Raw genomic sequence first — 142,775 nt, 5'->3', positions numbered from 1 at the left:
CATTTGAAATCCAAGCGTCTTTGCGGGACGCGCAACCTTTAATCAAGGGCTGCATTTGGCCCGCAGGTTGCACATCCCTGCATTACGTCAATACCACAACGGAGGTTATGGTAACACTTGACACTGTGTTGAACATCGTCATTTTAACCAGCTGCAACCTTGGTCCGGACGCAGGTTTTCTTTGCAATAAAACTGGCTACACAACTGCTTCAATTATACCCTACTTATCGTACTACAACTTTGACAATCTGATTTATCCTTTTCAGAAAGACATCAATATGAGAACCTCCTGCGGAACAGAAAAAATTAGATTAAACAAAAAAATCGGATGGGTAGTGACCGTCAAAGGGAACCTTTTGTAATTTTGGAGTGGTTTTAATTAAAACAAGTTTTGTAAGTCACCGAAAACAGAACACCCTTAGCGGTAAAATGAAACGGTTGCAAACAATGTATGTTCATCAAAATTCGACGAAAACTTGGCCACACGCCATTAACGGGTGGTATTGGTCTTGCCTTTGCACTCCGGGCTGCGCCGTCGTTGTCTAATATTTGAGAACCTCTTACCTCTAGACGCCCGACACGGCGTAAGGGAGTCAGTATTTCCCTGGTATGGTGTTATTGTCAATGGCTGATCGCGCCACAGGTCAGGGGTCAAGTAGCAAGTCTTCGAGATGACATAAAACGTGGCCTTGGCTGTGTTTGAAAGACGTTGTTGTACGTATATATTGGCTAAAATTGGTACATTAGGGTTTCACTTTGCTATGTCCATTTTATTCATGACAACATTTGCTTGCTATGTAATCATTTTAGATTGCATATTAGAGCAAGCAATATCGCTAGTAACTTTTCATACCTGGGGTTATTTTATTCAGAACATGTGTTTGCTAGGACCAGATCCTGTGTTTTTAAAGCATTTCAGTCATATTACAGTAAAGAAACCAATATTAGCTTAGTATGAATTCCAGCATGAGTGGGTTTTATCGTTCATACCACTAAAAAATGTTTGCTTACGTCGTATCTAATCATGGTTATTGTTAACCCACCCACTGAACATAAGGGGGCAAGATGTCAAACAAAACTGCTTCATGAAACGTATATATTACGACAATACCACAAAGGAGGTTTGTGTGCATGACGGTTATGCCTACTTGTTTTCCACTTGCTCTCGGAAGTCATTTATGTTTTGTTAAATTGCGAGGAGCGATAATAGTTGCAGTTTCGTTCGAAAGTATTATAAAACCTATGTTGCTTGCTATTAGCATACTGCAGGGCGGGCAATCTTTGTTACTGTGGTGCCAATTACAAATGTCAAAATTGGATCGCGGGCAGCACCTGTGTATAACACAATAGGTCGCAGAAAAATAGCATCGGGCGCATTAATCAGCTCAAAAATATGTAACAGTTGGACTCGTTTGCCAGTACATTTGCGGCCCGCGGGTCGCAGGTTGCCCACCCCTGGTATACTGCAACGCATTTAATTTACCTAAACTCATCAATTGTAACAATAAAAGGCACCATTTTGTAGAGTTTGTGACAACACTTACAATGCCTCATCACCTGACCATGCGTAGTTTTGTAAAATTGTAATTCGAACGAATAAAACCTATTTACAGATCGCTGCAATCCACGATATTTCACCGGTTTTCGGTTACTGATACGATGTATATTTTAATGTACAAATAATATATATAATACATTATACCAAGACAAAATAACATGCAGATTACAGCAGTGAACATATGACAGTAGGGCAGAAGTATATTATTGACTTAATTCTAAAAACAATTAGGTTATACTTCCTATCGTTGTTTATAGTTCCTATTTTTAGAGGATTGTACAAACTGAAATAATGTTTACACTGCGCATTGTCATTGCAAAGCTTTAGGTTTCTGTATATTGTTGATATAGATAGAACAAAAATTGAAATCAGTTTAAGATGGGTAAATACAACCGCCTATAAAAACATTGATCTCCGAAGTGATATACACGTTATAGAAAATATTGTTTCTTGGATTAGTTTTCATACGCATTTACGTTTACAATGTAATTGTAGGCATGGCCATCTTCAGTGTGATTTGTAGTGTTGTCATAGGTGTGAATTGACTCGTTTGGCTTATTTATGTTGTAGTAGGTTTGACTTTCGTTCTTAGGTACTGCAGTGTTATTATCACCACAGCCGTCGTCTGTTCGATTCCCGGTTTTCTTGGAAAACATTTCCATTCTTAAATTACCATTAGTACGGTTTTCTTTTCCAACGTTTTCGTATGTTGGTGCCGCTAGTTCACCTTTAAAACATGATTAACAACATTAGAAGCAAAATATAACTAAGAAAACGGTCGCCGATGGTTAAAAACTTTTCTTGCAAAGTATCACCCTTATATTTTTGCGAAAGACTTCATTACCATTTATAATCTAGTAAAACATCGACTAATTAATTTTGTGAGGTGCATTTTGTTACAAAACACATATATTTTTGGCTTTACGCTGCTCTTCAAAATAAACAAAATGCCTTTAAACTAAATTTTGTTGTTATTAAAACGAGTATTATGGCTTCCTAATGATAAAATACTCTTACCGATTTCTGCATTTTCTTTCTTCGTTTTCTGTTTCGCTTCTGATCTGCAAAAAAACAACCAATCAAATAATAAGAAGTGTCTATCTTTTAATAAATTGCAGTTATTACCTTTTCCGTTTCTTGTCAATACAAACAAATATTGCAGCTCCTGTAGCAACTACTGTACAAATTATGACAAACGTGAGCACAGCTACCAACAATGCAGTGTTTTTTTGTTCTGAAACAGAAAAAAAGTCATTTGTTACTACTTGATATAATTAAAGTGTAAATATAACTTAGGTTATCTTTGTTGTTTCAGCGACACATATTACGTATAAACTAAATCGAAACCACTTAAACCCAGTTTAACAATTATCGCTAAACAATTATGTCAAAAATGATTTTGCCATTTAGGCCCCCGCGTGGCGTCTATTTTAAAGAACATGCACTGCTTTGCTTTGTTTGGAATGTATTTTCTTATTCACAAGGATTGTTGTTTGTGACTACGAAAGAGTAATAACCAGTACGACAAAAATTCCCAGTATTAGACGTCATCGGGTCGTCTGTTAAATACCTTGTGCGCAATTTAAGTTCTTATGCATTCCACCTCCTGCCGGAAATTACGTTTGCGGGGACTTTAGAAAACCAATTAAGCGTAGTGGAAACTACCATTAAACAGAACGCTTAAAGTTACTTTCACTATGCGCTTGCTTTTTATTGCCAGTGTGGTGATTTTTGAAATGATCTAATTGTCCTTAAAGTTGAATGCCATCCTTAAACCAAACTGTAAGAAAATGGTAAAATGATTTGCGCACACGTTACAAAGACGCAAAAAAAGTCAATAAAAATAGTTATTTACAGCTACACCAGCGGTTCCCAAACTGGGGTCCGCGGTCCTTTAGGGGTCTGTGAGGCAATTTTAGGGGGACCGCGAAGCGGTTGAAGTAATTCTATAATCTTATTTGGCGTCAATTTGTACCACTAAATCAGTTTAAATCAAAGTAGAATTGATAATCGACTGTCTCCATTGCTAAACAATGGCCTACATTGAATGACAACTATCAAAAAATGCAATTGTTCGCGCACAATCGTAATGTTTTTGTCCTGTTTGTGATGTCACATGCTGTCTTTGGTCTTTGGATGATTGTTATGCGCAAATTTTGCTTTTTTATTGTTGTTGGTGTATCATTAATACCAGTGTGGTAATTCTCTTGTGGCGTGGATCGTTTCATTGCAGGCGCCTAAACGCGAGTTAAAAATTCAAGTTATACATTTTGGCAATATTTATGTTTGTTTGTAAAAGCTTTCCAGTGGATAAAAAGCGTAACATGGTGTTGGTGTAAGCTTCACTTCCACCGGATATGTTAGCTGAAAATTACAATTACCTTGCAGCTTTTTTTGGCAAATGAATCCAGTTCGAATACCACATGAAATATCCAACCATCCGAACAACTCTTTTGCCCCGTGCCAACCCATCGTCACACATTTTTCCTCGACATTATTTGGTTCCATAGGACTAGGTCTCCATTGTGTCTCTGTATTGCTTAGCTTGGTTCCATCTGTCCACACAAACTCATTCGCTGCGTTTCTCATTGCTCCGATGAAAAACGAGAACGGCTCACCTGTAAAACGGTAAATGATAAGAATTAAGTAGATTGTTACGCATTCACTTTGCGACAATTGACTTGCCCAAAAATGCATTTGGCATTCATTTGACACAATGTTTAAAAATATTTACAAAAATGCATTTCACCCCAAGCTTATAATCTGTCATTGGGCCGTTTGTACCATTGCCACAGCCACAGGCAAAGTGAAAGTGCAGTTTAAAGGAAGTAGGCTTACCATTCCAATTGTGTTTGGTTGCATATGAAAGATATTGTTACCTGGAAATGTTCCGATCGATTTTACAAGGAAGTCTTGGATCTGCTTGGTTTTAACATTGGCTAACGTAGCTTCCTTTGCAGCACATTCATTCTCAGCTTCAGAATGCGTATAGAGGGTGCCCGTTTTTTCAACAAAATATTCGTAACCGTGAAATGCATACCAGTTTTGTGCGGAGGCAAGTTGGATATAGACAGTAATGGCTAGCCACAAAAATGTCATTTCGTTTTAAGTGCGTTTTTTGTATGATTTTTTTGCATTCAACCTAGTTCGTTAAATTTAACCTACAGTAGAAAAATCAGTTTAGGAAAAAAAATTTTACAGAACAAAAGCTATATTAAACTGTGCACTGGTATTTTGGTGTCAAAACCAATCATTCTTAAGAGCGCCTAACCAAGATATGAACTAGCAATACTTGGTGAAAAAGTGAGTTATTTACTTAATAGGCCGCATGCTGCATTGCGCTAAATATCGTAAACTCGGTGATATACTTTCAATCTCTTTTCTTCACAAACACTGCGTGCGGTTTATACTTCCTTACCTCCCAGGCGAAAATGTATGAGCGCTGTGTCTATAGTCGCGTGCGTTTGTGCCTACTTCCTGAGCTACTTATTACTGCTGGGAAATTTCGTTATTAGCTCAAATACCGAGTTTCATAAATGTTCCTCTATATCAGAGATATCAACCGGGGCTTCCCGGAACCATCACAGGAGTTTCGTGAACTCCAGGGTACCCTGAACCCTCTATGTAACATGGATCAATAGTTACTTAATTAACCCCAGTTTTGCAACGCTCAAAACAAACTGCGAAAGAACAATATAAACAACCAATCTGTGCAACATGACGATGTGGTTAGTGAATCGTTTGATTGAAATCGACTATGTTTTATTTAGAGCGCGCTGTGAACACTGGTCGTTGTTTCCTTTAGTTTAGCCTACTTATATTAAACCATGTTTTTGAAACTTATTATTGTAATGAGATGGTGGCAAGCAACACCTTACATTTGTCCAACACCTTCTATTTGGCATTAAAAGAAAAGTTTTTTTCTGATTACATATTTCTGTTTTATTTTCTGTACGCACCTTTTTCCCCATATATTCAATGGTTGGGGTCACCGTGGTTCTCTCAAATTTGAGAAAGGGTTTTAAATAAATATTCAATGGTCAGTTTGATGAAACGTACAATCGCTAAAATTCCATTGATGTGAAATTAATCATGAAGACAACGAATTAAAGGGTAATGGGGCATAATGCAATTTTCCATTAACTCGGAAATACCGTTAGCGAAACCGTTCCGAGTAACAACATTTCGTTCCAAATTGAACAATTTCGTTTCGGAACGAAAATTTTGTTCCAAGTTACAAAAATTTCTGGTATGTCGTAACGAAAATTTTTGAACAGAAAAACATCGTTAAATTGGGTGTAACAAAAAATTTTGTTACCGTATTTTTTTTTTACCGTATATTAGTTCATTAGGTGGCGACAAAGAGAATTTTTAAGCATATTTTAAACATTTTGTGTTTTAAATCTGCACATACATGGTGAAACCATAAAAATTGAATTTCGTTCCCAAAAGTGTTAGCTGTCACAAAATTTTGATACAAAATTGTTAATTGGAAGAAATTACGTTTCAAAACTATTTGGTGGAACAAAATTTTGTTACGGAAAAGTGTTAACTGGAACAAAGTTTTGTTACGGAAAACTGTTAGATGGAACAAAATTTTGTTACGAAAAGTGTTAGTTGGAACAAAATTTTGTTACAAAAAGGGTTAGTTTGAAACATACTTTAAGTTGCGAAAATCATCGGTTTTCAATAAATTTAGCTCGCAAAAAGCTAAAGCTCTAAGAAAATTTGTTACGGAAAAGTGTTAGTTGGAACAAAATTTTGTTACGAAAAGTGTTGGCTGGAACAAAATTTTGTTACAAAAAAATAGTTAGTTGGAACAAAATTTTGTTACAAAAAATGTTAGTTGGAACAAAATTTTGTTGCGAAAAGTGTTAGCTGTAACAAAATTTTGCTACGAAAACTGTTAGGTGGAACAAAATTTTGTTACAAAAAAAATAGTTAGTTGGAACAAAATTTTGTTGCGAAAAGTGTTAGTTGGAACAAAATTTTGTTACAAAAAATGTTAGTTGGAACAAAATTTTGTTACGAAAAGTGTTAGATGAAACAAAATTTTGTTACGAAAAGTGATAGTTGTAAGAAAATTTGTTACATGAACTGTTAGCTTCAACCATCCTTTAAGTTGCAAAAATCATCGGTTTTGAATAAATTTAGCTCGCAAAAAGCTTTAGCCGTAAGAAAAGTTTGTTTCGGAAAAGCGTTAGCTGGAAAAAAATTGTTACGAAAAGTACTAGTTGGAACAGAGTTTTGTTACGAAAAGTGTTTGCAAACACGCTAGACCGCACGATACTGAATACGTAATTCACATGCTAAACTGCCACTAACTCCAATTGACAGAAAGAACAAATAATTTTCGCGACAGCTTTGTATTTTCCTGGTTTTGCCGCTGGTATCTTGCTTAATCAGCAAAACTGCAGCTGCAAGATAAGCGATAAGCGTCAGGTGATCAAAATCGTTGCTTAAAAAGGGGGAACAGATTCTCAAGGACTGAACGCCTTTCTAAAGCGATAATGCTAAAGTTGCGCTATGTCACGAATGCACTAAAGTTGGTTACTGTAGAAGGCATAAATTGTGGCAGTCACAAATTCCGTGTACCCTAATAACATAACTCGATTAACATCGATCTAATGTTTGGGACAAAACTATTACGTGTTTGGCAGGTCGAAACAATATAAATGCAAAAACAGTTTGATATGTTGCATTAAGTGCAGTTAACACCAACCAAGAAATTGCAACCAGCGTTCCAGCCGGAACGTAACTTTCCGATTGTTAGCGCATAAAACTCCTTATTAAACCCTTGTTACGTCATAATTGGCGATTAGATAACAAGCGAATACAAGAGATTGAAGGCTCAGGGCTTTGAGATAACGACTCCCTGTTATCAGCGGTAAACGGAAACAATTTGGGCCTATTTAATTTACGCAAAACTTTTTAAAAAGGGGGGGCCCGGATTCATTATCACATTAATTTACAACATGATGAACAGATTGAGTTGCACAATAAAGATCAGTTTTAATGTTTATTACATCATAATCTATATTGTGATGCTTTTACTACCTGTTTTATCGCATTGTTTGCACACAATAGGCCTACAAAAAGATTGACGCATCTGACTGCTAGGCTTGTAATACTCTTTTCAGTAACACAACATCTGTTTCGGGCAGTTTGAAAATCAAAAGTTTTGGCAAAGGAGTTTTAATTACATCACGGCCGCCAGGACATATATTTTAATGTGGTCGTACGGCCGCAGATTGTACAGCCTTGACTGAAAGTATGAGGAACGGTTTAATTACTATCGTTTCTATTCATAACATAAGAATTTGTATTTACAAATTAAATTTCGCTAAATGTCTGTTTAAATAATAGCTTTGAAAAGTAAGAAAAATTTAGTTTTATCAGAAAAATCTAAAAAAATACTACAATTGTTATTGACTGTTCGTGAGCCGCATGCGGCCGACGGGCCGCGAGTTTGACAAGCCTGCTGTATCTGACTGCAATTTGGTGTTGGCCAGTGAAAACCGTTTAAATTTATGTCAAACCGTTCGTGTTTTATAATCGAAAGGTGTTTGTCTGTATGTCAGCGCGCCTTAATTTTAACGTTCGTGACCTGCCCAAAATGACCATGTACGCTGCTTATTTCCGATTTACTCATTGGAATGACCTGAAACTTTGCATGCTGTATCGAACTGCAATTTGTAGTTGGCCAGTGAAAACCGTTTGAATTTATGTCAAACCGTTCGTGTTTTATAACCGAAAGGTGTTTGTCTGTATGTCAGCGCGCCTAATTTTAATGGTCGTTCCTCGCGAATAATGACCATGTACGCTTCTAAATTCCGATTCACTCATTGGAATGACCTATAACTTTGCATGCTGTATCTGAGTGCAATTTGGAGCTGGCCAGTGAAAACCGTTTAAATTTATGTCAAACCGTTCGTGTTTTATAACCGAAAGGTGCTTGTCTGTATGTCAGCGCGCCTAATTTTAACGGTGGTTCCTTGCGAATATCTAGCATGTACGCTTCTGAATTCCGATTCACTCATTGGAATGACCTGAAACTTTGTATGCTGCACCTGACTGCAATTTGTAGATGACTAGTGAAAACCGTTTGAATTTATGTCAAACCGTTCGTGTTTTATAACCGAAAGGTGCTTGTCTGTATGTCAGCTCGCCTTAATTTTTAACGGTCGTGACCTGCCCAAAATGACCATGTGCGCTTCTCATTTCCGATTTACTCATTGGAATGTCCTGAAACTTTGCATGCTGTATCTAACTGCAATTTGTAGTTGGCCAGTGAAAACTGTTTGAATTTATGTCAAACCGTTCGTGTTTTATAACCGAAAGGTGCTTGTCTGTATGTCAGCGCGCCTTAATTTTCACGGTCGTGACCTGCCCAAAATGACCATGTGCGCTTCTCATTTCCGATTTACTCATTGGAATGTCCTGAAACTTTGCATGCTGTATCTAACTGCAATTTGTAGTTGGCCAGTGAAAACCGTTTGAATTTATGTCAAACCGTTCGTGTTTTATAACCGAAAGGTGCTTGTCTGTATGTCAGCGCGCCTTAATTTTAACGGTCGTTCATTGCGAATAATGACCATGTACGCTTCTGAATTCCGATTCACTCATTGGAATGACCTATAACTTTGCATGCTGTATCTGACTGCAATTTGTAGTTGGCCAGTGAAAACCGTTTGAATTTATGTCAAACCGTTCGTGTTTTATAACCGAAAGGTGCTTGTCTGTATGTCAGCTCGCCTTAATTTTTAACGGTCGTGACCTGCCCAAAATTACCATGTGCGCTTCTCATTTCCGATTCACTCATTGGAATGTCCTGAAACTTTGCATGCTGTATCTAACTGCAATTTGTAGTTGGCCAGTGAAAACCGTTTGAATTTATGTCAAACCGTTCGTGTTTTATAACCGAAAGGTGCTTGTCTGTATGTCAGCGCGCCTTAATTTTCACGGTCGTGACCTGCGAATAATGATGATGTACGCTTCTGAATTCCGATTCACTCATTGGAATGACCTATAACTTTGCATGCTGTATCTAAGTGAAATGTGGAGTTGGCCAGTGAAAACCGTTTGGATTTATGTCAAACCGTTCGTGTTTTATAACCGAAAGGTGCTTGTCTGTATGTCAACGCGCCTTAATTTTAACGGTCGTTCCTTGCGAATGATGACGATGTGCGCTTCTCAGCTGCATTAAGTCTTAAATTTTGGAGCTGATATTGTACGTCATAACATTACTGTTCACATAAAAATTCGCTAATGTAGCACTAGATAGTCTGTAAACACTGCATTCCTCTCAGCACACAATCAAATATTCACTTCTTTAGAAGTATGAAAGAAAGTTTCAAGTGCACTGGTTAAAAACAAGTACTCTACGACAGATGTAATCAAAGCATGAGCTACAGAAATTGCCAAAGATTAGAACAACAACAGAAAGGATCACTTTTAACAAAATCATTTAAAGCCATGTGCAAAATATGGGTGTACGTTATCTAGTGATGTGTTATGTATTCTATTAAAATGATGAAATCTATCACTGTTTCGTGTTTGTTTTGTGTCATGTTCATTGTACCTTGATGTGTGTAATTTTGATTGGAATGGAAGCAATAATTTACCAACCAAAGTATTTTATCGTTTTGTAACACACCTTTTGTTACAACTTTTGTTAATGCTATAGCTAATGTTGCAAAAAAAGGAATATATTCTTTAGAATCATTTTGAACTAGCTATGGGACGTCTTGACAATAATTGATGAGTCAACAACTTGCTGATTCAGCACTTATTGTCACTGTAAAAGCCTACGCTCCGTTGCGTCATCTACCACAAATTCAGAAAGAAACAGAAAGAGAAACGTGAACAATATGTAAAAGAAAAAAGTAGAAAGAAGCTTAAGGATCTCGACACACCAAAGAAAGCAATCTTGCAATATGAAAACAACAACAAGATCACAAAAGAAATGGACAGGATCCGTCAAACTAAGTTTGGAAACTTAAAAAAAAAACAATTGGAGCTTTTGTTGGGCGACTTTTTCTGTCGTGTTATATGCAGACTAGGATGCAGGGGTGGAATATTTAGAGGAATGAGGCGAGATGAACTGTTAGGAAAAGAGGAAACTGCCCAAGGAATTTTTCAATTTTAGTTGAAAAGCAGAAAGAACAAAATCGACATGGTTGCATTGTTTTGTCCAAACTTGAATATGATCACCTCAAGGTTGCATCTGACCATGCATGGGCTTTTTTGAAACATAAGCCGGGAGAGAAATCTCAAGCTTTTCCATCATTGGTTACTGCTGGTGCTGAAATGGAAGCCACTACATTCAATAGGCTTTTCAAACTGGTTTCTATCAACGTAAATGGCAGTTTCAGCAACTGATGTCAGAAAAGTAATAACAACCAAAATGCGAGATGCTCCAGCAGAAGTTCAAAAAGCAGTTGCCAGGGCCGAGGGGCACTCAATCGAAATGGCAAATCGGGTGTATGACTTGTCTCATCCTTTGGAAATTGTTGAAACAGCTAGGATGGCTATGGAGGAGGTGGTTTCAAGTAAGCACCCATTTACTAATTCATTTTCAACTACCCAACAGGATTTTTCTTCAATAGTTTCTGTTTCGCAATTTGGTCAGTTAAAACCTTTTCATCATTATATTCTAGATGATATAAGTATGTTTTAATATGATATTAAATAGTTGTTTGTTTTGTACAGAAGATATATCTCAATCTCAACCGGATCAGGAGTCGTCAGAATCTGGTATGTATATGACTTACATACTACAATCAATGTTAGACAGGCATTTACATGTTATAAGTAAGCACTCTAGTTGTACATGGTGTGCTTGCCACCTATACAGTCATTCCATAACGACCATTGGGGTAATCTAACTTTATATTACATTATACAAAAGCAGCAATGCCAATAAATTTGACATAAGAGTCACAACTCAAGCATCTTCCTGCCATAAGAAGGACATTTTAAACTAAACTCTGCAAGAATTTTGACTGTTATGTCAAATATATTGACTTCGTTATTTTTAGAGTTACGCTTATTTTGCACTAACTTAATATTATACTTGTCTAATTTCATTTACTGTGTCACAGAAAGTGGAGAAACAATCGCAACCACAATGTCAGAAAATCAAAAACTCAGCACTGGTAGGCTTGCGTTTTTTGCTTTTAGTATTTCATTTATGTCAATGCAATTTTAATAACTGACAAGTTTACTTGATTGCAACCAATCGCTGTCATGAACTACCTCTGAACATAGTGCATTGAAGTTGTCATAGTCCAAGTCATGGCAGTTATAATTGTATTTACAATTATTTATATTATGTTGCAGATGAATCATTGTATATAATGGTTCAGTTTGTGGACGATAATGAAGTTTTACAAATTTTTCGAATCTCTGACTTAAAAACATTGGACAACAAGAAATTTAAAGACTTCTCTCAAATTCCTGAAGGTGGTTTATGCAAAGCGAGGTGGCCAGCAGACAAGCTGTTTTACAAAGCTAAAAGAATCCAACAGTCACTATGTAAGTTTACTAGACTTGAACTTTTTAAAGCTTAGTAATACCAGATACAAGTAGGATAATTGTAACAGCCTAATGACATGAAATAATATAAAATTGCAATCTTTCCAAGAAATATTAATATTTTTTTGTCTACTTCCAGGTACACCAACTAAAGAAAAATGCAGCTCAGATTCTTGAAGCATCATCAAAAAAGAGAAGACTTTTCTAAATTATTTAAAATAACATGTCATGCAGTTACATTGTTTCTGTAAAATAACTTTTTTCTATTCATATATTTTCTATTCATATTTCTCACTGTAGTTGATAGTGTGTGATGCAGCTTTAAAATTACCTAATTTATTGACTGCAAAACAAACATACATTTACTTACATTTTACATGTCCCAAGCTATTTTGGAAACTGAAACCCATTGCATTTCTGTTTTGCGTTGCCATTAACCTTATTATCTTAGTGAATGTTTCCAATGTTCAGTGTTCATTTTCATTATTTTTGTAAATAATCATTTATTTTCATCGCTGTATGTTCTTTTTGCAACAATGTTGTTGAAGCACTAAGCCCCATTTTACTATTGAATGTTTCCAATGTTCGGTGTTCACTTCCCTTTTTTGTGCATAATCATTTATTTTCATCGCTGTATGTTATTTTTGCAACAATGTCGTTGAAGCCCTAAGCCCCATTTTACTATTGAATGTTTCCAATGTTTGGTGTTCACTTCCCATTTTTTGTACATAATCATTGATTTTCATCGCTATATGTTCTTTTTGCAACAATGTTGTTGAAGCCCTAAGCCCCATTTTACTATTGAATGTTTCCAATGTTCTTTTTGCAACAATGTTGTTGAAGCCCGAAGCCCAATTTTAATATTGAATGATTCCAATGTTCTTTTTGCAACAATGTTGTTGAAGCCCGAAGCCCAATTTTAATATTGAATATTTCCAATGTTCTTTTTGCAACTTTGTTGTTGGAGCCCTCAACCCCATTTTACTATTGAATGATTCCAATTTTTGGTGTTCACTTCCCTTTTTTTGTGCTTAATCATTTATTTTCATCGCTGTATGTTCTTTTTGCAACAATGTTGTTGAAGCCCGAAGCCCAATTTTACTATTGAATGTTTCCAATGTTCTTTTTGCAACAATGTTGTTGAATCCCTAAGCCCCATTTTACTATTGAATGTTTCCAATGTTCGGTGTTCACTTCCCTTTTTTTGTACTTAATCATTTATTTTCATCGCTGCATGCTCTTTTTGCAACTTTGTTGTTGAAGCCCTAAGCCCCATTTTACTATTGAATGTTTCCAATGTTCTTTTGCAACATTGTTGTTGAATCCCTAAGCCCCATTTTCCCATTGAAAACTTTCACTTCATCAAAATTACGAACTAATAAACACATAAAATTAATTTAGCTGTGCGGTTTGAATGCTAAAATTTGCAGACCTCTACCTCCATCTAACGGTTTTTCGTTGACTTGAAAAAATATGTTCCGAACAAAAATTGTAACATTATGTGGTCGTTAGAAACCGTTACCTATGCTAACAAAAATTATGTTACAAAAATCTCGTTCCGAACCATTACATAGGGTATCGTGATTGCAAACGCACTCCACCGTTTTACCCACTTAGTTGTCAACATGTTAAGAACAAAGAATGGTTTTTTGATATGTTGTGTTGTAGAAAATATGGAAGCTTATTAGCCAATAGAAATAAAAAAATGATCAACACTGTTTATTTGGACCAAGTGTTCTCCATGGTTTGACTATTTGTTTGTGTGCTTTAATTAAACCTCTAAGTGGTAAGTTTTTTATTTGCGGTTTGATTATGGCCTGGTCTTTACAACCGCAGTGTACATTTCTTGGTTTTGAGCTGCTGCAAATGTTTGTTGTTGGTTCTCGACTCTTCGATGTTTGCCATCCTCCCGTGTATTGTCGTCCACTGTAGCATACACTGTTTCATCGTTCGAAACAAAACCGTAGGCCGCGTTGTAAACTGATCCATATGTTTGTCTTGTTTGGTCCTCATAAACGTTGTGTCCGACTGGCTGTGTTCGGATTTGATTTAAGTTTGCTGGTTGGACAAGGTTGGTCTCACCTTACAAAATTATCATTATTATATTTCACATGTTAAACTGTATTTTGGTGTTTGGTGTGAAGAACTTTCCAATGCACTCGACGGCTGTGGGAAATCTTCAATTAGCTTTAAATCTACCATTTTCACTAGGTAATCTACTGGTTTATAAAATACCAATAAAAAAATATGCAACGACAAATTACACAATAAATTTGAAACCTCTGTTTACATTATATCATAAAGTTGTAGTATTATCGATTCTCGTGATATAAATACGAGCATCTTTGGTGCGTTAAAAAATTCCTGCATAAAAACGTCGAATATGTTGTACATACCAATTTCCACATGAATTGCGGCTTTGTGTTTCGTTTTTGTTTTGGATCTGTAATCAAAATGGACGAAAATGCACTTACGAATAGTTCGGCCCAGAATTTATTTACCTTTTGCGTTTTATGTGTACAAGAAATATTGCAGCACCTGCAAAAATCATGGCACATCCAGTGATAGAAGCAATTACACCTGTCATTCTTTGTTTACCTCCTTGATCTAAAAAAGAGAGCATGTAGGGGTTATTCACTCCTATTGTTATTTTTTTGAAATTTCTTTAGTCTTGAGTACCCTGTTTGCGGCAGTTTATCTACCACCTTACTTTATAACGGTCCATGTCGGTTATTCTTTAATTATGGTACCTGAAGGCATATAGGCCAAGAAAGTAATAAGGCCCACTTTCTATAATTTTTTGATAAAATGTTGATGACAAAAAAAGAAATATTTTGTTGTCGGAATAAAAACTTTTTTAATTCAAACAAATGTTAATTCGGATTTGTTTGTCAACCATTGGTGGCAATCCGGCCTAACATTTTTTTGTCATTTTCGTTAGTGTTTTTTAGTAAAATCGACTTGTATGCCAAAAATTGCCCTTTTTCTTCCTTAGAGAGATGAAAGTTCTAAAAGCAATTTTTGGAATGTTATCTTTCATTTTATTTCATTGGTGATCAAGCGTTTGTTTATACGCAATGTTAGTACCTTCAGATTGACAGTTATTTGTCCGAATGTGAATAACATTGCTTGTTGAACCTTATTTTGACCGATGCAAAGTATGAAAGGGTCTGATGGACTTCTAGGCTGTTTGAAAAGGCACGAAAACATTGGGCTTATTTAACAGCATAAGGTATGTTTCAAGGCCCAAGTTTTATTTTTTTGAACTGTCATCCGATAAAAACAAAATCTGCAAACGCATTCAAAGTCTGGTAGGTGTTCACAAATGACTTCTTCAAACTTCATGTCAAGTTTGGCCTGGAACTCAAATGTGTTTAAATGTTTTTTTCAGTTATAGCCTACGCAATAGTTTTTAAGGGGCCTTGTTACCTGCAGGTACCTTACTTATTCTTTCTCGTTCCCACCAGTCTATGCCATACTTGTTTACGTACTGCAATAGATGCCAACATGCCAATCAGCCTTTTTTGTTTGTGCCGGGAAATGATCGAATATCTCGGGTATGTGTCGTTTTTTGTCCGATTAAGAGTTTTCCTTTTAAGTATCCTTTTAGCACCTTTTGGTAATTTAGCAGTTGTCTGGTGTTGATCCGAAGAAATATTTGTAGATAATCTCGTTACTGAAAAGATGATTGTTGGTTTTGTGGGACCTGTGTTTGCTACAAAGAAAACGTATTTCAGCTTTTCCGTACAACCAAGCGTTTTGGTGTTTTCAGCTCGGTTAAAACGGTTGTGAAACACTTAAGGTCATTTTACCTGAAAGTTTTCTTTGACAAATGTATCTTGCATTGTAGTTGCATGGAACATCAAACCACTTGTAACCCGTAATTTTACCCCTCCAATTCATGGTCATACAATGCTCTTTTTGAGGATTGTTTGGTTCTCCATGAGCCCACTGCGTCACATCAACACTTGTTCCATCTGTCCATAGGAACTCCAGTGTTGTTGGATTTCGTTTTGCACCGATGAAAATTGAGTATGGTATACCTATTTTAGAGTAATATGATACTGTAAGGTATAATATCAGAAAAAGAAAACCCTTTAATGCAGTGCAGGTAGTACATAACATCCTTACTTATTTCTTTAAGCACGCTGGACCCACCATGAAAAACTTGAACAAACAAAACATAGAATAAAGTTTAACAATCTGTTCGTGTCTGGTTATTACTCAACCTTTAAGATCGTATCTGGTGTTTTTAAAATGACTGTGAAAAAAATACTTTTAAACATATACCTGACAATAGTCTTATGTTGCTCACAAGAAAGTTTTGAATTTCAGTTGTTTTGACATTTGCAATTGTTGCATTTCTGTATTCACAGCGTCTTTCAGCATCGGCATATGATTTGACATATGGGCTGTACACAACATCATATTCATATCCCTGAAATGAAAACCACGTTTCTGCTGCAGCAAGTTGCACAATAAAAAATATATGTCCCACGAGATTCATTCCGATCTATATACATACCACGGTCACATACATGACTATACTTTGATCTGATAGTAAAAAATGTATTTATTATGATGGGATTTATTTAACTTTGATCGAGCAATAAAATAACGCGAACCATTTTAAACATGAGTGCTCTACCGCAATAAAAACAACAACATTTTTTGCATCAAACCAAATCCGCTGAAGCCAACGTTACATATCAAGTTCGATATATTCCTTTAGTTGTTCTCACATACTGAGTTACTAAGACTGTTCCTGCAGTCACGAAACTAAACTTCCTTCAGATAATAATTACATGCAAGGATATTACGTCATTCATATAAATAGTACGTTTGTTTGGATTTGACAAGACACTGCGTTGTAAACGGGTAATCATAGGTTTCGCGGAAAACAACATATTTCAGCGCCTTTTAGATGTAAATTATAATTTTCTAATCAGTGAAGGAATTTTTCTGTTGTCATGCCTGCTAAAATCTTCCAATCTCCGACAGTCTCAAACGGCATTGATATACATATAGGTGCGTTGGATTTGGTAATTGTTTTCTTAGCGGTCTTGCTTTCATCCAAAAAGCAAATGAATCCATCAATGTTGTAAAGGTCAAATATTAATTGAACATAAGACAGATATAGTAGTCTTAACAATTTCTGCATATTCGTCGTCCATATTGGTTATTTTGTTCTTCCCCACTAAAATTCAAATTCTGATGATTTGTATGGAATGTTTGGTTATGTATGGATAATGCTTGTATACCTTGAACGTTTACGACAGACAAGAAATACAGCATACTTGTACCAGTGGCAAACCCAGCAAGGAAGCCAATCCCGGCTGATAGCAGTGAGTCGATTCCTTGATCTATTAATTACCACACAATGCTTGTATACCTATAGTGATGGGTTGTTGGCACACATTGATTTCTAAATAAACATTGCATACAGAACATAGCCTATACAGTATGTTGAGAATCGCAGTACTCCACATACAATATAACCAGGCTCATTAAACGTTGAGTACCAGGCCCATACTGACTGAAACCGGTCTCCCAAGCCTTTAAATATAACAAAGCATAGACTAGACATAAAGAGAAGTGAGATTTGTATTTGATCACCGATCTGTTTGAACGGTCCAGGGTCCAGCAATGATTGTTTGGTAAATTTAGGACATCATCTGTTTTATAAAAAAAAAACAGAAAAAGTGTATGTCAAGCCATTGTTTCAAACACCCATATCAGCGAGCACTTTTTGGTTTAATAGATAATAACTTTGCATGACAAACAAAGAAATGGGGATTTAAGTTTTTAGAGTTGATAGTCACTACAAAATTTCAATTAAAATTTACGACTCTTCGCAATGTGATGTAAACAAATCGCGCATCCTCCTACATTAAAACTCTTCCTAAACTAGTTGACTCATTGTACGTCATAGTTGTTATTTGAAACAAGTAGCCTGTTATATTGCTGCTTTTAACTGTGGTGCAATCGCCTATGCTTTAATTCATAGGGGAAAAAGAGAACCGAGATCTAAGATAAATAATTTTGCCCACTGATATACCCCTAAACACTTGGTGAAACTGTTCATATATCCTGTTTATGTATGTACTGCTGAACTGAAAGCTGCAATGATACACCAACACAAACATTTTTTTGTTAACATGTCATGTTGTTTTTACGTTTTTCCCAAGTCCTTTAGCACCAACCAGCACGCAAGCTAACGTATCTTTGCTTAATTGCATGCTTTCTTTTAATGTTGATTAGGTAGTTTGTTAGTTCAGTCCAAAATGTTTGAGCCAAAGAAGTTTTAAATTTTTGTCTGTTGTTTGATATGCATCCATACATTAGATCTAATAAAGAAGGACTGTCATTTATAGCAACAGGGCTCGATAGTTTTCTAGCCATAATGTCCGGTAGTTGTAACGCGAACGCTTACTTTTCGGTATTGCCCAAATATTAATCGTTTGTTATTTCGTCTCTGAAAACCAAGCCTAAATTCTTTAAAATCTGCTTTTGAAACAAACTATCGCATTAAAGTGCACTAGAACATTTTTGTGACTGAAAGGCACAAACTATTTTTTGGCAGAAAACTTTGTGGTTGTAATTTTATTGGGCTTAAAAACGAAAATCAACAGTATATGTAAACAAGTCTTGTCGAACCTCACAAGCAAAAATACAAAGCCGGATTGGTCGACACACTGTTTTTTGGTGTTACACATGCTCTATTTTCCACTGCGGTTTGTTATGGAAGCAACAAGCCAATGTCTTATTCGTATTTGCGAAGCTATGGCCGTTACCAGTTACACCAACAATAAAACGGAAATGGTGGGTTTTTTGCTTATGACGACTGCAGCAATGAGTTACATGTTGATTTGTGTACAGGTAATCTCGATATATGTAAAGACTGAATCATACCATTTATTAAACATTGAATGCAAAACAGCAAATTCGGAATTAATAATTATTCCGCAAACATCATTTTGCCAAAGATTTAAAACTTATCATGTTTCTGTAAAACTTTAATTATTTTTGTTATTGTTGGAAGTTTTCGTATTGATTTCTCATTTACATTTGCATACGTTGGTTGTCTTTGTTCAATAGGTGTTTCATAATTATCACAAACCCCAGTATTTTGCTTTTCAAGTTTTGAAGAGATTCCACAATTAAATGTAATGCTTCCACCTTTTGTTAGTTTTAAATTTTTCAGGTTGTGACCAGCTACCTTCGTCTTATCTGCAAAGAATAAAAACATGAAGATGACAGTAGTGTTATGTTAAAATAATATCAAAGTTACCAATTTCCGCATATTCGGCACCCGTGTTTTTTGGTTCGGCATCTGATCTACAATACAGATATATTATCTAACTTGCAAAAATCCATTTCTACACCGCTTACTTTTTTCGATGGCGTAAGAAAAGAAGTATTGAGATTACGAACACCCCAGTAACAAATCCGACAATGGAACCAACCACAGTTCCTAACATGATTGAGTTTCCTTGCCTGCAAATATAATAAGTGACATTTGTTAGTTTAGTTTGGCAAAATTTTGAACGTCGCTTAAAAATTACTTGTAGTGTCAAAATCGAAATGACTTGGTCTCCCAATTTTTGTTTATAAAATATGTTTTTGTAAGGGATTTAAAAGCACTTTGAACGCAGACAGATTCCTGCCAATATGGTTGGTTTATAAGAATATTAAATCATAACAAAACTGGAAATAAACGCAATATTATGGCTTTAATTATACCAGAGCTACTTGATTATGAATTTGAAATTGTTTGCCGTGACACAAATATTTTTAGGGTGGCAGCGTATAAGGGTTTTTAAACAATAGTTTATGTGGTACTCACGCAACGTTAATTTAACACATCTTTCATAAAACATTCGTCATACTTAGGAACACTATACACGGACTTGAAAAGTAGTTTAATCACAAACATTACTGCCAAGGTAGTGGTGTATATAGAATACATCGTTCAGACGTTTCGACAATCTCTGTTGTCATCATCAGTGCATGTTTTTGATGTATTCTATATACACCACTACCTTGTCAGTAATGTTTGTGATTAAACATTCGTCATAGTTTGCAAATGATTAATAAAAGTATTTAAATGGGTTGAAATTGATAACTTACAAAGACACGCTCAATGGTTAACATTGTATTACAAACACTTTTGTATGTTCTAAAAAATCTTATTAAACCTTTAATCAATAAACCACAATTAGGACAAATTAGTGATTTCTTTAATGAATATTTTAACACTTGAATAATAGCCCAAAACAGAACCTTGTGGCTGCTTAGCGGTAAAACCATACATTGCTGGTCTTGTTTGATGTTCTGAAGTTGCTTTGTTTTTTGAAGTTGTGGTTTCTTTCGCGTTGCTGGTTCTAACCATGCTAGTTGTTAGAATTGTGGTGGATGCTAAAAATGTTTGAACACCTTTTTATCATTTGTGACATAAACAAAGTTATCTGTTGAAATAAAAGTTAACCGTAATGTGCTAGTTGACTGCGTTTTAATTACTTTAAAAATGTTTATCTTCCTATCACTACGAATTTATTTTGTACCCGTAGTTGCAAAGCCTATGATATTATTGGGTGTGCAGTTCACATTTGTGTCATACTATTATAACGATACCTGGAGCTTTTTCGCAAATATATCTTGCTGGGTATGAGCACGAACAGTCAAACCATTTAAATCCTGTGATTGCACCGTTCCAGTTCATAGTTACACAATGTTCTCGTTCGGGATTGTTTGGTTCACCACCAGCCCACTGTGTCACATCAACACTTGTTCCATCTGTCCATTGGAACTCGAGTGTGGTCGCGTTTCTCCTTGCACCGATAAAAATTGAGTATGGTGTACCTGGCAACCATAATCTTGTGTTTACAAGAGCAGTAAATGTTATTCGAAACTTTAAATGATTGCCACTGTGAATCGTTTGAAAATTTGTTTCATTTTTTGTGGGTTCCTAATAAGTATGTGGCACTACCAACTCAGAAAATATCAGTAATTTTACTATTTGTTTATAACGTCCCAGAACTTGTCAAAGAGTCACTCGTGCTAACAGTTTTGTTTAAGATGGAAATTCAGTTTGCGCAATAACCTTATTGCTCTAGTACAGCCAGGTGTTTTTTAAGGTTTGGTTTGGGTGACCGCTAAGTAGTTTTAAGAGACCGCAAGTGTTTCATTTAAATACCAAAAAATAGCCATATTTGCTTAAACGAAATTTTGGGAAACCGCTGGAGAAATTTGAAAACACCTTAAAAAAACAATGAGTACAACGATTGACGAACGAAAACATGTGTTAAATACCGTTTAAAGTTCCCACAATTCCAACCAAGAAGTTTTGAATTTCAGTTGTTTTGACATTTGCTATCTGCTAATGGTTTGTGATTCACAGCATTTCTTGCAGCACATCCAGCTTCAGCAGTGGTATATGAATTTACAGGTGGCGCATAGACAACAAGATATTCGTGGCCTCTAAATGAACGCCATGTTTCTGACGTGGCAACTTGTACAGTAAAAGCAAAAACCAGTCCTATGAGTTCCATCTCGATCTGCATACAAATAAAATATCATAGTGGTCAACTATTCTTTCCAACATTTATATACATACAACATATCCCAACCGTCTTTACTACAGTGGTTCCCAAACTGTGGGCCATGGCCCTACACCAGTGGTTCCCAAACTGTGGGCCATGGCCCAGTACTGGGCCACCAAGACATATTCAGTGGGCCACAGAGCCATTTGAACAGATTCTACTGTTTTGTTATACTGTAGATATTATGCGCTTTGTTTTGAAAAACATAATATTTTAAAGAATTCCGAATCTTGCAGCCAAATTTCAGGAGCATGTGTCTCTTCAAAAATAAATTCTAGAAACCTTTTTGCCTGTTTTTGAGTTATACTTTCATATAAATTGTTGGTGCCTAACTTTACAGCACGTGGTGGGCCACGAATCGCTATTAAATAGAAATTTGGGCCACAGACCAAAAAAGTTTGGGAACCCCTGGCCTACACCAAAGACCTAACCTCCAAACATATTCTGTCATTGTTATGCGGGAAGCCTGACGTTGTTTAAACATATGACGTATGTGATGCCGTCATTCAATGCTGTCGAAATTGCACCACATTACAATTTCACTTGATATGTCATTTTTTAATTACCTCGCAAGCATATCATTTTTTTGTAGCAGTTGTTAAAGTACCGACTTTTCATTTATCGCAACATTTTATTTTCGAAAATAATAGTAAATCGGTATTATTGAGGGTTTTTTATTCTGGTTTGCGTCCCTACAGCAGACTATTTGTACTAGATTAGCAATCGTCATTATTACTAACTCTACTGCAGTGGTCAGCATAGGAACAACTACTTTTTTAAGCCAATCTTTTTTAACCTTGAAAACCACACAATGTTATATATTCACGAGACAAACTAATTTCTTCGCAAACTTTGTTTGTGCTTGTAAACCTTTCTGTTTATGACTTTCATCAAACCAGGGAGTTTAACCGGAACTGAACCCGCGTTTTTTTACGAACCAAAACTGTAAATTACGTTTTTCTAAAATCCCGAATTTTTTTTCTAGATTTCGTCTACGTTCTGCCAAAGTACATATAAAACACAAGTAGTCTAACCCATTGTTACGCGATAAAGCCGCATGGACGCATTTTGTGTCCAAATTAATACAGGAGGTATAGGAAAAAAAAAACATAAATTTTCTGATGCTAGAACCCGTTGAAATGCTAGAACCCGAAATTTTTATTCACTTTGGCGAATCAAATTCGCGTCTATGCTTTCCAGTTTGTAAAAATCAGACAATTAATGTGTTATTTTTCTCTATCCACAGTATCATTTTGGACACAAAATGGCTACATAGGCTTTATTGCGTAACAATAGGTTGGACAACTTGTGTTTTATGTAGACTTTGCGTTCAGCTACATAGATTTCGTCATAATTTTGCACATGTTTTTATTGTGAAAAATGAAAACACATTTTTCTTTGTATAGTGGTGTTTGCAAGCATTTTTACCCAAAATAATCTTACGTTGCGTTGCCACAAAAAATTTTTTTAATTGAAGCGTTGTGTCAAAACCCCGGGCTGTAACACCAACTTTTTGTCTGTTGCATGGTAGTAAAACCGTAAGTTCTTCGGTTTATAAAATCTGTAGTTTGTACGGTATTTGTTGTAGAAAGAATGGTGGATATTGGATTAGTGGTTGGAGATAGAATAAAAACCTTACGTCTAAAATGCAGATCCACATCGTGACGTTATCTTTTGTGTATTGCGAATCAAAACTTGTATTACATAAGTGAAAGTGTTAATAACTAGGGCGATTATTTTTCACCTAAAAATAAAAAAGTTCGACCTACAAATTGAAAATTTGGACAAATTTGGACATTAAAAAATTTTATGGGCTATATTTTGAGGTATGAAGAATTTAAGTAGTTAAACTACGCATTTTGCACAAAAAGTTAAAATATGGCTCTAGGCTAATCTAACTAACGTTTGAGGTGTTGAGCGTCACACCTTATCAACCTAATTATTCCACTTAATGGTTTGTGATTCAAAATAAGTAGACAATGGGCCACTTACAACAGAATAAAGGAGGCTACAAGGTGTAAAATGAAAAGTTCACTGACAATGCAACCTCTACAAAACACGGTCATTTTTGACAATTGTTTACCTATTCCGAAAATTTTGACAATTTTTTGACTGGTCAAAAAATAATCGCCCTAGTAATAACTAATAACATCCTGTTAAGTAGAATACTACTATACCTGTACGTGTCTTTTGACAAATGTATCTTGAACGGTGTTTGCAGGGAAACGGGATTTGCAACGTTTTTTTTTATAGTAGATGTCACGTTTTCGCAGCAGACAGTTACAAAAATGCATCAAAACTAATCCTTTATTTCATTTTAAATCATTCAGCAAAGGACTGTGACAAACTTCTTTTGTAGTTTTGTACATTTAGTTTAGCACATATATTCGTGATGCATGTAAGTCAGAAAACACCAATTAAATCAACAATTAATTGTTTCAAACTAAACAAATTGACTAATCATCATTTTAACGTTTGCGTAAAAATAAACCAACCACACGTTTTCTAATGGTGGAGTGAGAATAAATTGTTTTGTGTGCATTTATTTTTCCATTGCGTTGTTTTGACAACGTTTATTCTATTATTGTTAGTATTTTCCGAAAATCTGGAAACGGAAAACTGTCCTTTGTCGTGTCACCATACGTGAAATAAACGTATTTGTAGATAAAGGGTAGTTGATAGTAAACAAAAGAGGAAAAACTAACGAAAGAGAGGAAAAACTAACAAAAGAGGAAAAACTAACGGTTAAATGTCAATAGATCGGCAGCAGAAAGCAAAATCTACTACACGCTTGCAGATATTTGTGAACGGCATGGAATAATGACAGTGTGTGAGCGTCTGTTAAATCAGTATGACCAAGTTTTTTTTTTATTATTGCTGAAAATTTTCATATTCGTTCTTCTCATATACATTTGCATACATTGGTGGTTTAAGTACAATAGGTGTTTCGTAATTATCGTGTTTTTCGACATTCTCCATTCTAGCCTTCAAAGAGATTCCACTCCTGATTTCGTTACTTCCTTTTAAAATATTACCCTTTTTTAACAAAAAGCTGGTATGAGTGTTATATTTGCATTAAATATAAAAACTCACCAATTTCCGCATATTCGTCTTCAGTGTTTCTTGGTTCGGGTCTTTGCCTGAAAAGCACAGAAATTGGGTTTAACTTCGCAACTTGAAATTAATTGTAACGCATCTTACCTTTTGTGGTTGCAATAGCAAATAAATCGAGCAATTCCCGTCACACAAGCAACAAAACCGGCAATAGAACCAATCTGAATCGCTAACCATGAATCAGTTTCTTTATATGAACCGAAAAAAGTTGTTTATTTATTTGGATACTCTCATATAAAGGCCATATTTATTACAGAATACCATAAATCTCGTCCTAATTCTTTACATATTATAATTAGGATTGCTCTATTTTCAGTGTTTGTCAGCACACCAACCTTCCGTATGTTCTATGGCAGGGGTGGCCAACACGTCGATCGCGATCGACTGGTCGATCGTCTGCTTTTGACTGGTCGATCGCACTAAATTCTCTACTACTAATTAAAAGCTTATTAATTTAAAAACAAGCAAAAAAATATAAAACAGCACTTCTGACACAAAGCACAAATGTGCAATGAGACAATAATTATGTAAATGTAATTTTCTTTGTTGCGTAACAATTGTTATTTTGACACAACATTATGTCGTAACAACTACAATGTTTGTCGTCACAACTTGGGTGTTAACGAAGCAGTTGCAATTGATTGGGGAGATTTAAAAGTTCCCTCTGACTAATTTGATGAAAAATATGTACATATGAGACGTTTTATTGTTGTAAGAACTAAAACTCATGACTATAAATATGTGGTAATTGCCAATCAAATGTCATGAAATATGCGTTATTGCTTTACGTTAGTGGGAGCCTAAATTACTACCAGTCGATCGCCTGCAATTAAGAAAATTTTTGTCGATCCTGACGTCTAACAAGTTGGCCACCCCTGTTCTATGGTTATAAAACCGTAAGTCAGTAAGTTGCTAGACCTGAAGTTTGTGCAGCAATGGTTGTAGTAACAATTGCAGTTGTTGAAATAGTGGTGGGATCTTAAAGTATGAAAACCTTATGTTTAAATGTAGAGTTACGTTGAGTGTAAAATGAAAGTGGTAATCACATTTTCTTAGGAATTGCTATACCTGCATATTTCTTTTCGCAAATATATCTTGAACGGTATTTGCAAGGAACATCATACCATTTATAATTTTTGTTTTCCCCTCTCCAATTCATAGTTATATATAGTTATATTTTTGGGGATTGTTTGGTTCTCCTTCATACCACTGTGTTTCATCAACACTTGTTCCATCTGTCCATTGAAACTGGCGTGTGACTGGGTTTCTCCGGGCCCCGATGAAAATCGAGTATGGTTGTTCTGTTGAAAATTCAAATCATGTTGTATTCAACAACCATTTCTGTCAATATGTTTTGTAAGATAGAACACAGTCCAAATAGTTTGGGGTTAATGACGGTCGGTGATATGCCGAAGCATTAACCCTGCTCTAAAAAGCATAGATGAACTATAGATGGGGAAGAAAATGTGTTAGGTCTCCACCATAGACCGTAAATCTTACTTTAAACCAGTTATGCCAAAAATCCCAAGTAGAGCGGCAGACGATCAGCGTCAGTGTCATATTTTATTTGCAGGAATATTAATTTTGCCTATTTAAAAGGCAATATCATTTTCCGACAAAACGAAAAGAACGATAAAAACGCATAAAAGTTTTAACTTCAAAATACTAAAGTAACAGTTGCAAACAAAATAATGGCGATCAAAAACACTGGAGAAGGTCTGTAGCAGAGACCAAAGCTGACAAACTGCAAGAGAGGTGGCTTTAAAGTGGTAAGCAAAAAAATTGAACTATGTAAAAAGCGGTGACGAAAATAGCCACCTCTCTTGCAATTTGACAGCTTCGATCTCTGCTACAGACCTATCCAGTGTTTTTGATTGCCTTTGATCAGTTTCGCGGCTGTTACTTGTTTATTGTTTTAACATTAATAACTTTTATGTGTTTTCGTCGTTCTTTTCTTTCAGACGAAAACTGAAGATGCCTTTCAAATGGGCGAAATTACTATTTCTTCAATTAAAAGGTTACACTGACGCTGATCGTCCGCCAGTCTTTTTAAGTATATTTTGTATGTTTGATAATGAAGACAGATCCGTCGGTCAACACCCTTTTACATGGGCTAATTCCTGTAGTCTGTTATGACATTACCTTTACAACAGCTATTTAAAAATTCACCTGTTAAATTTTTTATTTTGTTTACAAGAAAGTTTTGGATTTCAGTCGTTTTAACGTTTGCTAATGTAGCATTTCTTTCAGCACATCCGGCTTGGGCTTTAGCAGACGTATTGACGGGTGGGGAGTATACAATGTGATATTGATGTCCTTGAAAACTATGCCATGTTTCTGCTGCGGTTAGCTGCACAATCCAAACGAATACAAATCGTATTTTGAAATTCATTTGATCTAACATTCTACAAAATATTGTTGTAATATAGTAAACTGCCATTCAGCATCAGTATTTTAATCATAAGTGTACAACTGCACGAGCTTAATTACCATAGAGTACTCATGCAAAACTTATACTACAACGACTTTTCTGATATTCTTACGTGCTAACATATTAAACAAGTAAGTGAAGATTTATATTTACGTTTTTCTACCTATGGACTGTAGATCCTTGTGCCCACCCACTTAAGTCACAACATTAAGAAAGCGATCACACTGTTTTCTTTATTGCGTCATAAACACGATGCAAACTTAATGTCTTCATGATACCAACACAGATCGCTGAACGCTGTTGACTACAATCATGTGCTGCCAAGAAGAGACAAGATTTAAAATGAGTTTACGGTTTGAAATAGTAATGACAATAGTTGACAAATTTTGAAAAACTACTCAATAATTTTAAATAATCGAAACCGCCGAAGGTCAAAAGCGTGTAATTCTGACGTCATAGCAAAAAAAGACATTTTTCGCAATGACCAAACTTTATTACTTGAATGTTTATGATAACTACGACACCAACTTTGAGAAAAATAGAAACACAAACCGAAGAATCAAATAGTTATAGAAACGCAATAAATCAATAAATTGCTTATTATTCATGGAAATAAACATAGTCCTATAAGACCGTGAGACCACCATAAACTTGAAAGTTTTCTCTGAATCGCTAAAATAAAAGTAATAGCGAAGTAAATGCACATATTGTAGTTATATTGTAAAGGTGTGAATATGAATATGGTTGTTGTCAGGCATATTTTATTAACTTTCCTTTTGCCTAACCGGCAATTATGTTTAACTCTTATTTTTTCACCACGAACGTATAAACTGGTGTCCTAATATCAATAAGCTATCGGTTGCTAATACACCTCTAATTCACAGTTTTTACCAGCGGTTTTAGCACCTCTACAACGATTGTTAAGGGTAGTGTGCCATTATTATGACAAAGACGCTCCGAGCGTATTCGGTACGCTTATTCGATACGCATTTCTCTCGTTTTCGAAAAAGAAAAAAAGGAAAGCGTATTAGACTTCTCCGATTCTCGATGCGCTCGGCACAGGTGGTTTGAGTACGCTTAGGCGCCAATACGCTTAGGAGAACTCTTTTGTGAACAATTACGTCAACTTCAAACCATATGTTGTTTGTTTAATTTGGTGCCGAAAATGACGGGGAAATTTGTAGCTAATACTGAACGAACGTTCCATACACCAAGTTACATATTTAATCGAGTTTTTCGTCCAACTGGTGCAAATTTAAACAAATAAGTCGTTTTTTATACATATAACCCACAACAGACTCTAATGAAATGTTGTGTTATTGTACATTTGCTTTTGTTACCGCATCATTTATTGCTGTAACCGTAACGTTAGCGTCATATATATTATTTTACGCATGATTTATTATTGATACGCACGATTGCGTCCTACCGCAATTCACTATGTGTGACCTTTTTACATTATTCGAATTACGGCGTGGCCGCGTGAGTGGCGAATACAACAGATTGGCGACGAGGATGGGACGCAGAAGGGAATTAAATGGAAATGGGGTAAAAGCCAGGATGTTGCTTTTCGGACACTGAAAGAGATGCTATGGGCAGATACTGTACTTGCTCATTTTGACCCTACTGTGCCAATAGGGATTTCTTGTGATGCGTCTAGTGTAGGTTTTGGGACAGTTCTATTTCATAGATTTCATGATGGGAAGGAACGACATATTGCAACTGCATCGAAAACACTGACGAAGACACAAAGAAAGTACAGTCAAATTCAAAAAGAAGCGCTTTCCATTATTTTTGCACTTCAAAAGTTTCACCAATTTCTTTATGAAAGAAAATTTATTTTGGTGACTGATCATAAGCCATTGCTTGCATTATTTGGACCAACTAAAGCAACACCAGCTTTAGCAGCCAATCGATTGGCCAGATGGGCATTATTGCTAAGCCAATATAATTATTCTATTTAATATCGCAAAACTGCAGATCATGGAAATGCTGATGCTTTAAGTAGGATGCCTGTAGGACCTGATGCTACCTTCGATAATGAAGAAGATGAGGAAAATACTCATGTGGTAAACACCATTAATATGGTCAGCATGCAGATAGTTCCAACAGATCCTAGAATTTTAATCAAAGAATCTTTGAAAGACCCCCGTTGTCTCTACTGTAATGAGGTATACCCGAGAGGGATGGCCATTCACTGTTGAGCCAACAGAACAACCTAAAAATGAAGGATACCATGTGGAAGATTTTCGAAAACTTTCCAGTTCTCTTTCTACAACCAATGGATGTTTACTTTATGGAGCTCGTGTGGTTATTCTTTACAAGCTTAGAGAACCTGTGCTACAATTACTTTATTTGGGTCATTTTGGAATCCAAAGAATGAAACAATTGGCCCGTACAGTGGTTTATTGGCCAAGAATTGATGTTGATATTGCCAGGACAAGCAAAAATTGTTCTAGCTGCATGTTACAGCAGAATAAACCTGCTAAGCCTGTTAATCATCCTTGGATGCTTCCAGAGAAACCTTGGAGCAGAGTCCATATAGACCATGCTGTTAATTTTATGGGAAGTAATTGGTTAGTTCTTGTGGATGCATACTCTAAATATCCATGCATACATCCAACGAATTCTGTGTCATCCAAAAGTACTACAGTTTTGCTGGAACACGACTTTTCACATTTTGGATATCCGCATACCGTTGTGTCTGACAATGCTACATCATTCAAGTCAGAAGAATTTCAAGATTGGTGCCGTGAGAGAGGAATTACTCACCTTACTGGTGCACCATATCACCCTGCAACTAATGGGGCAGCTGAAAGAATGGTCCAATCTTTTAAACAAGCTTTAAAAAAGTCCAAGTTACTGCCACGAGCAGCACTTCAAGAGTTCTTGATGCAATATAGAAGAACTCCATTGTCCAGTGGATTTTCACCCAGCGAATTGTTGAATGGACGACAAATTCGAACGAAAATCGATACATTGCTTCCTTCTCCGGCTCACATAGCTCAAGGAAGACAACAGCCGAGGAGATCGGCAAGTGAACCGCATAAGTATCAAGTTGGGAGTTGGTGTTACGCACTATTGGCAGGTCCAAGACAACCCCTTGATCCTAAATGGATGCCTGCGGTGGTTACAAAAGTATTTGGTGAAAGAAGCTACGAGGTCAAGACCATTCCAGAAGGTTTAAGATGGAGACGACACTGTGATCAGCTTCAACCCAGATATTTCGGACAGGATGAGAATCTATGTGATACTATGGAGCTTGATTCTAGCTCCACTGGCGGTTATAATCTTCGCAACCGCAATTATACTGCCTAGTTGTAATTATTATGTGTTTACTCTTTTTCATGATAAAAAGAGTCAAAAGGGACGTGTTGTGTTATTGTACATTTGCTTTTGTTAACGCATCATTTATTGCTGTAACCGTAACGTTAGCGTCATATATATTATTTTACGCATGATTTATTATTGATACGCACGATTGCGTCCTACCGCAATTCCACCCGATTCGTCAACAAGTGCCCGATTAAAAGCGCTTGTGTTATGAAAAAATCCCCGTTTCTTATCGGGCGGTGTTATAATTTTAGAACATGTGTTATAACACAGCCCGATTTTATCGGCAAGGGTAGTGAAGCAATAAATTTATTTTTTATTGAAAAATATTATATTTTCTTTGGAAATAATCGCAGGTGAAATGGGTTTTACATGAAATTGGCAGTTAAATGTGAACTGTTGTGACAAAAGCAAACGTATTTTAAGCAGTGAAATAGCATCTAATAGGCATCCATGTTCTGATAACAAATGGAGTAATGAAAAGTGACAGTTCAGGGTGGGGGAAGCATTTCTAGTGCTTCATGAAGCAAACTAGGGCCTAACACACTATCAAATAAAGGACTTGGGACATTGGATTTAAAAAGCAATGATACATGGTAAGTGGTTGTCAATTGTCATGATATGCTTGTCATTCTCAACTGTTTCTATTATTTTAGCAGATGGTAATTTGTTATCTTTTTAGGCATGTTTAAAAATATGGTAGCTCATCTCTAGTGTGATCCTGGTTTTGTAAAACATTGGCTTTCTATCTACTGGCCTAACTCAAGCATTTTTGTGTAAACTCCTACTTGTCAAATTAAATGTTGCATACACTTTTTCTTTTATTTTTTGTTGCAGTTCAACATCTGGAAACTGAATAGAAGCAGAAAAAATCAGCAGAATCATTTCAAAGGTAATTCAAGATTGCCTTGGACTACATGGAAGAAAGTAATTGATGGTGGAAGAATGGTGTGGGTGAAATGAGCTCTCTGAAGTGTCAGCTAAATCATTGATGCATACAAAATGCTTCTTGCCTCACTTGCAGGGGAACATTTTATTTTAAGATATTCACCACACACTTCAGTTTTACATGAATCAAATCGAAATATGTCTGTTTTTTGCCAATGTACTACCCGAAGGCAGGTTTATTTAACAATTCTTGTGCCCAATTTAAAGCAAACTTGTTATGTTAGATGTGTTCAATGATTTGTTGGTATTATTTTAATCTCTTACCCAAATTAAGGCAAACTTGTTGTGTTGGTTAGATGTGTTTAAACATTTGTTGATATTAACGCTGTCTTATCTACATGACATAATCATGGCGTCGTTAAAAAAGCATCTTTTGGATAAATATTTATACATTTTCACTTTGATGTAGACTCTTTCAGTAAAAGTGATTCATTAGACAGGAATGAAAAATATTATTTTTGACCAGTAATCGCTATGATAGCTTGTTTGCCAGGATTGTTTGATACAACCTCATCTTTCACATGGTAGCTTGTTTAATTTTATTTCAGTAACTCGCAACACATTGCATTTTCAGCTGTACAATGTTGTTTCACCTTTTTTGTTTCTCAGTCTGTTTACTTGATGACCCCTTTTTAGTGTACTCATTGTAAATGCAGGTTTTTGCTTGATAAATCAATCTTCTAATTATTTATCCTCTTCACATTTATTTCTTCTTTCATATAACTGTGGCACCCAATATGAGTATGTTATTGTGTGGAAATTGGGTTTATGAGGTGCTTCATTTTTTTTTTCATTAATAAAATGTTGCCCTTAACTGTGCTTTTGTTATTTTATCATTTTAAGTGCTAGTCTTAACTGGTTCAAAATCACAAAGGGCTTGATGTAAACAAAAACGGTTTTCACAGGTCAACTCTAAACTACATCTAGTAAACGCATAAAAAATATCTTTAGAATCTAACCACCACATGATAAATGAGAGGCGTACATCATAAGCGAACGAAGGGCATGACCGCTTAAAAATGATTTTTTGCGCTGACGACCCTTGTAGCATATACAGGCTCCAGATCACAAGCGGTTTAAGTTAAATAAAAACGGTTTTCACAGGTCAACTCTAAAATACATCTAGTAAACGCATAAAAAATATCTTTAGAATCTAACCACCATATCATAAATGAGAGGCGTACATCATAAGCGAACGAAGGGCATGACCGCTTTAAAATGATTTTTTGCGCTGACGACCCTTGTAGAATATACAGGCTCCAGATCACAAACGGATTAAGTTAAATGAAAACGGTTTTCACAGGTCAACTCTAAAATACATCTAGTAAACACATACCAAATATCTTTAGAATCTAACCACCACATCATAAATGAGAGGCGTACATCATAAGCGAACGAAGGGCATGGCCGCTTAAAAATGATTTTTTGCGCTGACGACCCTTGTAGAATATACAGGCTCCAGATCACAAACGGATTAAGATAAATGAAAATGTTTTTCACAGGTCAACTCTAAAATACATCTAATAAACACATACCAAATATCTTTAGAATCTAACCACCATATCATAAATGAAAGGCGTACATCATAAGCGAACGAAGGGCATGACCGCTTTAAAATCATTTTATGGGCAGACGACCTTTGCAGCATATACAGGCTCCAGATCACAAACGGTTTAAGGTAAACAAAAACGGTTTTCACAGGTCAACTCTAAAATACATCTAATAAACACATACCAAATATCTTTAGAATCTAACCACCACATCATAAATGAGAGGCGTACATCATAAGCGAACGAAGGGCATGACCGCTTTAAAATAATTTTATGCGCTGTCGACTCAGCAGCATGTAGGCTACAGGCTCCAGAATACAAACGACATAAAGTATTGAAAACGTTTTTCGCAGGTTAACTTTAAACTAGACCTACGTCGAGTGAACGCATGCAAAATATCAATCAATTCCTATCATTACCCTAAAATCAAGAGGCGCTCATCATCACTCTACGTTGAGATTGTATATACTACACGCTACAAGAAATTTACATGCTATAGGCCTACATGAAATCGACAGCACTAGCGGTCGTGCCCTGTGCTCGCTTATGATGTACGCCTTTCATTTATGATATGGTGGTTAGATTCTAAAGATATTAGGTATGTGTTTATTAGATGTATTTTAGAGTTGACCTGTGAAAAACATTTTCATTTATCTTAATCCGTTTGTGATCTGGAGCCTGTATATTCTACAAGGGTCGTCAGCGCAAAAAATCATTTTAAAGCGGTCATGCCCTTCGTTCGCTTATGATGTACGCCTCTCATTTATGATATGGTGGTTAGATTCTAAAGATATTTTTTATGCGTTTACTAGATGTATTTTAGAGTTGACCTGTGAAAACCGTTTTCATTTATCTTAATCCGTTTGTGATCTGGAGCCTGTATATTCTACAAGGGTGGTCAGCGCAAAAAATCATTTTAAAGTGGTCATGCCCTTCGTTCGCTTATGATGTACGCCTCTCATTTATGATATGGTGGTTAGATTCTAAAGATATTTTTTATGCGTTTACTAGATGTATTTTAGAGTTGACCTGTGAAAACCGTTTTCATTTATCTTAATCCGTTTGTGATCTGGAGCCTGTATATTCTACAAGGGTCGTCAGCGCGAAAAATCATTTTTAAGCGGTCATGCCCTTCATTCGCTTATGATGTACGCCTCTCATTTATCATGTGGTGGTTAGATTCTAAAGATATTTTTTATGCGTTTACTAGATGTAGTTTAGAGTTGACCTGTGAAAACCGTTTTTGTTTACATCAAGCCCTTTGTGATTTTAAACCAGTTAAGACTAGCACTTAAAATGATAAAATAACAAACGCACAGTTAAGGGCAACATTTTATTAATGAAAAAAATGAAGCACCTCATAAACCCAATTTCCACACAATAACATACTCATATTGGGTGCCACAGTTATATGAAAGAAGAAATAAATGTGAAGAGGATAAATAATTAGAAGATTGATTTATCAAGCAAAAACCTGCATTTACAATGAGTACACTGAAAAGGGGTCATCAAGTAAACAGACTGAGAAACAAAAAAGGTGAAACAACATTGTACAGCTGAAAATGCAATGTGTTGCGAGTTACTGAAATAAAATTAAACAAGCTACCATGTGAAAGATGAGGTTGTATCAAACAATCCTGGCAAACAAGCTATCATAGCGATTACTGGTCAAAAATAATAGTTTTTCATTCCTGTCTAATGAATCACTTTTACTGAAAGAGTCTACATCAAAGTGAAAATGTATAAATATTTATCCAAAAGATGCTTTTTTAACGACACCATGATTATGTCATGTAGATAAGACAGCGTTAATACCAACAAATGTTTAAACACATCTAACCAACACAACAAGTTTGCCTTAATTTGGGTACGAGATTAAAATAACACCAACAAATCATTGAACACATCTAACATAACAAGTTTGCTTTAAATTGGGCACAAGAATTGTTAAATAAACCTGCCTTCGGGTAGTACATTGGCAAAAAACACACATATTTCGATTTGATTCATGTAAAACTGAAGTGTGTGGTGAATATCTTAAAATAAAATGTTCCCCTGCAAGTGAGGCAAGAAGCATTTTGTATGCATCAATGATTTAGCTGACACTTCAGAGAGCTCATTTCACCCACACCATTCTTCCACCATCAATTACTTTCTTCCATGTTGTCCAAGGCAATCTTGAATTACCTTTGGAATGATTCTGCTGCTTTTTTCTGCTTCTATTCAGATTTCCAGATGTTGAACTGCAACAAAAAATAAAAGAAAAAGTGTATGCAACATTTAATTTGACAAGTAGGAGTTTACACAAAAATGCTTGAGTTAGGCCAGTAGATAGAAAGCCAATGTTTTACAAAACCAGGATCACACTAGAGATGAGCTACCATATTTTTAAACATGCCTAAAAAGATAACAAATTACCATCTGCTAAAATAATAGAAACAGTTGAGAATGACAAGCATATCATGACAATTGACAACCACTTACCACATGTATCATTGCTTTTTAAATCCAATGTCCCAATTCCTTCATTTGATAGTGTGTTAGGCCCTAGTTTGCTTCATAAAGCACTAGAAATGCTTCCCTCACCCTGAACTGTCACTTTTCATTACTCCATTTGTTATCAGAACATGGATGCCTATTAGATACAACAACCTTGGCCCATTTTGTATTTTACAGTTTACAATCGAGGAGAATCTGGTACTGCTGCTATTTCACTGCTTAAAATGCGTTTGCTTTTGTCACAACAGTTCACATTTAACTGCCAATTTCATGTAAAACCCATTTCACCTGCGATTATTTCCAAAGAAAATATAATATTTTTCAATAAAAAATAAATTTATTGCTTCACTACCCTTGCCGATAAAATCGGGCTGTGTTATAACACATGTTCTAAAATTATAACACCGCCCGATAAGAAACGGGGATTTTTTCATAACACAAGCGCTTTTAATCGGGCACTTGTTGACGAATCGGGTGGCAATTCACTATGTGTGACCTTTTTACATTATTCGAATTACGTCGTGGCCGCGTGAGTGGCGAATACAACATGAAACAAATGTAATAGATTTGTACAGTCACATAAAGAATTTTTTTAATGTGCTACATGACCTGGAAATGTAATACAGTTTAAGTACGTACAACTTAGGAATCAGCACTTTATTGGTAACTTGTGAAGGAAAGTTATTGGTAACTTGTTTGATGCAAGTGCGATTTTGCACTTGAAATCTGCCACACTTCAAACATTTTAGTTTGCCGTTAGGTTGGTGTCAAGTTAAAATTTTTACTGTTCGATTATATTGGCAACAACAATAATGCGACACAATAGTTTGGCGAGGTTTCATGAAATGTACAACCTTGGATATATCAAAAACCAATAACAATATATAACTACATGTTACAAAAATATTCTAGTGCATGCATGAAACTCGTACACAATCATCGTTATTACGTGCTGGAGGCGTTGGTATGATGGCAGCACTGCGGTAAACAGCCAGTGTGGGCGGTACGCTTTTTCATTTGGTTAACTTCCGAACGTTACAGGTTGAACAATAATTTCATGCATTGCTAACTGCGTATTATTCTGAAAATTATACATGGCGGCGCTGTACTCTAGGATGCTTCAAAACCCAAGTTGCTCACCTATAAAATGTTTCACTCGGTTTGAAAATTGCTCTATAAATTTAGTGGTTAGTGGCTCAAAATGCCTTGCGGCTCAAAATAGTGTGTCGTTTGCAGCCGGATAAGTTCCAAATTTATTACTCGCAAAGTGTGTCGCCATTTTGACTTCTGGTTTATCGTCACATGGGTTTAGTTACATGTTTCATTTTCATTTTTTATTCACAACAGAATACACATCCCCTGTAAACTCATTGGAATCAGGTTCAGGTTCAATGTTTTCATTTTGCCGCACCTGTGTCTTATCAGCGGCAACCACAGCGTACATAGCTTGTTGATTTGTGATTGTTGCGTAATCTTCTTCTTGACTTTCCTCCACCTGGTTTTCATATTGATTTGATGTTTTGGCAGCTTCAATTGTGTCGTACGTCACTGCCTTGTTTGAGTTGGTAACGCAACCATACGCTGTGTTGTAAACGGAGCCATATCCACCATCAGTTTGTTCTGTGAGGTGGTTACGTGTTTGGCGAGCTCTTGTTTCATCTTGACAAAAAAAAGGCCAAACATGTCATAACGTTTTAGTCAGCTTTACAATGTATGCAGTATATTAAACAAAGTTCTGAAGCTTAACCATCGATAATTGAATGCAAAATGGTTGTATTGTGTTGAGTTTATTTCGCCGGTGATACAAATCGTAGCAGCACAATTGCACTAAAATATTCACCAAGCCGGAAATAGCTGCGCAACGTTGGGACGTTATAAAGCGCGACAAAGGTAAGGGCACAATTGGTGGAAAGATGATAAACGCGCTGTTATTTGCTTTAACGTGCATTTAGTAATTTATCTTTACGCACGATATATGCGGTGTACCTGTACGTTTTGAACTAGTACAATAAAATCATGTAAGTATGCACACCATTGCTTTAATAAATGTCAAAAATTCTTACCGATCTCTGCATACTCCTGCTTTGGGGCTGTTGCTTTGGTGTCCGACCTGTATTTAACAAACAAACAGTTTAACCGAAATCCCCTATTCCAACATGCTCTGTTACCTTTTGCGTTTTCGGTATATAATAAAAATTGCAATTCCCATACAAAAAAGAATACAACCAACGATGGGTGGAATCACAGGCACCAGTATTGATTCACTTTCCTGGCCTGAACCTGTAGTTAAATTTCAAACCACATGATGTATATTGTAAAACCTTATTAATTCCGTGTTTTGTTAAAGGCGATTGATCGTGACATTTTGTGCGAACGCCTTTAAAATGTAAAAGCATAGAGCCAATAAATGATAATCTGCAGACAGTACACACTGTTTCGACCTGCAAGGTCTGATCAGTGCAGTTGGTAACGTTAGATCGTGAGACCTTTGAAACAGTGTGCACTGGCCGCAGCTTAATTAGCCTTTATAATGGTTTGGCACTTATTTATGTAGAATATGCTCATGGAACATTCACTTCGTTTAAAACAATGCGGTGTTCACTGGATTTCAAAATCCATAACCTGCAAGATTTTTTTAATAGGTCTATTTGACAAATTAACTAATGGTCGATACTTTCCTAAGGCCACAAAGTCATGCACTGCACTGGGTCACAAACTGTTTTTTAGCGAGTCCAGCTTTTATAAATATCGAAACAGCTAGTCATTGGAAACGCAAAGACATCCTATATTGTTAAGCTTACCTGGCAAGCCTATCATGTTTGTTGTGTTTTTGTCACTGATTACTGATGATGTAGTGTGGTACGGATACGTCGTCCCTATCATAATTTATAAAACAAATATGTCAATTCATTACATGGCAAGAAATTAAAAATAAAGAACCTAAGTAATACTATACAAACAACAGCCAATCTTTGTCGCATGCGCTCGAAACCCCAGAGCCATTTTAAAAGCTTAGTTTATGTTACCTGTAAAAACAAAATTATTCCAGTTTGTATGGGGCTCGAGGTGGGAAAGAATAAAACGTAACACTCTTATCGCGAACGTTCGTAATGGAGGTGCAAATATGTTGGACGTCGAGTCCTACATTTTGTCCTTAAATCTTAAATGGGTTTTAAAACTTTTTGACGTCGATTACGAAGCCCCATGGAAACATTTAGAAAAAAATGCGTTGTCCTTAATGGAACTAGTCATGGGTTCGAGGCAACTTACCAACTTCCTCGAAACAATGTGCACAAATTATCTCCTTACAAACGGTAAGGAAGATAATTACAGACATCAGAAGTATTACTCATGTAGTTCATTCACCCAAAACGCACAGTAGAGCACTGTGGGCTTCAAAATCTGTCAGACTTAGGTCAAAAACATTTTATTTAAAGCCTCTTATAAATGCAGGAATACTTGATTATTCCGATTTTGTTAATTCTGAGGGGGAATATTATAAGTACGACCAATTGGCAGATAAATACAAATTTACCCCGAATAACACCGACTTTAAAATTTTCATTAAAATGGTTGCCGCCCTCCCTCCCGAATGGGACCATACTGATGACCTTTCCAAAAACAACTTAAACTTAATTGATGAATGTCTAAAAATGTTTCAGGAGTATAAAACACCAAAGGCGCTCTATAACAAAATAAAGCAATATGTAACGGTTTGCCCAGAAAAGCAACAAAAAAAGTGGGAACGGGACTTGAACCTCACACCAAATACCACCCCGTGGGAAAAGCTGTATTCAAAAGTTTATCACTCTACATTCGAAACCAAATTGCGTTCCTTTCAAATAAAGCTAAACCTGCGTGCCATTGTAACAAACGAAGCACTCCACTCCTTTGGAAAAACTGATTCTGACCAATGCGTTTTCTGTCTAAAGGGCCCCGAAACTGTATCGCACTTATTTTATCGTTGTGTACATGTTAAAAGTTACTGAGAAGACGTAACGTCTTGGATTTCAGCAAAACTTTTAATTCCCTTGCGAATTAACCCTGTAACTCTTGTTTTTGGAACTCACCTTGATGATGATTTGTTAAATTGTTTACTGTTATGTGCGCGATTTGTCATATACCGTTGTAAGTATGGAGGAACTTTGCCCACACTGTGCTTGTTTATTTCATTGTTTAAGTCGGTTAAAACCTCAGAATAAGTTTTTAAAAAAGTTTATGTTACCTTGGGCAGGAACTTGGCCGAATGGTCCGGCGCGCCTGACCCACATACAGACATAAAAACCCTGATCGGGATTTGTCCCCGGGAGAGTCCTGGGTTCGAACCCCGTGAAAAAAAATTATGTTACCTTGGATGTGCCTTGCTGTTGTAGAACTTCTAATGTTTATGGATGTGGTGAATTGTGATGAGGAACGAAGCGTTGAATGTTCAGCCGGTAATGATGGTGTTGTTGTTGTTGTTGTTGTTGTTGTTGACTGTGTGGTAGTAACTAAAAATCCAAACAAACTAGCTAAATTTTTATCAATCGTGATTACAAATTGCAATGCATTTCGTTCGGTTGTGTATTTGTACAAAATTTTGCATTTTTTTCTTTTTTGGGGGGTGGAGGAACAGTACAGCCATCTACTTCAATCTTATTTTAGTACCCGGCGGTTTTTCGCAGATATATCTTGCAGGGTAAACGCAAGGAACATCAAACCACTTGTATCCCGATATTTCCCCATGCCAATTCATAGTTACACAATGCTCTCGTTCGGGATTGTTTGGTTCTCCTCCGGCCCACTGTGTCACGTCAACATTTGCTCCATCTGTCCATTGAAACTCCCTTGTGGCTGACTTGCGTTTTGCGCCGATATAAATTGAATATGGCTGCCCTATGTCAAAGCAATTTATTATTTGTTCTCACCGAATTATTACTTACAAACTTACTCACAATCAAATATGTTTACTGTTAAGACATTACGCAAGCGAGGTTTAGAAATGTTTTACCAAACCTACGAAGTCAAAAGTCTAAACTATTATCGCATAATACACATTGCTTACTAAACGACTTTTAACAATTATTTCAGTCCTGTAAATTCTGCTTGCCAAAAACTGAATATAAATTATGATAGGAGAGACCAATTTCGTAAAAATGTACCTGTCAAAGAGTCGATCCTGTCCACTAAGAAGCTTTGAACTTCAGTTGTTTTAACATTTGCTACTGTAGCACTTCTATCAGCACATCCATTTTCGGCTTCCGCATACGAATTTACAGTCGAGTAAACTATAAGATATTCGTGTCCATTCAATGAATGCCACGCATTTGCTGCGGCAAGTTGCATAATAAAGATGATGACAATTCCCCTACGTTTCATTTCAATCTAAACAATAGAGGTTTTTAAAATTCATTGTATGCTATTTTTTTATCAAAGTTGGTTGAAAATTGTGTTATTAGGCCATCGAAATTAAACGAACTGTACTTAAGGAGCATGAAAAAAACAAACAAAAAAACAATAAAGCCTAGGGTCAGATGTTTGTGTTACCTATTCGGTGGTTGGTTTTGTTTCCTGCACCAAAGTTGAGACTGCATCTACTTTTTTTCGGGACAGGAGAGTTTTGAAGAAAATAAATTCTACCGCAAAACATTTTTCTAAACCGCTATCTAAACAAAATATGCCTATAATTGTCTCTTTTTGCATCTTAAGGTCCTGCAGATGATTAGTGTGCTCCAAATGTATTTATTTGTTATATCTGATTTTTAAGTAAAGTTCAACTAATTACTAAGAGGGAACTTTGCGTGGAACACCAGCATGTCAATTTTCGGGTAGAGCGACTAAACAAAGCTATACCCTGGATAAGGCCACTACAAATATTTATGCAGTTTTTAAGCTGACAGCACACCATATGCAACAACTAGTTTTACTATCAACGGAAGTAATGTATGTGTTCCACTAACTTAAAATACTCATATTTCTCTGGCCACTAAGTAGCAACAGAAATGCTTTGTACGGCACCAAAAAAACAGGTCACTCTTTAATTCATAGATGTTGGCTTTTTTGACAGTATTGTTGTGTAAATGTGCCAGGTGCCACCTTTGTTTCATTCATAATATACCGTCTTATAAAATAGAGTGTGCTTATTTACTGACATTGGTAATGAATAGGAATAGTATGTCACTCAAAGCTAGTTTTGAGCTAGAACTGAGGCCAACATGTCCTTTTTATCATATTTTTATCTGTTGCCTCTACAAAAGTATTACGTATTCAATCGCAAAGCAATGCAAGAAGTTGAGGAAATGCACAGCCCAGTAGGTGTTATTAAGTCCTTATATGCAGGAAACTTGGTGTTGTTTAATGTGTGACGTTGGTGGTATAAGGTTGTACGAAATGTATACTCAAAACAAAGCGAGTTACAGCAGTGTTGATTCCGTGGTGTAAAAAGTTTTGACCCACCAACACTTAAAATTGAGTAATGTTTGCAACAAACAGTTAGTAATCCAAAATAGAGTTGTTAAAACTTGTTCATTAGCATAATCTTTTGTTGAAAATGTTAAGATTATGGTATTCATTTCGAGCCTTGTAATCTAAGCACCGTCTCACGTCGTGCTTTGTTTCTTACTGGCATGGGATTTATTGCTCATACTCCAATCGACAGCAATATCCTGAATCCAGAAATGATCGATACTGATGGAATATTGGAACAAATCAAACGCCTATGGGCAATGGTAGGCTATCACGATATGAGTTGGCAACTTGTTAGGTATTCGAATTTCTCTTGTTTTAAAGAGTAAATCACAAGGTATTTGTGTCTTTGGCACGACAAGTTGTAACACAAAAATAATAACGACTCCATACGTTTTCATTTTTAGCAACCTCCTTAGCAGATTTGCTTTAAAAACGTATTGCACTCAGGCACCAAAGTTTAAATGAACTTTTATTAAACACGTTTATCATTTTCATCGTTAGTTGCAGTGCAAACATGCTTGTATATGTCTAAACTTCCTAGCTTAGCTACGTGATCGCATTAGTATAACTATATTCTTAAAATACCATGTATGCAAGAATATAAGCGAAAATACTTGCGATATTGAGTGATCAAGATGCTGTTTTGACCTAAAAAAACGTTTTGATGCAAGTCTTTAGTGTGCATGCTAATGTACGACTTCATTGTTAAGGAAGTTTCGGGTGTTCGATTTTTAGCGTTTGTGACGTTATATTCTTATGTTCTGATATTCTTACGCGGCATTTTTCAACTCTTATACAGAAAATGTTTTAGGTTTAATCACTGAAATTTTCCAAGAAAGATCAATAACAATTTAATACTTTTCCATTCATGACATTGGCTTCAAATAATTAACATTTGTTTCTTAACTGTAGTCGGAATCTAACTGATAAGGGTATCGTCAAATCTTTCTTTTTTCTTTAACCTGCTGACTCACCAGTGCTAATGTTGGCAAATACTTAGATTGCCTGTTTTAATTGTGCTAAATTCTAATTTTTTCCAAATAGGTAAAGCACATGTTGAAAAACAAATCCTTTACTCCTTGTTTAGGCACGTGTTTCGACAATGGCTAGGTCTTAATTTAAAATCATACATGACTATCCTGTAACATCTAATCACCTTTTACCCTTACAGCCACTATTACGTTACTGATGCAGTCACTGAACCTTCAAACACATACGTTAAGGCATTTCTTAAAAACTGAAACAGAGTGTAGGTGTCTTTATTATGGCGGAAACCTAATGTTGTTCCACGAGTGACGTTATATTGCTCTAACGCTGTACAATGTGTAAACAATAGTTGATTGAACTGTATTACGTTATAGCTAAGTTCATTCAGGTATGCAGTATACTAAGAAGACCCAGTTCGCACAAATCTGTGTAAATAAAAATTAATTGCACAAATCAGTTGCACAAAAACAAATTCGTTTATTTTCATTTACAATCTTCTGAGCAGCAAATCTGATTTTAGATTATGTTATTCAGACTCCAACAAAGCGCTTTAGTGCTGATCATTTTGTTCGGTTGTTGTGTTTAGTATGCCTGGCAACAAACGTTAATTTGCGATAACTCTGGGGTTCTATTTATTGTTGTCATTTTTGCAGTTTCAGATCTTTAAACTGCATGGTCATTAATTAAAAAAAAAACATATGTAACAGAACATATACTTCATTTACTTTGTTTATTCACAACAGCATACATATCCCCGATAACTTTACGGACATCATCAGGGTTTGGTGGATTACGTTGGTTTTGCTTCTGTATTCTTGTTTCGTCAGTGGTAGACGTGATATATTGATTGGTGGCTTACACTTGTTGCGTAGACTTCTTGTTGAATTTCTTCTGTCTGGTTTTCATATTCATTTGATGTTTTGGCAGCTTCCACTGTGTCGTACGTCAGTGCTTCGTTTAAATTTGTAACGCAACCATATGCTGTGTTGTAAACGGAGCCATATCCACCTCCATTTGGTTCCTGAGAGCTATTACCATGTTGATGAGCGATTACTGATTCATCTTCACAACAAAAAATAATAAAAAAACAAATAACCTTGTGTAGTTCCTGTGTTAATAAGTGTTTTGTTTGTAACGACGCATGTACTTTTACACAAATCGTTAAACGTTTGCTTAGAGGTGTTGGTTTATATAACAAAGTATGCCTGTATGCAATACGTGAAAATTATAAAACCTCATTGAATGCATACCGATCTCTGCACATTTAACCTTCGCGGGCTTTGCTTTCGTGTCCGACCTGGTAATGGTAAACAATATACGTTTGATTACAGGCACTGAATACATGTCAAAACTTGCATTGTATACCCTCTGCGCTTCCGCAAGAAGACGAGAAATGTAATTCCAACACATATGAGCACACAGGCAGTGACGGAGGCAATGACAGAAACCAGCAACGATGTAGTTATTTGACCTGGGCCGGTATTATAAAAGTGATTGTAAATAATATCAACATTTTCCACTCGGTCTATCATGTTTTGTTAGTTGTGAGTCACCATGTGTATAAATCCCTATGCATACGCATTTATAAGTTTCTATGGGCAAAGTATAGCTGGAGCTGTCATAACTATGTCTGCAGTAGTTTGTCATTATAATATGCTAGACTGTTACTATTATTACTTTAAGTATAAAAGTAAGCAGACAATGATATTTTATAACGTCGGAGAAAAAAACAAAAACAACTTAAATGCGAAAATTAAGGACACAATATTGGCAATAACCAACATTTATGCTATTAAAAGATTGGTTTGAACAAACTTTAGTTTTTTTTCGCACGCTAAAAGTCACCCAGATTAGCACGTATTTTGACAAAACTGCAGATGATTTTCCCGGTGCCGGTCCGTGCGGGGTTCTTATCGGGCAGTATACTTTTACGGGTAAACCCATTAGAACATATTTGTAACAGTCCTTGCCTACAAACATGTTGTCAAATCGAAATGTGTATTTATATAAGCTGTAATAACATTTCTATTTTTGCCAAAATGGTTGCCGACTCCTGATCCATTGCACAAATGTTAACAAGAAAGTTTTCTAAAAACACAGCGACATCAGACATTTAACTAATATTATAAACATACTTAACGAAATCGCGTTTGTGCTGTTTCTGTCCCCATCTACTGCTGACGATGTATTTTCAGGTGAATGTCTAATCTCTGTAGGAGATTATAAAACAAGATTTATTAAACTGTGTTTTAAAAGAAACTATACATAAAGTCGGGAAAGATTAAGTTTATGCCTTAAATTTTGGTGATTGAGAGTTAAGCATTTAAAGTATATTTATATAAGTAATATAGATATACATTTTATATTATGTCGGAATCAATGATAAGGGAGAACTGAAAAAATTAAAATGTTTAATAGGCGCTTTAATAGGCGGTGTGTATCTGTCTTATTGAACAATAATACCTTTGATTTGGTGAGTGGTTGTTGGATGTTCACTATTCAATTGCTTGGTTGGGTGTGTTGTGAGATAAAGCGTTACAAGTTGGAATGGTTCTGTTGCTGTTGGCGGGGTGGTATTTGTTAAATATCCAAACAAAAGAAGAGTCTTTTTACTATGTTTTGGTGAATTGTGTGTGCAAACCATTTTGTTAGTATCATTCTTAAATACCTGGTATAGTTATTTGGCAAATACATCTTGCACGGTAATTGCAAGGAACATCAAACCACTTGTATTCTGTGACTTCGCCGGCCCTTTTCATTATAACACAATGCTCGCTTTCGTTGTTGTTTGGTTCTCCACCGTACCACTGTGTTACGTCAACACTTGTTCCATCTGTCCATTGGAACTTATGCGTTGTCGAGTTTCTCCTTGCACCGATAAAAATGGAGTCTGGTTTACCTGTCAAATGATAAAAGCGTTGTGCGAGTATCTCGTAATAGATCTATCAAAAGACTACAGCAGTGTAACCTAATACAAACATGAAATACGCGTTACACCCTTAGCACGACGCTTGACGAATGAAAAAAGTATGTGCTAGTAACCTATTAAAGTTTTTGTGGTTCCATTTAAGAAGTTTTGAATTGCAGTTGTTTTGATATTTGCTACTGTAGCACTTCTCAGAGCACATCCATTTTCCGCTTCAGAATATGAATTGACAGCTTGCCTGTGAACAACCTGATACTTGTATCCGTTGAATGAAAGCCAAGTGTCTGCTGCGGCAAGTTGTGCCATGACAATGATAACTATTCCCAAGTTTTTCATTTTAATCTAAACAAAAGCGATATTTGAAACTTTATCTTTGCATGCATATTTTGCAGCAAAGATTTTCACAATAAAACCTTACTATGGCAGCAAAATGTTCCAGACTTGCCTGAACAAAAGGAAAAACGACAACACTTTAACCCGAGGCCAAGCCTTCTTTCTTTCGTTGTATTGTGAACCACAGTTGGTAATTTTCGACACAGTGGGAGTGGCTCAACAAATTTATGCCCAGAGTAGGGCTACTGCAATTAGGTGATGCGGTTTTGAACAGAACTTTTAATGTAAACATTCTTACTTCTGCGGTTCACTAGTCTAAGGTACCTATATTAGTCTGACCATTCGTCGTACGAATACGAACTTAACTACCGTACGTATTAAGCATTATAAATGTTTACCATGCCCAAAATATTTCACTGCATAGCACTACAATGCGTGTGGCATGTTGTTGTTTGAAACAAAGAAACTTTCCGTTTTTCCCTGTATGTTGGCTTTTTGTAAATACGGTAAAGTAGGTTACGGTTGTATTATGTCAACTTTGTAACAATCTAAATCTACCACTTACAATTACTCTAATGCATTGTCAGTTGGAAATATATCTGAAAAATGTGTTGATCCTTCATTCTAATTCTATAAACTTATGAGAAAAAAAATCTTGTTCTGATCTGAACGACAATGCGTAAAAACTATATACTGTAGTTTATTTCCCTTTTACCATTTACGATCTCTGTTAAGTTCCTTAGACAGTCGCATAGCCTTCTAACACGTTGAACCAATACTCTTCCATAAATGCAAAAATGTAAATGTAGTGTTATTTAAAGCCTCACGTTTGTGTTGTTTTAACGCTGAACAAGATGTTAGCAGAAGTCCAGTACGGGTGACTTCATACAGTTTTTGTTGATTTAGATCACTGTCGACCTACATTCAACCTCAAGAGACTTAACCTCAAGACAACCGCAACAATTCAAATATCTTTATGAGAAGCTTTCAACCACGTAAAGTCGTCATTGTGAGAGTATGTACTTGTGTGTTGATTTCGAGCCCTGTAATTACCGCCTAATTTCGTGCTTTGTTCCCTACCGGGGTATAATACTTACGCGTTAGCAGAATTTATTAATCGACCGACAGTTCAGGAAACCGTCATTGCACTTGCGTTATATTATACATAGTCATAGTTGGTGTTGTTACAGAATTATTTCGGCAGCTTTGGGAATTCGGCTAAAATATCTTTTAAGTGGCGATATTAAATTCCAATCGACCCCTAATGCCCAATTCCACATCTTACACGAAAACTACCTCCCTAATTCGGAAACGCCCCGAACCCTGTAATAACGGCTCACCACTAAGCCAAAGAGAGACCACAACCTGGTTTCACTATTGGGCGCCTTGTTTAGGTAAAACGATCAAGGACATATGCATAAAACAACTCGTACGTTCGATTTCGACGTTCCATTTAATTCAAAGTAAACGTCAGTACAACAAAACACGAAAGTATACGATGTAACTCGCACGGCACCCAGATTATTTTCCTCACACGTGCAACGCGGGCAAGTACGGGGAAGAAACAATCACGTTACGACCAAAAGGCACATCCTGGTAACGATACGAACAACTAAGCGTAAATTAATGACCGGGAATGGGCGAGCATGGAAACGAAGAAAAAGAGACTATTATACTGTGAAACAAATAAGCGAATAGCGTGTGGTAGAGCAAGGTATATCGCCAAAAAGTTAAAATATGAGTGACAAAGCAAACCAAGTAAACTCAATTCAACAATAACAGAGTAACAAATGTCGTTGGTACAGATACACATCATTGCAAACGAAACGATTACTGGGTGTGTGAAAGTAAAAAAAATGAATAATTCGTAATTAACGAAAAGGAAAGTGCTAAAAAATTGCCACGGTTATGCACTGTCGCTATTGTTTAACTGCGTGACCTGTAGAATAGACCATTTCAGTTTGTTTAACACGCAACAAGATTTTAAGTGCAGTTACATAATGGTTGCCTTTACTACTACAGGCAAAGCTATAGGTTGCTCCAAGGACACACAGTTACACAAATATTACAACGGAAAACGTGGGTAATTGTTATAAATGACGCCTGTGGCAATGATTTGCTTGGTGTACAGGTCATTGTTCTGTTTAGAAGACATAGTAATACTATTAATGTGAAAATTAAAGGCAAAACAAAACAGCAAATTCACAATAACGGTGCAGAAATCCTCTCTCAAAAAATATGACATCATGCTTTTGTCGAATGTTTTGATGTGTGTTGAAACTGATAGTTGTTATTAAAAGTTTTTGTATTCATTCTTCTCTTCCAAATTTACATACATTGGTTGTCTGTCTGATGTTTGAAAATTATCACAAACGGAATTTTGCCGTTCAGCATTTCTAGATATTCCACAGCTAAATCGATTGCTTCCATCTATTACCGGTTTTATGTTTTCTTTGTTCGCAGCATGTATGATGTTCGATGCTGTATTAAAGTTGTGACCTTTAACCTTGCTTCGATCTGCAACAAATGATACATGTCAAGATGGTATTAGCGTTAAGTTGAAAATTTTGTAAACTTACCAATTTCAGCATTTCCAGGACCCGTGTTTTTGGATTCGATATCTGACCTACAAAACAAATATCGGACGTGCAAAAGTTTATTCCAAATTAAGAGATATCACTTAATTACTTTTTCGATTCCGACAGAAAAGTAGTACTAAGACTACTGTCACCCCGGCAACAAATCCGACAATGGAACCAACCACAGTTCCTAACCATGATTGAGTTTCCTTGCCTGCAAACAAAAAAGTCGTTTGTTAATTTAATTCCGGCAAACTTTTGAAAGCCGTGAGCTAATCGTTATTCCAAAAGAAGAACGATTGGTTTGTTAACATTTTTGTTCGCAATGTTACTGGTTTGTATTATGTTATTAAATGGTACGGCAAATGATTACGAACACTGTTTAAGGCAGGACAAAAATTGTTTGTCCTGCCTTAAACAGTCATCCCAAGGTTGGCATGCGTTTTGGAATACCAAACCTTGGTCTAGTTATAGTTGGTACGATAGCAAAGCACCAAAGAACATTTTAACACAGATTACAAGAGACATTGTTTATAACTTCCCAATGATATAGTGACAAACAAATCTATCCGAGTTAAAATTACTTCAAAGCAAGGTGCTTCGGTTATCATTATAATAAAAAAAAAAACAATAGGAAAGAATTTGTGGTTTGATATATCTTAGTACTCTAGAAAATATGTGCTTTATACTTAATCAAATCATACATAAACTATGTGGCTGCTGCGAAGTGGTAAAACCAAGAGTTGCTGGTTTTGTTTGCTGTTTCTTTGTTTTTTTGTTTGTCGAAGTTTCTTTTGCATTGCTAGTAACAATCGTAGTTGTTAGCAAAAGTCCAGTACGGGTGACTTCATACAGTTCATTTTGATTTAGATCACTGTCGACCGGCAAGCAACCTCAAACGACTATGGTTGTGATTTCAAAATTTGTTTAATATTTCCATTACATAGCTATACAGAGTTAATTGAATGAGAAGCAATTTTAAATATCTTAACGAGAAGCCTTTAAACCCGTAAAGTCGTCATTGTGACGAATTTCTATTAGTGTATTACTGTATTCATTAATTCACTAATGGAAGGAGTCCTGTAATCTTATACCGCCTGACATCGTGTTTTGTTTCCTACCGCGGTATATTTTAAGCATACTCTAATCCCGTGCAGTAATCTTGATTCTATCCGAACTGTTATAAAAAATGTCATTAAAGTTGTGTGTCCGAATAAAAAAATTTCAAATTTTTGTTGTAACCGCCTATAACTTAATAACTGCATCACTATTATACCGCAGCGTGTGGTTGCCATTCGCACATCAGCAAAGGCGCAAAAGTTTCTGCTTGATGATACTCTGCTTCTTGCGTTTCTTGGAACATTACAGTCTGTAGAAGACATCGTTTTTGTTGGACTTTACTTAGCCACCGCAAGCAGCGTTGAAAACAGATTGACACGTGTTTTGTATTTTTTGCACAGTTTTTTGACGAAGCTGAATATACAACATAATAATACTACGAGAAGTCCAAATACAAGCATCGTGTTACATGAAAACTTGTCGTGTCAAATGGTATTGGGTATACGTTTCCAAAGCTAAGCTATGGGCGATAAACCAATTTTAAGGACTGGGTGAGTTTCATATCACAATGATTGGTGCACCACAAAAGGAAAAAAATAACGTTCTTTGGTTAAAATTAGTATTACATTTCCAATAGTATTTGAGTATATAGCTCCCCAAAAGACTTTGTATTTCCATATTGCGAACATATTTAAACTACGCTAGGCTGCAGGGAAAATCTGTTGTTGACTTAGTGACGTAATTTCCTTGTGTCTGTGCCATAGATGACTATAGAGTATGGTACGCAAACAACGTCGAATACCGATACGTTTAGATGTTATATACTCCTACACTAGAACATATCGTGCCACCGTAGTGGTACACAAATGTTAATTACATGGCCATGCTTTGATCGTTTCCATTTGCAAAAAGCAGCTGCAAGATGCACTTAAGCTTGTACTTATTGTTGCATTTATAGCAGTTTATAAATTTTATTTTATCACAAGGCCGTAGAATTAATAGGCCAGCAAAAGGCAGGGTGCTTGATTGCAAACGTCAATAGTAAGTTCATATGCTATTATTATGACGTCACTGTTGTTTTTGTTTGACAGTTGAAAACAAATAGCACTAAAACGGCAACGATTTAAAGCCGCACTATACACTATAGAGTTTAAAGCCGCACTATATTATGCAGACTTTGACCTGCTTGCAATGGTAACTTTCCATGCGCGGGCATTAAGGAAACAATTTAATAATTTACCGTTGTTAGATAAACCAAATACAGCATACAAGTCAGAATCAATTTATAGGAAATGACAAGATTTGCAAAAGACTTCTTACCGATATTTCTGCACCCGATGGCATTTAAACACTACATAACCTGTCGTTCCGGTTTCATTGTCCCAGAAAACACGTTAGTATGCATTTGTACATTTAAACCAGGCGTGGGCAACCTTTGATACTGTGGGGTCAAATACAATTTTCAAAATTAGATCGGGCCGCACCTGCGTATAACACAAGGTAATTTTACTCTGTTGCTTACCAAATATGCTTAACTACAAGTAAAATTTGCATTTGATTCCAGCCACATGTTGCCAGGTCTCAGAAATATAAAATCGGGCCAATAATCTGCTCAAAAATGTATAATAGTTGGACTCGTTTGGCAGTACATTTTAAATCATATCTGCGGGCCGCACAACCTTTATTCAAGGGCCGCATTTGGCCTGCGGGCCGCAGGTTGGCCACCCCTGATATAAACGAATACAGTTCATCAGTGATCTTAACTCCTAAGTTAGGAGTCCTAACCGCACATAATTTGTTTGAAAGAGCGCAGTTTTGTTTCAATTGTCCAATTGTAGTTGGTATATAAACTCGTAAACTCGTAAACTCGTTAATTGATTGGTGTGCCAGGGCTACGGTTGGCCATTGCCGACTCTAGTATCAAACAAGGCCAGAGTTTAAATCAGCACTTGTCATTATCGTGAAATGTATCCTAATATCACTCCGATTGGTCCATTCGACAGTGCGACATAGAAATACAGCACCACTACTGCAATACGTACCGTGCCATTCAAGTTTTATAGTATTTAAAATTACAGTATTTTTTTGCCACACTGCCTCACTTTATTTTTTTCACAAGGAAAAATACGTCAAAGGTTGGTCATTTGTCTGTATTAATTTACTTTACAACACTGTAAGTTTTATATACTTGGAAGTCAAACGAATGCAAACTTATCTCAAGATTGTATATTTGACAATTGTGTATGAAATATACAAACTTAACTCAGCTCAATATATTTTGAATGGTGAACATTCTTGAGAGCGTAAGTTTGGTGTCTAATAAACAAACACAAAGACATGAAATGTTATTTCAATTTCTCAACAGTTCTACAAAATTATGACTTACATGATTTATGAATGTATACTTGTTTCCTGTTGAGGTTGTGAAAACCTTGACATCTTTGATGTTTCAACCTAAGGAGATATAGTGGATTTTGTTGCCAGATAAGGTGTATTCTTTATTTTTTTATATTTTTTTATTGTAAACGATTTATATTTGAACACCTATGCAAAGCCCATTTTTGCTGGTATTTTTGGAAAGGTGAATCAAACCATTTTTGCAAGGTGTACGTAAATAACATTTGAGTTTTTGACTTTTTTGGATGCACGTGGTTTTTTGTTGTGGATTTAAACACACATAGCTTCAACTGTAGATCTACCAAAGCATCGTCAGAAAACTCGTGGGTATATCATCATGTTTTTTTTTGCAAAAGAGATGTTGCCTGGTCTCAGAAAGATGTTGCCTGGTCTCTGTGGCTGGTAATGTTTTAACACTCGCATAAAACAAAGAAAATGGTCAATATGATACCTTTGTTTCATATCTATCCACCTGTCAATTTATTTCATTTATCGTGCAGTGCCAGAGACTTGTTTATGCAAAGTTGCGACACCGGGACAGCAGAGTGTTAGCCTACTGTGAAGGCCTGACATGCATGCCCTGTTGGAATGAATTCTCTCATTTTTAAAATAAGTATTCTGTTCCAAAACCAACAAATCAGTAATAATTTCAACGTTTGTGTCTTTTCGGTTGTTTAAACTTGCACCAAACCCTGACGCTTTTCGGTATTATTACAGACAACTAATTAATTACTAATGCCGGTAAGCAGCTGAGATTGTTTTCAATTTGCGATGATAACCAACAGATCCATGACCAACAGAAAACGTCACGGCATTTACTTTACCTTGAGTTTCGGGTTTTGCTGGTTTGTTTACGAAATCTGCTAGTCAATAACAGCCTGTTTGTGCAACCGACGTTTAAATTTGCTGTGGCAACAGAAGGTTAATTGCACTGTTTGCACTATAAGGTTTATCGGCAACCGCCGTATTTTACTATAATGTTGCTGATAGCCTTATAAAACAACATTAAATCATTTTATAGGGTTGTCCTTGCTGAACGCTTTCTTCGGATAACGCACTTCTTCGGATAACTTGGGATGGGTGTTAATATAAATCTACTTCAAGCTTGACCTGATATTTTGCGATCCACAAATATTTGATTTATGTTCTGGAAATGAACTATGCCTGCCCATTGTATCATGATCATGTTGTGTAGCAAATTTGCGCAGTTTTAGCCTACCTACATTAGCACGTTAATAGCGTTTTTCTGCTGATAATAATTTACACCACCACTTTCTATTGTTGTCTAATGGGCCTGTCTTAGGCTTGATGCTATACTGCAAGCAAAAAGCAATGCTGGCAAGCTTTTATAATTTTCTGATGATATCGTGACAAGCTGTCGCAAGCAAAATGACCTACACCAAATACTATTCAAAAAAAGTACTGCATGTATATGATTTATACAACTGACTAAATAATGACAATATGAAAACAAGTATATATTTCCGAACTTAACGTATTTGGAGAAAATTTTATCCGAATAGTAATAAACGAAAACCAAAAATATTTTAATTTGGCACAATGAAATGCAATATACAGCTATATGTAACAACTTCATTTCCAGTTTTTATTTACCACAGTGTAGATATCCTCTGTCCTTCTGTATAAACTTCCATGCGTAGGCTCGATAGTTTCTTCCGACTCCTCAATTTCTGACAAATCGTTCGCAACCGTATCGTATATGTTGCAAAAGTTTGGGGGTTCATGTTCTTCCGTGTTATCAATTTGTGTTTCTGTGTCTTCTGATGCAGTTAAATATGTGGAATTTTGTGCCATACTGTACAACTCTGTTTCGTTTGGGTGTACAATGCACCCATAAGCTACATTGTAAACAGAGCCGTATTCAGATTCGGGTTGGTAGTCGGTAACGTGGGAAATATTCCCATCGCTTTTGTTTTCTGTTTCTTGTATCCTAGTCTGACCACAGATAACATCAACGTTCATCGGTGTTTTGTTGCGGTGTTCGTCACCTTGGTGCGCACAGTTGATTCCATCTTAAGAAAACAATAGTGTATTTGTGGGCTACTAAGTTAGCACAGTTTGCCTCTTTAATACCAGAATTTGTTATTCAGTTTATGCAAACGAAACTGATAACTGGAGTTTCGCGATACTTTCGTCTATCGCGCTTATAATTTGGTCCTTCAAAAATAAATTAAGTCTGTCTCGTTCAGTGAACAAAAGAATTAAGATTTAAAGTGAGATACTTGGCTTAAGACTTACCAATCTTTGCTTTTTTCCATTTGACTTGTATTTCGTATCTGTGATTCACAAAAAATAGACCTTATGTAATGAATAATCACATCCCAGCAACTGTTCCACAGTCATGTTACCTTTTGCGTTTTTTACAAATAAGAAGTGCTGTAGTTCCAGTAACAATAATGACGCACCCACCAACGGTAGATAATACAACTATAAGAAGTACGTCATTCGCATCTCCTGTACAAAATAACAACAAATCATCGTTTCATGTATTTACGATTCGTTGAAGGCTGTACCAGCTTGTTGCATGGCAAGTTCTAACTCGAAATTCGGGCGGGACGCGTTTATTTATTGGCCAGTATAGGCGGTAGAGCTACTAACCGAAGAACTGACATACTTATTTATTAACTTAACAATGAGACTGGCTGGGTTAGGGTTAGAAACCATACCTAACGTTAGGGAGTGAGTTTTTTGTTTGATTTTATTGTTATTAATATTATAAAACCTCGCTCCAACCCTAATAGCCCAGACCGTAATTTAACACAAGTTGCATTGTAAATATTTACAAATGCTTTGTCCCGCATAACGCTAAAGCAAAGTTGGTCTGGTCCTTGCAAAACTTGTTTAGACTTACTAACGTAAATTAGGGAAAAAAAAGTTTTGTCCCAGCAAGCCTACAAACCCTGGAGCAGTACTGAATTGAATGTTTTCGTAAAAGTCACTATGTAATTGTCTCAAATATTTGCACCAAAGAATTTCACAACCGAAAGTACTATGTCCAGACCGGACTTGCCTATATATTTTAACCCAATAGATATCATAAGCGCCGGTAACGTTTACATTGAAAGGTTCCTATTATCTCCTTAGCTTACGAAAGATTTTTTTCAGTTCACGTTTACATGTGGTCAATATTAGGCTACCCAATCAATATCTCATTTACCCATATGCCTTAAAAGCGTTTACAAATTCGTTATTCAGGCACCTGTGAACATACATTAGCGACTCACTAATATGCCCATGGACTGCTTCCTATATTGCCACGAAACTTCCTTCCTTACAGACTAATCTCATTACTTAATTGTTATCCGAACTCACACAGTTCCACAAGCCCATTATTGTTACCACAACTGCCAATCGTATTTAAACAAACCTCGAAAACAAAACTTACTTCTCGAGTTAATCTTAATGACTTGTCAAATTTACCCGGAATGAAAACGGGAAAAGAAGTCAAATAGTAATCAAAATTGGCCACCTTGTGTTTGCTGGTCAGTGGTCGAAACAGGTGTTGTTTGAGACGCACTTCCCCATACTGTGGTGTTGTAAGCTGATGTATTCATATTCTGGTCGCTTGTCATTTCTGGTGTTGTGTTAAATGTAGTTGAATTATCTGTGAAGTTGTGTGTTGTTGAAATTTTATCAGCAGTGGTCGTGGTTTGGAGAGAAAGAAAGTCTATAACGGCACGTTACTTTTTTATTTTTCTACCAAATTTTCAAAACCTGTAAGCACGTTTAAGATTGACTTACGCTGTGTTGTGTTTGGTTATTTGTATGGCCAACCAGAGTTGCAAGCAGGCCCGAAATCTGAGCCCGAACCCGGCCCGAACCCGAAAGTATCAGCCCGAAGCCCGGGCCGAACCCGAGACGTTTTTGAGAAGCCCGTTTAGGCCCGAAATTTTGATTGACTGGCCTATCCACGAAAGCCTTGCAACAAAGTATGAGAAAGAAAAAAGAGAAAAGACAACAAACACAATGAACAATAGACAATGGGGTAAACAATACGTTTTAGAGTAGGATGAGCATTAGGTCAAGCCAGAAAATTGTTACTATAAAGTGGCGGAAACGGAACTTAAAGTCAGGCCCGTTTTGAGCCCGTTTTCTGACAAATACCTAAGCCCGAACCCGGCCCGAACCCGGCCCGAACCCGGCCCGAAAAGCCCGGCCCGACTTGCAACTCTGTGGCCAGCTAGAAAATTACACAGACTACTGCAAAACCATGCTTTCAAAACTAATGTTGTAGGTTACTCTTACGTGAATTTCTTTGACATATGTATCTCGATTTAACCGAACAAGGAACGTCGAACCAGTTGTACGGCGTTTGTATTTCACTTAAACTCATCGCCACACAACCCTCACTCCTATTGTTTGGTTCGCCTCTTGACCATTGTACTTCGGTCTCATCAACGTTTGTCCCGTCTGTCCAATAAAACGTGTCTGTAGATCCATTCCTCTTCGCGCCGATATAAAAGGAGAATGGACTCACTAACAAATATAAACAGAATGACTACAGGTCAATATAACTTAGAAAAACAGTCTGTTGTTTTGACACAAGGAAATCACATAGAGAGCACAAATCGGTAAGCATATTGCGAAAAGATGCAAAACCAAAAAACAAGCTAAAATGGATCCGGTACAAAAACGGGTTAAACACTAATTAGGTAACATTTGTTTTGGTTGTCATTTTATCATTACTTTTATAACTCATATCTGAAATGCAGTAAACACAAGGACGCGAGGATATATGCGTCAGCAAGTAAAACAACAAATATTGCATCGCATCGTTTGGAAAAGAACAATGTTCGGAAAAGTATGTGTCCTGTACAATTATTACGCTATATGAAACCTTTTTGTGCAGAGAAGTTTTTGAAATATTTTTTACAAAACCTCTGAGATGTAAATGGTTTTCTTGCCAACCTTTGGACATAACAATGCCGTAAACTATTCTATTCTTACCCTTGACATGTTTAATGTTCTTCACCAAAAACTGTTGTATCTCTGTTGTTTTGACATTAGCTACTGTAGCTCCATATTCAAGACACCCAGCTTCGGCGTCGTCATATGAAATGGCATTTGGCTTCCAAACAATGAGATATTTATATCCTTTGAAGCTATACCACGTATCAGCATTTGTGAATTGAACACTTAATACCACCATAATAATTTTTGTGAACATTTTTGCGCACATGCTGAAACAGTCAAAACATAATTACCAATAAAGCTTATCAGTTTCGAAAAGAACCTGTGGCCCTGCATATATTTTCTCCCTTTGTCTCCATTCTACACTTCACACCTGCCTATAGTGGTACAGATGCTGAAATACTTGGGTACTGATAGGCCACTTTACCGATCTTTCTAGTTTCATGTTCTTATGCGCCCTGGTTGTGTGTCGATTAGGTTTTAACGCTAAACACACATCCTTATTACAATAAATGTCAACCACTTTAATCAGCGCTTCTGGTTGATCACCTATTTTACTTTTATGACATAATTTGTTGCTAAGCACCGCAGCGAAATGTTTACACCGTACATAGTCTCTTTAAATATAAGTCAACCAGTATCGTTTTTGGTGTGTGCAAATGGGCCTGCGCTTAAAAGGCAAAGATTTCCATTCGTGAATATGTGGTAAAATGTCCTATTCAGCACGCCGGGGTTTTAGTAAAGTCTTCTGCCAAGCCTTACTTATGCGGGGCTCGGTATGTAGAGATTTAGTTAACTATTATGAGAATAGTTGTGAAAAACTGAAATTACTAAGATAGCCCAAAAACACAAATAAATTCCCGTTTAAAGCATAGTTTAGTTTTGTCTGTTTCCGGTGATTCGTATGCTGTATTTACACGTACGTCAGCAATGAAATATAATGGTTCTTGGTATTTTGTATTTTTATGTCATTTTACTGAGAACTAACAGCATAGATATAGTTTATCAGTTTGCGTCAGCACTCATCCAAGCGACTACTTCAACACCCTTTTGTAAATGACAATTCCCTACGGATCTATAGGTTATTTTTTTATCTGCAACACACAAAATAAAACGGTTGGAGATTTTTACAATAATAATACATTTCGATTTAGGATAACTGCACGCAAACCTCTGTCTGCTGATGGGTTAAGTCTGTGAAGGGTGTGTTTCCGAACAGCGATGCAACAATATGGAAGTGTCGAGACAAACTAACAAGCATTGATCACTGTATGTCGCCCCAGAGTCGCAAGTATCCTAATGGCTCTTAAATTTTTCCGTTATACTGATTGAGGAGTCAAAAGATGAATGTGAACATGGGCGCCGCCACGTAGGGGCAAGAGGGGGCACTTGCCCCCCCTTGGAATTTCAGTGTAGCCTAGGCTACCTCAATTTAACATATTTAGCAGCAAACCTAATTAAATTGGCAGCGCGGGGATTTGTGACATCGTTCAATGCTTTAACTTTTAGGCAACTCAATTGTGAAGTACACGATTTATGGCTTCATATGTAACAAATTCTTGATGCGGTAAAGTATCATCCAAAATTTGCCCCCTCTTGCAAAATTTTCTGCCGGCGCCCATGAATGTGAATGCCCTAAACCTAAACCTTCGTGTTTGTATTTAATATCGGCCTGGGAAGTATTGTTTGTCTGAAGATTCTCCATTGCGACTGAAGGTAGCCACGTCTCCATGCGCATTTATGTCTGCCCTGCAGTTAAAGGTTTCAGCTGTAGACAACCTTGTACGTATATATATAGACAACCTAACACTACAACAAAAGCAACAGTCCAATTACAACTGAGCACAGCCTGCACACACATTCCCTAATCAATTTGCCAACGAAACAATTTAACAAATAAATTAACTTTTGCAGTAAAATTAGAGAAGCGCGATAAGTTTTCATCCTGTTTATTTACAACCACGGATTTCCTATGAATTGTTACTCAAGGACAGGTCGTAGGTGGGTAGATTTTAATTAGCACTAACATATATTCTAGACTAACTGACATTGTTTGGATAGTTGTTGTCCTATATGTACTTTCATATTTGTTTAATTGTTTGTGCATCCGTCCACGGCGTATATTTGTGCACGTATCCAGATTGTCCAGCAAGCATTCAAATTGCGTTGTAAATGTTTCTGTTATTCTCGAGCCCACAGCTAGTTTCAACGTGTATATCAGTACACAACAATGACTTGAGAAGCTATAGACTTGCATCAATCGGAGGAAGTAGACACGTAACTGATTACGCAATCTTTTCGGTTCCTGATATCAACTCATATGTTTTCAAACCTACATTTAGTATACCCGACTTAACGACTGGTAAACGCAGTGTATGCATACTGCATACATCAGCACTTCACAACCTTTGCAGGTCTCACATATTTCTGCGATCATTTAACCTGGCATGTGTACAAACCATTTATTTAATTGGGTATCTGTTTTTAGATTTAAACTTGATCGTTCCTTTGTATAAATGTTGGCGTGTTTTGTTTTAATTGGCACTGTCACAGTGCACCTCACTTTATTTGGCATTGTTGGAGCGGCAAAGCTAGGTTTTGCTTCTTTTATTTACCCTTAGAGCAACGCCCAGTCTGAACTTGTGGGCAGGGAGTCGAACCGCTTGTCATATGGGTTCAGGTTCGGTTCGGGTTCACTTGGTTTTGTTTTTAAGGGTTCGGGTTCGGTTCAGGTTTTTAAAAATGTATATTTTCGGGTACGGGTTTTGTTCCGGTTCGGGCAAATTATCCGGTCCGAACCGGTTTCCGGTTTTTAAACCGGTTCAAATTTTTATTCATGTCAATTTAACTCCACCCATCATCTACCTGGCTATATCAAACTCCAAAAGAATTTTGCCCGTGCACTGTAATTTTTGACACGCCCTATAAGTGTTATCTCGCGTATTAGTTTTGAATAAAATCACAACATATAAAACATACTGCATTTTTCACTGGTTCGGTTCCGGTTCGGGTCCAACGCCAAACAAAATATGGGGTTCAACTCCGGTTCAGGTTTTTAGAAAATTGTAATTAGCGGTTCGGGTTTAATGAAATAAACAGCTCAAACCGGTTCGCGGGTTCGGGTTCAGTTCCGGTTCGACTCCCTGCTTGTGGGTGGCTACTGGCTACTGACTTATTAAAATAGAGATCATACTATTTGCAGTTTAAAATTGAAATAGGCGTTCTGTCGTTTCGCAGTATACATACACATAACGACACTGATCAATTTCTTGTGAACTTGTTTTTGTTACAACAAAGTTTGATTTGGTACTGTTCCAGATAGCAGCAATTCCGAAAACATTAGGTTCCTGGTATCAGCCGATAAGTTTTCTTAACTACTAGTGGCACGTTTCTAGTTTCTCTTTATTATTTGACAAACATGCAAGCAAAACCAATTGGGCCAATAGCTATGTACATAATCGTGTGACGTTATCAAAAGCCTCATTTTAGTGGCTACAACGCGCAATTAATTAAAGGCATTGTTCCCTTACTATACAAATTGGAAGTTTGGATAAAGAATGAGCACGATGGAACCTTCTTTTATCGTTGTTTTCTGATCTCTTTGTTGTTTTGTTTCAACCCTAATCAATTGATAAGATCGTTTTCGGTCAACCATAAAACAAACTTTACACAATAGACGATTCTGCAGGAATGAGAAAGTATACGTGCAAGGAGATTACGCGCTTCTTTCGGTTGCTATGTTTGACGTTACTTGATGATAAACAACCTTAATTTGAAACAGCCGACCAGTTTTTGGCTCGCAAGCACATTCTTACCACTGGTAAACTACTTTAATAACAACAAAGAACATGGTTAAATGCTCAATCATGAAATATATAACTTATATTTACAACCAAAAATACAATAAGGTACAACGCTACAAGTGCATCATTTCTTAAACTCAAAAGGGAGTTGGGTGAAATAATACCAATAAGATTGAAAAGTGTCACAAACTTGCTAACACCACAAAGAAAATATAAACACAGTAAATTGATTTGTTTCTATCTATCCTCATCACCATAAACTTTATCCCAGATCAGGAGCCGGTAACCCAGGCACGCTGGCCAGTGATGATACACAATGTTATTTTTCATAGCACACAAACGTTTTTGACCAAAAATTGAACAATACCATTGCTTTATTCTAGTTTTTTATGATGTTATATTCATCGAAAAACAGTATATACGCACAAATCGGTCAATTTTGTAATTATAGTATTGGCATCAGATGCCACAAACCACTATTACAAACGAAAAAGGTGCACTTTAATACATTGTCATTTTGACATGACACGGAATTTGGTACGCGCCATTTTATAGTTTCCCAATCCCTGTAACTACACGTGTTGCGTTTGGATACCTGTCTTATCCTTAACAACCACAGCGTATACATCTTGTACAGCTCGGTTATGGTTGGGGTCGGGTTGTAGACTTGGGCCTGCTTGATTTACATTTTCGTTTGGTGTCTTGCAATCGTTTGCGTTAGAGTACACTCCTCCTTCGTTCGGGCTGCCAACGCAACCATAAGCTTCGTTGTAAACGGAACCATAAGGCTGCTCGGGCACAGTGGAACCGTTTCCAGCATTGACACATCTATTTTCTCTTTGTAAAGGATTTGACTCAGCACAACGGCCGTTGCGGGTTGTATCTGCAAAAGCACAACGTGTCAAGTGAAGGTTTAAATAGGATGCGTTTCGGAGTTGAAGTCGTGCGAAAAGTACCGGAGTGGGCAATGTTCAGCTTTTTAAAAATACGTTTTGCATGTTAATATATCACTCACTGATTTCTGCGTATTCGTTTTCCTTCGGATTAGTTTGTGTTATGGATCTAAAGATGACAAAAAAGTTTAAACAACGCTTAAACAACCTTAATGCAAATACAAACAAAAAAACAATAACCCCAAACGACGAACATGATTCAACAAAATCACACTGTTTCGTTAGTTTACAGCTTTTTTTTCGTTTTGTTTTCACATCATTAAGGTCTTTTGGTTTTGATAGTTGTCATAATGTTGTCATGTAGTGGACTTTAGGATTACATGAGAAATATAAATAGGATTGATAGGCAAATGGATGTGTTACCTTTTGCGTCTGCGATAGACGATCAGGGCTGCTACTACAGTCAAAGTCACGACGAGGCAGACAATGATGGATGAAAGCACAGCTGGTAGCGAGCTACTTCCTGGATCTGAAAGTAAAACTAGCTATAGTCATTCACTAATATCTAAAGTCAATTAAATGTTTTTTTTTGTTGGAATCGCTTAGGTAACGTCATGCGCTTCAACAATGTTTTAACGTTTTTAATAATTGCTGTCGTTTAAATATTAATTTTGTTTAGAAGGAGATACCTGTCAAACCTATTGAGGTTGTTCTGCTTTCTTCAGTACTTTCTGGTGAAGTGTTATATAAAATATTGTTATCGTCAAATCTAGTGAAAACATGTGGCAAGTTCAACATACTGTTACGGACTTTAAACGCAAATAACAGAAATAAAAGTGGCCTGGCAACTATATATCTGCCCAATTTATAGTACAAAGTGTGATTATTAAAAAAAAAATATGACAAATATTGCAACTTTACTAGCCAACGTTATGATAAGGTAACGTCATGCTCTTAAACAATGTTGTAAAAAATTTATCAGTTGTTGTCATTTAAATATTAATTTTGTTTAGAAGGAGATACCTGTCAAACCTATTGAGGTTGTTCTGCTTTTTTCAGTACTTCCTGGTGGTGTGTTATACAATGGATGTATTGTGTTTGTCAAATCTAGTGAAAACATGTCACAAGTTAAACATACTGCTTTTGGGTATTTTAACGTAAATGACAGAAGTAAGTGTTACGTGCTGGCAACTATATATTTGTCCCAATTTATGTAATTACAAAGTGTAATTATTTGAAAAAATGTGTTAAATCATGCAACAGTACTTTGCTGTTTCGCGGTTGTGGAATTTTACGTCGATGACACTTTAAGTTTGCAGAAACAAAGCAAATAGCGATTACAATTTACATACATGCGAAATGAAAATCACTATGAGAACTTAATGTTTAGTATTTTGGAAAAACACAAATTTATGTATTTTCTCTCTATCGTAAGGCTCATTCCGATTCACAGCAAAGCGCAAGAGTTATATGAAATCGTTTTGTAAAGTTACGCATCAAGTAAATGTCATTTTTTCTTCAAGTTATTAGGCAAATGGTTATCATACATAAAAAACACACTAAACACCTGAAGACTTTCGTTCGCAAATATATCTCGAAAGTGACGAACATGAAATATCCATCCACTTTAACATTGCCCAAACGTCATCACGCCACCCCATTGTCACACACTTTTCGTCAACATTATTTGGTTCATGGCTGCCCCATTGTGCAACATCAACTAGTGTTCCGTCTGTCCATTGAAAATTGCTTGCGTTTTCTTTTCCTCGTGTTGCACCGATAAACAAAGAGAACGGTTTCTCTGAAAGACAATAACAAAAATAAGCTGCAGACAGAGCACACCTGTTATGGCCCAACATGAAATCTGAACAATGCAGCTGGTGACAAAATATCGGCTATATTGATTTGCATAGCTAACTAACGGCATTCCAATTTGTAGTAACAGACATAAAAGTAATGCCTCGACTAATTCTGTTGGATGCCACAACTGGGCATAAATCACGAAAATAATAAAACTGTCTGAATAATTCTGTTTCATTTTAGTTCAAGTTTATGTTTTATTTATCTGCGACAAAAACGAGTTTTCATTGCAATTAGAATTATTTTTGTACAATCTTGGAATTGTTGATCTCCTAACTTTCTGTTGTGAACTATTTTTAAGTATTCAGATATTCTAATTTGAAATACGTTAATGCTTTACCTTTTAATACTCCAATTGTGTTGACCAGAAATGTTTGTGTTTCATTTGTTTTAACATTTGCCAATGTAGCATGTTTTGCAGCACATCCAGCTTCAGCTTTAGAGTAGAAGTTGACTGGCGTAAGTTCAATGTAATACTCATGTCCATTAAATGTATGCCAGGGCCCAGCATATACTAGTTTTGTTATCCATAGCAAATATATATATGCCAGTTTCATTTTGCTGATTAGCTGCACCATATACACGCAAAAAAGATATTTTGTCAAACAAACTAGTTGACAACGTGCTTAGATTCCATGTCTCAGATTGAAACTGTTTTAACAAAAGTCATGCACTGAAATTACTTTGAGGTATAGTTCTGAATAAATATATAATATTCCAAACGTACTGACTTGGTTTATATACTGCACCTAAACCGTATATTTCATAGCAAGTAGCTTTTTACATAAGTACACATGCACCTACAAGTTTCGACATAATCTAATAAACATATTTGGTTAAACTGGCACACTGGCTCGATAGAATTTGTTCTTTTGACTACATCTTAACATTTCGTCTGCACAGGTACTTATAACACGTTTCGAGGTTATAGTTGTTATTTGAAGTGGGTATTTCCGAAATCGATTAGGTTCAGGGACTCAATGAAATATAACCCAATGTAATACATGTTTTGGTAACAAAATTGGATAAATGAGGCGAGTTCCCAAGCTGCATGAAAAGAAAAACTGGCTAAAGCATAATCTCTGTATTTCTTAAACTGCAACTTTTGACATCAGCCCTTGCTGATCTTTATGTTTCTTCACAGATCTGCAACTACTGAGCTTACTACAATAGACAACGCAGAAGGACTGAGGAAGCGGGCGTATAAGGAAATTACGCTGCCCTTTTGGTCTCTGTTCCACTTTACTAGTATACGCTTAATAAACGTGTTTGGATTGAACCACACATAATGCTATACAATGAACATAATTTAATCCTTTTATAACGTAGCATTAAATATACTGTACAGATCCAAAAGCAAAACACGCTCAAAATGATGCGTGTGCCTCATTTCTACTGCCCAGAAAGTAGACAGCATGAAACACTAGTGAAATAGATATACATAGTTACCAAAATATATGAGAAATTTGGGATAAGAAGTTCCTAACTAATGAGAAAATTATGACACACTGTAAGCACAATAATTGTCGGCTTATACATCCTGTTTGTTTTGAAAATTAACAAACAAGCGATTTGTTGCGTTTTCTTCAATTAGTGCGAGATGTTTCTCAAAACATTAGATCCCTGTTAATCACTGCTAAGTTCTGTTATGACATGTTTTTGGTTTCTGTTTTTTGACTTGAAGGTAAGCGATACATAGCGATACATAGCGCAATTATTCAAAGACATTGTTCCTCAAAGATACAAATAGGAAGATTGGATAAAGAGTGACAAATCCACACAAACGAGGAAGTATACGTGCAAGGAAGTTACGCGCTCTGTTCGGTTACTATGTTGAACTTTTCTTGTTGATAAACAAAATAAACTTAAATTAGTCGTCGTGGCTTGTAAGCACATAACATACATATTAACAACCTCAATTTTCAATCATCAAATGTATAAAATTATCAAAACACGACAAGACGTAACAAAAGTGCTTAATTGTTTAGGCAAGAAAGATAGTTGCTATCATTAGGAATCAAGTACTTCTAATAGTGAAATCATCAAAAAATAATAGAGAAACCATCATAAAAGAAAATGTGTCGTAAACTGATAAAGAAAAAAACACAAAACATAATTAAAAGATTTTCCAAAGCTAGTCAGTTCGGAATTGTAAGCAGCTTGACTGAAGTCTGTTATGTTTAAACTCAAGCCCGAACCCGACCTATAACTTTGTGTTGGCAATTATAAGGCAATAACACAAATTTAATTCACGCGTGCAATCTATAGCGTTGATGACGTTGTTGAAGATGAATAATGATTGATGGTTGTGTGCAGAAATAGCTAAACTATACACCATGATTTGATGCTAATTGCAGCAACGTTCAAAAAGGGATTTTACACAGCTGCAATGAGTCGGAGCAAAGCTCTCTGAGGTTAAATTATTATCAACACAGCGCATGGAGTTTATAATTGCTTCGTCCTGCGGACTACGGCAAAACCAAACCTAAAATTGCACACACAAAAATGAAGTTGGAAGAGGATTCACAAAAGTCAAACATTCCGCACGTCAGATACTCGCTTGCCAAGTAGCAGTGAAAAAAATGTAGACAATATATTCTTTTTGGTAGTGTTTTTTCTTACCCAGTTCATTATTAAGTTAAGAGTGTTAAATGTTTTAGTTTTGCTCTTCGATTCCTGTCTTATTCTTTACAACCACAGCGTACATATCCCGAACCTCTCGGTTTTGGCTCGGATCGGATTGTTGACAAGGACCTACATGAATTTCACTTTCGTTTAGGCTCATGCAATCCTTTGCGGTTACATACACTCCTCTATTCGGGCTTACAGTGCAACCGTAAGCCTCGTTGTGAACGGAATCGTATGGCTGCTCGGTTTCGGTGGAACCATTTCCAGCAATGGCGCAACTTTTTTCTATTTGCGCAGGTTTTGGCATAGCATAACGGCCGTTGCAGGTTGTATCTTAAAAAAAGAAATGATAGTAAAGTTTATATGATATATTTGGGTACAGTAGGAAAATTGTGTTGGGCTATAAAACATGTGGAACTAGTCATTCACAATCCTAATATGAATGTAGGGTGCCATGCAATCTTAGTTTGTTATGATGTAATATTCTTCAAAAAACAGTCTACTTTTTCTACAAATCACTAACACTTACAAAAAGGTGCACTTTAATACATTGCCAGTTTAAAATAAAAATGAATTTGGCACGCGCCACTCAATGGGTCCCTGTCCCTGTAACTACACGTGTTGCGTTTGGATACCTGTCTTATCTTTAACAACCACAGCGTATACATCTTGCACAGCTCGGTTTTGGTTGGGGTCGGGTTGTGGACTAGGACCTGCTTGATTTACATTTTCGTTTGGTGTCTTGCAATCGTTTCCAAACAAAAACATGTTTGAGGTAACAAAGTGGAATAAATTAGGCGGAGTTTCTAGCTGCACAAATCAAAAAACGGGTTATACATGATATCTGTGTTTCTCAAACTGCAACTTTTGGCATCAGTCCTTGCTGATCTTTTTGTCTCTTCACAGATGTGTTCAATCACTGAGCATTAATATAACAGACAATAGTGAAGCACTAAGGAAGCTGGCGTATCAGGAAGTTACGCTGCCCTTTCGGTCTCTATTTCACTTTATGACGCTTAGTAAACATGTTTGGCTTGAAACACGCACAATGTTAAACAATGAACAAAATTTAAATCTTTTACAGCATTACATATTCAGAATCGAAAGCATAGCACGCTCAAAATAATGTGCTTCATTTGCTGCCTAGAAACTTGACAGCATGAAATACCAGTGAAATATGTATATACACATACAACAATTTCCAGGTTTAGACCTCCTGTTTGTTTTTAAATAATACTTAACAAACAAGCGATTTATTGCCTTTTTCAATTAGTGTGAGATATTTCCCAAACACAAGACACTGTTAATCACTGTTGAGTTCTGTTATGACATGTTTTTGGCTTATTTTGATTGTTTGGCTTGAATGTAAGCGAAAACCATTAGGTCCATAGTTACGGATTGCAGTTACATATGACGTTAAGGAAAGCGTCAATCTGTGGGTTCAAAGCGCAATTATTCAAAGACATTGTTCCTCAAACGTACAAATAGGGAGATGGGATAGAGAGCGACAATTCCACAGAAACGAGGAAGTATGCTTGCAAGGAAGTTATGCACGTTGTTTGGTTACTAAGTTTGCCTTTTTGTGTTAATAAACAAGGTTAATTTAAACTTACCGGTGCCGTAACGGCTTGTATACACATTCGTATTAGTTTTGAAAATATTCGATATTAACAACCAACTCAATTTAATCACCAAATGTACAAAATTATAATCAAAAACACAACAAGATGTAACAAAAGTGCGTAATTGTTTAAGCCCGAAGGATAGTTGCCACCATCAAGAATCAAAGACTTCTACATAACATCGAACGCACAAAAAAAGTTAAAGAAAATGGGTCGTAAACTAACTGCATGACATCGAAAGGAAACAGCACAAAACACAATAAGGCTAGTCAGTTCGGAATTGTATACAGTTTGACACAAGTCTGTTACGTTTAAACTCAAGCCCCAATCCGACATTTTACGTTGAGTTGACAACTAAAGGCAATAACACAAATTTAATTTATGCGTGCAATCTGTACCTATAATGACGTTGTTGAAGATGAATGATGATTTATGGTTGTGCGCTGAACTAGCTAAACGAAACACTGTAAGTTGATGCTAGTTGTAGCAACGTTCAAAAAGGATTTTTACACGGCTGCAATGAGTTACGGTCACGGTAGGCCTAAGCCCAGGGGACACTGAGGTTAAATTATTATCAACACAGCGCCTGGAGTTTATATTTGCTTCGTCCTGCGGACTACCGCAAAACAAAATCGAAAATTGCTAAAATAAACTTGGAAATAAATTTACAAAAGTCAAGCATTCCGCACATCAGATACCCCGCTTGCCAAGTAGCAGTGTAAAAGTTTTGACAAAATAAACTTTTTTGGTAGTGTTTTTTGTCTTATTCTCTTCATTATCAGGTTAACAGTAACTTAAATGTTTTGCATTTGCTCTTCGACGCCTGTCTTATTCTTTACAACCATAGCGTACATATTCCGAACCTCTCGGTTTTGGCTCGGATCGGATTGTTGACAAGGACCTACATGATTTTCACTTTCGTTTAGGCCAGGGGTTCTTAAACTTTTTCGGTCGTGCCCCACTTGACACTATTTATTTATTCTCACGCCCCCCCTAAAAACGATAGCACTGATGATGCTTGTCTTGTTTTTTGAAAACAACATACATCGTAGGTCCGCCTTAAGCTACTGTCAAGTTAGTTCCAATCGTTAGAAAAGGCCACTTCAACACTGATAAGTTGCGAAAAAAGCGCGCGCACAGAGCCACGGTGCCCGTATTCTTGTAAACTACGCATATGTTGCCCAGAAATTGTTGATGCACTAAAAGTCAAGGCAATCTCTGATGCGAAATTAACAACAAATAAAGAATGTATAGCCGACTATGTAGTACAGGGGGTCACCAAACTACGGCCCGCGATCCCATTTTGTAGGTTTGCCAAAACGTATTGATAACTTTGTTACTGTCAAAAACTAATCTACTCTTTACAAAAGTTTACTGTTACGACATGTAAAATTAATATTACCGACTTTCATAGGATTGCAACGCCCAGGATTGACCCAAAGCCAGTTTATTACGTACAAACAAAACAAAAAGTGTTAATTGTGCGCAAACAATTGTATTATTGTGTTACTTGTGACGTAATATACAAGCATTCCTTGTAAGATGAGACTAACTATAACTTACAATTTAATAGATTTTTCAAAAGATCATATCTTGGCGCCCCTATAAAAATCGCCTCGTGGGCTAAGTTTGGGAAGAGGGCACTAGGGCATGTAAAGCCCGCAGTGGAAAAAAGTTTGGTTAGTAGGCCTACAACTGGACATCCATTTCAGAGCAATGAAGCGTTAACTTTAAACGATAAGTTCGAAATCACTGATTTCAAATCAGCGCCGACATAATTCCAATACATTCATTTACAACTGTTTGCAAGTGAAAACTTTGCAGCCAGATTGTGCTGCGCCCCCCTTGCGAACCTTTCACGCCCCCCTAGGGGGGCGCGCCCCCCAGTTTAAGAACCCCTGGTTTAGGCTCATGCAATCCTTTGCGGTTGTATACACGCCTCTATTCGGGCTTACAGTGCAACCGTAAGCCTCGTTGTGAACGGAATCGTATGGCTGCTCGGTTTCGGTGGAACCATTTCCAGCAATGGCGCAACTTTTTTCTATTTGCGCAGGTTTTGGCATAGCATAACGGCCGTTGCAGGTTGTATCTTAAAAAAAGAAATGATAGTAAAGTTTATATGATATATTTGGGTACAGTAGGAAAATTGTGTTGGGCTATAAAACATGTGGAACTAGTCATTCACAATCCTAATATGAATGTAGGGTGCCATGCAATACCAACTCTAAACCCTGTTTGTAAAAAATGCAATTAAGAAAATTCTTACCGACTACTACGTATTCGTTTTCATTGGGTATGGATTGTGCCTTGGATCTGAAAATTGTAAGAAACTGGTCTAAATGTCAAATAATATTTTTCAGTAGTACTCCCCAGTGGGCAAGCGAAATTATAAAAAAGTTTTCCAATTATTCCAGTGGAACATTGTACAGAAAGCACGTTTTAACGGTAAATCTTTTCTACTGTAACGGCGTGTTGTCTCAAAGTAACTTTTAGTTGAAAACCATATTTTTGTGACCAACTACTTTGACTACCTTTTGCGGCGGCGATAAAAACATGAAGCTGCCACAAGAATTGAAATCACAACGAGGCATACAATGATGGATGAAAGCACAGCTGGTAGCACTGAGTTACTTCCTGAATCTGAAAGTAAAACAAGCTATAGTATACCACTAATATCTAAAATCCATAAAATGGTTTGTGGCATATCAATTGTCAAATTATGTTTAAAAACGCTGCGGTATTCCAAGTCTGGTGTACTTTTGCTTTGTTGACGCCATGCTTTGTCTGTGGCCCTTGTTACCACTTTGTCTCAGATGTTAGGGTTATTGCGATTGTAGAGCCAAAAAAATGTCGGAAGACCGTGTGTTATACCGTGACACAACTATTCGAAAATGACGAAATACAAACTCTTTATCGGGTAAATATTTGTTGCATACTTTTCTTGATGGCGCATTTACAATTAAAAAGAGAAAAGTACAGCTGTTATATTACAAAAAATATATTTATGTGTTTCATAGCTGCACGATAATAAACTTGCAAAGACATTGTATCGTGCAAAATGAAATTATTTCGACTGATAATACCTTGATTTTGCTCAGCGGTGGTCAGAGGTTTACTCATAAGTGTATAAGATAACTTGGTGGCAGATAACACTAAAAACAATATAATTTTGTATTTGTTGTGTAAGCACGTAACTTAAGCATCGTTTTATTATTATTATTTTCTGCCATTGTGCAAGTTTCAAGTCAAATAAATATCCCTATTAAATAACCTACTCGGCAGACTTCTTTGGCAAATATATCTTCCAAGGTATGAGTCGCATGGAACATTAAACCACTTGTACCCTGTGATTGCATCTCTCCAGTTCATTGTTACACAATGCTCTGTTTCTGGATTATTTGGTTCTCCGCCATACCACTCTGTCACATCAACACTTGTTTCATCTGTCCATTGGAAGTTATGTGTGGTTAAGTTTCTCCTTGCACCGATAAAAATTGAATATGGTATACCTGCCAAAATAATATATTACAGTAGTTCATTATGTTTACACAGTAGAAAACAATTGGGCAAAAATGACAATAAAAACGTATATGGTTCATAACTTTACGCCTAGAACATTCTTAACAAGTAAAATAAACATTTCCCTAAAACACACTTTTCAATGTATCTCCAATTTTTTGGACCAAGAAGTTCTGTGTTTTATTCGTTTTAACATTTGCTAATGTAGAATTTTTTGCAACACATCCAGCTTTAGCTTCACCATAGGAGCCGACTGCGGTAAATTCAATGTAGTATTTATGTCCATTAAATTTATGCCAGGGCGCAGCATCTAATAGTTTTGCTACCAATAGCAAATATATGTTTGCCAGTTTCATTTTGCTGATTAGCTGCACTATACACTATAACAATAAAATGATATTTTGTCAAACAAACTAGTTGACAACGTGCTTGTATACCTTAAAACTTTAACTAAACGGCATGCACTTGCACTAACATTACTATGAGGTATAGTTCTTAAAAAAGGTAACACCTTCCAAACGTATTAGCTATGTCTACAGACTGTACATAAATCGTTAACTTCACATCCACTTTTTAAATAAGTACATATGCCTATGATTTCGATGTGATTTTAAAGACGTATATTGTTAAATTTCGTCTACACAGGTCTTATAACACAATTCGAGGTCCTCTTTGCTACGATTAGGTTGACAGACCCAGTGAAATTTAACCCAATCAAATACATGTTTGCAGTAACAAAGTGGGATAAATGGGGCGTAGTTCATAAGCGGCATGAATAGAAAAACTAAGTATTACATGATTAATGTACACATATTGTTCATTTCATAAATTTACGTGGTATATTGACATTATTTTCAATTAAAATATAGTGCAGTTGTGTTTTTTATAACTTTCGCCAGTGTAGTATTTCTATCGGCACAACCGTTTTGGCCTGATCCCATGACTCGGCGTACAGCGAACGCACAAGTAAATATTTGTGTCTCTGATTGGTGTCCCATAGTCGTTTGCTCTTTTTCCTTTTTCTGCAACTATTACTAACGCTTGTTACCAAAAACAAAGCAATCAGAAAATGGCAACAACCACCCTTTCGACAATATCCACACGTAGTAGACAAACTTGGAAAACTAGATAATTCTAGTTGTCTAATTGGGCAAATTAGAGCCAAATGGCGGGAATTCTAGTTCCAATCTAATTTAGAATTATCGAGTAAGCTCTAATTCTAATTCTAATCTAATTCACGGTTTTCCCAAAATCGCTAGCTTGTCCAACGGCACTTTTAGGCATGTGATCTGAGCATGCATTTTGTAACCAAAGCGCACAAAACCATGCAATTAACAAGACCAAGCTACATCACTGAAACACGTTTATCAGTGAAATTTGGCACTCAGCTCCTTTCGAACACGTTTTAGATGCACCGAATCGTATTGTTTTAAACGTGCAAATCTACACGTGCAAATTAGAAACAAACTAAAGTTGGTTGGCTTAAATCTAATTCTAGTTTGAATTCTAGTTTAATTTCTACATTTTGAGAAAGTTCTAATTCTAATTCTAATTCTAATCTAATTTGTAAAAAAGGAGATGCTCTAATTTTAATTCTAATCTAATTTGAAAAACTGAAAAATAAATCTAGATGTCCAAGTCTGGTAGTAGACTTTCGAAATAAAGTGTAAGTATTTTTACCTATTTTACTTTTTACCACTTTTTCGACAGTCTACTAGGTGTTTGCCTATTACAAAAACTGACGATGATCGTTTATTTAAAGCGAAATATATATTTCTGTTGACTTAAGGAAAGGATATATCAACTGATCAGAAGCAAGAATATTTCTTGTCTACTTTCTATTGTCTGCGGGAGATTCTCTACATAACAAAAGTGTTTCAGCTGGATTAATAAATAAGTGTATTTAAAAAAACTCAATAAATTTGTCTGAATTAATGATCCGTTAGAGTTTGTACATGACGGCAACAAACGAACTTCAGCCCTTCAAATCGTCACTTTAAACTTGTTGTAGTTACTTTGCCCGCTTTACCTTGATAATAAACGTATTGCACTGGATGCGCTAAGCAGATAAGTGAACTTATTCAAGATTGCAAACTCATGTGAAAAATCTGTAAGTTACCACACTTGCAAACAAGTCCTCAATAACGGCAAAACTAGATTACATCCTGGTAGCATTAGGTGTCAGCTTAGTCTTTCTAAAAGAACTTCGGGTGTTAACAGGGCTTTACCGAAAACATATTTAATAATGTTGAAAATGCGTATACAATGACTTTGTCTTTTGTCTTAGTTTTACGAAGGAGAGAAAACAATACGTCTACTAAAAGTGAAATCATCATCACAGGAAGTGGGCAGAGTCGATAAAGTTATCTTTTCGGTTTCTCGTTACAGTTTTTCATTTCTCTGTTGTTTGCTTCCTTGTTTTCCTTTCTGTTAACTGTAAACAAGACATCGAAACAGTCAGTTTTTCACTGGAAAAACTTTGCAGTTCCAAAACAAGGTTACACGCAATAAATGCGCTGCATGAGAAATGGCCGAATTAATTATCACTGTACACTTCTTCATTGGAGCTATTGGAGCGCATTTGCATACATTTTGGTTTATTTATATTGTGCAGGTAACCGAACCATGTATTTTTTTATTCTTATTGGATCGGTTACTAGGTTGAATTCCTAAACACTAAACACCATTTTCCAATATACGACAGCAAATTATAACTGAACTCATAAAAGTGTTGGTTACCAATCTCTTTTTGTTAATTTAGCACTTCTGAATTTGAGTGTAATGAAACTTTTATATGCGACACAGTGTTGAGATTAAAAAATGAAAAAGCTGCACCTTATATCTTTGCTTTCACATGTTTTTACCGACTTGAGGTCATTGTTACTCAACTTGTTTTATACTTGGAGCATACTAGTTCGATTAGTCGGTTTGTGCGGTCATTAAATCATTAAATTCTCTACGTGAAGTTTGTGAAACTCTTTAGAGGGGGTTTGTGTTAAGTGAATGTGTTTCAAAACCAAACCGTTTGTGAAAAATCTCCTAACTTTTATTGTGCCTACATTTCGTCTCAAGTTTGTAATGTCACGCAACAGATCAATTCTATTTGATTCAGTAGTGAGATTTCTGCTAATTCTGTATACGTGCAACCAACTCGAAATGTGAATTTCCCCATGCGTATTTGCAGATATATTCGAAGCGGCTAAAATGTACTTGAATCACTAATATATGCTAAAACGTGTCATAGAATATCTTAACCCTTTAACTGCCACGGGCGCATAAATGCGCATGGAGACATGCCTCGTTGTTAACAGCGACAAAAATCGTATTAGTGCGAATTTTTTTTCCAACTGGGGTGCGTTGGAAAGCTTATGCATATTGGCTTCAATTTATTTGAAAAAAATGATATGTTAGTATTTGAAAAAAATTAATTACAGTAAGGAGAAAGTGAAAATTCAGAAAAAAACAAGTTTTTTTCAAATTTTTGTTTTTGAGCCGTTTTTTGATATTTTACGTTTGACTGATTCACAGACAGCTGCTTGGAGTTGATTTCAGGGCTTTGCGTGCGTGTTGCGGACATCTTTGTTTACAATTTGATATGTATGCAGCTGAATTGGGCTTGAAAGTGGGTAGTTAGGGCCTGTAAATTTGCCTTGATTTGCTTGAATATACAACTGTATGAGTCAGTTTAGCTTTATTATTAGTGGTGACAACAGTTATTTATCAAGAAAACAACTGTTGCAGAAGCACTTTGACTTTGGAAGTTGGTGCTTGCTGACCTATATTATGATTGTATCTGGCCCACAAATGCATTTACATTTGTCAAATGATGAGGAGATGTGGCCTCACGAATGGACAACAAATACAGAAGAATCAATGCAAAGTACCTTGGGAAGGCTTGAAATTGTGTTTTTTCTGCAAACTTATATGCACCGTGTTTACAAATTTTACATGTTGTGGTGTAATAATACATAATAAACATTCCATTTAAAAAAAACTTGTGAATGCATTATGTGTGTACAGCTGGTTGGTAAACATTATAATAAGTCAGTGAAATTTCAAATTAGCCAATAAAAATTATTGAAAACAAGTTCCATACCCTCAAAAACATTAATTTTATTATTTAATACTGTAAAATAACAAACTGAAATTAATGATTATGACGTCATGAGCTAATTAATGACGTAATCAAAATAACACAGATAAAATTTTGTAACGAAGTGTTTGTAAAACAACTTGTAACTAATAATTGTAACGAAAAACATCAATAAACTGCAATTTCATGAAAAAATAGAATTAAAATGACGTCTTTCATAGGTGATGACGTCATCGAAAAATTTTTTATCTTAAAATTGTAGAAAATTATATACCCAACAACTTTCCCACAGAAAGTTTTTGCCTATCTTCTATCGATTTTGCATAAAACCTAAAAGAGCAAGAGCATGTCTAAACATCATTTTTTGTCAAAACAAATTCGGCAGTTAAAGGGTTAAAGAGTGTATCATCATGTTATAGACATCCATGGCTTAAACACACGCTTAGAAACTCACCTACATTTGTCAGTACCCATACGTCACTTGACACAATGGAACCTTTTATTTACTGGATCGGAGGAAGTAGGCATAAAAGGAAATAAATACGGACCTGCTTAATGCGACTACATTGTAACTATGCTTTTATTATATATCACAGCACAGTCAACTTTTCCACTGGCCAAAAAGTTATTTGAACTGCCCAAATGCACAGTTAACACGTTTTAAATTGAAATAAACAATTCATGTGCCAGGCAGGTAATAACAGTGTGAACATCAACACATACTAAAATTCATCACTTTTACAACAGGAAAACGGTCAAAGGTTGATGCAAAAGACAATGCTGTCAAAATTAGAGTACGATTGGCTTTTATACAAACATTTTGCAGTTTTCAGCATGGAACACCAAAGGTATATTAATTACTGAGATCATTTTCACTCATCAAACAAACGCCAACACAATAGACACTACTGCAGGAATGGGGAAGCAGGCGCATAAGGAACTTACGCTGCTTTTTTTCGGTGTATGTTTAACGTTACTACTCATAGCAAATATGACTTAAAACATACACATCATTTCACAATGAACGTGATTTTCATTTAAAGCTTTGAATACAAAGAATCGAAAGCAAAATCTTTATACATAGCAACTGAAATACATCAAAGGAGTCTAATGTATTTGTCACGTAACAGATCGGTGACATCAGGCGCCCACACCGCACGTAAACAATGAAGGAAAATTATTCGAACAAAAGTTTCGAAACTCACTTAAATTTATCAGTAAACAAACGTCACTTGACACAATAGAAGCTAAGGAAATATGGGCACACATAAAGAAGTACGCTGTCCTTTTCGGTTGCTTTGTGTGACTGCTGCGCAACTTTGCTTTACCTTTACCACCACTTTAAACATGATTTTACTCACGTTAACCTCTCCAAAAAAGTTTGCTCTTTTTGCCCAGTATCAGTAAACATGTTTTATATTGAATCAATCAACACTTATAACATGCAAACCTATGGTCAAACCTGCGCATAACACGTATTTAAATAAGCATCATCACTGTTACTACAGAAAACAGACAATGGCTGTCAAAATCACAGTACAGTTTGTTTTCATGCACAAACTGCAGTTTGTAACAACAAGTCGAGAAATTAGTTGTCATATACATTTGACTCAGTTAAATTTGCCAGAGCAACACACTCTGGCGAACTGAGATCTGCATATTGTGGCTGATGTCCTTCAGGTTCAGGTCTATTGAAAGCAATACCAGAATATCCAGGTTTCATACTGTCGCCTGATTGTTGATTGTTTTCTTCACTCACAACGTTAACATAAATCGGTTTATGATTTGATTTGGTTACTACATTGGAGCTAATCATTGGGTGATCTGCAACAATATGTAACAGTCTACGATGAAAAAATAGTACGTCAAGGCTAAAAAAGTATGACATGTATTAATTGTTTTCACATAAACTAGGTTTTGTCCACATAAAACTAAAAATAGCTTTAAAAATAAAAAATAAATCATTTTAAAAGAAATGAAAAATTTTTCTCCTCGGGTTTAAATCTTTTACATTTTACCGTTAACTTGTTGGTCTTGTTTAGGTTTCGCTTCAAGTCTGCGTACAACAGAAAGCATTAAGCAAGCATTCAAACAAAAGCACAAATCCAAAATACCAAGCACTTTTACTTTTTTTGGTTGTGGCAAAGCAGAAGCAGTATCGCTGCAGCTACACCAATAACGAATCCGCCAATTGCCAAACCAATAACTGCAGGCAGTGGGTAAAATCCATGACCTGCGATGCCAAAATTATAAAAATACTTACATTGGGGATATTTCTATGCGTCTTTTCCGTTTGAAACAAAACGAATTAATGAGGGTGAAATTTAAGACTACGATGCAATTATTGATATATCGAACCCTACCTGCTTTCGAACAAAGCAGTAGAATAATATAAAATTTCAAAATAAACAACCAAGCCGATTCACAGTGTACACTCCAGCGGAAACAAGAAAAAGTAAGCTATCTTGAAAAAAAAATATCTTAGGTACCTGTATTTGTGCCTTGTGTAGTTGCAACTTTTCCAATAGTCGTTGTCACAGAAGTTGAAGAATGTATTGCTGTGGGTTAGCAAGAATTTTTAAACAAGCGGTGTATGAAAATCCAACAATCAGAGCATAAAAAAATGTTTTAACTTGGAATAATCGTTTTCAAATGTATTCATCAACGTTAGGGCACAGAAAAATATAGTAAATATATAATTTTGCTGACCAAATACCAAATATGTGACCAAATATTTTGGTCATGCATGATAATGTTATTTTGCTCATCTGGTTTTCCTAATTATGCGCTACTTCCTGTATCTGAAAGTAAAACTAGCTATAGTCAATTACTAAAATCTAAAGTCTACGACATGTTTTTTATTGTTGGACTCGTCTCGTCAAGCCTTTCCAACATTTTATTTTATTTTAACGTTTTAACATTTTTATTAATTGCCGTCATTCAAATATTATTTTTGATTAGAAGAAGATACCTGTAAAAACTGTTGAAGTCGTTCTGCTTTTTTCAGTACTTCCTGGTGGTGTGTTATAGAATGGATGTATTGTGTTCGTCAAATCTTGTGAAAACATCTCACAAGTTAAATGACAGAAGTAAGTGTTACGTGTTGGCAACTATATATTTGTCCCAATTTATAGTACAAAGTGTAATTATTTGAAAAAATGTGTTAAATCATGCAATAGTACTTTGCTGTTTCGCGGTTGTGGAATTTTGCGTCGATGACACTTTCAGTTTGCAGAAACAAAGCAAATAGCCATTACAATTTACATACATGCGAAATGAAAATCACTATGAGAACTTAATGTTTAGTATTTTGGAAAACCACAAAATTACGTATTTCTCTCTATCGTAAGGCTCATTCCGATTCACAGCAAAGCGCAAGAGTTATATGAAATCGTTTTGTAGGTTACGCATAATGTAATAGTTCTTTTTCTTCAAGTTATTAGGCAAATGGTTATCATACATAAAAAAAACTGAACACCTGAAGACTTTCGTTCGCAAATATATCTTGAACGAGACGAACATGAAATATCCATCCACTTTAAATTTGGCCAAAGGTTATCACGCCACCCCATTGTCACACACTTTTCCTCAACATTATTTGGTTCATGGCCGCTCCATTGTGCAACATCAACTAGTGTTCCGTCTGTCCATTGAAAATTGCTTGCGTTTTCTTTTCCTCGTGTTGCACCGATAAACAAAGAGAACGGGTTCTCTGAAAGACAATAACAAAAATAAGCTGCAGACAGAGCACACCTGTTTTGGCCCAACATGAAGTCTGAACAATGCAGCTGGTGACAAAATATCGGGTATATTGATTTGTATAGCTAACTAACGACATTCCAATTTGTTAAGAGTAACAGACAGAAAAGTCATGCCTCGACTAATTCTGTTAGATGCCACAACTGGGCATAAATCACAAAAATAATAAAACTGTCTGAAGAATTCTGTTTCATTTTAGTTCAAGTTTCTGCGACAAAACAACATTGTAATTAGAATTATTTTTTTACAATCTTGGAATTGTTGATCTCCTAAGTTTCTGTTGTGAACTATTTTTAAGTATTCAGATATTCTAATTTGAAATACGTTAATGCTTTACCTTTTAATACTCCAATTGTGTTGACCAGAAATTTTTGTATTTCATTTGTTTTAACATTTGCCAATGTAGCATGTTTTGCAGCACATCCAGCTTTAGCTTTAAAGTAGGAGTTGACTGGCGTAAGTTCAATGTAATACTCATGTCCATTAAATGTATGCCAGGGCCCAGCATATACTAGTTTTGTTATCCATAGCAAATATATATATGCCAGTTTCATTTTGCTGATTAGCTGCACCATATACACACAAAAAAGATATTTTGTCAAACAAACTAGTTGACAACGTGCTTAGATTCCTTATCTCAGATTGAAACAGTTTTAACAAAAGTCATGCACTGAAATTACTTTGAGGTATAGTTCTGAATAAATATATAATATTCCAAACGTACTGACTTGGTTTATATACTGCACCTAAACCGTATATTTCATAGCAAGTAGCTTTTTACATAAGTATACATGCACCTACAAGTTTCGACATAATCTAATAAACGTATTTGGTTAAACTGGCACACTGGCTCGATTGAATTTGTTCTTTTGACTACATCTTAACATTTCGTCTACACAGGAACTTATAACACGTTTCGAGGTTATAGTTGTTATTTGAAGTGGGTATTTCCGAAATCGATTAGGTTCAGGGACTCAATGAAATATAACCCAATGTAATACATGTTTTGGTAACAAAGTTGGATAATTGAGGCGAGTTCCCAAGCTGCATGAAAAGAAAAACTGGCTAAAGCATAATCTCTGTATTTCTTAAACTGCAACTTTTGACATCAGCCCTTGCTGATCTTTATGTTTCTTCACAGATCTGTTCAACTACTGAGCTTACTACAATAGACAACGCAGAAGGACTGAGGAAGCGGGCGTATAAGGAAATTACGCTGCCCTTTTGGTCTCTGTTTCACTTTACTAGTATACGCTTAATAAACGTGTTTGGCTTGAAACAGGCATAATGTTATACAATAAACATAATTTAATCCTTTTATAACGTAGCATTAAATATACTGTACAGATCCAAAAGCAAAACACACTCAAAATGATGCGTGTGCCTCATTTCTACTGCCCAGAAAGTAGACAGCATGAAACACTAGTGAAATAGATATACATAGTTACCAAAATATATGAGAGATTTGGGATAAGAAGTTCCTAACTAATGAGCAAATTATGACCCACTGTATGCACAATAATTGTCGGCTTAGATTCGATAAAGAGTGACAATTCCACAGAAAGTATACGTGCAAGGAAGTTACGCGCTCTGTTCGGTTACTATGTTTAACTTTTCTTGTTGATAAACAAAATAAACTTAAATTAGTCGTCGTGGCTTGTAAGCACATAACATACATATTAACAATCAAATCAATTCTCAATCATCAAATGTACAAAATTATCAAAACACGACAAGACGTAACAAAAGTGCGTAATTGTTTAGGCAAGAAAGATAGTTGCTATCATTAGGAATCAAGTACTTCTAATAGTGAAATCATCAAAAAATAATAGAGAAACCATCATAAAAGAAAATGTGTCGTAAACTGATAAAGAAAAAAACACAAAACAAAATTAAAAGATTTTCCAAAGCTAGTCAGTTCGGAATTGTAAGCAGCTTGACTGAAGTCTGTTATGTTTAAACTCAAGCCCGAACCCGACCTATAACTTTGTGTTGGCAATCATAAGGCAATAACACAAATTTAATTCACGCGTGCAATCTATAGCGTTGATGACGTTGTTGAAGATGAATAATGATTGATGGTTGTGTGCAGAAATAGCTAAACTATACACCATGAGTTGATGCTAATTGCAGCAACGTTCAAAAAGGGATTTTACACAGCTGCAATGAGTTGGAGTAAAGCTCTCTGAGGTTAAATTATTATCAACACAGCGCATGGAGTTTATAATTGCTTCGTCCTGCGGACTACCGCAAAACCAAACCTAAAATTGCACTCACAAAAATGAAGTTGGAAGAGGATTCACAAAAGTCAAACATTCCGCACGTCAGATACTCGCTTGCCAAGTAGCAGTGAAAAAAGGTAGACAATATATTCTTTTTGGTAGTGTTTTTTCTTACCCACTTCATTATTAAGTTAAGAGTAACTTAAATGTTTTAGTTTTGCTCTTCGATTCCTGTCTTATTCTTTACAACCACAGCGTACATATCCCGAACCTCTCGGTTTTGGCTCGGATCGGATTGTTGACAAGGACCTACATGAATTTCACTTTCGTTTAGGCTCATGCAATCCTTTGCGGTTACATACACTCCTCTATTCGGGCTTACAATGCAACCGTAAGCCTCGTTGTTAACGGAACCGTATGGCTGCTCGGTTTCGGCGGAACCATTTCCAGCAATGGCGCAACTATTTTCTATTTGCGCAGGTTTTGGCATAGCATAACGGCTGTTGCAGGTTGTATCTTAAAAAAAGAAATGATAGGAAAGTTTAAATGATATATTTGGGTACAATAGGAAAAATGTGTTGGGCTATAAAACATGTGGAACTAGTCATTCACATTCCTAATATGAATGAAGGGTGCCATACAATACCAACTCTAAACCCTGTTTGTAAAAAATGCAATTAAGAAAATTCTTACCGACTACTGCGTATTCGTTTTCATAGGGTATGGATTGTGCCTTGGATCTGAAAATTGTAAGAAACTGGTCAAAATGTCAAATATTATTTTTCAGTAGTACTCCCCAGTGGGCAAGCGAAATTATAAAAAAGTTTTCCAATTATTCCAGCAGGGCATTGTACAGAAAGCACGTTTTAACTTTAAATCTTTTCTACTGTAACGGCGTGTTGTCTCAAAGTAACTTTTAGTTGAAAACCATATTTTTGTGACCAACCACTTTGACTACCTTTTGCGGCGGCGATAAAAGTATAAAGCTGCCACAGGAATCGAAATCACGACGGGGCATACAATGATGGATGAAAGCACAGCTGGTAGCACTGAGTTACTTCCAGAATCTGAAAGTAAAACAAGCTATAGTATACCACTAATATCTAAAATCCATAAAATGGTTTGTGGCGTATCAATTGTCAAATTATGTTTAAAAACGCTGCGGTATTCCAAGTCTGGTGTACTTTTGCTTTGTTGACGCCATGCTTTGTCTGTGGCCCTTGTTACCACTTTGTCTCAGATGGTAGGGTTATTGCGATTGTAGAGCCAAAAAAATGTCGGAAGACCGTGTGTTATACCGTGACACAACTATTCAAAAATGACGAAATACAAACTCTTTATCGGGTAAATATTTGTTGCATACTTTTCTTGATGGCGCATTTACAATTAAAAAGAGAAAAGTACAGCTAAAAAAAATTACAAAAAATATATTTATGTGTTTCATAGCTGCACGATAATAAACTTGCAAAGACATTGTATCGTGCAAAATGAAATTATTTCGACTGATAATACCTTGATTTTGCTCAGCGGTGGTCAGAGGTTTACTCATAAGTGTATAAGATAACTTGGTGGTAGATAACACTAAAAACAATATAATTTTGTATTTGTTGTGTAAGCACGTAACTTAAGCATCGTTTTATTATTATTATTTTCTGCCATTGTGCAAGTTTCAAGTCAAATAAATATCCCTATTAAATAACCTACTCGGCAGACTTCTTTGGCAAATATATCTTCCAAGGTATGAGTCGCATGGAACATTAAACCACTTGTACCCTGTGATTGCATCTCTCCAGTTCATTGTTACACAATGCTCTGTTTCTGGGTTATTTGGTTCTCCGCCATACCACTCTGTCACATCAACACTTGTTTCATCTGTCCATTGGAAGTTATGTGTGGTTAAGTTTCTCCTTGCACCGATAAAAATTGAATATGGTATACCTGCCAAAATAATATATTACAGTAGTTCATTATGTTTACACAGTAGAAAACAATTGGGCAAAAATGACAATAAAAACGTATATGGTTCATAACTTTACGCCTAGAACATTTTTAACAAGTAAAATAAACATTTCCCTAAAACACACTTTTCAATGTATCTCCAATTTTTTGGACCAAGAAGTTCTGTGTTTTATTCGTTTTAACATTTGCTAATGTAGAATTTTTTGCAACACATCCAGCTTTAGCTTCACCATAGGAGCCGACTGCGGTAAATTCAATGTAGTATTCATGTCCATTAAATTTATGCCAGGGCGCAGCATCTAATAGTTTTGCTACCAATAGCAAATATATATTTGCCAGTTTCATTTTGCTGATTAGCTGCACTATACACTATAACAATAAAATGATATTTTGTCAAACAAACTAGTTGACAACGTGCTTGTATTCCTTAAAACTTTAACTAAACGGCATGCACTTGCACTAACATTACTATGAGGTATAGTTCCTAAAAAATGTAACACCTTCCAAACGTATTAGCTTTATCTACAGACTGTACATAAATCGTTAACTTCACATCCACTTTTTAAATGAGTACATATGCCTATGATTTCGATGTGATTTTAAAGACGTATATTGTTAAATTTCGTCTACACAGGTCTTATAACACAATTCGAGGTCCTCTTTGCTACGATTAGGTTTACAGACCCAGTGAAATTTAACCCAATCAAATACATGTTTGCGGTAACAAAGTGGGATAAATGGGGCGTAGTTCATAAGCGGCATGAATAGAAAAACTAAGTATTACATGATTAATGTACACATATTGTTCATTTCATAAATTTACGTGGTATATTGACATTATTTTCAATTAAAATATAGTGCAGTTGTGTTTTTTTTTAACTTTCGCCAGTGTAGTATTTCTATCGGCACAACCGTTTTGGCCTGATCCCATGACTCGGCGTACAGCGAACGCACAAGTAAATATTTGTGTCTCTGATTGGTGTCCCATAGTCGTTTGCTCTTTTTCCTTTTTCTGCAACTATTACTAACGCTTGTTACCAAAAACAAAGCAATCAGAAAATGGCAACAACCACCCTTTCGACAATATCCACACGTAGTAGACAAACTTGGAAAACTAGATAATTCTAGTTGTCTAATTGGGCAAATTAGAGCCAAATGGCGGGAATTCTAGTTCCAATCTAATTTAGAATTATCGAGTAAGCTCTAATTCTAATTCTAATCTAATTCACGGTTTTCCCAAAATCGCTAGTTTGTCCAACGGCACTTTTAGGCATGTGATCTGAGCATGCATTTTGTAACCAAAGCGCACAAAACCATGCAATTAACAAGACCAAGCTACATCACTGAAACACGTTTATCAGTGAAATTTGGCACTCAGCTCCTTTCGAACACGTTTTAGATGCACCGAATCGTATTGTTTTAAACGTGCAAATCTACACGTGCAAATTTGAAACAAACTAAAGTTGGTTGGCTTAAATCTAATTCTAGTTTGAATTCTAGTTTAATTTCTACATTTTGAGAAAGTTCTAATTCTAATTATAATTCTAATCTAATTTGTAAAAAAGGAGATGCTCTAATTTTAATTCTAATCTAATTTGAAAAACTGAAAAAAAATCTAGTTGTCCAAGTCTGGTAGTAGACTTTCGAAATAAAGTGTAAGTATTTTTACCTATTTTACTTTTTACCACTTTTTCGACAGTCTACTAGGGGTTTGCTTATTACAAAAACTGACGATGATCGTTTATTTAAGGCGAAATATATATTTCTGTTGACTTAAGGAAAGGATATATCCTTTGTACCTGTTTTTTTTTTGTGAAACAGTTTAGATATTCAACTGATCAGAAGCAAGAATATTTCTTGTCTACTTTCGATTGTCTGCGGGAGATTCTCTACATAACAAAAGTGTTTCAGCTGGATTAATAAATAAGTGTATTTAAAAAAACTCAATAAATTTGTCTGAATTAATGATCCGTTAGAGTTTGTACATGACGGCAACAAACGAACTTCAGCCCTTCAAATCGCCACTTTAAACTTGTTGTAGTGTCTTTGCCCGCTTTACCTTGATAATAAACGTATTGCACTGGATGCGTAAAGCAGATAAGTGAACTTATTCAAGATTGCAAACTCATGTGAAAAATCTGTAAGTTACCACACTTGCAAACAAGTCCTCAATAACGGCAAAACTAGATTACATCCTGGTAGTATTAGGTGTCTGCTTAGTCTTCCTAAAAGAACTTCGGGTGTTAACAGGGCTTTACCGAAAACATATTTAATAATGTTGAAAATGCGTATACAATGACTTTGTCTTTTGTCTTAGTTTTACGAAGGAGAGAAAACAATAGGTCTACTAAAAGTGAATTCATTATCACAGGAAGTGGGCAGAATCAGTGGTAGGGAGATGGTCCGAAGATTCTCCAGTTCCGTGCAAGACATCCGGTTACCTTGACCTTGACCTTGAAGACGTCTTAAGACTTCCGCAGCAAGTCTTGGCTACGTCTTGGTTTCCGGCTTCCTCATCTTGAAGATGCGGACTTCCCCATTCTTGAAGATCAGGACTTCCCCTCGAAGATCAGGACTTCCTTTTGAAGTTGTGACTTCCGAAGGAAGTCTTACCTTGGAGGAAGTTTTCAGGTGACGTTGCAGGTGTTTTTTACGTGGAATTTCAAAGGAAGTATGGGTAAGACTTGCGCAAGACCTCTGTGACCTTGTTTAACCTTTCCGGTATCTGTGTTCAGGTGTTGTTGACCTTGAGACTTTTATTCTAGAGGGAATTTTGTGTTTGTGCCTGTTTTCACATTTGTTTAGGTTTTGACGTAGTCAAATATATGTATTAATTTATTTGTTTGTTTGTTTGTTGTAAGAAAGCGGGTCATGACTTTCGAAAACAACCGAGACAGTAAACCGTCAATAGTTTGCGTGCGTCATATACTTTTTACGCTGCGTTTCTAGTGTCGTCCGCCAGCTGTGGAGCGTTTCGCTGGATGAATGAAAAACGCGTCGTCCGCCAGCTGTGGAGTTTCGCCGGATGAGCGAACGCGCGTCGCGCTCGATTGCGTGTCGGATGAGCGGCGCTCGCGCACGTGCGGCGTTTCGAATGCGTAATCCCGGTAGAGATTGTTTTTTCGTTTCAAACTTTTTTATTTCTCACACACGTAAGCACAATTAGAGCAGGTTTTGAAAAAGTTGTTGCACGAAGCGATCGTTTGCACGGTAATTACTTGAAAAATAGTCTACAAAATCGTCAAGCGATATGTCACGCGCCATGGCCATAAGAAACAAGATCACGTAATGGCCGCACACCGTTGAATGAAAGCCTTGCAGTCTGACAGTGTTATAACACCAATGGTCGACGGCGTTCTCGGTCATGAATAAGTAAAAATCAGGATACAGCATCAAGCCATAGCTGTCGAAATAACTAAATCTCTATTTTATCTAAGTAAAAAAAAAAAAAAAAAAATGTTACAATAAGTTTTATCGGGGTGTGCTGTGCACAGCTGTTTTGTGTTTGTTGGTGCCAACCCAATTAAAGCTTTAATTATGCGGATATGGCTACCCAGTTTACATGGAAACTCGCGCTGGTGGCAATTTTGATGAAACGTGATAGCGCGTATCCTATATCGCTCACTGACTTCGCATAATTAAATGGTTCATGCAAGTAAGAAGACAGATACATACAAGACAACTCAAAGTAATCAATTAACATTTTTGATCGATATAAAAGTTAACAAGTATGCATGCAACGTGACGATTCAAATATCTAAGGGTTCAGTTAAAATATCATTAGACAAGACTTTTCGTTTAAACTTTATTGCACCGCGGACCGTTTTTGAAAGTGAAATTTTATCGCGGACCAGTCTTCAAAAAACTACAAATATTTAGCAATAAAAACACCTAAATTAGTTTATCATTCCCGGGATACATGGGCAAAATGTTTTAAACCGTTCCACAGGAAAAGTTATACGGCCCGGTAACGAACTCCTCGCGGTCCGGTACCGGGCCATTTGCAAACGAGTTGCAAATAAAACACTGAGCTGCGATCATAAACTTGACAAAGTCAAAACGTAATCTATTATTGTGTGTAAACCTATCAGTGATGCTGAAACCGATAAAGTTCACATAGCCAAACCCGTTTTTTTTTGTTTTCGCGTGTGATAAAAATGGTACAATTGCATTTTATTGAAAAAATAGTGATTATAAAAAACCCTTTGTAGAAATGCTTTCAAACTGATTGCGAAACTGCCTTGACTAGGGTTGAATTATCCGATTAACGGTTAACCGAGTACATTTTTTGCTATCCGATATCCAGATATTTTGATCGGTTAACAGGATAAAAAGTAGGAATAATGCGTAAGCGTTATGAAAGAAACACAATTCAAATAGCTATTACATGTAAGTTATTGTAAGATGAGAAAATTGTAAAATAGGCACAAGACAATTTTGAAAAAGGGGAAAGACCTGTTTGGGTAGGTCAAAATATGAAATGATTGATGTATCGTGCCATTAAATACAGACAATTATAGTGCTGGACAATTATAAACACTGAAACTAAATTTGTCCAACACTTATATGCTGTTCTAATACACTTAAGTTATGTGCTGTTCTAATATATTATATCTGGGTAACCAGCTAAATTCAAAATATCTGTTGTTCAAATAGTAGAAATTATTGATAGCGAACTTAACCTACTTGTGATGTGTTTAAGTGTATTTGCCTGTGAAGACGTGTTTCTTCCACATAACAAGCGATAACGGATTTAAGTCCACCAATAAATTGATGTAACCGTTTGTTACGGTCGCGCCATACGCTGCAACTTGTTTACACAAATGCAAACATAGTGAAAAAGTTAAGGGTTAGGCTACCACCTTTAGAGTAAAATAGTTTTGATTGCACTGAAGACCTTAGTTCTGGGAAAAAACTAAAACAGTTTGACAAAAATGCGTCCGCACAATGTTAATTACACTTTCGTAATTTCAGTAAATGTAAAAACTCTGAAACTATTACAATTTCTTTCTAACCGAAGTATTAAAATATATTAATTCACTACATTGTTACTCATCCAATAGCCTGAACTGAACTAGAACCTGCGAACTGTGTACAGTCAAAATTCTTTGAGAGTTTGATAAGGTCTTGAAGATGATGGGTAGAATGAAAATAAACGAAAAGAGATTTGAACCAAACAAAACCCGAACCCACAAACATAGATTTATTAAAACCTGAGCCGATTCCGAACCCCTAAAAACAAACGGAACCCGAACCGAACCTGAACCCATATGATAAGCGGTGCGACTCTCTGGTTAAGAATGTTTTTACAAATTATGTCCGGATTCAGATTTTACGTGAAATTTTCGGACATGTCCGGGAAACTGCGGACGTTTTGTAACCCCATGTTTGTGCAACTCTATGCTTTATTGCATATTCTACATGTTTTTTATTGTTACGTCGCGCATGCGTAAGTTGCAGAGAAATTTCCAGGACATGTCCGAAAAGATTGTTTTCAAGGCGTGTTTCTAGTTTTTGTGTGTGTCACAGCTGTGATAATAAGAAAGTCGTGTAGATGGTGGTGTGAACTGGAATATGGTTAAATTCTGAACACCTGGTAGGCTTAAGTTCCTTGGTATACTGTGCATTATGGTCAGGATTTTGTCTCTTACTATTATGTCTGTTGTTTGGCGGTCATCTTGATGCTGTGCATTGTTGTCCTGGCTCTTGGGCATAGCCATCCTGAATAGGCTTTCGGTATGTATCTGATTGCGGCTATGTGACAAGCGACTGTCTGTTAAGTGCACATTTGTGTTACTGCAAGTGTTTCTGCACGTTCTATGACGTTAAAATGATATTTGTTACACGAATTTGATTTGGTCACAGCATTGTAACTATAAGCGAGATACCCCTTTGGACCATTTTGCTAAGTTTATAAAGCGACGTGTGTGTGAAGTGTAAAGCCTTACAAGTCAAGAGGTTGATGTTCTGCCTTCGTATAAAATTCTGTTTGTGCCATATTTTTAAGGTGAATGACACGTAAATTTGATAGGTGATTATAAAAGCAAATCATGTACTTTTTTGTACAAAAGTTTACGCTCTTAGTTGATGATCAGTCCATACTCTTTCGTTAAACCTTTGTCTACTTATAATTGATAAAAAAAGAAACGATAACATAATAACCTTGTCGTTCACGGTTTAGGTTCAATTCGCCAAATACAGCTTTGACGGATTGCATTGCGTTTGTTTTAAATACACTTTTTCAATAACCGAATTGATGCGGTTTTATACTTATATCTGTGGCAGGTCTTAACGTGCCCTGGCATGTTTAATTTTTTACTACAACCGAAAACCGACCAAGTTGTTATTGCCCGGCAAACACAGGATTGCCGTCTGGAACTTTATCAGATACATGCTAAAACAATTCTGTTCGAAGCTTAACCAAGAACGCAGGTGAATTTACAAATTCCAATGAAAGAAAAACGTAATGCAGGACCAAAATTGGACATTTATGACAAAGGAGTACAAAGAATTGCAATAAACTACACTTTTTACAGGTGAAGTTTATAAAATTTCGCTTCATAAGACGTTGCACAGAACATGAATAGTTCGATTTAGAGTTGGACCAGTTCTTGCAATTGTTGCAACACATTTCCCCACGATTGCACCATTGTGTGCAAACAGGGCCCTGAAGAGAAGAAACAAATATGCTGCTACAAGTCAATTTCTGGATCCCCTTCACTAAAGTCATGTATATAATAGTTTATTCAGTTGCAGAATAGTCTAGCTCCGAGGAATTAATGAACAAGCAATACGTTAATGCGTCTATGAGAACAAACAAAAGCAGGTTGGCCATTGGAACTAGGTGCGTACAGATTCTATACAGATTCTGAAAAAAATGCTTTCAATTTGACAAATACGAAGGCGGAACATCAACCTCTTCGCGTGTAAGGCTTTACACTTCACACACACGTCGCTTTATAAACTTAGCAAAATGGTCCAAAGGGGTATCTCGCTTAGTTACAAAGCTGTGACCAAATCAAATTCGTGTAACAAATATCATTTTAACGTCATAGAACGTGCAGAAACACTTGCAGTAACACAAATGTGCACTTAACAGACAATCGCTTGTCACATAGCCGCAATCAGATACATACCGAAAGCCTATTCAGGATGGCTATGCCCAAGAGCCAGGACAACAATGCACAGCATCAAGATGACCGCCAAACAACAGACATAATAGTAAGAGACAAAATCCTGACCATAATGCACAGTATACCAAGGAACTTAAGCCTACCAGGTGTTCAGAATTTAACCATATTCCAGTTCACACCACCATCTACACGACTTTCTTATTATCACAGCTGTGACACACACAAAAACTAGAAACACGCCTTGAAAACAATCTTTTCGGACATGTCCTGGAAATTTCTCTGCAACTTACGCATGCGCGACGTAACAATAAAAAACATGTAGAATATGCAATAAAGCATAGAGTTGCACAAACATAGGGTAACAAAACGTCCACAGTTTCCCGGACATGTCCGAAAATTTCACGTAAAATCTGAATCCGGACATAATTTGCAAAAACATTCTTAACCAGAGAGTCGCACCGCTTATCATATGGGTTCAGGTTCGGTTCGGGTTCCGTTTGTTTTTAGGGGTTCGGAATCGGCTCAGGTTTTAATAAATCTATGTTCGTGGTTTGGGTTTTGTTTGGTTCAAATCTCTTTTCGTTTATTTTCATTCTACCCATCATCTTCAAGACCTTATCAAACTCTCAAAGAATTTTGACTGTACACAGTTCGCAGGTTCTAGTTCAGTTCAGGCTATTGGATGAGTAACAATGTAGTGAATAAATATATTTTAATACTTCGGTTAGAAAGAAATTGTAATAGTTTCAAAGTTTTTACATTTACTGAAATTACGAAAGTGTAATTAACATTTGCGGATGCATTTTTGTCAAACTGTTTTAGTTTTTCCCCAGAACTAAGGGTGGAGTTTACGCGGCACTAAGTAGTAACATTGTTGTTGGCATTCATTTAGGTAATAACTAATTCTTAACTTGTCGTGAATATTTTAGATACACGGTTTTTCAGCACAAAGGTGGACCCAAATTCTCATGCGCGCCGGCAATGTTATAACATTATAAATGCACATTTTTGTGACTGAAAGAGTTTTAAATATCCGGTGGTTGTGAAGCCTTGCACAAACAGTTGTCAAAATTATCTTTATCGACGTGATTCTGTTTATAGTAACATAAACAAAGTTATGCTTTCCACGTCTGTAGAGGTATTTTTGTTTGCTAGTTTTGAAAAATATCGATCTTTCATTAAACAGTATATGTCGGCGAAAAAGTTAATTTGTGCGAATAAAATGTAAAACAATGTGTTGTGTGCATGTGCAATGCAATACTTTGAAAATATAGTGTAGGTGTTATTTTAGATAATTTTGTTGTATAGCAACTTAAATTAAGTGTTTAGTGACGCATTAAAACGGATAGGAGAACATGTGTTGCCGTTTGTCTTCAGTGCAATCAAAACTATTTTACAGCTTCAAACTCTAAAGGTGGTAGCCTAACCCTTAACTTTTTCACTATGTTTGCATTTGTGTTTGCATGGCGCAATTGATTGGTGGACTTAAATCCGTTATCGCTTGTTATGTGGAAGAAACACGTCTTCACAGGCAAATACACTTAAACACATCACAAGTAGGTTAAGTTCGCTATCAATAATTTCTACTATTTGAACAACGGATATTTTGAATTTAGCTGGTTACCCAGATATAATATATTAGAACAGCACATAACTTAAGTGTATTAGAACAGCATATAAGTGTAGGACAAATTTAATTTCAGTGTTTATAATTGTCCAGCACTATAATTGTCTGTATTTAATGGCACGATACATCATCAATCATTTCATATTTTGACCTACCCAAACAGGTCTTTCCCCTTTTTCAAAATTGTCTTGTGCCTATTTTACAATTTTCTCATCTTATAATAACTTACATGTAATAGCTATTTGAATTGTGTTTCTTTCATAACGCTTACGCATTATTCCTACTTTTTATCCTGTTAACCGATCAAAATATCTGGATATCGGATAGCAAAAAATGTACTCGGTTAACCGTTAATCGGATAATTCAACCCTAGTCAAGGCAGTTTCGCAATCAGTTTGAAAGCATTTCTACAAAGGGTTTTTTATAATCACTATTTTTTCAATAAAATGCAATTGTACCATTTTTATCACACGCGAAAACAAAAAAAAACGGGTTTGGCTATGTGAACTTTATCGGTTTCAGCATCACTGATAGGTTTACACACAATAATAGATTACGTTTTGACTTTGTCAAGTTTATGATCGCAGCCCGGGGTTTTATTTGCAACTCGTTTGCAAATGGCGTAAGCGACCCATCGTTGTCTATAATCATACAGCACCCGACTGCAATCATGTTAATCAGTTGCAGGGTTGTTTTTGTTCATACAACATTTGTACAGATCTTGAACTACCGTTGACATAATTAACAAACAAGCAATATGACAGATTTGTGGCTAAGCCTAGCCCTTTGAGGGATCTTAACACAAGGCGCTTAAAGGTTAAGAACCAGCGTTGGTGTCTCTTACCAAACGTAAGGATTTAGGCCGAGAGTCGGATTTGGGGTAAGAGTTGACACCTAGGGTAATCATACTTTACCGATTTCATTTTTGCAACCGACATGGCTACAATGGTTTATGCAACCATGCATGCTGCAAATTAAAATTTTCGGCTGACAATAGTAATTTAGAAAAAGTTAAATTGCTGCGTAAAGATGGCTTGGGACGGTAAAACTATTTAGCTGTTTTAAAAACACAAAACGGCTTTACTGTCAGCAACCAAGGTTGCATGCTTAGAAGCGTGAAAAAAAATTGCTTGTAACCCTTACAAAAAGGCCCAAACTATTTATTCGAAAAAACGAATAAGTTTAAACGAAAAGTCTTGTTTAATGGTTTTTTAACTGAGCCCTTAGATATTTGAATCGTCGCATTGCATGCATATTTATAAACTTTTATATCGATCAAAAATATTAATTGTTTACTTTGACATGTATTGTATGTATCTGTCTTCTTACTTGCATGAACCTTTTAAGTATGCAAAGTCAGTGAGCGACATAGGAAACGCGCTATCAGGTTTCAGCAAAATTGCTACCAGCGCGAGTTTCCATATAAACTGGATCGTCATATCCGCATAATTAAAGCTTTAATTGGTTTGACGCGAACAAACACAAAACAGCTGTGCACAGCACACCCCGATAAAACTTATTGCAACATTTGTTGTCACAGACAAAATGAAGCTTTTTTCAAACATGCGCGCAGACATAACACTTGTATAAAATATACTCAATTTAAACAACGAGTTTTCCATCTATAGATCTGTTATTTAGATTAAACATATGTGTCACGTCATGTAACAGCTCACACCAAATGTGATGTAACTCCGAAAGCTAATTTAATGATGTCCACATAGGCAAACGCTACGGCAAAATACAGTGTTTGACAAAAAGCCGGTTTAAAAATTTGTCTTTGCCGCGCCTCCTATTGGTGATTTTCTGTCTTGGTTGTTTGACTCGCTTTTTGACGTTGCAACAAACCAACCAACCAAACAAACATCATGATATAGTTGACTACGTCAAAACCCAATCAAATGCCGCGCACGAGACGCGCCGCTCATCCGACACGCAATCGAGCGCGACGCGCGTTCGCTCATCCGGCGAAACTCCACAGCTGGCGGACGACGCGTTTTTCATTCATCCAGCGAAACGCCCCACAGCTGGCGGACGACACTAGAAACGCAGCGTAAAAAGTCTATGACGCACGCAAACTATTGGCGGTTTACTGTCTCGGTTGTTTTGAAAGTCATGACCCGCTTTCTTACAACAAACAAACAAACAAATAAATTAATACATATATTTGACTACGTCAAAACCTAAACAAATGTGAAAACAGGCACAAACACAAAAGCAATTCCCTCTAGAATAAAAGTCTCACACCCCAAGATCAACAACACCTGAACACAGATACCGGAAAGGTTAAACAAGGTCACACAGGTCTTGCGCAAGTCTTACACATACTTCCTTTGAAATTCCACGTAAAAACACCTGCAACGTCACCTGAAAACTTTCGCCAAGGTAAGACTTCCTTCGGAACAACTTCAAAATGAAGTCCTGATCTTCGAGGGGAAGTCCTGATCTTCAAGAATGGGGAAGTCCGCATCTTCAAGACGTCTTCAAGATGAGGAAGCCGGAAACCAAGACGTAGCCAAGACTTCCTGCGGAAGTCTTAAGACGTCTTCAAGGTCAAGGTCAAGGTAACCGGATGTCTTGCACGGAACTGGAGAATCTTCGGACCATCTCCCTACTACTAGAATCGATAAAGTTATCTTTTCGGTTTCTCGTTACAGTTTTTCATTTCTCTGTTGTTTGCTTCCTTGTTTTCCTTGCTGTTAACTGTAAACAATACATCGAAACAGTCAGTTTTTTCAGTTTTTCACTGGAAAAACTTTGCAGTTCCAAAACAAGGTTACACGCAATAAATGCGCTGCATGAGAAATGGCCGAATTAATTATCACTGTACACTTCTTCATTGGAGCTATTAAGGCGCATTTGCATACATTTTGGTTCATTTATATTGTGCAGGTAACCGAACCATGTATTTTTTTATTCTTATTGGATCGGTTACTAGGTTGAATTCTTAAACACTAAACACCATTTTCCAATATACGACAGCAAATTATAACTGAACTCATAAAAGTGTTGGTTACCAATCTCTTTTTGTTAATTTAGCACTTCTGAATTTGAGTGTAATGAAACTTTTATATGCGACACAGTGTTGAGATTAAAAAATGAAAAAGCTGCACCTTATATCTTTGCTTTCACATGTTTTTACCGACTTGAGGTCATTGTTACTCAACTTGTTTTATACTTGGAGCATACTAGTTCGATTAGTCGGTTTGTGCGGTCATTAAATCATTAAATTCTCTACGTGAAGTTTGTGAAACTCTTTAGAGGGGGTTTGTGTTAAGTGAATGTGTTTCAAAACCAAACCGTTTGTGAAAAATCTCCTAACTGTTGTTGTGCCTACATTTCGTCTCAAGCTTGTAATGTCACGTAACAGATCAATTCTATTTGATTCAGTAGTGAGATTTCTGCTTATTCTGTATACGTGCAACCAACTCGAAATGTGAATTTCCCCATGCGTATTTGCAGATATATTCGAAGCGGCTAAAAGGTACTTGAATCACTAATATATGCTAAAACGTGTCATAGAATATCTTAAAGAGTGTGTCATCATGTTATAGACATCCATGGCTTAAACAAACGTTTAGAAACTCACCTACATTTGTCAGTACCCATACGTCACTTGACACGATGGAACCTTTTATTTACTGGATCGGAAAAAGTAGGCTTAAAGGAATTAACTACGGACCTTTCGGTTGCTTAATGCGACTACATTGTAACTATGTATTTATTTTATATCACAGCACAGTCAACTTTTCCACTGGCCAAAAAGTTATTTGAACTGCCCAAATGCACAGTTAACACGTTTTAAAATTGAAATAAACAATTCATGTGCCAGGCATGTAATAACAGTGCTAACATAAACATATACTTAAATTAGCATCATCACTTTTACAGCAGGAAAACAGTCAAAGGTAGTGAAAACGACAATGCTGCCAAAATTATAGTACGATTTGCTTTCATTCAAAAATGTTGCAGTTTTCAGCATGGAACACCAAAGGTATGTTAATTACTGAGATCATTTTCACTCATTAAACAAACGCCAACACAATAAACACTACTGCAGGAATGAGGAAGCAGGCGTATAAGGAACTTACGCTGTTTTTTTTCTCGGTGTTTGTTTAACGTTACTACTCATAGTAAACATGACTTAAAACATTCACAACATTTCACAATGAACGTGATTTTAATTTATAGCTTTGTAAACAAAGAATCGAAAGCAAAATCTTTATACACAGCAACTGGAATACATGAAAGGAGTCTAATGCCTTTGTCACGTGAAATACATGAAAGGACTCTAATGCCTTTGGCACGTAAACAATAAAGGAAAATGGTTCAAACAAAAGTTTCGAAACTCACATAAATTTATCAGTAAACAAACGTCACTTAAAACAATAGAAGCTAAGGAAATATGGGCACACAAATATGAACGCTGTATTTCGGTTGCTTTGTGTGACTGCTGTGCAACTTTGCTTTATGTTTACCACCACTTTAAAGGTGATACTCACGTTAACCACTCCCGAAAAGTTTACTCTTTCTGCCCAGTATCAGTAAACATGTTTTATATTGAATCAATCAACACTTATAACATGCAAACCTATGGTCAAATCAGCGCATAACACGTATTTAAATATGCAAGTCGAGAAATTAGTTGTCATATACATTTGACTCAGTTAAATTTGCCATAGCAACACACCGTGGAGAACTGAGATTTGCATATTGTGTCTGATGTCCTTCAGGTTCAGGTCTATTGGAAGCAATGCTAGTACTAGCTTTCATATTGTCGCCTGTTTGTTGGTTGTTTTCGTCAATCACAACGTAAACATAAATCGGTTTATGATTTGATTTGGTTACTACGCTGGAGCAGGTGTTTGGGTGATCTGTAACAATATGTAGCAGTCAATAATCCAAATATATGAGACCAAAATTATTCAAAGGATTCAAAAGGATTTAAATGGATAATTTTTTTCACAAAAATTTGGTTAATGTCTGCATTAATGTAAAAAAGCTTCAAAAATGAGGACAAATGATTTTAAAGTAATAAAATAAGTTTCGCCATGATTGGGTTTTAAATCTTTTACATTTTACCGTCAACTCGTTGGTTTTGTTTTGGTTTTGCTTCAAGTCTGCAAACAGCAGAAAGCATTAAGCAAGCATTCCATCCAAAGCGCAAGTCCAAAATACCAAGCGCTTTTACCTTTTTTGGTGGTAGCAAAGCAGAAGCTGTATCACTGCAGCTACACCAATAGCGAATCCGCCAATTGCCAAACCAATAACTGCAGGCAGTGGGTAAAATCCATGACCTGCGATGCCAAAATTATAAAAATACTTATATTTGGGATATTGTTTGCGTCTTTTCGAAGTGATACTGAACGAATTATTGACTTTGAGTAAAATTTATGACTACGATGCAAGTATTTATATATCGATCCCTACCTGCTTTCAAGAAAACCAGTAGAATAATATGAAATTTCAAAATAAACAACAAAGCCGATTTACAGCGAACACTTGGAACACTCCAGTAGGAACAAGAATAAGTCAACTTTCTTGAAATTAATTCTTAGGTACCTGTAATTATGTTTTCTGTTGTTGCAACTTTTCCAGTAGTGGTTGTCACAAAACATGAAGAATGCATTGCTGTGGATTAGAAAGAATTTTTAAACAACCGGTGTATTCGATCCACCAATCAGAGTATAAAAAATATGTCTTAAATTGGAATAATGGAATGTAATTTATCCACCAACGTTAAGGCACAGAAAAGTAGCATTTTACAATCCATCGTTAGCAAGGCTCAGCCTACGTACTTAAATATACAATTTTTTTGTGACCAAATATTTTGGTCGTGCACGATAATTTTATTTTGTACCCCTTGTTTCCCTAATTTTGAGTAACGTCGCAAAAGGCCGTAGTTTGTTTTGGAAAACTGCCAACTTTATTTCAAGTTTTATTTACCACAGCGTATAGATATCCTCTGTCCTTCCATAAAAAGTTCCATGTGTAGGCTCGATATTCTCCTCGGACTCTTGAATTTCTGACAAATCGTTCGCAACGATATCGTATATGTTGCAAAAGTTTGAGGCTTTATGTTCTTCGGTGTTTTGGATTTGTGTTTCTGTGTTTTTTGATGCAGCAAAATCTGTGGAATTTTGTGCCATACTGTACAACTCTGTTTCGTTTGGATGTACAATGTATCCATAAGCTACATTGTAAACAGAGCCGTATTCAGATTCGGGTTGGTAGTCGGTAACGTGGGAAGTATTCCCATCGCTTTTCTGTTTCTTGTATCCTAGTCTGACCACAGATAACATCAATGTTCATTGGTGTTTTATTATGATGTTCGCCGCCTTGGCGCGCACAGTTTTATTCATCTAAGAAAGCAATAGCGTGTTTGTGGGCTATTAAGTTGGCACAATTTCCCTCTTTAACACAAGGTTTCGTTATTCAGTTTATGCGAACGAAATTGATAATTGGAGGTTAGCTAAACTTACCTCTAAGATGGTTATCATTAGGTTTTTTATGAATAAACTAGGGCTCTGGAAATAATAATTTAGATATAAAGTCGGATACTTTAATTAGGACTTACCAATCTTTGCCTTTTTCCACTATACTTGCAATTCGTATCTGTGTTTCATAAAAAAAGACGTTTTATAATGAATAATTACAGACCAGCAACTGTTACACAGCCATGTTACCTTTTGCGTTTTCTATAAATAAGAAGTACAGTAGTTCCAGTAACAATAATGACGCACCCACCAACCATAGATAGCACAACTATAAGAAGTACGTCATTCTCATGTCCTGTGCAAAAAAGCAGTGATAATATTTTTGTCTATTTACAGTTCCTACGGGACGACTTGTATCACTGTCGACTCCAATGTGGTCCTAACCGGAAATGCGGCCTGGACACGTTGTTTTTATCTTTGCGGTTTAGGCGGTAAAGCTACACACATGTACTGAAATATTTGTTGATTAAATTAACAGTGAAACTTAATTAGTGTTAGGAACCAAGCTTGACGTTAGGAACCGTGTTTTAGAATAACTTGAGTGTTATTAATAATATGAAGCTTCTAATAGCCCAACATCTAAAAGCCCAAACCGTAAATATTGCAAATGCTCTTTGCGCCACTTAACGGTAAAGCAAACTTGTCTGGTGTGAGTTTTTTTTGATGAGTTTTTGTCTACCGGCTCGAATTTAGATATCACAGCGTTAAATTAGGATGTAAATGTCATGTACCAAGTAAGGCCCAAAACCCTGTTTTATGTCTGAACACAAGCCCGAATTCAGCCCCACCCAGACTGTAAACCCTTGGACAGCGCTCAATTGAATATGTTTCGTTGTCACAACTAGCACCCAAAAATTTCGCAACCGAAAGTAGTATGTGCAGAGCGGATTTGCTTACTTTGCTTCATTATAACCCACTAGATATCATAAGCGCCATCTTGGTAACGTTTACCTTGATAGGTTACCGTTATCTCCTTAGCTTGCGAAAGATTCACGTTTACATGTGGTCAATACTACCCAATCAATATCTCATTTCACCGTATGCTTTAAGAGCGTTTACAAACTCGTTATTCGGGCACCAGTAAACGTAGATTAGCGACTCACTAATACGCCCATCGACTGCTTCCTATATTGTCACGTAATTTCCTTCCTTACAGACTACTCTTGTTACTTAATTGTTATCCCAACTCTCACAGTTCAACAAGCCTTTTGTTACAACAACTGCCAATCGTATTAGACCAAACCTCGAAAAAAACTTACTTATCTTACTTATGAGTCACTCTTAATGACTTGTCAAAGTTACCTGGAATAAAAACGGGAAGACAAGTCAAATAGTAATCAAAATTGGTAACCTTGTGTTTGCTGGTCAGTGGTCCAAACAGGTGTTGTTTGAAACGTACTTTCCATTTGCGTGGTGTTGTTAGCCAATGTATTCATTGGTTGGTCACTTGTCATTTCTGATGTGGTTTGAAACTCAGTTGAATTACCCTTGTTATCGTATGTTGTTGAAGTTTTGCCAGCAATGGTCGTGGTTTGGGGAGTAGTAGAAACTATAACGGCAGGTTATAATTCTTCTTTTTTACCAATATACTTTTGTCATAGGTTTTTTTAAGTTCGTATATTAATAACAGTAAAATATATAGCCTGCTGTCAAACTTTGCTTTCAATTTTTCACACATGTATCTCGATTCAACCGAACAAGAAACGTCGAACCAGCTGTACAGCGTTCGTTTTTCACTTAAACCCATCGTCACACAACCCTCATTCCTAATGTTTGGTTCGCCTCTTGCCCGTTGTACTTCGGTCTCATCAACTTTTGTCCCGTCGGTCCAGTAGAACGTGTTTGTAGATCCATTCCTCTTTGCACTGATATAAAAGGAGAATGGACTTACTAACAAAAATAAACAGAATGACTACAGTTTAAAATAACTCAAACAAAGACCTATCGAGCGAAGATTTTTAAAGAGAGCGCAAACCGGTAAGCATCGTAAAAACATGCCAAAACAAAATGCTAAAATAGATCCGCTACAAAAAGGGGTAAAACTTGAACCTAATGTTAAGTAAAGTTTGTTTCAGTGATCATTTTATTATTACTTTTTTAACTCATAGCTGAAATGCATAAAACGGAAGAATATGCGCCGGCAGGAAGTAAAACAACATGCTAAGTGTTGCATTAAATCAGAACACAGCTTGGCAAAGTATGTCTCGTATACTTTATTATTACGCTGCATAAATCTTTTTATGCAGAAAAAAGTTTTAAATATGATTTTTTACAAAACATCTGAGATGTGAATAGTTTTCTTGCCGACCTTTAACACTTTTAATGTTTTTCTCCAAAAACTGTTGTATTTCTGTTGTTTTGACGTTAGCTACTCTAGCTCCATTTGCAAGGCACCCAGCTTCGGCTTCGGCATATGAATAAGCATGAGGCGTACGAACAATGAGATACTCATATCCTTTGAAGCTATACCACGTATTAGCATTTGTGACTGGTACACTTAATACCACTATAATCATTTCTGTCAACATTTTTGCGCACATGCTGAAACAGTCAAAACATAATCAGTCCAAACGTAAATGAATTACGTTACCAAAAAACCTCATCATTTTCCAACGGAGCTTATTGCACTGCATATATTTTCTCTCGTTGTCACAATACTTCTACACTTCACACCTGCCTAGGTGAACAGATGCTGAAATACTTGGGAACTGATAGGCCAATTTACCGATCGTTCTAGTTTCATTTTATTTTGCGACCTGGTTGTATGTAAAATCGATTAGGTTTTAACGCTAAACACACTTCCTTATTACAATGAATGTCAACCACTTAAATCAGCCTTCGGTCTGATCACGTATTTTCTTTTTATGACACAATTTGTTGCTACGTAGCGCAGCAAAATGTTTACACCGTACATAATGTTTTTAAATATATGTCAACCAGTATCGTTTTTGGTATGTGCAAATGCGCTTAACAGGCAAAGATTCTATTTTTAACTATGCGGTACAATGTCCTATTCAGCACGCCGGGGTTTTTAATGAAGTCTGTCTTCTGCCAAGCCTTGCTTGTGCGGGGCTCGAAATGTAGAGATTTAATATTCTTCATCGTCTACTCAGCATCCATAAATTAATTATTCTGAGAACAGTTGTGAAAAACTAAAATTACAAAGATAGCCAAAAAACACAAATATATCACGTTTAAAGTATAGTTTAGTTTTGTTTATTTCCCACTCGTATGCTGTATTTACACATAGCCTACGTCAGCATTGAAATATGATGGTTATTGGTATTTTGTATTTTTATGTGATTTTACTAAAAAACAACAGCATAGATATAGTTTGTCGTTTTTCGTCGGCACTCATCCAACCGACTACATCAACACCCTCTTGCAAATGACTTGTACCCAATTTCCTATGGATCTATAGGTTATTTTGTTGTCTGCAACACACACAGAAAAAGGTTGGAGACATTTACAAAAATAATAAACTTTGATTTGGGATAAATGCACGCGAACCTCTGTCTGCTGGTGGGTTAAGTCAGTGAAGGGTCTGTTTCCGAACAGCGATACAACAATATAAAAGTGTTGAGACAAACAAACCAGCATTGATATATGTCACTATATGTCGCCCCAGAGTCGCAAGTATCCTAATGCCTCTTAAAAAGTTTGCCGTTGTGCTGATTGAGGAGTCAAAAGATAAGTATGAATGCCCTAAACCTAAACCTTGGATTTTAGATTAAATGTCGGCCTGGGAAGTATTGTCTGTCTGAAGATTCTCCATTGCGACTGAAGGTAGCCACGTCTCCAGCATTCGCATTTATGTGTGCCCTGCAGTTAAAGGTTTCAGCTGTAGACAACCCTGTACGTATACATACAGCAACCTAACACTACAACAAAAGCAATTATAGTCCAATTGCAACTGAGCACAGCCTGCACACACATTCCCTAATCAATTTGCCAACGAAACAATTTAACAAATAAATTAACTTTTGCAGTAAAATTAGAGAAGCGCGATAAGTTTTCTTCCTGTTTATTTACAACCACGGATTTCCTATGAATTGTTACTCAGGGGCAGGGCGTAGGTGGCCATCTTTACATTAGCACTTACATCTTGCACTAACTGACATTGTTTGGATATTTGTTGTCCTTTAAGTACTTCTATATTGTTTAATTGTTTGTGCATCCGTCCACGGCGTGTATTAGTGCACGTATTCAGATTGTCCAGCAAGCATTCAAATTTACTTTTAAAGGTTGAAAAGCGTTTTTTTTGCTATCCTCGAGCCCACAGCTAGTTTCAACGTGTAAATCAGTACACAACAATGACTTGAGAAGCTATAGACTGGCATCAATCGGAGGAAGTAGACACGTAGCCTAACTAATTACACAATATTTTCGGTTCCTGATATCAACTCGGTTGATATATGTTTTCAAACCTACATTTAGTATACCCGACTTAACGACTGGTAAACGCAGTGTATGCATACTGCATACATCAGCACTTCACAACCTTTGCAGGTCTCACATATTTCCCCTTGGCAAAAGAAACGAAATATTTTTTAGTTTGCGATCATTTAACCTGGCATGTGTACAAACCATTTATTTAATTGGGTATCTGTTTTTAGATTTAAACTTGATCGTTCCTTTGCTTAAATGTTGGCGTGTTTTTTTTTTTTTTGATTGGCACTGCCACAGTGCACCTCAGTTTATTTGGCATTGTTGGAGCGGCAAAGCTAGGTTTTGCTTCTTTTATTTACCCTTGGAGCAACGCCCGGTCTGAACTTGTGGGTGGCTACTGACTTATTAAAATGGAGATCATACTAATTGCAGTTGAAAATTGAAATAGGCGTTCTGTCGTTTCGCATTATCCTACACATAACGACACTGATCAATTTCTTGTGAACTGATTGGTTACAACAAAAAGTTTGATTTGGTACTGTTTCCGATAGTAGCAATTACGTGAGATGTTTCCGAAAACATTAGGTTTCTGGTAACCCCCGCTAGGTTCTCTTAACCTACTGGCAGCACGTATCTAGTTTCTTTTTTATTTTTGACATAAATGTAAGAAAAATACAATTTGGCCAACAACTACGTACAACATCATGTGACGTTATTAAAAGCGTCATTTGGTGGCTACAACGCGCAATTAAAAAAGGCATTGTTCCCTTGCTATAAAAGTAGACAGGTTGGATAAAGAATGAGCCTGGTGGAAACTTATTTTATCGTTTTTCCTTATCTCTTTGTTGTTTTGTTTCAACCCTAATCAATTGATAAGATCGTTTTCGGTCAACCATAAAACAAACTTTACACAATAGACGATTCTGCAGGAATGAGGAAGTATACGTGCAAGGAGATTACGCGCTTCTTCCGGTTGCTATGTTTGACGTTACTTGTTGATAAACAACCTTACTTTGAAACAGCCGACCTGGCTCGTAAGCACATTCTTACCACTGGTAAACTACTTTAATAACAACAAAGAACATGGTTAAATGCTCAATCATGAAATATAACTTATAACTTATATTTACAACCAAAAATACAACAAGGTACAACGCTACAAGTGCATCATTTCTTAAACTCGAAAGGGAATTGGGTGAAATAATACCAATAAGATTGAAAAGTGTCACAAACTTGCTAACACCATAAAGAAAATATGAACACAGTAAATTGATTTGTTTCTATCTATCCTCATCACCATAAACTTTATCCCAGATCAGAAGCCGGTAACCCAGGCACGCTGGCCAGTGATGATACGCAATGTTATTTTTCATAGCACACAAACGTTTTTGACCAAAAATTGAACAATACCATTGCTTTATTCTAGTTTGTTATGATGCTATAATCATCGAAAAACAGTATATACACACAAATCTGCCAATTTTTTCAGTATGGTATTGGCATCAGATGCCACAAACCACTATTACTTACAAAAAAGGTGCACTTCAATACATATCCAGTTTGACGTGACACGGAATTTGGCACGTGCCATTTAATAGTTTGCCAATCCTTGTACTACACGTGTTGCGTTTGGATACCTGTCTTATCCTTAACAACCACAGCGTATACATCTTGTACAGCTCGGTTATGGTTGGCGTCGGGTTGTAGACTTGGACCTGCTTGATTTACATTTTTGTTTGGTGTCTTGCAATCGTTTGCGTTAGAATACACTCCTCCTTCGTTCGGACTACCAACGCAACCATAAGCCTCGTTATAAACGGAACCATAAGGCTGCTCGGGTACATTGGAACCGTTTCCAGTATTGACACATCTATTTCCTCTTTGCGAAGGATTTGACTCAGCACAACGGCCGTTGCGGGTTGTACCTGCAAAAGCAAAACCTGTCAAGGGAAGGTTTAAATAGGATGCGTTTCGGAATTGAAATCGTGCGAAAAAAGGAATGTCTTGCTTTTCAAAATACGTTTTTCAAGTTAATAGCTTATATTGCTCACCGATTTCTGCGTATTCGTTTTCCTTTGGATTAGTTTTTGCCATAGATCTGAAGATCACAAAAAGATATTGGATTAAACAACTTAAATACAACAAATAAACAAACAATAACTTTAAATGGAGAATATAAATATATAAAATCACACTATTTCGTTGGTTTACAGCTTTTTACATTTTGTTTTCAAATTATCAAGATCTTTGGTTTTGATAGTTATCATCATGTTGTCATGTAGCGGTCATTAAGATAACATGAGAAATACACACCGGATTGATAAACAAATGGCTATCTGACCTTTTGTGTCTGCGATAGACGATTACGGCTGCTACTATAGTCAAAGTCACGACGAGGCATACAATGATGGATGAAAGCACAGCTGGTAGCGGTGAGCTACTTCCTGGATCTGAAAGTAACTAGCTATAGTCAATCACAAATATCAGAAATCCATAAAACGGTTTTTGTTTAAATCACATCATGCCTTTGCACAAAGTTTTAGCATTTTTTTTAATTGTTATCAATTGAGTTTAAGTGTTAGTTATAACGAGATACCTGTCAAAACTATTGAGGTTGTTCTGCTTTTGTCAGTTCCTCCTGGTAATGTGTTGTAGAATGGATGTTTTGTGGTCGTCAAATCTAGTGAAAACATGTCACAAGTTCAACACACGGTTATGGACTTGACAGAAGTAAGAGTAGCTTGGCAACTATGTCTGTTCCAATTGATAGTGCAAGGTCTGATTATTTGAAAAAAAAAGTTAATTGGTGCGATTTCACTCTGTTATCAAATTTTGAGTCGACGACACGTTTGTGCAGAAACTAATCAATTAAACATTACGATTTATATACATACCAAATGAAATTCACTGTAAGAAACTCATGTTTAATATTTTGAGAAAATCAAAATTGAAACCACAAAATTATACTTTTTTTTCTATGGTAAGGCTCGTTCCGAGGCTCAGAAAAGGGCATTCCAGGCCAGTTTTACGAGACATTTGAAGAGTCATACGAAATCGTTTTGTAAGTTACACATAATGTAAATGTTCGTTTTTTTCTTTAATTTATTAAGCAAATGGTTATCAATTGTCATACATAAAAACACGCTAAATACCTGAAGACTTTCGTTCGCAAATGTATCTTGAACGAGACGAACACGAAATATCGATCCATCTTAACTTTTCCCAAACATCTTTAGCATACCCCATTGTCACACACTTTTCGTCAATTCTATTTGGTTCACCTCTGCCCCACTGTGCAACATCAACAAGTGTACCGTCCGTCCATCGAAATATGCTTGCGTTTTCTTTTCCTCGTCTTGCGCCAATAAAGAAAGAAAACGGTTTATCTGCAACTACAAGACAAAAACGAGCTGCCAACAGAGCTCATTGTTTCAACATATAAGGTCTTATCAATGCAGCTGGTGACAAGACATAGGCTATGTTGGGTAGTATAGCCAACTATAACTGTACCCAGTTAGTTGAGAGAAACAGGCAAAGAAGCCATGCCCCGATTGATTGTGTTCGATGACACAACTGGGCATAAACCACAAAGTTAACAAAATCAACCGTTGTGTTTTGCTGTTTTGTCTGTGTCCAATACGAGTTTTCTGTGTGATCAAAACCACTTTACCACAACCTTGGAATTGTTAATCCCTATCTTAAGTATTCAGTCATACTAATTCGAAACACATCAATACTTCTTAATTTTCCAATTTTGTTGACCAGAAATGTTTAAACAAACTAACACATACCTGTCAGATTTCCAATTTTTTTTACCAAAAAGTTCTGAGTTTCATTTGTTTTAACATTTGCCATTGTAGCATTTTTTGCAGCACATCCGTTTTGAGCTTCAGCAAAGGACTTGACTGCCGTAAATGCAATGTAGTATTCATGTCCATTAAATTCATGCCAGGGCACAGCATCCACTAGTTTTGCTAGCCATAACAAATATATATTTGCCAGTTTCATTTTGGTGATTGGCTGCACCATACACACAAAACAAAAGATATTTTGTCAAACAAACTAGTTGACAACGTGCTTAGATTCTTTGTCTCAGATTGAAACTGTTCCAACAAAAGTCAGGCATTACAATTATTTGAACTATAGTTCTAAATATATGTTAAGCATTTCAAATGTCCTGGCTTGCTCTACAGAATGCAAATAAACCGGTAATTTTATTGTGTTTTAATTTTTTTTTGAATAAGTATACAAGCACCTATGGGTTTCAATACGATCTAAAAAAACGTATGTTCTTAGTTGAAACACTGACTCGATGAAATTTGTGCTTTTAACTATATCATAACATTTCGTCTGCTCAACTGGCAAGTACCAATATAACGTTTTCAGTTTCTCTTTGCTACGTGACATGGGTATTTCCGAAATTGAATAAGTTTATGGACTCAATAAAATGTAACCCAAACAAAAACATGTTTGAGGTAACAAAGTGGGATAAATTAGGCGGAATTTCTTGCTGCACAAATAGAAAAACTGCGTAAAGCATGATATCTGTGTTTGTTCAAACTGCAACTTTTCACATCAGTCCTTGCTGATCTTTTTGTTTCTTCACAGATCTGTTCAATCACTGAGCAAAGGACAATACTAAAGCACTAAGGAAGCTGGCGTATCAGGAAATTACGCTACCCTTTCGGTCTTTATTTCACTTTACTGCGTGAAGTAAACATGTTTGGCTTGAAACACGCACAATGTTATACAATGAACATAATTTAAATCGTTTATAGCATTAAAAACGCAGAATCGAAAGCAAAACACACTCAATATAATGTTCTTGTTAATACTTAACAAACAAGCGATTTTATGCCTTTTCTTCAATTAGTTTGAGATATTTCCCAAACATTAGACCCTGTTATTCACCGCTTTTCTGTTATGACATGTTTTCGGCTTCTTTTAATTGTGTGAATTGAATGTAAGCGAAAGTCATTATAGGGCCATAGTTACGGATCGCAGTTACATGTGACGTTAAGGAAAGCGTCAATCTGTGGCAACAAATCGCAATTATTCAAAGACATTGTTCCTCAAACATAGAAATAGGAAGATGGGATGGAGCGACAATTCTATAAAACCATGAAGTATAGCTGCAAGGAAGTTACGGGCTCAGTTCGGTTACTGTGTTTAAGTTTTCTTGTTGATAAACAAGGTTAACTTAGACTACTCGGGGTGTGTATGGTTTGTGAGCACATTTGTATTACTAGTGAACATATTTCATATTAACAACCAACTCAATTCTCAATCATCAAATATGCAAAATTATAATCAAAAACACGACAAGATGTAACAAAAGTGCATAATTGTTTAGGCCCGAAAGATAGTTGCCACCTTCAAGAATCAAAGATTTCTAGATAATGGCGAACACATCCAAAAGTTGAAGAAAATGTGTCGTAAACTAACTGCATGACATCGAAAGGAAACAAGACACAACATAATTAAAAGATTATCCAAGACTAGTCAGTTGGGAATTGTAAGCAGTCTGACTCAAGACCGTTACTCTTAAACTCAAGCCCGAACCCGACTTATCACTTTGAGTTGGCTATCATGAGGCAATAACACAAACTTTGTTTACGCGTGCAATCTATACCAATGATGACGTTGTTAAAGATGAACAATGATTTATGGTTGTGTGCAGAACTAGTTAAACGAAACATTATGAGTTGATGCTAATTGTAGCAACGTTTGAAGGGGATTTTACACAGCTGCAATGAGTCAGGTCTGCAAAAGAGTCAGGGTGAAGGGGACGCTGATGTTAAATTATTATCAACACAGCGCATGGAGTGCATATTTGCTTCATCCTGCGGACTACCGCAAAACAAAACCGAAAATTGCACACATAAAAATAGACTTGTAAAAGGATCTACAAAAATCAATCCGCACATCAGATACACGCTTGTAAGTAGCAGTGCAAAATATTGACAAAATATACTTTTTTGGTAGTGTTTTTTGTTTTATTCTCTTTATTATCAGATTAACAGTAACTTAAATGTTTGGCTTTTGCTCTTCGATGCCTGTCTTATTCTTTACAACTACAGCGTACACCTCCCGAACCGATCGGTTTTGGCTCGGATCGGATTGTTGAGAAGGACCTACATGATTTTCACCTCCGTTTAGGCTCATGCAATCTGTTGCGGTTGCGTACACTCCTCCTTTTGGGCTCGCAATGCAACCGTAAGCCTCGTTGTAAACGGAACCGTAGGGCTGCTCGGTTGCGGTGGAACTATTTCCAGCAACGTTGCGGGTTGTATCTTAAAAAAATGTTAGAAAATATACTTTCAAATGATGTATTTAGGTACAATAAGGAAAAAGTGTTGTGTTATAAAACGAGTAAAGATGGTAATTTACTACCCTAATATGAATGCTGGGTGTCAATACCAACTCCAAACCCTGTTTATAAAAGATGCAATAAGAAAATTCTTACCAGTTACTGCGTATTCGTTTTCTTTGGCCTTGGTTTCTGCCTTAGATCTGAAAATTGTAAGAAACTGGCATTAATGTCAAGTAATAGTTAGTGTATTTTCCAGTACGCAAGAAAATTTTATATTATTCCAGCGGAACGTTATGTTGTCTTAAAGTCACTTTTAGTTCGAAACCGTATCACTTTGACTACCTTTTGCGGCGGCGATAAAAACACAAGGCTGCCACAAGAATCGAAATCACAACGAGGCATACAATGATGGATGAAAGCACAGCTGGTAGCACTGAGTTACTTCCTGACTCTAAAAGTGGAACGAGGTATAGTTAACCACTGATATCTAAAGTCCATGAAATGATTTGCGGTGTATCACTTGTCAAATTATGTTTAAACACACTGCGGTATCCCAAGTCTGGTGTACTTTTGATTTGTTGACGACGTGCTCCGGAGCTCGTTACAACTTTGTCTCAAATGGTAGCTTAATTGCACTTCAAGATTACAATGAAGCTAGGAAGACAGTTTGTTATACCGTGACACAACTATTATTATAAACTCTGGATGTCGAGTTAAGGAAATTGGTCGGTCTATCATTTAGCTTAATTGTAAAACGTACGAAATCTATCTTCATAATACATTTGTTGCTGTTGCATTTGGTACGGGTACGTGGTGCTTATCATACCTTATCAAATGACAAATGACAAAGTAAATTCTTTATCGGTTAAATATTTGTCGTATACTTTTCTTAATCGCCCATTTACAACGAAAAATGAAATTATTTTGACCGATAATACCTTGATTTTGCTCAGCGGTGGTCAGAGGTATACTCATAAGTGTAGAAGGTGACTGGGTGGTAGATAACACTAAAACAACAATATGTAGTTCTATATTTGATGTGTAAACACGTAAGTTAAGGATGTGTTTTGCCACAGTTACAAGACAAAAAGTATTGCTATTTGATAACCTACTCATCAGACTTCTTTGACAAATGTATCTTGCAGGGTAGTTGCAAGAAACATCAAACCACTTGTAGTTAGTGATTTCTCCACTCCAGTTCATTGTTACACAGTTCTCGTTACTTTGGTTGTTTGGTTCTGTACCAGCCCACTGTGTTACGTCAACACTTGTTCCATCTGTCCATTCAAACTCGCTGATGGTTGACTTGCGTTTTGCGCCAATATAAATTGAACATGGCGAAGGTTTACCTGCCAAGATGACAAATTACAGTAGTTTATTATGTTTAAACAGGGTAGAAAACATTGGCGAAAAATTGTCCATACAAATGTATTAGTTTTATAACTTTACGGTTAGAACATTCTTAACGAATAAAATGAACATTTCCTAAAAACACACACATTGCAATTTATCTTCAATTTTTTCCACCAAGAAGTTTTGTATTTTGTTTGTTTTAACATTTGCCAATGTAGCATTTTTTGCAGCACACCCATTTCTAGCTGCAATATAGGAGTTGACTGTCGTAAAATCAATGTAGTATTCATATCCATTAAATTTATGCCAGGTTGTGGCATCCACCAGTTTCGCTAGCCATAGAAAATATAAATTTGCCAGTTTCATTTTGCTGTTAGTTGCACTATATACTGTACTATAACAATAAAGTTTTGTTAAACAAACTATAGTTGACAATGTGCGTGCCTGTATTCCTTATCTCAATTTGAAACTGTTTTAACTAAAAGCATGCACTTGCACTAACATTACTTTGAGGTATAGTTTTCAAAAAATGTAAAACATTCCAAACATATTGGCTTTGTCTACATATTGTGCATAAATCGTTAACTTCATAGCCGCTTTTTTAAATAAGTACACATGTGGCTATAATTTCGATGATCTCAAAAACGTTTATTGTTAAATTATCGCTCTGGCTCGATTCAATTTGTGCTTTTGACTACATCTTAACATTTCGTCTACACGAGTACTTATAACTCAGTTCGAGGTTTTTTTTGCTACGTGACATGACTATTTTTGAAATTGATAAATTTATTTGTAAAGTTGCCAATGTTTTCAGTACAAAAGTTGTGTACTTGTGTTGTTTCAACCATCGCCAGTGTAGTGATCGTATGAATCGGCGTAAAGCGAACGCACAAGTAAATATTTGCGTCTCTGATAGGTGTGCCACAGGTGTTTGCGGTTTTTTATTTCCTACAACTATTACTAGCACTTGTCACGAAAACAAAGTTATCAGAAAACATGCAACAACCACCATTTCGACAACATCCACACGTAGTATAGACTTTTGATATAAACGTAAGTTTTTTTTTACTTATTTACTTTTTACCACCTTTTTAAAGTCTATACTACGGTGCTTTTACAGAAACTGACGTTGCCTGTTTATTTAAGGCGAAATGTAGATTTCTGTTGATTCAAGAAAAGGATTTATGCTTTATATCTGTTTTTTGGTAAAAAAGTCTACATATTCACCTGATCAATAATATTTCTTTTTACATTCTATTATCTGCACAAAAATCCTTACATAACAATAGTGTTTCAGCTGGATTTATTAAATGAGTATTTTTTTAAAAAAAGCATAACTTGTTGGAATTAATGTAACGTTAGAGTTTGTACATGACGACAACATACGAACTTCAGCACATCAATCGTCACTATAAACTTGTTTTAGATACTTTTCTCGCTGTACCTTCATAATAAATGTATTGCACTGGACGCGTAAAGCAGATAAAGAAACTTATTCAAGATTGCAAACTCATGTAAAAAGTCAGAATTTTCGTCACTTGCAAACAAGTCCTGAATAACGGCGATACTGGATTACATTCTGGTAGTATTATTTCTCTGCTTACCCGAGTCTTGTTTTTTTAAATTACGGGTATTAACACGGCTTTACCGAAAACATATTTTATAATTTGGCAAATGCGTACACAATGACTTTGTCTTTTGTCCTACTTTCACGAAGGAAAGAAAACAATAGGTCTACTAAAAGTGAATTCTACACCGGAGGAAGTGGGCATAATGTGTAAAGTAATGTCTTACCCTTTCGGTTTTTGGTTTCGGTTTTTTATTTCTCTATTGATTGCTTCCTTGTTTTCCTTGCTGCTGTTAACTGTAAACAAGACATCCAAACAGTCAGTTATTCATTGAAAAAACTGTACAATTCCAAAACAAGGTTACACACAATGCATGAGAAAATGGGCAAATCAGGTAATGTACTTAATGTACACTTCTGCATTGGAGCTATATGAGCGCATTTACATACTTTTTGGTTGATTCATATTGTGCAAGAGAACCGAACCATGTTGTTGTTTTTATTCATGTTGATTTACAAGATTCAATGGTATTAGATTTAGTAGTAAGATTTCGGCTTATACTGCATACGTGCAACCGAGTTGAAATGTGAATTTCGTATTTGCAGACATATCTGAAGCGGCCTAAAAACGTGTTATAGAAGATCTTAAAGTGTATGTCTATGGACATCCACCTAAACAAACGTTTAGAACCTCACATACATTTGTCAGTACACAAACGTCACTTGACACTATGGAAGCTTCTATATTGACTGGATAAAAGGAAATTAGTATGAACCTTTCGATTGCTTAATGCGACGATATTGTAACTATGCTTTTGTTTTACATCACGGCCCAAAAGTATTTGAACTGCCCAAATGCATAATTATCATGCTTTAAAATAATAACAGTGTGAACATATAAACACATACTTAAAATAGCATCATCACTTTTACAACAGGAAAAAAATCCAAGGTTGATGAACGACAATGCTGTCAGAATTAGAGTACGATTTGCTTTCATGCACAAACTTTGCAGTCTTCAGCATGGAACACCAAAGATATGTTAATTACTAAGAACATTTTCACCCATCAAACAAACGCCAACACAATAGACACTACTGCAGGAATAAGGAAGCAGTAAACATGACTAAAACAAACCCAACATTTCACAATGAAATTGGTTTTAATTTACAGCTTTGAATACAAAGAATCGAAAGCAAAATCTTTATACATAATAACTGGAATACATCAAAGGAGTCTGCAGTTTTGGTCACGTAACAGATCGCTGGCATCATTCATAATAAAGGACAATGGTTTGAACAAACGTTTCGAAACTCACATAAATTTATCAGTAAACAAACGTCAACTAGCACAATAGAAACTTCTAAATGGCTGAAATTAATCAATGGTAGGATGGACACACAACGAAGTACGTTGTCCTTTCGGTTGCTTTATGAGACTACTGTGCAACTTTGCTTTACCTTCATCACCATTTTAACTGTGATATTCACGCTAACCACTAAAAAAGTTTACTAGTTCTGTCTAGGAAAGGTAAACACGATTTACATTGAATCAACCAACACATAACATGCGCACCTATGGTCAAAATCAGTACATACGACGTATTTAAAAAAGCGTCATCACTATTACTACAGAAAAACAGAAAGTGGCTGTTAAAATCAAAGTACGATTTGTCATCATGCACAAACATTGAAGTTCGCAACAACGCCTCTTTTTATAAGTTCTCATACACATTTGATTCAGTTAAATTTGTCATAATAACATACGTCGACGAACTAAGATTTGCATATGGTGGCTGATTTTCTTCAGTTTCAGGTCTATTGGAAGCAATGCCAGAACTAGGTTACATATTGTCGCCTGTTCGTTCCTTGTTTTGTTCACTCACAACGTTAGCATAAATCGGTTTTTGATTCGATTTGGTTACTACGTTGGAGTTAGCGTTTGTGTGATCTGCAATAATATGTAGCAGTCAATAATCCATAAACAGAAGCGAAAAAAAATTCGATAGGATATTTGTTTTCCCTAATATTAAGTTAATGTCTGCATTAATGTAAAAAACGTCAATACGAGTACGAATGATTTTAAAGTAATAAAATAAGTTTCGCCATGATTGAGTTTCAAATTTTTAACATTTTACCGTCAACTCGTTGGTCTTGTTTGGGTTTCGCTTTAAGTCTGTGAACAACACAAAATTTGTAAGCAAGCATTCCATGAAAGCGCAAATCCAAAGCTCCAAGCACTTTTACCTTTTTCGATTGTAGCACAGCAGATGCAGTATCACTGCAGCTACACCAATAACGATTCCACCGATTGCCGAACCAACAAATGTAGGTAATGGGTAACATATTCGACCTGCAACGCCAACATTATGAATATACTATTGTGCATATAGTTCGCGGCTTTTCGGTTTGTAACAATGAGAACAATTGACTTGTTCTTCTGTAGGCTACGTCAGAAAACTTCAGTGAAAAAGTGAAAAAAAATCAAAAAAATCAAAAATAAAATTGAGTGAAAAAAATGACTCTCTTTAAAGAATTGCTTACGTACCTGAACTTTGTGTTGATGGCAATTTTCCAACGGTGGTGGTCTCAAAATTTGAAGAATGGATTGCTGTCCACGTGGATTAGCAAGAATTTGTACACAAGCTGTGTGTTAAAATCCAGAAATCACGGTATGAAAACTGTTTTAACCGGTAATAATCGTTTTCAAATCTAACTTGGTTATAAGCGTTAAGGCACAGAAAAAAAGCGTTTTACAATCCAGCGCTAGAAAGTCCTTGTCGCGTACGCAAATATATAATCTTTTGTCCTGTGACCAAATATTTTGGTCATGCACGATTATGTTATTGTGTACAACTTGTTTTCCTCATTTGGCGCTATCACGCGCATTCCTTTCTTTTGTGTTGTGTCATTTGTAGGACATTTTAAACAACTACTTTTTTAGCCTGTGAGTTGCGTCTTTTACCTGGCTGCTTTGCGATTCAGGAAGTTACTGAATACTGAACCTGCTTGTTTTAACTTACTTTTGATGTTTCTGATTTTAAAATTAAAACAAAACTGTGACGCCCTAAGCTAAACCGGTGCGTGGTATTTTTGGCTTTGATGGTTAGCCGTTGTTACAGGGTTCGGACTGTTTCCGAATTAGGAATGCGGGCGCCATATAAAACGGAGTGGGCATTGGTCGATTGGGGTTTAACATCGTCACCTGAAATATATATTAGCCCAAAGCTGCCCAAATAATTTCGTAATATTGTTTTCTTTTTTCAAATACTGGTCATTAAACTAGTCTTTGATGTTACAGCGCTTATTTATTGAGAGACTAACTTTACAATTTAATAGTCGCATCACCAGATTTTTAATGGGATTATAGAAAGACCATATCCTGGCGCCCCTATCAAAATCGCCTTGAGGGCTAAGTTTGGAAAGACAGCGCTAGGTCATTATTAAACTTATCCGTCCCGCAGTGAAAAAAGTTTGGTGACCCCTGGTCTAAAGCAGTGGTTCTCAAACAGAGCCCATGCTTAAAACTAGAATTAGTACCGAATTCCAACAAGATTGACATTTATATTTTGTAAAGGGGCCCACAGGTCCTACAGGGTAACTTGAAGGGGACCGCGAGGCCTAAAAGTCACTTTAAGTTTTAGGGGGCCACAGTCCTCGCAAGTTTGTGAACCACTGGTCTAAAGTTTAGGCGTATTTTGCTTAGCGTGCATAGTTTACTTGTTACTATAATGTTAACTAACAGCAGATGACTTCATTAAATTAAAGTTTACACATACTTTACAGGAAATCGGCACATTAGGAACACTACCTATGTAGTCTATTCGGTTGCCTAATTAGTCTATCGTACAGCTATGCTTTTCCACAACACCAATTACGACTTTTTCGTTCAGCATCTGTTAGCGCTCTCGTGTGAATTAAGCTGTTTATGATCGTTCGCAAATATCGGACTGAAACGCGTTGATGTCAAACATATAAAAAGCCTTAAATAGTAAAATTGAAGTCTCGAAAAAGTGAGTTTTACAATAATAGATGATTAACCTAAAGCAGGGGCGTGCAACAGTTTATCGCAGTGGGCCGCAACTTACAGTTAAAAAATGCTGCGGGACAGACAATAAAGCAACACATACATTTTTTAAACAGTTTATTTAATGACAAAGCGCACACAATCAAGTTACTTATTGAGTACTCTTTGATCAATGGGATATATGCTAACCTTTTTGTAGAATAAATTTCAATATATTTTCTACACTTATAAATCATGTTACTGAATCTTTGCTAGAAAAGCAGTTTTTTCATAATGCACACTATGATGCAACCACGGGAATATGTCGTCACAGATGAAACCTTACCACCGTGTGACGTGTAAAGCCAAAAATACCAGTGATGGTGTACAAATAGCAACAATCCATGCTTTAACAGTAAAAAATATTCATAATTAATAGAGTACTTTTGAGTCTGTTCGGGCCACAAAAATAGGTGTCGCGGGCCGGACACTGGCCCGCGGGCTGTATGTTGCACGTCTCTGACCTAAAGTAATAATATAGAATGAGTGTATCAAAGTGCATGTCAGAAAAATCGAATGAGTAAAATTAAAGTGTTCTAGTAGATGAAATAAATGCATGTAACTAACAGTAATATTTTGTGAGGCGACTTTTTAAATTTGCCCTCAAGTGAAATAAAATGTGTGTCCAAGGACCAACATATATTTTACTTAAGTTTTTTATATGTATATATCATTTCTTTTGTATATCGACGACTGCGTAAGCATCTCCCGAACCGCTGTCACTATTCACAGTGAAATGAACAGTGTTAGCTTGCTGTTGACTTCCTATTTCTTCCCTTGCCACTTCGGAGTACAATCCCTCGTCGCGTTTTTCGCGTTGTGTTTCTGCGTCACAGGTTTTCTCCTCTACTTTTACATTCTCGGCGTTTTCCTTACAACTATCTACTGCTTCATTGTCAGTAATAGGATTGTGACTGACGTATGCTTTGTTGACAACGAGGCCATATTCATGCTCTTTTTGATTGTCGACTTTCTTGGGATCAATCTCTGGATTCCGACCAGCATCAGTACGGTGTGTTGTTCTGTTTTCGTCTTTTCAAAACAATAGAGATGTGTAGCAAAATCCAGTAAATGATACTAATAAACGGTTTACAGCAACGATTTTGATTTGATGCAAAAGTTATAAAATATTCTTCATTAAATGCGGTATCAACATCAAATTTTATTTTGGTTTGAGTGCAATTAGCGAGTGATTTCAAATCGCCTAGTAATAGATCGCAAGTCAGTTATAGAAAGGTTGGAAATTTTACTATTTCTTAAATTGACGTAAAGTGGCTTTGCAAGTATCTGCTTCGGTATCTGCTAAGATAATAGATACTATAGGATATACTTTAAATACTTAAGGTGCCCAGGAACGAAAAGTCATTTTGATAGAGTTCTCACCGATTTCTGCATATTCATCTTCTCGGTCTTTCCTCATTGAACTAGATCTGGAATTTACATTAAAAATGTATGACGACAAAAGCCACACATCTACAAGTTAATTACCTTGTGCATTTGCGATGGATGAGAATTATTACTGCCACAGTCGCAGCTATAAGAAGGCACCCAATGAGGGAAGAAAGCACAATTATTAGCAGTAAGTTGCTATCCTGATCCGAAAAAAGAAATGTTAAAAGTTATCCACCTATTCTGTAGACGTACCAAAAAGAGGTTTGAGCTACAACAAGCAATGATAAAAAGTGCTTTAATTTTTCAACGAACCTAACTCAGCTATACAGTGTTTAAACTATGCCTAGCGTTGAATGAAAAATTTACAATCCAGATCTCGTAATTGGAGAGCATTGGATTTTTTGTAATGAGTTGCAATGATATGTGAAAGATAAAGTCCATGTCGTTTAGACTTTAGACCAGGGGTGGCCAACCTTCTACATACCATTCGCCAACTTTTTAACATACTGTGTTGGATGCGCCATTAATGTCTCGTAACCCCACCTTCTATGACAGTGGTTCCCAAACTTTTTCATATTTTTTTCAAAACGGTCCCTTTGCCATTATTTCGAGGGCTCGCGGTCCTTAAGCCTAAATGTGCATTACATAAAAACGCAAGTTGTTTGCACTATTTTAGCTAGTTATGCAAAAATTTGCGCATAACAATGATCCATATCTGACACCACAGGCAAGACAAAAAACATTACAATTGTGCACGAACAAGTGCATTTTTGTTAGTTGTTATGCAATAAAGCCTTTTGTTTAACAATGGAGACGGTTGAATCTCACTTTCACTTTGATTGCAACTTATCCAGTTGCACAAACTGACGCCAAATAAGAATTTACGTTAAGACTCAAAGTTTGAGAAAAACTGGGTTCGCGCAACCGAGATAAATTTTGTCAGGGATTGTGTTTCATAAAATATGGGAACCCTAGGCAATGCGCCCTTTCTAATCATGCAATGCGCCACGTTTGGCGCATGCGCCATAGGTTGGCCACCACTGCTTTAGACCAAACGATAAGTCAGAGATAACTGTGCATACCCGGAATTTTCTTTGGCAAATGTATCTTGAAGGAAGTGAGCAGTTGATATCCAACCACTTGTAGCCCGCTGGTTTACTGTGCCATCCCATTGTCACACAATTTTCGTTTCCACCATCGTTGTTTGGTTCTTTATTCCCCCACTGTGTATTTGTATCATTAAGTTTTGCTCCATCTGTCCATTTAAACTGCCCTTGAATTTTTTGTGCTCCGATGTAAAATGAGTAAGGGTAATCTGCAAAAATATATTACACTCTTAATTATAACCAACATCAAATCGGTATTACTGTCTCAAGGATAATTAAGAACATGTTATAGGAATTTGATCTGCTTTTAATGTTTGTTTGTTTTTTAAATAAAGGTACTAGGGAAAACAACATCGTTTTGAATCAATTTAAGACTTTGTCGAAAAAATGCTTCTAACCACCTATTGCATTCTTCATGTCACCTGTTAAATTCCTAATATTTGAAACCAAGAAGTTTTGTAGATCTGTTGTTTTGACATTGGCCAACTTAGCACCTCTTCTGTCACAGCCATCTTTAGCCTCGTCAGATGAATTAACGTATGGCGAATAAACAATAAGATATTCGTTTCCACGAAAAGAATGCCACGGCTGTGCTGCAATAAGTTGTACCATGGTCAAGATGATCACCTCAGAAATGTACATTTTGCGTACGCTACACTTATAACCAAAACAATCAGTGTCATTTACTGACAACAATGGATAATGTTGCTTTATCTCAACATAAATAATAGATTTCATGTAACTTAACAATTTACACAATACCGACACGGAAACTACAAATTACAAAGACGTAAGCTCATCACTACTCATATACGCCACGTTACGACGGGAAAACGTCATGACACATTGTAGTTGCAACAATTGAAATGCTTAAACTAAACTCAGCTGGTGATTTCATGCAGTGTCCAGCCGGTGATTTAAGGTTTACAATTCTCATCACGTAATTGGAGAGCATTTGATTTCGTAATATAGTTCTAATGAAATGTGTCAAGTAAACACCCCAAACGATGCATTTTTCGTTTGAAGCGTCGGATTAATTACAGGTTAATATGCATACCCGGAATTTTTCTTTCGCAAATGTATCTGGAAGGAAGTGAGCAGTTGATATCCAACCACTTGTAGCCCGCTGGTTTTCTGTGCCATCCCATTGTCACACAATTTTCGTTTCCACCATCGTTGTTTGGTTCTTTATTCCCCCACTGTGTATTTGTATCATTAAGTTTTGCTCCATCTGTCCATTTAAACTGCCCTTGAATTTTTTGTGCTCCGATGTAAAATGAGTAAGGGTAATCTGCAAAAATATATTACACTCTTAAATATAACCAAATTCAAATCGATGCATTGTTTTGATTGAATTTAAGTCTTTGCAAAGAATAACATGTTTAAGTAAACGCTTTAAGTATTTTTGTTTAAGTAAAAATTTTTCTAAACATCTAAAACATTTTTCATGTCACCTGTTAAGTTCCTAATATTTGAAACCAAGAAGTTGTGAAGATCTGTTGTTTTGATATTGGCCAATGTAGCACCTTTTCTGTCACAGCCAGCTTTAGCATCGTCAGATGAATTGACATATGGCGAATAAACAATGAGATATTCGTTTCCACCAAAAGAATGCCACGGCTGTGCTGCAATAAGTTGCACAATGGAAACGATGATTAACCCGACAACTTTCATTGTGTTTCAGCTTGATATATTTCCAAATGACTATTCTTTTGTCTATTCCTTGTTTATTGCCCTGAAATCATTGGCAGAACTTTTTTTTACCATGACACAAAAATATAAAGTGTGTTTTTGTAACTTATTTCCTGAATATGTTTTTGAACCTGGCAGAACAACTTTTTTTCGAAACTTTTTTATATCGGCGTTGACATATAACCTTTACTAGCCTGAACCACCTTTTCTTTTGATTGACTACAAACGCCCTTTCACCATTACTACATTTTCATAACAACACACGCCAGACGTATGTCAGACGGGAAACGCACGTCAGAGTTGCAGTTGGGACAGTTGGGATATGACTCATTGCATGTTTCCAAAGAATCACACTCGTGGTAGAGCTACTAACACCATAACGCAAATGACAACCAAAGTTGATTTGGTTATATCTCCAAAAATGCTCACGGTTAGGGCTAGTAGGGTCGGGGTAAGGCATTAGCACCTAAAATTCAATAAAACTAACCCCAAAAAATTAGTTACTTATGTAAAAGTTTTAAATACTTATTTCCCAACCCAACCCATTTATAGCCGCTAATAAAAATATTCAGCTATTTACGCCCCCTAATCGATTTTGGATGTCATTTGCGTTATGGTGTTAGTAGCTCTATACCCACACTCGTTGTCTGCTTTATTGCTTCTATTGACATTGTGTTATCTCACTACTGATGCATATACAGGTTCCAATACACTTGTTAAACAGTTAGCAAATAATAGCATCAATAGTTTCCACGTTTGGATAAAAAGGAGAAAAGTAAGATTTGTCTAAAATATTTTACATTTTGGGCAACATCCCAAAACGTGAAGAACTTTGGGAACCTTGTTTGATGTATTATAATGTTATTTGCTGCTGCTAAATGCAGTATAATAAATTCATCTCTTGCGGGGCAATGCAATGTAAGTTACTGTAATTACATTTGTTTTTGTATTTGTGTAGATTTAAATACATTTGCGAAGCTTAGAGAACAGCAGTTTTTGTGCAGAAGGAAATCATTTTGTTTTGAGTTTCGATACTTTCTCTTTAAAAAGATACACATCCTGCCAAGACGCTGGCTACAATTGATTAAAAATTTCAAGTCTTTGCGTATAAAAATAATGATGATTCCTGCGTGCATCCATTATACAACAATTTGATAAGTTTGATTCTTTTTTCAGAGTCCACAAAATAAACGTGCTGTAAAAAATCTTTTACCTCAGTTATTGGTGAACACTATTAATCAATGTGTTAAGGATTATGAAAAAAGAATTATTGGTAAACGAGGCTAAGTTGCCACAAATATTCTTTTTGGTTTAAAGAAAACAAAGCTAGACATGGAAGCCCACATATATGTTTTGACTTGTCCCAACTGAGGTGCAATTTGGAGAAACGTTGGGAATCGCCCGTTGTGTGCTGTACATTTCGTTTCATGCCAGCTATTCAGTTTACGAACGGGTATTTTTGTTGGCAACACAAACAGAAATTTTGGAAAGTTGTTTTTCAGAAATCATCACGAAACGCACAATCATGCATTCGTTCAGACGTACTGTTGCTATTGTTCAATGTTTCCCTTGTGTGTGCCAGGAAAACAGTTTCGCTCGTGACATCACACCCAGTAACGTAATACGATGGCCTGACTGGGCTGAACCAACCACGGCCCAGCATCACGGAGAGTACCCATTCTATTATGCTAATGCGTAAGTACAAAATCCACTTGTTTCAAGTTTCAGTCAGGGGCCTCACACGATTATAATTCGCCTACCTTCGCATCAAGCCAGTTTAAGCATGAAACTTGTTTTCGGGATTGTGCAGTACATATTTTAATAAAAGGATAAAGACGGTGATAATCTATTTACAAAGTACACAGTAGTAAACCAAGCTTTATAGATCTTGATTGTTATAACTGTAGAAACTTATAGTCTTAAACTTTGTCTTGAATTGCAGCAAACGCAATCGTAATGATAAGCATAGACTGTCTAATTGTAGCGTGCTCTTCGAGGATTGAATATTTTTTATTTCCTTTGAGACGTCTAGATACATTACTATTTTTCGGCCTTTTTTCGAATTTTATTCCAGTCCTGGAGGTAAACATGTTTCTGTCTGTGTTCAAGTAAACAAGTTTGGTGAAAAAAAAAAACAGACCTTTTTCTAAACTTCTTCCGGCAGAGACATACGATGTGTACACACACATTTATATCCACTTTGTGGTCAGCACAATACGTTACACACAAAATAAGCCCGAGATTACGAATATGCAGAATAAGAAAAAATGACAACAAATGGGACGTGATCACCATTTTTTAATTGTGTCGAACCAAGTCGGATTTTGACTCTGCGTTGTTTTTCATAAATGCGACATTTGGAAAAAAAAGAATAATAATTCGTTTAATCACTTCAGGAACACAGCAGTGTATTGTCCTTTATACTGTTTATCATATTCTGACGTACGATCGTAGCATGCGTCACTGGAAACTGGTAATCCTTACCCCCTGCTTACAAGCGTGAACGATCTGTGATTCACAAGCGCTTGGGAAAAACATATAACGAGCATATCATTCTTGTAATGTAGAATTATTCGGAAAGCCCATTGAGGTAAAAATGACCTCTTTATGTCTGCCTTTCTACGGTCGTTTGATTGCATTTAAAAGGCAGCTATTTCGACGCCGCAAAATTAAGTGGCAATATGCAAATGCGAGATCACGAAACGAGCAATTTTGTCGGAAACACAAACAAAAAATTTGGGAAACTTGTGTTTCACAATTCATCATGACACGAACATGCATTGGATTGTAGCATTGGACTGTAGTTACTAATAATAGATCTTTCGCCTTGGTTGTGCCAGAAAATAAGTTTTGTTCGTGACATAACGCCGAGTAACGGAATATTAAGGCCTGACTGGGCTGCAACCAACCAGAACGCAGAATCACTTAGGAACCAAATCGCGTTGTTTGTACAAATACATACATATCAAAATGGACTTGTTTCTAAGTTTCAGTCACAGGCCTTATACAAGTATAGTCATGAAATTCATTTAGGGAATAGTACAGTACAGTTGTTTATGAAAGTTGTAAGGTGGTGCATATCTCTATACTAACACAATGGTAAACCAAGCTGTTTAGGCCATGTTTGTTGAAACGGAGGAAACTTGTTTCAATATTTGTATTTTAAATTATTCTGTTTTCAAATATAATTTACACAATCAGCGACAGTATGCTAATAACGAAAACAGTTAGTCGTAAGCGTTCGCAACAATTTTGCAAATATTTTGTAAATAAGATGTGGAAAATAGCGTGCTCATGCGGCTAATCGTCACTCGCGAATGTAGGACAGTAGGTTATTACCTTTGACTTAAGATTTTGTATCATAAAAGTTCACGGCCCAAACGACAGATGACTAATAACTATGGTTTTGAATGGTACCACTTACGACACTTAACTTAACTGCGTGCGAAATATTTATTGGCAGTGCCCAAATTCACAGTTAACATCTTTTTTATTGAATCAGTCTTCGTTGATAACAGTCAATGGCTGTTAAAAACGACGATGCTCTCATCATTTCAAAATTAGAGCAAAGTTTGATTTTGTATTGAACTTGGCAAATTGCAAAAAAACTCTCTTTAATTTAGTTTTCATATACATTTGTATACGCTAAATTTGACATAGCAATATCAGACGAACTGAGATTTGCATATTGTGGATCATGCCCTTTAGGTTTGGATTTATTAAACGCAGGGCCAGAATTTCTAGGTTTAATATTTTCGCCCGTCTTTTGCTTGTCCTCACTCACAACGTTAACATAGATAGGTTCATGGTTCGATTTGGTTCCTACGTTGCAGCTAGTACTTGGGTGCTCTGGAACAATATAAATCAGTGTAAATTGCAAAAAGTGCCCTCGGAAAAAAATTCATTTCGATAAAGTTCTCACCGATTTCTGCGTTTTCATCTTCTCCGTCTTTTCTCCTTGAACTAGATCTAGGATTTACATACATGTAATAACAACAGAAGACATATCTAAACAAACGATACGCTACACACCTTTTGCATTTGCGATGGATATGAATTATTGTTGCTACAGTCGCGGCTATTATGAGGCATCCAATTAGGAAAGAAAGCATAGTTATTAGCAGTGAGTCGTTTTCCTGATCTGAAAGTAGAAAGCTTTAAAGTTGTCCAAAGACGTCCTTATTCGTTTTGACCAATTGCTATACCAACATTTTTGTAGCATGTACAACAGGGAAGTTTGCATTTACCTTTGCAGAACTGACAAATCGAAGGTGATGCTACATTAAAAGTCCATTAATGCTTTAACCAAGCTAACTCAGCTATGCATCACAAGCAACTTAAAAAAAAATTTATAAAAATTTACAATCTTAATCTCGAAGTTAGGGGACATTGGATCCTTCGTCAAATATACAGTTGTAACGATATCGGTAAGATAACGTCCATTTCATTCACAGCGATGGATTCGTAGTAAGAGATAACTGTGCATACTCGGAATTCCTCTTTCGCAAATGTATCTTGCAGGGCTCAAGCAAGTAAAATCCAACCACTTGTAGCCCACTGGTTTTCTGTACCATCCCATTGTCACACAATTTTCGTTTCCATTATGGTTGTTTGGTTCTCCTTCCATCCACTGTGTATTTGTATCATTAAGTTTTGTTCCATCTGTCCATTTAAACTGCCCTTGAATTTTTTGTGCTCCGATGTAAAATGAGTAAGGGATATCTGCAAAAAACATATTACGCTTTTAAATATAACCAAATTCAAATCGGTCTTAATGTCTCAAGGACAATCAAAAACATGGTTTACGAAATTGATCTGCTTTTATTTATTTCATTTAGTTTTAATAGGGACCAGGCGGAAAATGGCATTGTTTCGATTTAATGTAAACAGAGAACAATATGTTTAAGTACACTATAAAAAATGCTTCTAACCGTTTATTTTATTTTTCATCTCACCTGTTAAATTCCTAATATTTGAGACTAAGAATTCGTGTAGATCTGTTGTTTTGATATTGGCCAATATAGCACCTCTTCTGTAACAGCCAGCTTTAGCCTCGTCCGATGAATTAACGTATGGCGAGTAAACAATGAGATATTCGTTTCCACCAAAAGAATGACACTGCAGCTCTGAAATAAGTTGTACAATGGTTAGGATGATCATATCAGGAACTTGCATTTTGCGTACGCTACACTCATAACCAAAACAATCAGTGTCATTTCCTCCTGACAACAATGCCAAAAAATTCCTCAGCCTAACAGACATAATAGATTGCATGTAACAATTTACAGATTACAAAAGACTTAGGCTTATCACTATCTATTTTCGTCAGGTTACGGCCGGAAAAATCTTTCCACGTCACAGTTGCAATTAAACTCAGCTAGTGATTTTATACAGCAACCGTTAAAGTTTACAGTTCCATTACGTTATTGGAGAACAGTGGATTTAGTTCAACAGTTGTATAAATAGGGACACTGTAAACTTATCCATAAATCTATTGAAATTTAAAACATAACTGCCAGACCTGCACAATTAATGACAACAGCGATTAGTAAAACGTCGGCACCAGCATACTTTCTTTTTACCCAAGCTTCTAAGAGTTATGTTTTTGATTACGATGTAATGATATGTGTTAACTAAAAGCATCAAATTGTGTCTTTGTCATTTGAAGAGTAAGATTAGTCATAAGCCCTGATGCATACCCGGAACTTTTCTTTGGCAAATGTGTCTTGCAGGAAGTGAGCAATTGGTATCTAACCACTTGTAGCCTACTGGTTTTTTGGTCCATCCCATTGTCACACAATTTTCGTTTCCACCATCGTTATTTGGTTCTTCTTCCCTCCACTGTGTATTTGTATCATTAAGTTTTGTTCCATCTGTCCATTTAAACTGCCCTTCTAATTTTTGTGCCCCGATATAAAATGAATAAGGTTGATCTGCATAAACAATATTCCCCTTTTAAACGTAACCAAGATCAAATCGGTTTGACTGTCTCAAGGGTAATTGAGAATGTTATACTAGTTTGAGATTCTTTCAATGTTTTCTAAATAACGAAACTACGGACAAGAAGCCTTATTTTAAAAGAATTCAAGTCGTTGCAAATACACCATGTTTAAAGTACACATTTTACCCATCTATTACTTTTTTTATCTCACCTGTTAAATTACCCATAGATGATTAACCCAACATTTTTGATTGTGTCCAAACTGAAATTACAAGTCAAATATTAAAAATCATGTTTTCTTCTTAATCGTCTTCAAACAATGGCAACTTATGACTTGTCCCTACATCAGAAATATAGTTAAGCCCTGTGTATCTGATTTACAGAGTACGTGCTATTTGCAGAATAACAACGTATTTTGCCACAGCACATTATGTGATGTCAGAATCATTTTTTATTGACATTTATAATTTACACAACGCTCACCAGCCTGTATTTTTGTTTCTAAGTGACTACAAAAACCTTTTACAATTACGTCAACATATGCCACGCCTCGACAAGGAAATGCACGTACGTGCTCCATTGGATCGAATTTTGACTTACTGCATGTATTGCCAGGAAGGCAAGTTGTTGCTCTGTGCGGCCATTGACAATATGATTTTTGTCAGTACCGATGGGCCATGAAGATTATTTATTTAAGCTTACTTTAATCTCAAAACAAACAGAAAACATGCAACAAAAAACCTAAGTCAATAGCAGAATAAATCATTCTCAAGTTTCTAAAAGTAAACACGAAATGTGGGAAAATGTGCCCATTCAGTTTCGGGCAAGAGCAATGAGTCAAAAGCAAATGAGCAAAACTATTAAATCTAGTTATGGATAAAAACATATGCCGCAAGATAAATGTTAAAACACATTTGGTCACAGTTGTATAGATATGTTGACTGCTATTTTGACAAATATAATCTGCATTACCAAAATTTACCAAGTTTACAATTTTGTTCGCAATGATGCTAATAAAACAGTTGACACAATTTAGAGGATAACAGTTTAAATAAAATTTGAGGGTAAATGTGAAATCCAGTTGAGTAACTGCGAACAAGTAAGCGGAAGTAAGAACAAAATTTATTTTTTTAGATATTTAATTAAAAAGTATTCCTTGAAACAAAGCAGGTGAAACAAAGTACAAGAAACAGGAAAAGACTGCATTTGAAACAAATTCCACCGCTACAGCTAATGCTAAACATCTTACCAATAACACTGCGTGTATATCGCCATGTGTAGCGCGGTGAAAGATAAGTACCGCTATAATAGGCATGACATGTATACAATTTTACAACAAATACATAATATATGACAATACGCTGAATTGTAGGGGTCGGCGACCTTTTAGGCGACGCGTGTCAATTTACTTGTTATTTTCGTTTATAAATGACCTCGCTTACCAACGTTTTTCTAAGAATCTAAGTAATAGTGATTTGTGCCAGCAGATATCAATAATAAAGAGATAGCAGAAGGTTTTGTGCATGTAAGGCTGAGTTTTAATCGGTTGGCGTGCCATGAAAAACCACCACGCCAGGGTTTGCCGACCCCATTGAATAGATATGGAATTGATCGTTTCATGTCGCGTTTGCTTTTGTCATGATTTGACAATGACGGCAATCACTTGCTTTGATACAGCCCCCAATCTCTGCATCGTTAGTTTAGTTGTTTTTATCAGATGTTTTTCCCATTTTCTTGGTCACTGCTGTATACATTGGTTTCTCTATGATTCCCTCGTAACATGCTTCTGAATCTTGTGTTTCGGTAAATTTGAATACCATGTGATCATCCACAGTTGCATACGCAGTAGCCTCGTTCACATTTTCGACATACACGCTATCATTTTGGTCATGTTTCATTATTTGATTCTTTGTGTTGCTTGGTCCGATGTCCAGTTTCTTTTTAGTATTGTCCGGAGTGGCGTGCATTGGTGTGTAGACTGAATTTAAGTTATCTTCCCCGTTTTGTGACGCCTCATTATTCCTAATATTGACATCCTCAACCGCAGGCCGATTTATAATTTCATCCACAGCTTCTAGATTGGCCATGTTAGCATACGATGTTTCGGTTTCGTTCAGGTTAGTAGTTGGGTTGTTGTGGACATTTACCTTTTGATCATTGACCCTTTTATCGACTTTGACAGGTTTTGCGTTTTTAGTTTTCTTTTGTTTTTGCTTGCTGACCTTGGGGTCGCCATTCATCTTTTTAGGATTTGCATCATCTAAAGTGCCCGTAGTTTCCGTTTCATTTTGACTCTTGTTGACTTTTGGATTGTTAGTAAAATGTTCTCCTGATTTGGATTGACTTAAATTGGTTGTTTCCCTCATTGCACTCGCTTTAAAACAGAAAAAAATGGATTAGATTTCTTTCGGGGTGTTTTGGTTTAATGCTTAAACTTTAAACAAACGCATTTATATTTCTGTACACCACTCTAGAAGATTGATATTTTTGGGAAGGTAACAATACTCTCAAATTATATTTTTGACAAAACTTGCATGTTTGTTTAGACCAATTTATGTCTAAACTAGTGGCTCTCAACCGGGGACATCCGATCCCCAGGGGGGTTACGAGCCGTATTCCGGGGGGGCACGGGTGTAGGATCACCAGCAACACCCACTAAAGTGAGCCATTTTCTTTTCTAATGGGCAGAATTGAGTGTGTGCTGCAAATATCTGTATTCCCTAACACTCTTTATCCGTATTGAGGTTTGTCACGATTACAGTTTGTTATTTACTTTATACGACTTGTTTAAGACCGAAATTAATACCGAAAAAATAAAGGTTGAGAACCACTGGTCTAAACCCAACTTTGCTTAATTACAAGCATTTTGATCACTCCTAATTTATTATTTATTACGTCTACACGCAGACTACACAACACATTGTTACAAAAATTACCCTTTTCTGTTTGTTCGTGATCCTGTCCAGTTATATTTGCTTTTCCTCTACACAACAAAAAGATAACGTAAAAAAACAAATACTGAGGTAAATTTGTAACATAGCATTTACCTGCTGAATCTTCCACAAGTAAGACATATCACTGCCACCAACGTTGCACCAAAGATACACCCACCGACAGACGCGATCACCAGATAAAATAACAACTGGTAGTCGACAGTGCCATCTGCAAAAACGAACATATTCCTCACTGAATTAGTTTAGCTTGACATGCTCTCATTAGAGTAACTAATTCCGATCAAAAACAGTACGAGTCTGTATTTTAACAAGATATTTTAATTCAGTGACCCTCTTGACTAGTACCGGTAACTTTGTCCAAGTCTAATTTTTTTAATCAAACCAACCTCACTCTCAAATATGATTCCCCGTCACAAAACGTTTAATAATGACAATGTATACAGCTATAGCTGCAACGCGTTAAGCATCTATCCTTTAATTGTGCTTTCTAACGTCCCAACGCAGCTGTTTCCGATTTGGGTAATGGTCTAGTGGATTTTATCACTAAGATTTCGTTCAACGAGTGCAATACTCAACTCATAGTTTCAGGTCAAAAATGTTTTGAAACAAAATTGCACTCTAATAATCAGCATATGTTAAAACTTATAATTCATGGATATCATATAAGGTTCTCCCTTGCATTATGACGTTAGTGTTGGTTGCCTTCGTAACAGGAACTGCCCACATATTTTGACTTTAGCGTTGGTGGAATGCATGCAGGCCAACTCAACCTGTATTGTTTTGCAACGGTTAAAACAAAGAAACCAGTTGAGCATTTCTAAATTCACCAAACACACAAACATCCGTTAATGCATTTTCAAATAAAGCAAACCCCCAAAGTAATGACTTTGTACTAGGAGGTGCAATGCAACCCAATCTCTATTGTTTTGCAACGCTTACAGCAACGAAACCTTTTACGTGTACTGCTAAACAAGCAGTTATACAACTACAAATCGATCAAACACCCAGACTGATAAAATTGACCGTAATTGACAATTGACCGTAGAAAACTAGACAATAAACACACAATTTTTTTTTGATATTATGGATTAGAAAAGTATAGTTTACAAGTTGGGCCTTCATCAACGGGGCGAACTGCCAAGTTTTCTTTTACTTATAGCATGATCAATTGTGTTTTGAGCGCATATGTGATTGGATAAATCAAAATATCAAACACAACTGGAATTCCATACCTGATTGGGGTTCTGTAGTTTCAGGAGTAGCTGTTGAACGCGTTTCTAAGAAGACAAAAGTAAATCAGATCACATGTGGCAGGTAGCCTATTTTCGTGCTTGGATATGTTGGAAAATGTTTGTTTTCAGGCATTACCTTGACAGTCACTTTAATCAGTTACATTACTTTTCTTTCTGACTGTGAAAGGCGGAAATAACTACGTGCTCTAAGATACGAGACTACCAAAAACGGAGGCGGAAAACGATTAAAGTAAGAAGCGATCACTGTTTGGCAAGAACAAGTAACCACACCCATCTGCAAAACTTACACTGTTTTTATGTCATGCCTGTTTCCTGGTTTATATAAGCGTTTGGAACAAATTTACATTTGTGAGCCCACAGAAACCGTGACGTTTCTACAAATTTCTTGTGACAAAACTTAAATGAAACTGTTATCTTTTTTACCTTGAAGTTTAGTGGTATCTGTGAGTGCGGTTGAAAACAAGGCCTTGGTAGTGAACAATCTTGCGCTTGATATTTTTGTTGCTGTTGTTGTTTCAGTCGTCATTGTAGAAGTCGTACTCGTCACATTGTCCGCAGCTATTCAGAAAAAAGCATTACCCGTCAGCAGAGCTTAAACCGCAACAACTTGTAAACAGTACAAAAATACCTGTAACCGATGTTGGGTGCGTGACTTGACAAAAATGAAAAATGATCACTAAAGCCAATTTCATTTTCAATTCTAGGAAAACCTACAATAAAAGTACTATATTTAATAAATTTGCTGCCATAATTATGTTTTATGACTATGACCCTGTGGTTTAGATGTTTCTGTCTAATTCGATTATTCTATCTTTTTCTTATCCTTTCTACTTCATTGAAGATACTTAAATGGAAGTATAATCAACTATCTCTTATCTTTTGCAACCGCTATTCAAAATGCCAAACGGCTATTTTCCCACCTACTTACAGTATTAAGCAGCATGCGTCAAACTGCACCTGCGCAAAAACTACGTGCGAATCTATTTCTAGGTTCAAAACAAAGCTACATGGTGTCTTATATATGTGAGGATATCCATATGTTGGTTGCTGTTAAATGTTAGTAAGTCAACAACATACCTGGTAATCACGTCTTTGTTGCACTAGGTTTGTCAAGTAACGTTGATTTACTTCATATCAACTACCCTTGTTTAGTGTTGTCAGGTGAAATTCTTAAAAACCGCAAGTCCGTTCTTAAAAAAAACTAGTCCAATTTTACTGCAAATTGACTGCTTGCAAAGACGTATGTATGACAAATGCATGAAAATAACAAAAACGGAACTTTGACAACTCGCCTTAAAAAGCGAAACTTGCAACACATATTATTAACCCGCAATTAGATTTAAAAAAAATACTCCCATATTGCCCCACAGTGGGGCCACCGAAGCTACACTGCTCGTGTTCCACAATGTTTTTCATTGCCTACAGGATCATTGTACTGTTAAATAAGTCATTTATACGTTTGATTTTTCCTGAGCTTTTGTAATGTTCCTTCCAGGCACTTTACTGGCTCATTGCCGTGAGATCATTTACCTTAGGCACACAATGGTGTTACTTTTCAGGCTCAAATACTTTGCATTATTTCCTCCGTTGTTGCCACCTGTGTGAGATTTCCTACAGGTGGCGCCAGTCAGGTATGTTTCTTTTTTTCCACGCTATTGTTAATCTAGTCACTTGAAGTTGGAAGTAGTTTTTTTTTTCACACTGTTAAACGACGTTCTTTAGATCTGATTCGTTTCGCAATTATATTTGTTACGTAGTTAGAACGTTTATCTATCGCTATGTATACCTACTATAGTAGGTCAGAGTTTTAGCATGTCTTGGTGTAGGTTTTAGTAGATGAAGCCAAACTGCACAGTTTTTTTTGATTTGTGGATTAAAGACGTGGTCCAGGTAGCGCTCTTAGTTTTAGGACTTTAGTTAATTATGCGAATAGACTTTTATAACCCAGACCAGTCGTACATTATAGCACACAAAACAACTGATGTTACATGTAAGAGCTGTGTTGAATCTAAGTTTGTGTTTTAGATTAATATTTGGAACTAGTCAGGAACTATTTGTTGGTAGGCGAATTGTTAAACTGCCAATGTTTTGAGTTTAGTAAACATGGCCACATGGAATATGGATTTGGTCATTAACTTTATGGCACCAAACTTTTCGACTTTCTGTTAACAAGCACCTGTTGTCTATATGTAACGTTTTATCATGCTCGCGATAACAGAAGTTATATTTCAAAACATTCAAAAAAACAAAAACAGTTTGTTTGTTGACACATTGAGGTCCTGACTGGTCTTCATCTAGTTTGGTTAGAAAAACCTACAAACACAAGAACTCACAGGTCAGGCATGTTAATTTCTTAAAGGTAGAGCAACGGATCATATGCTCTTACTTTGGCGATAATTGTTAAGTCAGCAATTTGATGAGTCAGCAATTATTGCCACAGCAAAAGCCTGTGCTTCGTTGCGCCACCGCCTGTGCTTCGTGGTTTGGAAATTAGCAGGCCTGACATGTAAATTCTTGTGTTAGTAGCTCTACCGTTTCGTTATCACATCTTTGCGAAACTTTACTCGTGCTGTGACGCAGCTTTGAGCATTTTTTTACCATGCAGAACCTGTTGTAAAACTGTCGAAAACAAAAACACTTTCATAGTTAAACGAACGTTCAATATGTAAAAACACAAACAAGAGCAAAATCCGACATATCCTGTGTAGTACAAATGTAATGTAAACGTTTGAACACAAGCTGCTAAACGCAGTTAACATGCGATTTTTTCAGTACTTCAGTCGGTCCGCTTTGACTTATTCAAGTCACTGTGCCGCACTACACCGTAGAAAGCAAACTCATAAAATGGACCATGAACCAGAGGCATTCGAAAACTACCCTGGCTGTAGAAGGTAATCAATTACATCCTGGTTGTGTCGTTTGACTGTTGATTCAAAACTTGTCCAGATGAATTGCTTACGGTTTTTACGAGGGTTCTATGAACGTGTAGTTTACTTCTAAACTTGACTAGCGCCTCTTCGATGACTCCGTCTTTCACACAGTAAAGCAGAAACACGACAATTCCTTGTGACCCGTTAATCACTGCGTGAATGTACATAAAAATCTCGTTTTCTATCTCGTCCCCAGCACCTACAACATAAACAACATGTAAGTGTGAAAACAGAGTTAATGATTTTATCTCCTAAAGTTTGTATTGGTTTGAACAAATCGGAGCACAAAAAGTTACCTTGGTTTGTAAGGTTTCATTTTCATGCGCGTTTTTACTATGTCGGAATATTTTAAACTTAAAATGCCCCATAACTATCTCAAACATGACAAAATATATTTGTTTGTGCGTAAGCTCCAAAAGTGATTAATATGTGATATTTAAAATGATTGATTTAATTATTAAAATCATTTTTTGCACAAACTGCACTAAATCATTATTTTTATGTAAAAGCATATGAGCCAATAAATGATAAGCTGCAGACAGTGCACACTGTTTCGACCTATAAGACCTTATAGGTCGAAAACAGTGTGCACTGTCTGCAGCTTATTATTTTTATGAACTGTGAAAAAGCTATCACGGTTACCTGTAAAAAACGCTAAAATCCATGTCCCTCCTAGCATGAAAAATAACAAAACAAATCCCTTTGCAGCTCTAAGTGCATCATTTCTTCCCGGATCTTCTCCTCTGTTTTGCATCTTTCTCGAGTTAAACATCACATGCGTGACTTTTAGAATAATAAGGAGATTCACAAGCAGGATGAGAGCAAGTGGTACAAAAAGGGTCGCATAGAACATCGGTGTGTCAGTAGCCAACCAACACCTGTTGTACTTCAGAATAGAGAAGCCTGGACTTTGGTACTGGTGACAGTTTGTGTAATGCACCTGTGGTTTCATATGCATACCAAGAGGTATGCCCACAGCCACCGATAAAACAACTAAGAATACAGGAACAAACCAGCCGAAGAGCAAAAAGGCTTTGAAACGTTTTCTTGGGTTTTGTGCTCGGAACTTTATCGGATCTGAGGTTGCCATGACAAGCCGGATGCCTTCAACCATCAACCACGCACCTTTAATAAATAATAAATGTTCAAAAGATAATAAATATACTCATGAGGCTTGCGCATGTTACTAACCTCCTGAGAGCAAGAAATAGTGAACGCATACAGTAAATGTCACACATGAGATGTCATTTTTAACTGCGAGGTCGTGAAACAAGTTGACAAAATGTAGAAGTAAAATTGCCACGGAAAGATTGATCTGAACCGGTACTCTGTCTCCACTGCGTTTTAAACTTGCCAGACAGGCAATAGTTGCGAACAAACAAACGACTGATGCTGATTCTGTGATGTAGGATACAACCTAAATACAAAGAACACCACGGAATAAGCAAAATTGTGTTGCATGCTTCTATTCTTATTCGATCTGATGCATTGGCACTGGAAGAGTAAAAACTTTCTGAATGTACTAATTACAAAGAGAAACTGAGAATCAAGTTCTATGGTTGTTATTAAGATGGTGGTAAAATGATTACTGCACTTACCTTAACAGCCATTGGAATGTTTGTGGTTTTGACCGCTAGTAAAACTGTAAATATGGTAAGATGGTCACACGTACACGTGACGTTGCCAGTTACGTCATCAACCGTTGTGGTACATCCCCTATTGGAATATCGTCCGCTTGTTTCATCGACAAAAAGACATATTGGTTGCAACGATCTTATTGCTGAGTTGCTCGTGCTGTTTTGCGTTGATGCTTCTATTGTATTGCAAATGTTTTGCGTTGGTGGTGAAGGTATATTGAAGCTTACGTTGCCTTGCAGTCTATTATTGTTTGGTATTCTACGCTTGAGTCTGCCCGGTGCAGTACCTCTGGCCCAGCCCGAAACCACAATAAACTTTGCTGTGTCTGCAGATGTGTAGAATACAGAGGAGATCGTTTCGGTTTCTTGTGGCTGCAAAAGTCCTGTCACGTTTGTTTCTAGTCTGAGGACCGTTACTACAATGTCACTTAAACCGCTCGTAAAAAACGTAAAGTTGATTTCAGTCGTTGATAGTTTTACGTTTGAACTGTGTTGAGTTTGGTTTGGAAGGAGTGACACCGAACTGACGTATAATTCCGCATCTTTAAGAACATATATTGTTTCGTTGTGGAAAAATTGTCTTCTGCTAATACTTTCCAGGATATTTTCCAAGTCAAGCAAGTTACTAATAACAACCGGTTTCAGTTGATTGACTGCTTGTTGCAGGACGTTCACCGAAGCATCTGAAACGCACATACATACTTTATTGGGTGATCCATATATAACTGTCTTCTTACTTACATTACCTAGTTTATACGACACCGATGTTTCCTAATCGTTTTTAGTTTTTGGGCTGTACTAGACTTACATTGACTTATGCAGGTATTTTGAATTTGTAACTATATGAAAACAGTATAAAGTTACCAAATGTGTTTGTTTGTCATGTAGTGTTTGTGTACTCGTGGCTACAAACATTTTACTACAGTAATATTTATGTCAGATAGAGTGGTTCTTGTCAATCAGGATACTACTTACTTGCAATTCCTGTTGTAGTAGGTTCTGCGAAAACAAGGTGCGCGTAAAAGTTTAAGAAACTCAAACGCAATATATATTTTTTTTGGATGGTATGTTTTTACGCATTTTTATTTTTGGACACATATTTTGCCCTTTTCAAATAGATGCGATATAAAAGAAGTGTTACCAGCATTACAACGGGCCCATATACAGCGTTTAATACGCGCCATAAAGCTCTTAATTGCCTGCTCGCATGCTAAAGTGGTTGATCGCCTATTAGTCTTGTGATTTATGATTGCGGTTTCCGCTCTTTGCGCTTAGTTCGAAATGTGATACGATCTCATATGTTTTTGTAATACAACTTTTCTCTGCGACATTTAAACGCAAATGCTTTGATGAATTGATGATTCTGGGTGTCGGAAAAAGTAGGGTAAGGTTGAGAGGTGAGATAATGAGGTATGTTGAATAATTACAAGTCAGCTTTAATGAGCTTTAATGGCAACAGGCTCATACTATATGGTCAAAAATGTCATTGGTTCAAACACTTTTTTTGTGATAGACAATTCAATACTTTTAGAAGGATTTAGTTTTGGCATAATGTTTATCTAGAATTCATACGCAAATTGCCCACCTGTAACACTTGTCATGGTGGTCGTATTGTTTCCTGCAAAATAGTTTGCTGTTTAGTTACTTTCTTTAAGAATTTGTAAACTTTTCTGTCACTGATGACCATACAATACGTAGAACTACATACTGTGCTACATATTTTTGAGTTGCTTTCTTCTGTAGTATATTTTTGCGTTGTTAAGTTTTACATGTCGCATAAAAAAGTTTTTTTTCAAACACAGGATGCTATGTATAAGCAATCATACTTACGACAAACCTCTTTATTTCATTTCTATCATACCTGGAATGGTCTTTTGACAAATATATCTTGAAAAAAACGAACACGGCACGTCTCTCCATTCATAAGTAGAGTCGTAGGACTCCACCCATCCCATGATCACACAGTATTCATTCCCTCTAAAGTTATTCGGTTGATCAGATTTCCATTGGCCCACTGTGATATCCGTCCCATCATTCCACATGGTTGTGTTTAGGGTGTGATTTACACTTCCACCAAGGTAAAAAGAAAACGGATATTCTGTACAGATATAGGCAAAAAAACATTTGGTGCATAATACAAATTAGTTCATGTTTTATTTTGCCAGCTATCGTTAGTAATAGGTAAAAAATGAAATAGTTTTGCATAAGTTACAGTTCATTTTCGATTTTAACAACAACCGGTAACATATTGCACTGTGTACCAAACAGAACGAAATGAAAATGTGTAGAAAGCAGTTTTGTATTGTGAATTGAAAACTTTATTGTGTTTCATAAAAAGCATAATATTGACCTGTGTTTCATAAAAAGCATCTATGAAAGTAAGTTTTGTGTCATCAATAAGCACATGCGCAAAACTAATTGTAAGGTGAACATTTATTGTAATGCCCACCTGTCAATACGCCGATTTCGCTCTTAAGAAACGCGAAAATCTCGTCGGTTTTAACATATGCCAGGTGTGAATTCATTTCCACACACGCACTGTCAGCTTCATTGAAAGTGTAGTTGACGACGCTGTGTTCGATGTAAAATTCAAACCCTTGAAACGTCTGCCATGGCTGAGCATTTCTTAAACACGCAGCCAAAAAAAGAACCAATGCACTGTGCTTCATTTTAAACTCAATAACACGATTGTGTCTATATTCCTACAAAATTAATTTACTCAAACTGTAAATATCTAAAAAAGCGTTCGTTTAAAACAAGTTCCATGTGGAACTAAAGAGTTTTGAAACTAAGTTATTCTTACAACTCCACTTCAATAATGCATTACGACAGGCCTGCTGTCAATTTAGGCCACAATTTGCGTCATACCTAATATGCTACAAAGTAAAAGTAATGTGCGTTTTAAAATACAAAGCGTTTCGCTTTCTGTCACCTTTAGCTTCCTTAGTAGTCGCTGCCTTTTAACCCCTTCGATAATTATAATCTTTTTTGTCATTTACTGTATGATTAATGACCGAATATTGACATAAATGACAGCAAGAAAATAATACATAGGCCACACGTTAGCACTGGTGAGGCGTTATACTGTTAGCCCACCCTATATAAAACTTTCATTTCGATATTTTTTTAAAGATTGGTGTCACGTGAGTAAAAAAGGCTCATCCTGTTATAAATTAGTTGCTCGATTTATATTTATTTTCTCTTTGTATTGTCACACAATTGGATTGTTTATATCCATTAATGCACAAAATGGACTTTATTTTATTGTGGCGCAATAAAATAATCTTTTTGTTAATTTGGTATCCCTTTCCACCCATTTTCCACCCATCAACTTTTTGCGGTAGAAAAGCGTTTAAACAACCTTCCAAGAACTGTTTTGTGACATTTACTTCAAAGCAGTTGCGTCTTCAGACGTTTATTCTGGGTACATAGATTTGGAATGCATTATTGCACATAAAAAGATGTTTACAAAAAAACTCGGGAATAGATGGTGAACCACCAAAACGTTTAATTTAATGCATCATTGTTTCAATCGTGGTGTGAAATCAATGTAGCCGGAGGAGTTTGTTTCGCTGTGTTCATTCTGCATCGTATTAATGTAAGATATCCGAGATATAGGACCTGTACAGGCTGCAAAATGTCATCCAGTTTAGTTTGGTGTTAAGGCATATTGTTTTGATTTAAATTAAACTTACCAACATCATCGTAAATTGGATCCTTGTGGGCATTGTCGGTTTGAGGGTCTGCTTGTTGATTTCTGTCAGGATAAAGGTGGGAAATAAATGAAACTTCATAGGTTTAACAAAACGTTTAAATTAGCAAATCGTTTTGTAGTAGGTTCAATGTATGTACACACCATTGTTAGCCTCTTATTAATTTGCAGACTTTTTGCGGATCGAATTTTACAATAAAAAAGTCCGTATTACTGATAACTTATCGGTTACAAGCGGCTATATATTTTGTTCACAGTAGTTAGCATTTTTGACGTTTGTTTTGCAAGATGTGAGTAATCGGGGTTTCTGAAAGCTGGACATTTGCTCGTTTTTACAGAAAACAAATAAATTACCTTAGCAAGATTATTTCTTTCCGAAGTTTGCAATTTACGACCAGGCAAATTGAGATGATCAGCAACGAACAAGATAATGCAACAATAAAGATTATCCCCTCCACTATTAAAAAGCGTTATGGTAAAATCTTGTGTTTATGTTTTTAAAGTAAAACAACCGACTTATCACCGTACATGACTTATAGTGGTTGTTAAATTTATAAAAAATGTGAGTAAACTACTAACAGTTTAACATTATTTATTAAGAATTTGTTTCAAGACAGGAAACCATCGGTCAACAATATATATTGTACTTACCCGAAATCATTACTCCAAACAACATATGTCCGTTTGGTTGGCTTGGTACCAATTCATCTACAGTTCTGGCGGAAATGTCATTGCCTAAAATCAAATGTATTTGCTTGAAAAGTGTCACTAATATGTTTACTAGATAATATTTTTGTTCGCGAAATTAATGAAAATTATTGCGTGTAAACTTTAACAATAGTTTATTGGATAATAAACGAATCACTAAATTAAGCTGTTATGGCGGAAACAGTTGAAAAATATGCTCTTATACTGACCAATTCAACCTTCGTTAACAAGTCGCCTTAAGGTTATAGACAGCTGGATTATTATGACTCGTTCGTAGGTTTGTTGTTTTAAGGACCATGTAGCATACAACACAAACATAATGTCCACAAGTATTTTGAAACTACTACGTTGTGGTTTATCACTCACATTTACACTTAGTTTGTGGAGATAACTTTATGTTTTCTCAGTTTATCTTGCAACGTTGGTAAAAACTTATAATGTTCAAGCTGATTATATAATTTTACGCCATCCGAAAAATAGAATAAACGAATCACTTTTTGCTTAAACAATTTGTTACAAAAGGTCAAGGCCAAGCAAGATCGATTAACTTGTATATTCAGTCAAAATATTTGCAAATCTAACTTAGTAAAAACGCAATAAGTACAGTTACAGCCAAAGAACCTTACCGGGAATTGCTTTTTGGCAGACATATCTTGATTGGTTGGAACAGGAAACGACATGCCACTGGTACGATGGTTCAAGTATGTCCAGGTGACCCATTGTTACACAATTCTCGTTTTTTTCGTGGTTGGTTGGCTTCCCAGCGTACCACTGTCCAACATCCACACTCGTTCCATCTGTCCACTGGAAGTTGTTTGTGCTCCCGACTCGAAGTGCACCAATGTACAAACAGTATGGATATTCTGCATAAATTGGTAACCAATTAGCAAATCGTTGAAGATCGCATAAGTGGATCGTATCTGGCATTTGGAGTTGCTTTGAAGGATGGTTTTAGGGTCAGGCCAGCAACTGTATCTCGGTGTTTCGGTTGGCAGACTGCTAACATATAAATGGCCCGGTATAATTTGATCGCGCGCTAAATTGCTTGCGTCGTGAGAGTTGAAAGACCTGGATGATTAGGTGCGACATCGTATGATATGCCTCATGCATTGTACATGAATGTTCCGTTACCGCCTGTATTGTATGAATTAAGGCATCGTGGAAAGATAATTCTATACATTCCATTATGTGTTTATACCAACACCTTGCAAATACCTGTGCTTACGACTGGTTCCACAAATTTCCCTAGCAATGTTTCTGGTAGAGATGAGTTTGGGCTTTGTTTTTGTTTATTGTTGTTTTTGCTGAGAAAAGGTTACTAAATTTCACTCTACATGTTACAACAGTGGCACTTACCACAGGGTAACTCGTTCACCATTATTCAACAGACAGGGCAATGTAAGCATTCATGTTTGAACTGCGACACATTTTTTAAATTATGGCTCGTACTTATTTACGTTATTACTTGCCTACTAGCCTATGTTTATTTCTCTCCGAATTTTAAAAAATTCCGCTTTTACTCACAATCGTCAAACTTGTTAAGTTACCAATTTTATCCACAAGAGAGTTTTCTATTTGGTTTGTTTTCACATTTGCTACTGTAGCATTCTTTTTAGCACACCCAAACTTACCCGTTAAGTTTCCAATTTTATCCACGAGTAAGTTTTGAATTTGCTTTGTTTTCACATTTGCAACTGTAGCATTCCATTCAGCACATCCCACTTGAGCATCAGCATATGAATTGGCATACGGAGAGTAAACAATGAGATATTCATATCCTTGAAATGAATGCCATGCTTCCGCACTGACAAGCCGAAGAAGTAATGCGAATATGATTACAACCTGATATCTTTTACAACACATGATATACTTCTGCGTGAAAAAATACTATTACAAATACTTCAGTACAGTACAGTGATTAAGGAAGATCATTCTTTGTTGTGATATCTTGTCTTAACATCAATCGTAATACACCACGTCAAAACCTTATCAACTGATAAGATTCTTACGTGACTAAAATCACAAGCAGTGTTGTGAGATGAATGCTCTGAGAGATGAACGAGTGTTTCTGTTTGTGTTTGAGTGGGAGTAGGTTAAAACAGTGCAATCATAACTGACATCATCACAAACCCTGATAGTGTTATGTTGCGAAAAAACGTTTTTTAACATGTGTTTGGTACATATTTAAAAGCTCAATCAATTTGAGAAATTACAATTAGTTTGTTGCCTCAAGGACCGTGTCTGTGTTCTGATTCCTTGATAACGATCGCAAACATGTATTTAACGAAAAAAAATAGGTAATTTTTAATGCTTGTCAATATTGGCATTGTGATGTGCTTTGGAAGGCGCATCTGTTAGCAGACGTAAATGATTATCAAACACATCTTTCGTACCCGGTAGAACAGGAATTATCGTTTTAGTGTCCCATGATAGACGCCCTACAGTTAGTTTCCCATGACAGACAACCTTTCATTTTCGGGACGGATAGTTTAGAAACATCACATCTGCTAGTAGTCCGAGACGTTTTTGTCGAGTTATAAAATTGCACTGCAGTGTATAATAGAGCAGAAAAACCTAATATTTCGGAGTCAGTCGCCAACCAGAAATACACCCAATCAGAAAAAAACCTAAAAGCATCGAGCCAATAAATGATAAGCTGCAGACACTTCACACTTTCTGAATTCTGTTCGATGTCACAACTTGGCATAAACCGCAGGGAAAACAGGTTTTGCTATCGCCAGGCAATTGTTTAGGAAAAGCAGGTTTACGTAAAATACTTGGAGCTTTACATGCTTACTTAAACACAAGTACTTGAACAGTGACGCCGAAAGCTAGGTGGTAATAAGAAGATTAGGACTTTCATAGAGTCGTTATTGCAACGTTTTTATCACATAAAAAAGTTGTTTGTACCCATTTC

At 36.3% G+C, this 142,775-nt stretch overlaps 12 protein-coding genes and 3 long non-coding RNA genes across 19 annotated transcripts; 2 read left to right on the top strand and 13 right to left on the bottom strand.

The window, feature by feature from the left end:
• Positions 1-3,309: 3,309 nt before the first annotated feature.
• LOC145223656 (C-type lectin domain family 4 member A-like) lies at positions 3,310-4,657 on the bottom strand. The gene is made up of 3 exons (XM_080090056.1): positions 4,438-4,657; positions 3,940-4,176; positions 3,310-3,338 (listed from the first exon to the last, which is right to left on the bottom strand). Exons 1-3 carry the CDS (start codon positions 4,655-4,657, stop codon positions 3,310-3,312), a joined length of 486 nt encoding a protein of 161 aa, XP_079946182.1.
• Positions 4,658-9,682: 5,025 nt separating this feature from the next.
• On the top strand, positions 9,683-13,695 carry LOC145225014 (uncharacterized). The gene is made up of 5 exons (XM_080091655.1): positions 9,683-11,109; positions 11,270-11,314; positions 11,662-11,715; positions 11,900-12,094; positions 12,234-13,695. Exons 1-5 carry the CDS (start codon positions 10,920-10,922, stop codon positions 12,269-12,271), a joined length of 522 nt encoding a protein of 173 aa, XP_079947781.1. The 5' UTR covers positions 9,683-10,919; the 3' UTR covers positions 12,272-13,695.
• A 17,048-nt stretch (positions 13,696-30,743) lies between these two features.
• On the top strand, positions 30,744-32,336 carry LOC145225402 (uncharacterized). The gene is made up of 2 exons (XR_013859886.1): positions 30,744-31,170; positions 31,412-32,336. It is a non-coding gene; the product is annotated as an uncharacterized LOC145225402 (long non-coding RNA).
• Positions 32,337-34,391: 2,055 nt separating this feature from the next.
• Positions 34,392-36,063, bottom strand: LOC145225345 (uncharacterized). Its single transcript, XR_013859866.1, has 2 exons — positions 35,557-36,063; positions 34,392-35,315 (listed from the first exon to the last, which is right to left on the bottom strand). It is a non-coding gene; the product is annotated as an uncharacterized LOC145225345 (long non-coding RNA).
• Positions 36,064-53,882: 17,819 nt separating this feature from the next.
• LOC145223655 (uncharacterized) lies at positions 53,883-55,892 on the bottom strand. The gene is made up of 4 exons (XM_080090055.1): positions 55,790-55,892; positions 54,669-54,774; positions 54,559-54,596; positions 53,883-54,332 (listed from the first exon to the last, which is right to left on the bottom strand). Exons 1-4 carry the CDS (start codon positions 55,890-55,892, stop codon positions 53,893-53,895), a joined length of 687 nt encoding a protein of 228 aa, XP_079946181.1. The 3' UTR covers positions 53,883-53,892.
• Positions 55,893-61,095: 5,203 nt separating this feature from the next.
• Positions 61,096-64,350, bottom strand: LOC145223653 (uncharacterized). The gene is made up of 7 exons (XM_080090054.1): positions 64,128-64,350; positions 63,495-63,728; positions 62,951-63,034; positions 62,617-62,658; positions 62,351-62,456; positions 62,050-62,096; positions 61,096-61,917 (listed from the first exon to the last, which is right to left on the bottom strand). The coding sequence occupies exons 1-7, from the start codon at positions 64,342-64,344 to the stop codon at positions 61,607-61,609; spliced, it is 1,041 nt and encodes a 346-aa protein (XP_079946180.1). The 5' UTR covers positions 64,345-64,350; the 3' UTR covers positions 61,096-61,606.
• Positions 64,351-66,163: 1,813 nt separating this feature from the next.
• On the bottom strand, positions 66,164-67,514 carry LOC145224621 (uncharacterized). The gene is made up of 2 exons (XM_080091157.1): positions 67,051-67,514; positions 66,164-66,748 (listed from the first exon to the last, which is right to left on the bottom strand). The coding sequence occupies exons 1-2, from the start codon at positions 67,181-67,183 to the stop codon at positions 66,444-66,446; spliced, it is 438 nt and encodes a 145-aa protein (XP_079947283.1). The 5' UTR covers positions 67,184-67,514; the 3' UTR covers positions 66,164-66,443.
• A 40-nt stretch (positions 67,515-67,554) lies between these two features.
• Positions 67,555-71,983, bottom strand: LOC145223898 (versican core protein-like). Of its 2 annotated transcripts, XM_080090309.1 has the most exons (6): positions 71,693-71,983; positions 71,313-71,546; positions 71,121-71,189; positions 70,569-70,677; positions 70,304-70,350; positions 67,555-70,126 (listed from the first exon to the last, which is right to left on the bottom strand). In XM_080090309.1, exons 1-6 carry the CDS (start codon positions 71,910-71,912, stop codon positions 69,894-69,896), a joined length of 912 nt encoding a protein of 303 aa, XP_079946435.1. In that variant the 5' UTR covers positions 71,913-71,983; the 3' UTR covers positions 67,555-69,893. The 2 variants fall into 2 exon arrangements, with proteins under 2 accessions (XP_079946435.1, XP_079946436.1); XM_080090310.1 differs by lacking the exon at positions 71,121-71,189.
• A 4,255-nt stretch (positions 71,984-76,238) lies between these two features.
• On the bottom strand, positions 76,239-77,872 carry LOC145224592 (uncharacterized). Its single transcript, XR_013859697.1, has 3 exons — positions 77,777-77,872; positions 77,668-77,705; positions 76,239-77,473 (listed from the first exon to the last, which is right to left on the bottom strand). It is a non-coding gene; the product is annotated as an uncharacterized LOC145224592 (long non-coding RNA).
• Positions 77,873-78,117: 245 nt separating this feature from the next.
• Positions 78,118-79,968, bottom strand: LOC145224997 (snaclec CHH-B subunit beta-like). The gene is made up of 4 exons (XM_080091642.1): positions 79,746-79,968; positions 79,128-79,361; positions 78,621-78,704; positions 78,118-78,207 (listed from the first exon to the last, which is right to left on the bottom strand). The coding sequence occupies exons 1-4, from the start codon at positions 79,960-79,962 to the stop codon at positions 78,131-78,133; spliced, it is 612 nt and encodes a 203-aa protein (XP_079947768.1). The 5' UTR covers positions 79,963-79,968; the 3' UTR covers positions 78,118-78,130.
• A 744-nt stretch (positions 79,969-80,712) lies between these two features.
• On the bottom strand, positions 80,713-84,658 carry LOC145225413 (neurocan core protein-like). 2 transcript variants are annotated; one of them, XM_080092100.1, is made up of 6 exons: positions 83,715-84,658; positions 83,335-83,568; positions 83,143-83,211; positions 82,589-82,697; positions 82,324-82,370; positions 80,713-82,146 (listed from the first exon to the last, which is right to left on the bottom strand). In XM_080092100.1, the coding sequence occupies exons 1-6, from the start codon at positions 83,932-83,934 to the stop codon at positions 81,842-81,844; spliced, it is 984 nt and encodes a 327-aa protein (XP_079948226.1). In that variant the 5' UTR covers positions 83,935-84,658; the 3' UTR covers positions 80,713-81,841. The 2 variants fall into 2 exon arrangements, with proteins under 2 accessions (XP_079948226.1, XP_079948227.1); XM_080092101.1 differs by lacking the exon at positions 83,143-83,211.
• An 11,926-nt stretch (positions 84,659-96,584) lies between these two features.
• Positions 96,585-99,156, bottom strand: LOC145224269 (uncharacterized). 2 transcript variants are annotated; one of them, XM_080090734.1, is made up of 6 exons: positions 99,036-99,156; positions 98,927-98,964; positions 98,296-98,711; positions 97,912-97,980; positions 97,541-97,646; positions 96,585-97,223 (listed from the first exon to the last, which is right to left on the bottom strand). In XM_080090734.1, exons 3-6 carry the CDS (start codon positions 98,649-98,651, stop codon positions 97,197-97,199), a joined length of 558 nt encoding a protein of 185 aa, XP_079946860.1. In that variant the 5' UTR covers positions 98,652-98,711; positions 98,927-98,964; positions 99,036-99,156; the 3' UTR covers positions 96,585-97,196. The 2 variants fall into 2 exon arrangements, with proteins under 2 accessions (XP_079946860.1, XP_079946859.1); XM_080090733.1 differs by lacking the exon at positions 96,585-97,223 and having other exon boundaries at positions 97,403-97,646.
• A 5,186-nt stretch (positions 99,157-104,342) lies between these two features.
• On the bottom strand, positions 104,343-106,923 carry LOC145224263 (uncharacterized). Of its 2 annotated transcripts, none has more exons than XM_080090723.1 (5): positions 106,388-106,923; positions 105,832-105,915; positions 105,577-105,685; positions 105,287-105,333; positions 104,343-105,175 (listed from the first exon to the last, which is right to left on the bottom strand). In XM_080090723.1, the coding sequence occupies exons 1-5, from the start codon at positions 106,479-106,481 to the stop codon at positions 104,850-104,852; spliced, it is 660 nt and encodes a 219-aa protein (XP_079946849.1). In that variant the 5' UTR covers positions 106,482-106,923; the 3' UTR covers positions 104,343-104,849. The 2 variants fall into 2 exon arrangements, with proteins under 2 accessions (XP_079946849.1, XP_079946850.1); XM_080090724.1 differs by having other exon boundaries at positions 104,343-105,160; positions 106,388-106,921.
• A 9,476-nt stretch (positions 106,924-116,399) lies between these two features.
• Positions 116,400-120,759, bottom strand: LOC145225249 (macrophage mannose receptor 1-like). The gene is made up of 7 exons (XM_080091936.1): positions 120,486-120,759; positions 120,089-120,322; positions 119,454-119,624; positions 119,008-119,240; positions 118,022-118,125; positions 117,917-117,963; positions 116,400-117,565 (listed from the first exon to the last, which is right to left on the bottom strand). Exons 1-7 carry the CDS (start codon positions 120,703-120,705, stop codon positions 117,204-117,206), a joined length of 1,371 nt encoding a protein of 456 aa, XP_079948062.1. The 5' UTR covers positions 120,706-120,759; the 3' UTR covers positions 116,400-117,203.
• Positions 120,760-127,143: 6,384 nt separating this feature from the next.
• On the bottom strand, positions 127,144-132,641 carry LOC145225362 (uncharacterized). Its single transcript, XM_080092048.1, has 7 exons — positions 131,949-132,641; positions 131,500-131,581; positions 131,295-131,429; positions 130,851-130,895; positions 129,712-129,826; positions 129,601-129,647; positions 127,144-129,038 (listed from the first exon to the last, which is right to left on the bottom strand). The coding sequence occupies exons 2-7, from the start codon at positions 131,561-131,563 to the stop codon at positions 128,365-128,367; spliced, it is 1,080 nt and encodes a 359-aa protein (XP_079948174.1). The 5' UTR covers positions 131,564-131,581; positions 131,949-132,641; the 3' UTR covers positions 127,144-128,364.
• Between the last annotated feature and the right edge of the window lie 10,134 nt (positions 132,642-142,775).

The sequence above is a fragment of the Phallusia mammillata genome, chromosome 4 (assembly GCF_965637545.1).
Source record: "Phallusia mammillata chromosome 4, kaPhaMamm4.hap1.1, whole genome shotgun sequence".
In the NCBI taxonomy this organism is placed as follows: domain Eukaryota; kingdom Metazoa; phylum Chordata; class Ascidiacea; order Phlebobranchia; family Ascidiidae; genus Phallusia; species Phallusia mammillata.
Note: the sequence above shows the minus strand (reverse complement) of the source record. Positions and strands in the feature narration are given on the sequence as shown.

Excerpts from the sequence above, each read along its gene's own strand:
- LOC145223656 (XM_080090056.1), bottom strand. The coding sequence starts at position 4,657 with ATGACATTTTTGTGGCTAGCCATTACTGTCTATATCCAACTTGCCTCC. Across the intron at positions 4,177-4,437 it reads ATCGATCGGAACATTTCCAG|GTGAGCCGTTCTCGTTTTTC; the intron begins GTAACAATATCT and ends ACCGTTTTACAG. Across the intron at positions 3,339-3,939 it reads TTGCCAAAAAAAGCTGCAAG|TTTGGTTTAAGGATGGCATT; the intron begins GTAATTGTAATT and ends ATTTTCTTACAG.
- LOC145225014 (XM_080091655.1), top strand. The coding sequence starts at position 10,920 with ATGGCAGTTTCAGCAACTGATGTCAGAAAAGTAATAACAACCAAAATG. Across the intron at positions 11,110-11,269 it reads TATGGAGGAGGTGGTTTCAA|AAGATATATCTCAATCTCAA; the intron begins GTAAGCACCCAT and ends TGTTTTGTACAG. Across the intron at positions 11,716-11,899 it reads AAATCAAAAACTCAGCACTG|ATGAATCATTGTATATAATG; the intron begins GTAGGCTTGCGT and ends ATTATGTTGCAG.
- LOC145223655 (XM_080090055.1), bottom strand. The coding sequence starts at position 55,892 with ATGACAAGCGACCAGAATATGAATACATCAGCTTACAACACCACAGTA. Across the intron at positions 54,775-55,789 it reads CACTGACCAGCAAACACAAG|GAGATGCGAATGACGTACTT; the intron begins GTGGCCAATTTT and ends TATTTTGTACAG. Across the intron at positions 54,333-54,558 it reads ATGGAAAAAAGCAAAGATTG|ATGGAATCAACTGTGCGCAC; the intron begins GTAAGTCTTAAG and ends TGTTTTCTTAAG.
- LOC145223653 (XM_080090054.1), bottom strand. The coding sequence starts at position 64,344 with ATGAAACTGGCATATATATATTTGCTATGGATAACAAAACTAGTATAT. Across the intron at positions 63,035-63,494 it reads TTGCGAACGAAAGTCTTCAG|ATTTGACAAACACAATACAT; the intron begins GTGTTTAGTGTG and ends TGTTTTCACTAG. Across the intron at positions 61,918-62,049 it reads AAACGAATACGCAGAAATCA|ATACAACCCGCAACGGCCGT; the intron begins GTGAGTGATATA and ends GTGCTTTTGCAG.
- LOC145224621 (XM_080091157.1), bottom strand. The coding sequence starts at position 67,183 with ATGTTTTTGTTTGGAAACGATTGCAAGACACCAAACGAAAATGTAAAT. Across the intron at positions 66,749-67,050 it reads GGTTGTTAAAGATAAGACAG|ATACAACCTGCAACGGCCGT; the intron begins GTATCCAAACGC and ends TCTTTTTTTAAG.
- LOC145223898 (XM_080090309.1), bottom strand. The coding sequence starts at position 71,912 with ATGAAACTGGCAAACATATATTTGCTATTGGTAGCAAAACTATTAGAT. Across the intron at positions 71,547-71,692 it reads AATTGGAGATACATTGAAAA|GTATACCATATTCAATTTTT; the intron begins GTGTGTTTTAGG and ends TTATTTTGGCAG. Across the intron at positions 70,127-70,303 it reads AAACGAATACGTAGTAGTCG|ATACAACCTGCAACGGCCGT; the intron begins GTAAGAATTTTC and ends TCTTTTTTTAAG.
- LOC145224997 (XM_080091642.1), bottom strand. The coding sequence starts at position 79,962 with ATGAAACTGGCATATATATATTTGCTATGGATAACAAAACTAGTATAT. Across the intron at positions 79,362-79,745 it reads CACAATTGGAGTATTAAAAG|AGAACCCGTTCTCTTTGTTT; the intron begins GTAAAGCATTAA and ends ATTGTCTTTCAG. Across the intron at positions 78,705-79,127 it reads TTGCGAACGAAAGTCTTCAG|ATTTGACGAACACAATACAT; the intron begins GTGTTCAGTTTT and ends TGTTTTCACAAG.
- LOC145225413 (XM_080092100.1), bottom strand. The coding sequence starts at position 83,934 with ATGAAACTGGCAAATATATATTTGCTATTGGTAGCAAAACTATTAGAT. Across the intron at positions 83,212-83,334 it reads TTGCCAAAGAAGTCTGCCGA|TGTTATCTACCACCAAGTTA; the intron begins GTAGGTTATTTA and ends TATTGTTTTTAG. Across the intron at positions 82,698-83,142 it reads CACCGCTGAGCAAAATCAAG|ATTCTGGAAGTAACTCAGTG; the intron begins GTATTATCAGTC and ends TTTTACTTTCAG.
- LOC145224269 (XM_080090733.1), bottom strand. The coding sequence starts at position 98,651 with ATGTTATCTGTGGTCAGACTAGGATACAAGAAACAGAAAAGCGATGGG. Across the intron at positions 97,981-98,295 it reads GAGGATATCTATACGCTGTG|CAATGCATTCTTCATGTTTT; the intron begins GTAAATAAAACT and ends TCTAATCCACAG. Across the intron at positions 97,647-97,911 it reads AACAGAAAACATAATTACAG|GTCATGGATTTTACCCACTG; the intron begins GTACCTAAGAAT and ends TTGGCATCGCAG.
- LOC145224263 (XM_080090723.1), bottom strand. The coding sequence starts at position 106,481 with ATGGGGTATGCTAAAGATGTTTGGGAAAAGTTAAGATGGATCGATATT. Across the intron at positions 105,686-105,831 it reads AACCTCAATAGTTTTGACAG|ATCCAGGAAGTAGCTCACCG; the intron begins GTATCTCGTTAT and ends AGTTACTTTCAG. Across the intron at positions 105,176-105,286 it reads AAACGAATACGCAGAAATCG|GTTTTGCTTTTGCAGGTACA; the intron begins GTGAGCAATATA and ends TTCCCTTGACAG.
- LOC145225249 (XM_080091936.1), bottom strand. The coding sequence starts at position 120,705 with ATGAAAGTTGTCGGGTTAATCATCGTTTCCATTGTGCAACTTATTGCA. Across the intron at positions 119,241-119,453 it reads AAATATTAGGAATTTAACAG|ATTACCCTTACTCATTTTAC; the intron begins GTGACATGAAGA and ends ATATTTTTGCAG. Across the intron at positions 117,964-118,021 it reads ATCCATCGCAAATGCACAAG|ATCTAGTTCAATGAGGAAAG; the intron begins GTAATTAACTTG and ends TGTAAATTCCAG.
- LOC145225362 (XM_080092048.1), bottom strand. The coding sequence starts at position 131,563 with ATGAAATTGGCTTTAGTGATCATTTTTCATTTTTGTCAAGTCACGCAC. Across the intron at positions 130,896-131,294 it reads AGATACCACTAAACTTCAAG|AAACGCGTTCAACAGCTACT; the intron begins GTAAAAAAGATA and ends TTGTCTTCTTAG. Across the intron at positions 129,827-130,850 it reads AACTACAGAACCCCAATCAG|ATGGCACTGTCGACTACCAG; the intron begins GTATGGAATTCC and ends TCGTTTTTGCAG.